This window comes from Onychomys torridus, chromosome 2 (genome assembly GCF_903995425.1).
Source record: "Onychomys torridus chromosome 2, mOncTor1.1, whole genome shotgun sequence".
Taxonomy (NCBI): Eukaryota; Metazoa; Chordata; class Mammalia; order Rodentia; family Cricetidae; genus Onychomys; species Onychomys torridus.
Genome location: NC_050444.1, coordinates 78,621,639 through 78,743,534, shown reverse-complemented (window position 1 = coordinate 78,743,534; position 121,896 = coordinate 78,621,639). Strand labels below are relative to the sequence as shown.

General features: G+C 40.5%; 1 protein-coding gene across 3 annotated transcripts; it reads right to left on the bottom strand.

The window, feature by feature from the left end:
* Positions 1 to 4,238: 4,238 nt before the first annotated feature.
* Musk (muscle associated receptor tyrosine kinase) lies at positions 4,239 to 93,203 on the bottom strand. Of its 3 annotated transcripts, XM_036179975.1 has the most exons (16): positions 93,016 to 93,175; positions 85,535 to 85,661; positions 82,419 to 82,570; positions 78,510 to 78,637; positions 76,426 to 76,567; positions 52,345 to 52,374; positions 46,103 to 46,227; positions 37,414 to 37,573; positions 30,295 to 30,301; positions 23,992 to 24,255; positions 22,449 to 22,624; positions 21,763 to 21,786; positions 12,188 to 12,386; positions 11,560 to 11,751; positions 9,954 to 10,102; positions 4,239 to 5,664 (listed from the first exon to the last, which is right to left on the bottom strand). In XM_036179975.1, exons 1-16 carry the CDS (start codon positions 93,092 to 93,094, stop codon positions 4,982 to 4,984), a joined length of 2,637 nt encoding a protein of 878 aa, XP_036035868.1. In that variant the 5' UTR covers positions 93,095 to 93,175; the 3' UTR covers positions 4,239 to 4,981. The 3 variants fall into 3 exon arrangements, with proteins under 3 accessions (XP_036035868.1, XP_036035869.1, XP_036035871.1); XM_036179976.1 differs by lacking the exon at positions 52,345 to 52,374 and having other exon boundaries at positions 93,016 to 93,203; XM_036179978.1 differs by lacking the exons at positions 4,239 to 5,664; positions 9,954 to 10,102; positions 11,560 to 11,751; ... (1 more) ...; positions 21,763 to 21,786; positions 52,345 to 52,374 and having other exon boundaries at positions 22,414 to 22,624.
* Between the last annotated feature and the right edge of the window lie 28,693 nt (positions 93,204 to 121,896).

The following is a 121,896-nucleotide window of genomic DNA, read 5'->3' as shown; positions in this document are numbered from 1 at the left end:
ACTAAGACTAACAATAGCAAAGTTTTCAGTACAGCAGCTTGGACTAGAGGTAAAGAGCAAGAAGGGACTTGAGTTTTCTGTCCCTGTTGAAGAGAGGGTTTTTTGTTGTTGTTGTTGTTGTTGTTTTCCCTTAGATTTGTTACCTCTGTAAACAATAGTTTAAAAAATACTTATGGTTGTGGGATATCCACCAGAGAGGACTACTAAGACATGGGTTTAAAACAATAGAAAGTTTTTATAAGCCAGCAACCACACTGGGTGTTCAGGATCCTAGTGTAACCCTGAGCCTTTCTCAGGATGAACTTTTAACAACAACAACAAAAATCTGGGTTGACATACTTCAGTTAATAAGAACAGTTATCCAGAAGCTAAAAAGGAAATTTATTACATTTAGAGACTTTCCCAGAACTATGGACTTTGATGGATTAGGTCTTTGTTTTAGTTTGGGCAGGTGGTGCTGTCTATGTGCTGAGTTATACAGCCTGAATGGTATTTCCACCATGACATCAGTTGTGCTAAGGTCTAGGGGCCTACTAAGGTCTGAGGGCCTTTTGCACTTATATATTACTCTATTTCCTTTTGCTATAACCAAGTGCCTGAGGTTGAATCTTTTATTTGGATTACAATTCTGGTGGCTGGAGGGTGCTGGGTTGCTGACTATTACAATATGTCCAGGAAATACAGAGGAAGCTGGAACACACAGTAGGGCACATGCAGAAGAAGTGATCTTGCTTCATAACAACCCACTCTAACGAGGACTACCTCACTCTAAGAAACCAGCACTAATCTCTTCTGAGGGCGATGCCTGCAATGCCTTAGTCACATATGACCAGACCACCCTGCTCAGCAATGCCACCCTGGGCACCAAGCTTCCAGAAAATGACCCTTTGGGATACATCAAAACCATAGCCAAACCATACTATTAGCCAATATCATACAGAAAAATCTCTTAAGTTTATGAAACTATCACTCTGCAGATAAAACTGTAACAGAGAGGAAAATGATGAATTTTCAATTTAGAAATGTTGGTGCAAAATCTTAATAGATCAGAAGTTAAATATAAGATTGACATCTGAAAAGAGTTTATTCTTTCAATATTAGGAAGTAATTTTACATGATTGTACATTATTAACATTTCAACTAGGGAAAATAGTCATTTGAGTATGTTGAAATTCAGCATCATTTTTCAACGAATAAAAACTTATAACAAAGACACAAGAAAATCTGTATATATTTCAGCATGATAGCTGTGGTTCAAATGTGTATGACAAAATTTAATGCTTTAAAAATATATAAAATGCTTTTATGAAGCAATGAGAAAGAGGCACACTCAACAGAAAATATTAGTACCACACAAATCCTAAGTCAACAGTCCTCAAAACACTGAGAAATATTTAAAATAATCAGTATTTAAATAACTGTAAGTGCAAGCTGAAAAATGAAAAATTCTAAGTTACTGTACTGACAATGATCACAATGCAAATGTACTTAGAACTGGTGAGGCTGAAAGAAATGTAGAAATGTTCTCTGTTATTTTTATGAAAGATATATGCATTGACAGACTGATAAAGAAATGTAATTGTCAATATGTTCAAAATCACTAAAAGTACAAGTGCTTTTAATCTATAAATTCCACTTCTAAGAGTGGTATCTAAAGAAATTACTTAAGAAAAATGTTCACAATATTCAGCAACAAAGATTATGAAAGATTATATTTTATTATGAAAAATAGATATAAGCCTAATTCCAACAATGAACTACTTCATAATAAAACTATAATAAATTCATATATGCAATCATTACAAGTGATGCTGTACATGAATATTTTTGGTACAGAATATGTTAGAATATATTAGATGATAAGAACAAAGCTCTTATCTGTACAGTAGTATCAGTCTGTCTGTTTTACTTTAAATTATCTTCTATCTATCTATCTGTCCGTCTGTCTGTCTATCATCTATCTATCTTCTATCTGCCATCTACCTCCCTATCTACTTATTGATAAATAGTGGAAGAATATTCTTGTGATATTAAAATTAATAAGCAACAGTTGTTGTTTCTTCATTACTATAATTGTTCTTTATTATTATTGTAAAGTATATGTTATTAATGTTATTAATGTTATTAATGTATGTTGCTTATTTCTCCTTTTCATAAGAAATGAACATTTACTTTAAGGTAAAATATACATCTATTTTCTCTTCATATAAAGTATAATAAAAGCATAATATGCTTTTTATAAAATAAACCTTACTGTTCAATTCTAAAATGAACACAATAGAAAATTAGACTGCAGATAATTAGAGAAAAGAAATTTTCAACTCTTACTTTTGCTTTTTGAGACTGAGTTTTGCTACTGTGTCATCAAAGCTGGCCTGGAATTTGTGACCTTTGTAACTCAGGCTCCCAAGTGCTAGCATTGAAGCTGTGCTGCCGTGCCCAGCTCAATTTCCCCAGAGTTTAAAATGAAAAAGGCCATTCTCTTTTTTATTTAAAAAGAGAGTATTGAGTAGGTAAACTCCTTGCCATACAAGGATGGACCAGAGTTTGGGTCTCCAGAACCAGAGGCAGGAGCCTCTGTTGTAACCTCCAAGCTTCTATAGCAAGATGGAGGCAGAGACAGGGGAATTCCTGGAGCTCTCAGGCCAGTGGCAAACAGCAAGAGAACTCATCTCAAACAAGGTAGAAGATAACCAGCACTAGAGAGGTTGTCCTCTGATCTCTCTATGACCATGACATTGTGCACCCCCACACGTGTGTGTACATGTTCATGCACCCCCACATACAAAACTGATAAAAGAGTATTAATTTTCTATCATAGCAAGTGCTTAGTGTTATGAGTTATCTTGTACAATGTAGCTATGATAACATTTCTAGAGGCCATAACAATACACAATAAAAGTTTTATTTTTATTATCATTTTAATTATGTGTTTTGTGGGTATCTGTGTGTGAGTATGTGCACATGAATGAGTTCAGGTGCCCTCAGAGGCCAGAGGCATTGGAACCCCTGGGACCTGGAATTACAGGTGGTTGCAAGGTGGATGCTGAGAACTGAACTCCAGTCCTTGGAAGAGCAGTATATACTCTTAACTGCTGAGCCATCTCTTCAGGCCCCATAGCAAAAATTATGGTATAGTGCATGCCATGTGTTTTCCATAAAGAGATATTTAGGGATGTGTAAAAATGGAGGTGATCAGAATACTGTTTATGATGATGAAAATTAAGAGAATGTCACATGTTCAAAAATCTAAGATTGATTAAATTATGAGATACCCATAAATTGATATTATTCAAAAATTACATTACTTTTTAGAATAATAAAGACATGTAACAGATTCATAGTAAACTATGAAGTGATGGAAAGTTTTCTTTTTCTGCTCTAGCCTAATTCCAGAGAACATGTTTTGGCACCATGTGCAAAATGACTTGGTACTTTTGCTGTGTTTGGTGCTGGTCACTTATTTAGACTTGCTGGTGACTTGCTGATATCATCCTGCAACTGGCAGCATGTCTTCCGTTTTAATTGCTGTACTGGACCCCTGTCCCTACACAATATCACATTCTAACCAGCTACCAGTGAAATAACTTGGTGGTTTTCATTCCAAAGTGCAAATTAAAACTCATGCCGAGACAAACATGCCATCGATGTTTAGATGATTTAAATGGATAATACTAAAATAGGCTTTCTAGTCATTGAAAACATTTAGAAGAACAATAGCAAGGCATGTAGTATAGGCTTTGAAACCACACACAGATGACAAATCACCTCCACATGTGCTTGTGTGTGTGTGTGTGTGTGTGTGTGTGTGTGTGTGTGTGTGTGTAGGTCTCCACTGAGAAACCTTATGCATTGGAGGACCCGAGTCCAGGGACTTAAGAAAAATCATAGTAGGTAACAAGATGGTTTGATCCACTATGCAGAAGTTATGAAGCAACACTCTGCTAATCATAGGACCAATCAATCAAAACGCCTTCAAAAGATAATACATCAGAATGCACAAAAACATTCCTTGTGAAATAGCTTAGAACCACAAAGCATATCCAATATCTGATATTATGCCTAATGTTTTACAATATTTAGTGGCCTGTGGCAACATAATTACTATATGGCAAATTCAAGAGCATGTAGAAAAGAAGGAGATCATACTTGACAGAGATGAAAAATGTTATCTGTCTATGTTATTTTAAGAAAAATGTGCCAATATAGTTCTCAAAAAAAAAAGATAGACTGGTAAGTTATGAAGTATTTTTTTCCTAGAAAAACAGGAGGAATGAGGCGAATCACCTCTGTGATGAGTGCACACCAAGGAAAGACTTCCGGCGGAGGTCAGACAGAAAAGGAGCCAGGAAGTGCGGTCAGCAAGGAGCTTGCGGGTTTCCCACCCATCGGTAAAATAGATGCGCAACTATAGAATGCAAATATGTAACTGCACAATCAATGCAAGAAAGAAGTAAGCAATAGAAAGGACCTATCGTGTGTCTTGAGTGATGAAAGAATGGTTCTTGTCTTTAGATTTCTGTCCTTACCGAAATGTACACAGAGACATGCTGCTTTTGCAATGGACAGGTTGTCTTCCATCAACAATGAAGCTAAAAAAATAAAAAATTTAAAAAAAAATGAAGCGGCACGTCCAGCTTTGGATTCAACCAAGCACAGTAGTCTCACTCTGAGGGGTGATGCAGGAACGGAACCAGAGGTAATCTCATTATACCATATGTACTAGGAACTGCCCTGCAAGAGAGAAGAGCTACCTGCGACCATCTTACTTTTCCTAGCTTGTGTCTCCAACCTCCTATTTTAATGAGACTCTTCTGCACTGCGGGTTTTTCACCATCTGTTTCTTGTGGCAAAAAGCAACTGGCTCGTGATGTCTACATTAAATGCTTTCCTATCCGGTCCTATCCTACCTCTGCCACAGGATTCCTCCAGCTCACAGTCTGAAAAGAGCCTACTGGGTGTTGTTTGAACACAGTCAACTCTAGACCCCCACCGTTCCCTCTGCTCTCTCGCACATGCGCTGCAGGATCCGGTGGATACTGCAGAAGCTGGGTCTGTCCGATGGCAGCTTGCTCCAACACAGGCGCATGAGGTTGTACAGTTCCAAGGGGCAGTTCTCAGGACAGGAGAGGATGTTGCCATCTCTCACATAGTAAATCACCTCCTCATGGGCCATCCCATAGTAGGGCTGCAGGCCATAGGAGAAGATCTCCCAGAGGACCACACCATAGGCCCACACATCCGACTCCGTGGTGTAGCGGTTGTAGAAAATGGACTCAGGTGGCATCCAACGGATAGGGATGGCGTCATTTTCATTAGCTTTGTAGTAGTCTGCGGAGTAGATGTTCCTGGAGAGGCCAAAGTCTGCAATTTTCACCACCATGTTCTCCCCCACCAGGCAGTTCCTGGTGGCTAAGTCCCGGTGGACAAATTTACGCTCGGACAGGTAGGCCATACCGGCTGCCACTTGCCTGGCAATGCAGAGCTGTTCCGCACAGGACAGTGGAGGGGGACCGGGGCTGGACATCCGAGCCTTCGTGGACAGGTCACTGTGGCTGAGGCTGCACATGGTGTGAGGGGACATGCTTCGGAGGAACTCATTGAGGTCACCATAGGCCATGTATTCAAAGAGCAGACACATAGGCTTTCCTACCGCACATACACCTGCAATCAAAATAACACCTTTGTTAGGCTGAGTCCTTCCACAAGAAAAGAAGAACCCTCCAAAATCAAAGGACCAGACCAGAAAAGATGGGGTCCCACGTTTTAGGGACAGCAGGAGTCACAGTGTGACCCCCCACTTCTTTTCCTAAACATCTCCTGTTACCTGGTAAATTTTGATTTATTTTTTCTCTTTCTAACGTGTTTCAATTCCTGACCCCTTGATTCTTCAATTTTTCCCTTTGTTATCTTTTCACATAGTACCTACCACCTTACTTCATACACATTCATTGTTTTAGAGGTGTTTCCCAAACAATCCATCTCTTGGAATGGAGAGACTATGTCCTGTTCCTTTAAATCCCTCAGACTGACCAGGTATCTGGAGAGCAGTACAAGGTAACATACGGTAGGTAAGTGGATTCAGGAACGCATGCTTGCTGGGGATGTGAGATGCAATCATTCTGTTTAGTTCTCTGAAGAATGAGGACAAGAAATATCTACTGCATTTAGGAAGAACAGTAAAAAGAATCCAAAATTCTAGGAGGAACTCCTTATGTGGCTGTGGTAAAAGAGTTTGAAACTTGTCTTTTTGTTTGTTTGTTTGTTTTTTCGAGACAGGGTTTCTCTGTGTAGCTTTGCTCCTTTCCTGGAACTCACTTGGTAGCCCAGGCTGGCCTTGAACTCACAGAGATCCGCCTGGCTCTGCCTCCTGAGTGCTAGGATTAAAGGTGTGCGCCACCACCGCCTGGCGAAATTTTTATCATTTGATATGCATTCTATAAAGAAAGTAATGTTCACACACAGAGAATTTTACACACAGTGTCAGGAAGACATTTGAAAACCCTTAACATCTTACTATACAGGAGAAATAAATGTATGAGCTTGTACCATTAAATCTGATGGGCATAATTTCACATCACAGTAAAAACAAATTGTCAGATTTGTTATGTTTTTCATGGAAAAAGTAGAAGTTTCAGTTTGAGAGAAAGAAGAGAAATAAGGAATAGGGCCTTTCTAGTTATTTTTGTAATTCAAAGGATTTTAGGTGACAGTGTATACATCAAAGAGGAAATCAAATGTTGGTCACATTTCACTGTCCCTCCTACACGATTTTCTTTGGGTCTTTGTCAACAATCATTTACATGTATCATCAGGTGGCTTTACTGTGGTTCTGCTAGTTAAATTGGTTTTGAAAGAATTCTTACATTAGGAGGAAGCTCAAGATAACATATGCCTCTCAAGAAAAAAAGGTGTGTGTGTGTGTGTGTGTGTGTGTGTGCGTGCGCACGCATGTGTGTTACATAGTCTCATGGCTGTCCTCAGATCCACTTTGAGCCAACTGTGACTTTGAGCTTTTGACCCTTCTTCTACCTCCAATTATTATGGGCAATATGAATCTTAGCTCTTGGTGGGTAATCAGTCTGGGAGAAACTCTTATTGGTGATGAAGAAGCACACTTCCCAGTAACCACAAGTCAGTGTGTTATACCTGGCTTGAGTCAGAATCAACCCCAGGAATAGGAAATGCTGTAAAATTGCAGACACCTATAAATACTGTCAGACTTTAAGGAACAGTTCAAATTAGTTTGCAACAACAATAAAAAAGTGTCTCAGCTCGGTTCTCATGGTGGATCATTGTCAAAGGCTTTCAAGTTATACAAAATTTAAAAAGCAGAAATGCCATCTTTCTCTCTGAGTACCTCATCTTAGCTCTATTGCTATGTTTTCTGAGACAGATCAGTGTTGAGCAGGAAGTTCAGACCAACGCAGTAGGAGGGATCTGGCTTTCCGCATGTATTCTCAGCTCTTCCACATGGGTCTGGCTCACCACACTTGAATGTTCCATTGCTATCCTCACTCCAGAATTCAGCAAAACCTAAACAAAGTGTGCAGCCTTCTCCTCGGCTCCCTTCCTATTGCACAATTCACATTTGCTCTCTCCAGGGATTATTTGGTTCTGCCCTCGAATGCGCACAGACCCCCGTTCCTCTCATTACCCCCCCCCCCACTCCTCGCTGACCTGTGCCACATCTTCTTTTTCTGCACACAGAAAGACTCCATTCACTGTCTCCATGTTTTCACTGCCTTCCCTGCAACTCCACTCAACAAACCAGACAGAGGCCTTCTGGGAAAAATGTGAATCACATCATGCCATGGCTTGGCACTTTGTGGCTCAGACTTTCCATTTGATTCCCATTTTACTTACAATAAAGTCAGGGTTTTTCTTTAATTTTTGAGATTATACTATAATGATATCATTTCCCCCTCCTTACTTTCAATTTTATTCATTTCAAATCCATGGCCTCTTTTCATTAATTGTTATTACGTGTGTGTGTGTGTGTGTGTGTGTGTGTGTGTGTAAAACATACATATTCCTAAATACAACCTGGTTGTTCTGTATAATGTTACTTGTATGTATATTGTCAGGGCTGACCATCTGGTATTAGAGAAGAGTTGGGGCTCTTTCCTGAGGAAGACTATTTCTCCCAGCCTCAGCCTTCCTTAGTTCTTTGTGTGAAGGTCTTGCAGGATCTTCTAGCCACCCCACCACATTTTCTATGGATCTAGTCTTACACAACTCTCTCAAACCCTCCCCATTACCTTTTTATTCTCTACTGTGTGTGTGTGTGTGTGTGTGTGTGTGTGTGTGTGTGTGTGTGTACATGTTTCTGTTTATGTGTAAGGGCACATGTGTAGGATGTGTGCACATGGATGTATATGGGGTATAGACATCAATGTCAAGTGTCTTCCTTAATTGCTCCCAACCTTATTTTCCTGAGACAGTCTCTCACTGATCCTGGAGCTCGCCTGTTGTTCGAATCTTAGATGGTCTTTTAATAAAAATCCAGAGTCAGATATTGGGGTGAAAGTTGAAAGATCAGAGAAGCAGAACAAGCCACAGCCACCTCACCTCGCCAGCTCCTCAGCCAATCCTGTTTCCTCAGACTGAAAGTCTCTGAGTCCTCATCTGAAAGGGTCTCAGCTGAACTGTCTTAGTTCCTGTTTCTTCAGTCCTTATAAACCTTTTTATACCCAGCCATGTCACTTCCTGGTATTAAAGGCGTGTGTGTGTGTGTGTGTGTGTGTGTGTGTGTGTGTGTGTGTGTGTGTTTCCCAGTACTAGGATGAAAGGTGTGTATCACCACTGCCTGGCTCTGTTTCCAGTGTGGCCTTGAACTCACAGAGATCCAAATGGATCTCTGTCTCCCCCGAATGATAGGATTAAGGGTATGTGCCACCACTGTCTGGCCTCTATGTCTAATCTAATGGCTGGCTCTGTCCTCTGATCCCCAGGAAAGTTTATTAGGGTCCACAATATATCACCACACTTGCCAATCCCTCTAGGTGGGTTGCCTTCAAGTCCCAGGGATCCTCTCCTCTCGACTCCCCCAGTGTTGGAATTTACAGGCATGTGTCACCATACCCAGCCTTTCTGTGGGTGCAGGGGATCCAAACACAGGTCCTCATGTTGGCACAGTGGACCCTGTACAGCGCACCCTCTTCCCAGCCCTGCCCGGTGTTCCTTAAGCACTAGCTAAGCTCGCCGTGGGGCCTGTGCAGGAGCGTCTCATTCTCCAGTCTATCCACAATGCCATTCTCTTACCTCGGCCAAGTCTGTACAGAAATGTCACCTGCACACTGAAGTCTTCAAAGATAGTAGCTCACATACCAAAAAGTCTCCCTTTACTTGGAGTTTTAAAACAAATCAGAAGCATATAAGCCACATTTTCACATATTCACTTCTGCTATCACCCAAAAAGAATGTAAGCTCCAGAAGGCCAGATAATGTTAAAAGGTTTATTTATTTCTAAATAATTATATCAACTATTCAGTGAATACTTGTTAAATTTATGAATCTGTGATGAAATGGGGACACAACAATGAACAAAATATGATTTAATCATGATGCTCTAGTTTAAGGAAAAAATAAAATGGACAAATGAGCTATACATACTTTTAGGCCTTAGTAAATTCTGTGATGGTGAATTAGTGTCAAGGGAATTTATCTCATGTGGAGACACTTGAAAACTTTCTAACCAGAGAAGAGGCAGCAGGGATGAGACCGTCGGAAGTGATGGGGTTAAAGGGCATCTGTGAGGCACAGCGTCCTCAGAGCTGTGGTAGAGGGTACGTTGTCAGGAACGAGGGGAGAGGCTAAACTAAGGAGGAAGAGAGAGACTCGTCCCACTGATCAGTGAGAAAGACAACAGACTAGCTAAGTGAAATACAAAAGAAGGAAAGCTCAGAGGCCTCTTTGCCGAGGAACGGTTTTCCTTAGTCACATTTTCATACCTAAGAGCTTCACGATGTTGGGGTTGTCAAACTCTGCCATGAGGGCTGCCTCCCTCTGAAAGTCTGCTTGCATATCTGCTGAGGCCTCCTCCTTAAGCATCTTCACGGCCACCATAGTGAAAGGTTCGTAAGGCAGTAAGCCAGGAGCCCTGAGAGATAAACCAAAGGCGGGGATGTTTATAGCGTGATTATATTTACTCTCATTTACAGAGCCCACCCCCCATGCTTATGCAGCCTTTTCTGGAACCACAGACCGAAGGAAGATTACAGTAAGTCAGGCTTAAACTTCGTTACGCCAATTAGGAAATTCACTAGTTGTTTTCAACATAGATTATTTAAATGATTTATGTGACATATAAAATTTAACATACATGTTAAATGTATTATTTAACAACTAGAGGACACACACACATACACACACACACACACACAGAGAGAGACAGAGAGAGACAGAGAGAGACAGAGAGAGAGAGAGAGAGAGAGAGAGAGAGAGAGAGAGAGAGACTTAACATGTCCTTTGTAATCCCCTGCTGATCAACCTGAATCTAAATTCCGTGAGGGTGGAATCTACAGTTGATTGTTTTTATGTCCCCCATACAGCCTAGAGTTGCTTCTTGTCAATCTCACAGTAAGTTTGTGGGACTTTTCATTTTAAATGCAACCTCAATATCAAAGCTACTTTAAATGGAAGCAGAGCTACACCTGCTTAAGGACAAGACAGACAACTGGTGACTAAATCCAATTCCACATCCTGCTGCCCAGCTGTGGAGCTGTGTCCACACAGAGTGGGTATTTTATTCCATTTCACACCAAGTCAAGAAATGAGCTAGGACTGCCTGTAATATGCACTCCTTTCCTGAACTCGCTGATTCTTGAATATTTACATTTTCCCTTTCTGTTTTGTTACTCCCTGAATGTCTATTTAACGTCTACAGATTCTGAGTTCTTAAACACTAATTCAAAGGGAACTTTAAATGAAGCAGAGAATGACAACAGAAAGAAGAAAAGGAAGGAAATAGGGATTATTACCAAAGCAATGTAAGAAATTGTGGCTAAAATGTATAGAAAACAATTTTCTAGAAAGCAAATATGGTTGAATTACTAGCAACTTCTTGTAAACTGCTGATTGATTTTAAATTTATATAAATATAATATATATAAATATATATTAAATTTTCTATAAATTACAAATTTAAATGCAGCAATCTACATTCTTTCTAGGTATACTATTTTCTAGTAAAGAATGGGAGGGATATTAAGAGTTACAGTAAAGCATGTGGGGGTAGAGAGATGGCTCAGAACACTGACTGCTTTGAGGACCCACACAGTGGCTCACACCCATCTGTAACTCCAGTTCCAGGGGATTCAATGTCCTTCTCTGGTCTCTGAGGGCACTGCACCCACATGATGCACATACATACATGCAGGCAAAACACCAACCTATGTATATTAAAAAATTTAAAAATCTTCAAACATAGCATTCAATTCAAACAAATGATATAAAGAATTAAATAACTTGATAACAGCTTTAGACAGAGTAGATCAGTCTAATGATCTTGTAATTTTTCAACAGAGATTTCTCCCTTCCCCTCATGGTTAATTTTACCTTGCCTGAAAGACCCTTCCAAACGCTCCCTCTCCGATGTCTCTGACATACTCAATGTTATTCCTGGGGTACTCCAGGCTGAGCAACTTGGGGTTCAGAAGGAGTGGCATCCTCTGGTACATGGGGTTGGGATGGAGTCTGTCCAGTAGGAGCTCAGAAGGTAGTGTGGTGAGGGTCACCGCTGCTGACTCTCTGCAGGTAAGAGAAGCGAAATCAAGAATGGCCTTTGACTTAGGTCCTTCATGACAGTCAGAAATACATAGAGTATATAATACTAAGTTAGCTAAGGACTCTTGGGTTTGAGAACAATCATGTATGTGGCTTGGTCTCCAGTCAAGAGGCACATTTTGTCACCATCCATATCAGCAGCAGCAGTGGGAGAAGGCAGGATACAGGAATAGCCATTTCCACCCAAATGATTAAGTTCCTCCTTTTGTAAAAACTGACTTTGGTACATGTGACCTTTTGAAAGCACAAGGTAGGGCTGTCTAATTTTAAAGCCAGGGCATGGATGTTAGTAAGGCAAGGGTGGTGTGTCAGAAATTCCTCTTCTACCCCCCAATTCCAGAATTGAGTGTGTGGGTTACAAGGCATGACTTTATGTGATGGGCTTCAACTCGAATCTGACCTTTTCTTATTTTTCCATTCTTTCCTTCTTCGGCAGCAGTAAAGAGTAGCAATGGTAAGAAGAGCAAAGAGGGCAAAGCTGGACATTATGGAGATGATGACAGTCATGGAGTATGCAGGAGAGACGGCGAAGGACGAGGTGGAGGAAGGCAGATTTGGAATGTCCACACTTGGCTTGGAGGACGTTATTGGTGGGAATGCTGCAAGGCAACAATTGTTCATTTTGCTTATTTTGGAAACTTTTGGAATCAATTTTTGATGCACTCACTACCACAGCGTTAAGAATATGCTGGTGTATCAGGATCTCCTTGGTTATCTGTCTATAAAGTCCAGTATTAAGAATCCAATAAGGTTCATTTGCAAGGAAGAAGACACTCAGTGGAGAAATAGGCTTTTCTGAAAGAAATACAAATCCCAGGCTTAGGTTCCTTATGTCCTATCTGTGACTGACAGCACTCAGAATATGCACTAAATTATGCACTAAAAATATTTTCACATAATGAGACGAAGGTGAGAACATCTGAGCTGAGCTTGTGTCTGTGTGTGTGTGTGTGTGTGTGTGTGTGTGTGTGTGTGTGTGTGTGTAGTGGATTTACAAATAATAAAAAGTAATGGGAAAAGATGGAAAATGAAACCATTGGGACATAAAGGAGCAGAAGTCAATTCATCTAAAACTTGAACTCTTGTCAAACTCCCATGTAAAAAAGCCAGTGGGATCAAAAAACAAGTCCAATCTGCATTTGTGCTGGAAACCAGCAGATGCTGCACCTGTGTTGCTCTGCATGTAGCTTGCAAGTCCACGGTGGACATAGTTAAACAACCTTATTATGAAGACCTTGAAACCTTCTTCGTAGAGTGAGGAAGGACAAAAACAGAGACAAAAAAACGTGGAAACAGAATATTTTATACATAACCAAAAACAGTCTTGACAGCCAAGAATCAACTTTGTAGCCTAAAAAGAGAAGATCATTTCTTCAAGTTTCTGGGGAACAGGCTGGAGAATTGGCTCAGAAGTTAAGAGCACTGGCTGCTCTTCCAGAGGTACTGAATTTGATTCCCAACAACCACATGTATCCATAATGAGATCTGGTGCCCTCTCCTGGCCTGCAGGCATACATGCAGATAGAACACTATAGATAATAAATAAATAAATAAATTCTTAACAAACAAACATCTGGGGAAGACTGACTGATGTTAGGCCACAAAGACAAACCTCAATAAATTTCAAAAGCATAAATTATAGAGTTCTGTTCTCTCACCCAAAATGCATATAGCAAGAGATTACATAAAATCCAACAGGACTACTAAGAAAAAGAATGATCAGTAACTTTTTTTGGTTTAAAAGTTAGAAGTGGCCATAGTTATAGGTCAGAAAACAAAAGTCTTAATGGCATGTATGAAATTTGGCTAAAATTGTGTTCATTGATAAACTCATGGTTTCATCTTCTCCTGTTACACTCGAGGAAGCGGTGAATGGAATGTAAGACTTTAGACGAGCAACAGTAACTCTTGAGAACAAAGGGAAACGGGGCACAGCGATACCCGTATGCAAGCAGAAGTCACTCAGTGAGACTGCACATCCCACAATGACAGAGATGGGTAAAGTTTCCAGTTTTTTAAATATTTAGAACATGGTTGGACGAGTGGAATTTTAATTGGAAAAAGACAAGAAAGCCACAAATGTAGCAATTAAGAAGGGTTATCTTGACAGACTCAAAGATCAATAAAAACAAAATAGTACATAATTACGCAATCACATTTCAGAATCTTAGAGAAAAATACAGTAGTTACCAAATATGAATAAAAAATATACAGGAGTAGAACCATAAGTAACCAAGAAATTACTTAAAAAACAAACAAACAAAAAACCATTGTTTAATGACAAACATACTCTTTGAGACTTGGAAGAGGTAAAATTCTAGTTATCACAATATGTCCCATCTAGAGAACACAATTATAACCCATTAAGGAAGCTACAGTAAGGATGCAACCCAGAAATATTAGCATGAAAGGAAAAGCCACACGCCAATTATCTGACAGAGATTTAGAAGTGCCTAAGTGAGCATTTGCTGACTAATCCCAATACAGTAAGAGAATACAGGTTTCACAAGCAGGAAGATATTAACATAAAAATATCAAAAACACAAAAGAAAACTATATTTCAGCAGGAGCCAAAAACAACTGGAAAAGGGCATTTTTAAAGCGATGGTTATAAGAAGTGTCTGTGTCTGTCTTCTTAGTTTGAAGTGGGGACAGCTCACTACTGCTAGCTGAACAAAAGAAAACCCTTAATACAAGAGGTGCCCAGGGCCATTTGAAACACAGCATTTGTGAAAGTGTAGGTTATAAGCAGTGTTTATGTATGAGTTCTAGCCTAGGAGTAGGCATAGTGAACACTCCTACCTACCGGTGACTAAGCAAGTGGTTTTGGATTGTAGAGGTCAAGCTTGGTCACTGCTGTGACCCAGGAAGGCATATGGGATGGGAAAACATTCAATACAGCAGTATAAACATCTGCATGGGATTGGTGATAGTGTGCCTTATCAAGGCACAGCAGTGGTGGGCTTAGACTTCTAACACTGGCCCACAGTCACCCCAGCTTTTTCAATCTAAAGGAAGCCTTAAAAGAGTCAGCTAAACTCCTCATTCTAAATAAGGCAAGGAATCATTACTAAAAGATACAGATTAATGTCTATTTATGTGTGGATTTTACAGAGCTGTTCATATTATATATAATATGTGAGATAATATGATATAATTTGTAAAGTTGATATGACATAATCAGGAAATATATGGGTAATTTTTTTTCTCAAAATATATCAGAAAATTAGTTCAGTGGATAAAGCTGCCTTTGCTATACAAGAATGAGGAGGGGAGTTTGGATCTCTAGAACCCACATGAAATGTGGTGGCATGCACTTGCAACCCCAGTCCTGAGGAGGGGGCACAGACAGCTCGGTCCCAGAGCTCACTGACTGGTCCATCTAGCCAATGAATCTTAAATGGTCATAATAAACAAACAAACAAACCTGGAGCTAGGTATTGGGGTGAACTCTGAAAGATCAGAGAAGCAGAACAAACCACAGTCACCTCACCTCACCAATTCCTCAGCTGATCCTGTTTCCTCAGACTGGAAGCTTCTGTGTCCTCATCCGAATGGATCTCAGCTGAACTGCTGCTCAAAAGCCTTAAAGCTTAACCAACCAAAAGCTTCTAGTTTCTGGTCCTCACGCCTTATATACTTTTCTGTTTTCTACCATCACTCCCTGGGATTAAAGGTTCACTTTCTGGGATTAAAGGCATGAGTCACCATGCTTGGCTGTATCCTTGAACAGATGGATTTCTGCCTCTGGAATGCTAGGATTAAAGGTGTGTGCTACCATTGCCTATCCTCTATGTTTAATATTGTGGCTGTTCTGTCTCTGACCCCAGATAAGTTTATTAGGGTGCACAATATTTCGGGGAACACAATAACACCACACCTGGTTCAGTAAGAGTCTGTCTTAAAAAATAAGGTGGATAGTAATGAAGACACCAATGTCTAGTCTCCACATATGTGCACACAGGTTCATCTACCCACAAACACATGTGCACACACACACACACACACCCCATCCACTCTGATTTTAATGGTATGTGTTTTTTAAATCCATGATCATTCTATAAGATTTATTTTTTAATTGCAAGAATTTACATAGTTTGACCAGTAGTATTTCTGTATGGTTTTAAACATTTCTTCCTTTCTGGATAGTTCTATTATGATTCTTTGATTGTTGCTCAGAAGAACAAGTTGCTCTGGTTTTTCTCCCGAGCCATGTCAATCTCTTGTCTGGGACCAAATGACCCAATCAGATTTCCATTGCATTTCCTTTCTATCCTTAATTTTTCTTTAGCAAACTTTATATCTTTATCTTTTCCCTATGGTTGCCAAGTAGTCACTCATCCATACATTGATTACTATTAATGATTCTTAGGAAACAAGAGCATTGTGGCCTTACTTGCCAAGGAGGCACAAACCAATTGCTATGATTATTAGCAACAATGCAAGAGGACATTGTGGGAATAGTAACAAGTACTTGTGAACAGTTAGGGGCAGTGTCAGTTCAGGTCTAGGCAGGTCTTCTGGTGTAAAGTTAAGTTAGATATAAATAACAAAGAGGCAACACCAGTAGAAAGCTACTCTAGGGGCTGGAGAGATGGCTCAGCGGTTAACACTGACCTCTCTTCCAGAGGTCCTGAGTTCAATTCCCAGCAACCACAAGGTAGCTCTCCACCATCCGTAATGAGATCTGATGCCCCCTTCTGGCCTGCAGGGATACGTGCAGCTAGAACAAAGAAAAGAAAGAAAGCAAGCTACTCTAGTCTGAGCATTTGCCTCTTGAAACGCCGGATGTGACTTATGCCTTTCTAAGAGGGGTCCATCCGCCTTGTGGAGTTATGGTGAGAAGATAGTGATGTCTGAAGCTATGTCTACGGCAGCCATGTGTATGATTCTCATCTAACACCAAATATGCCTATGCCTTAAACCCGGACAGCCAACTTCCAGAACTCTGAGCAACAGACTTCCGTGGCTTACAAGCTGCTCCCTTTAGTGTGCTTTGTTATTGCATCCTGATAGGCCAAAACCAGTACTCCTGCTGGGGGGGGGGGGGGATGCCGAGAGTTGAGTGGAGTGATAGTGGGAAATAAGGTTGACAAAGAAGAAATACATGTGCCGGGTCAGAGCCAGGCTGTTGAACTCCTCCCAAAGTGCACCTGACAGTTTCGTTGTTGCAGATGGGAACTTCTACAGTTAATGCAGAGATCATCTTTAGGTCATAAGAAGGTCTCACGTGCCAAGGGGAGTTATTTGGCCTTTGCCCTGCAGCAAGTGGTGAAAAACCACAGGAGGGCTTTAAGTGTGCAGCAATTGGTCAGCTCTGTACATCAGAAAGATGTCTCAGCTGCACCCCTGACTTCCGTGACATCTCCCCATCAGGGCTGATCTCAAGCTCCTAACAGGAAGGTCCTCCTAAGTAAGGAGCTAGAGGGAGACGTCGGATACACACCATTGGGCAGGATTTCTACTATACATACTACCAATAAAGAGAAAATCTGAAAGCCTCTTCCCAGACAGGAAAAAAAAAATCACAAGAAAAATAGCCAAACACATTAAACCATGTGCTTCCCAAGCTAGAAGCTAGAAAATATGCAATTTCATCTACAAGACGATCAGAGAAATGTGATGTCACTCAGGATCTTCCTATCATGCTATTTCACCTCAGTTATTGTGGAAAAAGGAGACTATTGGATGGTATTCACCACCTCAAGAATTCACTCTCAAGACTTCCTTTGAGGAATATATAGAACATCACACTAAAGACCAACTGAGTCTGAAAGAGACTTCAAGATAAGAATAAAGACTAATAATAAAAAATACATAGTTTTTAACCTAGATAGATAATGATACCATGACTGGGAACTTCATCTAATTCTCTAAATAAGACTCAAGAGAGAGTCGTTCTACAAGGCAACACCTGATGCCAGGGAAGCAAAGAACAAGAGGAAAGGATTCGGAGGGTCTCACTAGAGACTCTAACGGTTCCATGGTGGGCAGAAGGTGGAATGTGAAGGAACAGCTAGGATCTGGCTTTCATAGAAAAGTGGAAACATAACTAGCCAAAAGTCAGTAAAAAATGAGTCCGAAGGACTGTCCTGCCACCCCCCCCTCCAGCTCTGGCACTACAAGTGTGTGCCATCCCGGTTCTCTTTTACTTGGGTGGCGGGCGTTGAACTTACATCATCATGCTTGCACAAGCACTCTACATTTGATCCACCTTCCCCCAAGCCCAAGAGAGAGATGGCTAGGCAATTAGCAAGCGTTGACTCAACATTAATGAAAGAACAAGCCTAATCACAGGAAATGGCCGCATTCTAAATCTCATCGGATCGTGTTCTGTCTACTGCATTCAGTTCTGAACGTTCCTCCATCTCTCACTGCCAGCGTAGGGTAGACATGAAGGTGAGGACTTTGGAACTGAGCTCACAAAAGGAAAGGCTGGAAACTGGGGATGTTTAATGGGAAGAGGAAGAAGCTACAAGGAGATAGGACATGTGTCTCCAAGTATTTTCAAAGTCTGTGCCACAGAGGGTGAGCTAGAGGGATGGAAAAAACACCAGTGATTAGAAGCTACAGAGGGCCAAGTCTAGTTCAACATGGCCGAAATGTTCTCCCAATTAATGGAGTGAATTAGAGTCAGGAAAGGGAGTGTCTGCAGAGACAATGCTGAAGGTACTCCCCCCATATGAGAATTTGTGTGAAAGAACCGTTAAAATCACTTCCAATTCAGTTTCTGTGAATTTCTAGCTTTCTCATCCCTCACAAGACAGGCCCAATCAGCATTTCAATAATTAAATGATTAAAATATTAGTGCATTACATAACTCTCCCTCCTCCCTCTCTCTCTCTCTCTCTCACTTCATTGGTGGCCAAAACAGTAGCTGACTAATATGGAAACTGAATTTTAAAAGCAAAGAATACATTTATCTAACTGCTGATAAGAGGATTGTCAAGTTGTCTGGATGATTTAGGAACATTTTGGCCAGCGGGAGGAGTTTCTCAAGAACAGTCACTCTTAACGGAACATGAAAAGTCGTCAGTGTCCCCTTTAGAACAACCAGGCTAACTTTTCATGCGAGGTCTTGGAAAATGAAAAAGAAGGTAGGAGAAGCATCAGCTGTACAATTAAGAAATTAGACTCTGGTGATGGAGCCAGAATCAGACAGACTGGGGCTTGAGTACTGGTTTAACCCCACACTACACTACATAGGTAGGGAGGTGGGAGGTGGGGGCGGTGCAAGTCAGTTGACCTGTTTCTCACATTGACTAGTATGGAGAATGGAGCGTGTTCATGGCACCTACTTTTATAGGACTGTTGAAGAATTTATGAGAGACTGTGTACCACCACACTAATCAGTTTGGCAGGATTGGGGCGCACAGCCATTCACTCTTCAGGTTCAGGAATGGTGAGAGACAAGTTGGAAGGGATGAGAGGATGGAAGAGATGTAGCTCTCCATTACCAGAGTAAGCCAGGATGCATTTATTTTCTCCAGAAGTTTGAAACAGAAGGCAGGCTCACTGCTGAGTGTGCCTGGAAGTGAAATCCCACAGAAGGGACAAACACTATGCTTAGTACACACTAATGTAAATATGGCAAAGTCATGGCGTGTTCACTTCACTTCAACAAAAGATGATATTAAAGTAAAACAAACCCAGAAACTGCTGAAACTCTAGTTTCCGTGTTTGAGCAAGTAAAAAATAATGCAAAGATGAGAAGGATTTTTAGAAAAATTTCAATTGCTCCTCAAAGTGAACTAGTAATGATATTTGGAATTTACTAAGAAGCCATAAAGCAAGGCCAGAAAAATGGCTCAGTGTGTAAGGGCATTTACCACCTAGACTGATGAACTGAGCTTGATTCCCAGGACCCAGTGGTAGAACTGACTTTCACAAGTTGTCCTCTCTGCACACACACACACACACACACACACACACACACACACACACACATGCATGCACGCACACCCACGCAAATTAAATAAATGTAATAAGATCTTTTTAAAAAGAAATCATAAAACAAGGAACATTTGAGGGCTTAATACATTTCCGTAGAACATGAGTTGGTATGTGTAATCAGGACACTTTCCTTGCTAGAATTGACCCTCTATACGACAGCAGAGAAGACTCCTTGCTTTTAACTCAGAGAGCACAGGCATGCCCCACGTATGTGCAGGGAAAAGAATCCTGTTACAAGAGTTGGAGCTAGCTTTCTCCAGTGTATCCAAGATCTCACGAAATTGTTTTCTAAAGACAAGGAAATTAGTATCTGTAGCCGGTTTGTGCTGCTCAGTATGTCAACTTACAGTGGTTTCTTTCTCCTTTGTGTGGGTCCCAGGGATCGAGCTGTCAGCATTGGCAGCAAGTACCTTTACCCTCTGAGCTGTCATGCTGGCCCTCCTGATGACCCTCTTAAAATGATTTCACTTGACATTGCAAGCACTATACTGACAAGGGGCTCCCCTAAAACAACAGCCACAATAAAAAACAACCAATCAAACAAAAACTAATCCTTGTTCCAGCCCACAGTCAGAAGACAGTATTCTACATTATAGAGAAGTTAAGAGAAAGGATTTTGAGGCTTTTTACCTCAAAGAAATGACAAATAGGTAGATGAGGAGACAGGCTTATCTGGATTTGAGTGTAAGGCAGGAAATGAAACCGTCACCCAATCCTCTCTAAATATGTCCAATTTTATGTGTCACGTTAAAAAAATTTAAGAGGAATCTCAAATCCTAGATTGCACTCCACACCAAATACACTAGAATGTATATGTAGGGAACCCAGGCAGCTACACTTTCTAAAGTTTTCCAGTTGATCTCAATGTGTAGAGTGGACGAAGAGTCACTCTGAGACAATATCTGCAATTCCAGAAGAATCAAAGCCAGAAAACTTGAGGCCAGCCTGATCTATTTAAAGAGACCATGTCTAAAAAACATTTTTTTTTTTTAAATCTAGGAGTTAGGATGCAGCTCAGATGCAAAATGCTTGTCTGGCATTGAGTTGGCCATAGATTTGTCCCCCATCATCATAAAACACCCCACTATATTTGAGTGCCTTTTCAGTAGGATAGAACTTTTCTAACTCTTCAGATAAAAACAATGGCACAAATTGGTCTTGAAGGCTTGATTTTTAAAGGACACAAAGTTGGGTGGGTATGAATGGAGGTGGATCTGATAAGAGTTGAGTAGAGGGTGAACATGATCAGAATATGTTGTAGAAAATTCTCAAAGAATTACTAATAAATAAACACAACAAGAAAATGAGATTCCAACGATATACTAAGAATTTTCTCTTTGTTACTAGTAGAGTGATAAACAAAATATTCTGAGAAGTAGGATTATAGATTATTTATTTCCTTTCCATTTTCCCCCTTGGTCCAAATGACAAGAGGTTCTATAATTAATATAGAATTTGTGTATAAAAATTTATGAACTATGTTGGGGATTTAGCTCAGTGGTAGAGTGCTTGCCTAGCAAGCGCAAGGCCCTGGGTTCAATCCTCAGCTCAAAAAAAAAAAAAAAAAAAAATGAACTAAATGAAGATTAAGAAAAAAGAAAGTAAAAAAAAGCCCAGCACATCTATTCTCAAAAAAAAAAAGACTCATTACAAATGAAGATCACAAAACAGCTCAACAAAGAAAAAAAAATAGCATTTGTTTCCATCCCAAACTAATTATATAACACAAAATTGTCACTGCAGAATTAAAAGTCTTAGTTTAAACTTGGCTGATTTTGCAAAGATATGATGCATAAAACAGGCCAGCATCTTGAGGAAGGAGATAGTATTTGTTCCATGCACTGAGTGTCACATTCTCCTCAGCTATAAGCTGAGGGAGGGGATGAGCCCCGCCACTGTGCGTGGATGCTGATGATGCTCAGTACATTCTGTCCTGGATACTGGGAATTGTAATGTAAATATACATGCACGAATCCACTTACGGACACAGAAGATTGCAGAGGCACAAACAGAATTACTTACTTGTTATGTTTTCTTTTTTATAATCTGAGGGGGAAAGGATAAAAATTGGTTTTAAGTAAGTGTTAAGTTATCTTCTAGACCCTTGAGCTACTGCTAAGAAATGCGACTTTCACTGCCAGCATTTAACTGAGTGACAGAAAAGCATTCGAATGTGAAGAGTGCATCTTCGAAATTAAACTAGCTGTTAGGGGAACATTGTCCTTACAAAAGAAATTCACAAAGCACCATGCAGTGGCTCGGGATTTTGTTTTGTGAGGTCAGCATTTTCAAACATGTGGCTTATTTTCTGCATGCTTAAAAATGTGCACTGCTGGCTAAGAAAGAGGATTATTTATTCCTTTACGCCATTCCGCTGACAAACCATGAGATGTTTCTCAGCCATTTTCCCATACAGTCCAGAAACTGTTACACTCATAGAATCCCCTATGAAATAAAGCAAGATCCAAGCAGCAGTTAATAGTGCTCTTTGATTTGTTTGAAAACATATGAAATGCATCTTTATGCTAACCTCTATAATCAGGGCAATATTAGGATTCTGCTATTACGCGTGTGGAGCTGGCAAAGCGAAAATCATTAGAAAGGCCTAGAAAGCCTAAAAATGTTAGGAGCTTTAAGTACACACCTTACTTTACTCAAAACAGTAAATTTTCCTTAACTTCCAAAGTCCAGAGGGAATTCTTTGTTACCTAAATATGGCAGTCTTGTGCAGGCCATGGGGTCCTGGTGCATGCTGGGAAGCTTGCTGCAGTCTGGCACCGGGAGGAGGTGCATCCCTGAGCTGTAGAGTCCTCGGTGGGTCTTTCCTTCCATTGCCAGCCATTCTTTTGCACAGAAAAGCTCCTTTACTGCCAAGCAGTATTCTCTGAAATGTTGAAAGGCGAGCAAGACTTGCTGAATCGTGACTAAGGAGAAATTTGCTATGAGGCTTAAATTTTGTATTCTTGAAGCATCATCACATCATAGTGTCATTGCTTACAAAAGTATTTTTGAAATGACTCTTCTTGACTTAAATAATGCAAGACATGATAGGATACGGTGTACTGTACTGTGAGAGGTAATACTATCTTGTTTAGTTGTTTGTTTGTTTTTAAATTTGGAATGAATTAGATAAGAGTCCGATATATCGTCTTTTGAAGCTCATATTAAAAATAAAGGTACAGAGGCTGGAGAGATAGCTCAGAGGTTAAGAGCACTTGCTACCATTGCAGAAGACCCAGGTTCAGTTCCCAGCAGCCATATGCTGGCTCAGTCATCTGTAACTGTAGTTTCAGGGGAGCCAATAGGCATGGTGCACACATAAAATGAAATCAACAAACCTTTAAAAATTAAAAACAAAGATACAGAGACAAGGTCGATGGTTTAAAGACCATACGAACTAAGGGGCATGGGCCATCACCTCCGGCCTAACAGGCAGGGCTTGGGAAAGGACACACTCTGAACTTCTGCTTGCTCTGCTCCCTGGAATCCAGCAACCATTTACAGGAGCGCTCTGGGTTCCTTGGCAGCCCTTCCCTGAGAAGCAGAGTTCTGCCCTGAGGGTATACCTGCTTCCACCTGAGACGCCAGATAAATGACCCAGTGGGACGCTGTTAAGTTTGGACAGGTTATGTAATGAGTTGTTGAGCTGAAGAAAGGCTGGCTGGACTAATTGGAATTTGGAAGTTCATTTTTGTTTAGGCTTACTAGGACAAATTGCATCAAGACAAACCTGAGTAATTCCAAATTAAGATTGTTAGGGCTGATAACAAGAGGAGAAAGTAATTTAAGAAGGAAAATAATTAAAATATGTAAGGGCTTGGGTGCAGCCCAAGCTTATGTAGCATGCACATGAATGCACACACATGCACATACACATACACACACACACACACACACACACACACACACACACACATGCACACACAGACTATAACAGGTGTCCTATGTCCCTATCAAGGAGGGGATTTTGTTCATGTGTGTGCATATGCACACATGTATCACAGGGCTCTTTTTGTGGTGTGCAAGACACCTTTTGACTGAGCCAGACTCTTGTGTTTTCTGTAAGTTCAGAGTATTTGTATCAGAGTTTGCCATCAATGGTTTAAATGGGAGAGATTTCATCCTTCTAATTACTTCTTTTGGATGAATGGCAAAATTTGCCAGGCCTCCTGCACACAACGATGTCTTCTTTTGCAAACTGTTGGTATACAGACAAAGAATGGGATTTCTTCCTCATTTTCAAAGTTTTACCTGCAAACGGGCATGGGCGTAGGTACCGCTCCAGGGCCGCACTCCTGGAAGAGGTGCTGACACAGCAGAGCCTCGGCAGCGGGCCGGCAGAGTGGGCTCACAGCCTTCAGTTCAGTCCACGCAGTGTGGATCAGCAGCTCTTGGGCCTCCTCAGGGTCCCAGTAGGAAGAGTTGAAAAAAACAAGCGCATCTTTGGCCAGAACTGTATCGCACACCTCCCCTCTGTACTGGGCGCAGTAACCTTTGCTGTCTCTCTGGGATTTACTGAAAGAAGTGATGAACCGCATAACCAGTCATACGCGATTTCTTGGCATCCTGTCTGCCTCCACCACCCCTCACATCAGCATCATGGAAATAGGGAAAAACTGTCCTGCAAACCTGTTGAAACATTGCATCCTAATATTCTCCCCATTTCCAGCAGCAACAGTGTCCTTTCTAGATACCTCAGGCTGTGCAAAGCTTTGGAAATGATCAAGAGCTGAATGGCTTCAGGCATTTGTTTATGTTCTACACGGAATGATTGATCTCACTACCATCGGCTCACATGCTTCTTGCACATAAACTGATATAATCCAAGAAAGACATAATTGTGATGAACTGTTCCCATGGGAAAAGTCAGCAAAGAACAATCTGTGTGTTACCGTAGCTGAGTACCCGAAATGGTTAGTACATTCCCATCTTGGCTATGTCACTTGTTTACAGGGACAATAATGACTCATAGACTCACTGACAATTATTGAATATGTATCATGTGTAGGCACCATCACTGTCTTCCATATTCTTACGGTTTCCGTTAGATCTCAGTCCCTAACAAGATGGAAAACTTCAATCATATTTCTCATTTAAATGTATATTATTAACTTTAGATATTTACTATTAAGAATTAGCTTTTCATTACCATTGGATAAAAGATTTTGAGTAGGAAATTCAACACACTGAAATTAGTGAACTTTTAAATGGTTAGGAAACACTATTTGAATTTAAAAAAAATGATACTCTATAAATCAACACTGTCAGGTCTTTGAAACAAACCCATTAGACAAGATACAATGAATCCAAATAAAATCATGTTTCACAGGATAGTTTCAGTTTGGATTGGTTATTTACTAATTAGCCAGCAGGATCATTAATGTACCATTTAATTCATGGGAGATATTTAAAACAAAAACCCTTGAATAAGAAAATAACTCACTTAGGGAATGCAGTTTGTGGTGGCACTAAGAAAAAAATAGAGTCGTGGTTGTTGTAGCTAAAAAAGAACAGACTACTAACTAATAACCAGAAGTAGCTCATCCTGGTTTGCCATGGGTCTCATATTGTTGCATCTTGGTATAATGAGAGAGTGAATAAGAGAAGAAAAAACAAAATCCTGTACCCTGTAAAAGTTAAATAATTCTCACAATGTCTCTGACCTCAGGATGACTCTTCCAGGTTCTAATGTTGAGTGTTAACTACTGAATGAAGCGAATTTTGTTTTTCTATGAACACTGAAATATAACACACATTGGTGATTTTCCTTTGACTGCACAGACAACATATCTTTTTGGAAAAGAAAAAGACACTACAGAAAACCTATAAACATGGTCTCAGAAATAAAGAATTAGTCATCGAAGAATAAAAGAGCAAAAGAGGGGAGTTGAATAGGCTTGGAGTAAAAGCTTTAGATAGCTAGCACACATACACTTTGGTTCGGTCCCCAGCCCAAGCAAACTAATATTTTATAACATATATATATATATATATATATATATATATATATATATATATAGAGAGAGAGAGAGAGAGAGAGAGAGAGAGAGAGATGGCCCCTCTACCTACCTACCTATGAACTGCCTAGTTACAGTTTTGGCATTTTAACTTTTTTCCCTTTTTGGGGGGAAGATATTTATACAACTCAAATTTTTACACAGCTATCAGATTTTAGGTCTCAGACATGGATGCAAAGTGAATTATTTAGTTCAGAGACTTTCTAAATCTATCATTAAGTAATAATAATAAAATGCTGAATGGTGCTTCTAGCAAAAACTGGGAGTCACGGTGAAGAGAAAGCCCCACCCCCGTGCTTTCTGTGGACTTTTGCACTGCCTATTGGAAGCTGTGTGTCTCTAGCACAGTCTCTGCATGACAGGGAAGTCTTGTGGGCAGCTGGTTCTGCTGCTCTTTTGAACAGTGGGGCAGAGGTCACAGAGCTCTCTTTACAGAATGCTGATTATTCTGGACTGTTCTGGTAGAAATCCAGGACAGGCACCAAAGCTACACAGAGAAACCCTGTTTCAATAGATAGATAGATAGATAGATAGATAGATAGATAGATAGATAGATAGATAGATAGATGATAGATACAAATAAAATAAAAACAAAATAAAAGACCATCTCTTAAACATACAAGTTAATGTTACATATGGCACCCGTTACTCTTTTACCTCCCGACTATCCAAACCTGGTCGTGCACCTTCTGTAGAGACAAGAATGGGTACTTGGTCCCAGACCCCTCCTTCGCCTTCTCTTATGAAGGACAGCCCTGAAGTTGAATGGGACATTCATGTGATTCTTCTTCCCTTTTCTCTCTACTAAAACATGTCTGAATCACATTTTGAAATACTACCTTCCTGTTTCTTTAAAGTGTCAACATCTCTTCCCTTTGAACTTTGTCCAAAGGCGTATACAGAGGCCCAGCTATGTCCTGTTTGGTTTATGACAGCCCTCCTGTAGTGGAGGTACACCTGATAGCTGTCCCTCTCCTCGGATCTTCCCTTACATAGCAACTGTCGCATTTCCCCTACAAAGGTGATGGCCGAGGTTCTGAGCCATTCCGTCTTCAAAGCAGCTGCCTGTTGTCTGAATGTGATTCATTTGCTAAGGCAGAGACCAGCAAATACAACTTAAGACCTGTCAGACTCAATCCTTAAAGAAATACTCAGATTCAAAAATTGATAATATTTCACAACCTTGGAGTGTGGTCAATTATGGCTACTCATAATTACATGTACTTAAATCCAATTTAAATGTTCACATATGTGTACCATGAGGGGTACTCTTTCTTCAAAGTAGCAGATGATGACATTTTTCAGTCTTTTGTTCAAGCAAAATTTCCTTTTTAACTAACACTTAACTGACAGAAGTTTTGTACAGTGTGTACGACATGATACTTGGAAATTTGCATATATCATGGAATGGCTAAGTTTAATTATTAAACATGTATTATCTCAGATGCATATTACAATTTGTGGTAAGAACACTTAAAATCTATTTAGTGAATTTTTTTTTAAGAATGCTACATTGTTATTAACACTAGTCAACACGTCCTACAAAAAGTCTCTTTAACCTGTTCCTATTCATGGCTGGATTCATATTGTTCATATTTTAAAGCTCATACTTTTGTTTTACAGACTTTTTATTTTCTCCTGAGAGCTAAGAATGAGATCTACATTTTAAGTGGTTGTAAAAACTTGAAAGAAGACTATTTAGACGTGTGAAAACTACATGAGTGTCCAATGTTGTCCATAAATGGAGTTTTATTCCAAAAGAAGCCATTGTCCTTGTTTATACACTTTCCATGGCTGTTTTGTGCTGAACCAACAGGCTGAGCAGCTTTGGTGATGTCTGTGTGGCTCACTGAGTGAACATATTAATATCTGACCCTTTATAGAAAATGTTAGCCAACCTCCGCCGTAGCATACCGATCAAATGTCACTTTGCTGAACTGCCAAGCGCAATGTTCTCAGTGAGGAGGACATGACCTCTCGTGCTTCCTGTGAGCAAAAGCTAAGAGCTGTTTTCTATACAAAATGCACTGGAGTATACAGAAGAAACACTTTTTATTAAAAACCAAAGAAATGGAGAAAATTGATTTTGTCTCTCCCAGAAGCTGAGAGAGAGGAAGGACATGATGAGGTTGGGTGGGTAAGGAGATAGGGGAGGAGCTAAGAGGGGTGGGGAAACAGGGAGAGAATATGATAAAAAATTATACCACATGAAATTCTCAAAAACAAATAAAAATAAATATAGATATATTTATAAACTAAAAATGAATAATGCCAGTCCTTTAGACAGGTATTTTATATATCATATATTTGTGTATAATAGGTTATATTCTTCATATACAGAAATATCAGAATTGAACTGTAAATATATTCTTGCATCCTGCAATTTTGCCTCAAGCATATTATAAACCTTTGCCTGTGCCTTAAGGAAAAAAAAACAGAGCTTCTAATCAATTTCCTTTATCAGTAGATACATATAATGTTTATATGTATATTAATGAGTTTCAGCACTTGTAACTAGTGTTCATAAATATTATTATTTCATTAGAATAGATTTCTAAAAGTGGATATTTTTGTCTATAGATACAACCACTTTAAGACTAATAAAATTTCTAAGTTGAAAATTATAAAACCAGCGATTTTTCTCACTACCATCAGCATTTGAGAATGTTTACATTATCCAAGAGAAAAGTGGATGGGGTGGTTCTTTTTATTTTTTGAGATGTGGTCTCACTGTGTTGCCTAGCCAGCCTCAAAACTTCACACCCTTCTTCTCAACCTTCTGAGGCTTGGGATGACCCATGTTAGATGACCACTTAGAAGTTATTCTTTGATTAGCATTTATTTATCTACCAGCACGCTTAAACTTCTTTATTTGAATTCATTTGCATGAAGATGATCTATGTCAATTCTTGAAGCCCTTGGAATTTCTGGTTTCAGTATTAATGGTATCTTACAATTAATTTTTATGTGCAGGCAAATATAAATCCTCCAGGGGCATGGGACAGTAAAATTGGTTTTGTGTCTCTATTTCTAATATATTCCAAGGAATAGAGTACTTGGTTTTAAAAGAGGCATGAAGAACAGTTATGTTAACAGGCATGGGAACAAAAGGTGGCATGTGTGTCTTATTGTCAAATGGCTTGTGTTTCACCTCATACCGTGCTCATATCATATGGCCCTTCAGTAGACACTGGGCTTCACTGCTGAGTTCTTAAGAGTCAGTCTACTGCCTCTAAGCACTGTGAGAACCACTTAAGAACTAACAAGTCACCTCACAACAGAATGGTACAGCTGTATATCAGAGATGAGATTTAGAACGAACCACATGTTATTGTGCATTGAGTTATTTTACTCCAAGGAATTCAAATCAGTGTCTAGATTTTATATTCTCAGTTTCTAGTCTCCTGGGTAGGACACTGCTGTGCAGTGGTTGTGAGTCTGAGTTCTGGAGTCTGTCTGTCCAAATGTTGATGGAGGCCTATCACTTTGTGACCTGTGTCTAGCAACCCTTGCTACATCTGGTAGCTTGTATGGAAAAGTATGAATAATAATACCTCTCCCTAAAATCCCTGTATTGTTAAAATGGGAGCAGGTATCATAACACTAACTGCAATGCCCATTATTGATATTATGGGTTAATCATTTGTACTTATGCTAACCCATAAAAATTTTAAAGCTTTTGAGGTTTGTTTATTCACTTGTGTGTGGTTTTTTTTGTTTTGTTTTTGTTTTTGTTTTTGTTTTTTGTTTTTTGTTTTTTGTTTTTTGTTTTTTTGTTTTTTGCTTTTTCAAGACAGGATTTCATTAAGCCAAGGCTGGTTTTGAATTCTGATCCTTCTGGTTTTGTGTTCCATGTCTGACAAGTAGATACCACCATACCTAGTGAATTGTTTGATTGGTATTTTTTTCTTTCATTTGCTTGTCTTGAGACAAAGTGTCATATAGTACAGATTGGCCTCAAATTCATTATATAGCCCAGGCTGTCTTCAAACACACTATGCAGCCCAGTCTGGTCTTAAGCTTCTAGTCCTCCTGACTCAGCCTTTGGGGTTCTGGGATTAGAGGCATGAACTTCTATGCCAGGTTACCACATAGCATCTTTATGAAAGTCAATTTAATATAAAACACTATAGATAAAAACTTCTATAAGTTGATATTTTTTAATCTTTTGGAAAAATACTAGAAGGAGAGTTTTGGAGTGGGTCTTGAGTTGCATTTCAAACTTGCATCATTTCTACCAATGTGAGTTTCCAGTGCAAAGAGTTTCTTTTCTGAAAATGGAGACAATCATGGTCCCTATGTGACAGGGATATCCCAAGGATGCAAATAACTTGTGTAGAGCATCTGACACACAGTAAATATTCAATTGTCATTAGCTACCTTTAACTTTATTTTTCATCAACTTATAAAATATTAAATGGCTTTAGACATTAAAAGTGCTCAAAAAGTTTATAGTGCTCTGTAGAAAAATCATTGGTGCATCAGAAAAAAAAAAACCCAAGTGACATGAAACAGTGGAATAATAATGGTTTCTTACCTCCACTCTGGTAACAGGAAAGGAAGTGCATGCCCATAGGAAACCACAGACAAAGAAAAAGAACAGAAGCAAGTCAGCACACACTCATCTGACAGTTCAACCACTTAAACCAAAGGTGCTGAGAAGTTCTCTGCTTCTACTGGGAGGTAGGAGACTACAGGTAGAATTGGAGGAGATTAAGATGGTACTGCCCCCAAAAGCTGTAATCTTTTCAGATGGTGGTTACCATGAGCACCACCAGTCACACATGACAGAAAATACCTATTTCATCAAATTTTGCAATTAATTTAATAAATAAGGTAGACAGGCAGATAGGAAAATAGAAGAGATGATAGATAGATAGATAGATAGATAGATAGATAGATAGATAGATAGAGATAGATAGATAGAGATAGATAGATAGATAGATAGATAGATAGATAGATAGGTGATAGATAAATCATAGAGGATAGATAGATATGAATAGACAGATGGTAGATATTAATCGGTGTTACTGGCACTGGGATGTGGTTTTCAATCACTAGCTGAATTATTATTATTAGTCAGAGAAACAGCAGCAGCAGCACAGAGAGGACTGAGTGTCTGCTCAGGAAAGCCATTTGCTCTTTCCTCTAGAAGTCCTCTTCTCTTTTGATTTAAAGGAGCTAGAACAGAGGAAGAAGGGGAGCTAGCTGTACAACACCAGCAGGCCATATTTCATCTGTTCCCCAAGGTCCTCAAAGAATTGTTGCTTATCAGTGGGTGGAACGAAGCAGAGGAATTTCAAAGTGGTTGATAAGACTGGATGCAGAAGCTGCCTAAAAGCTTGGAATGGATATGGTTCCCCAAAGGAAAAGAAGATTTTAGAAAGCATCATTTCTTTGGTCACTGGGGACCAAATGCATGTCAAGTCTAGATTTCAATACACTGGCTGCACATGTCATCTTGAGACTTTGCCACCTTGCTGTTTCCTCTTGAGTTTACAAGCCATTCAAGCTTGTTCTGAAATTCACAATAAACATACAAACACACACACACACACACACACACACACACACACACACACACACACACTTTTAATACAGATCATGGTGCTAGCCAACAAAGACCTCCAAACTCCTGTCCCTTCCTAATGTATTGCTAGCCTGAGAGACAGAGCCTGCATCTTTCTAGTGCTAAGAAGAGCTGTATCCCTTTAGGACACATTCATAACTACATTCAGTAATGGGAACTGGCAGGCCCCTGAGAGACCATGAGAGAAGTGTCAAGAGCCATGTAAAGTCTGTGAGATCCATTTCACCAGGGGAGTCACTGGGCAGTCATTATAGAAATGCCTCAGACTTCATTTCCATTCTGAAAAATAAAATCTATTAACTCTTTTTGCTGAGTTAGGCAGGTTAGGCTGACGGGTTCTCGTTTTTATTTAAGAGATGTTGCTGGGACTGAGGAGATGGCTCAGCAGTTAAAACACTTGCCAAACGAGAGTGGAGGAGGTTTGGAGCCCTAGACATCGACATAAATGCCCAGAGGCTGTGATGGCTGCCTGTAACCCCAGCCTCAGAAGGCAGAGGCAGGGGATCCCCAAGGCAAGCTGCCTAGCAAGACTAGCTGAATTAGTGTACTCAGGGTTTGAGACCCTGCTCCAATGTGTACAGAGGAGGTGCAATGAGAATAGTTCCTAACATCAACTTCAAGTCACCATTTGGGCACCCACACACGTTCACCTACACACATGTAGGACAAAATACATGGAACATGGAAAAAGGAAGAGGGGGGGCATTGCTAATCCTTTCCACAAATTTTGACTTAAGAATTAGGATTTAGATTTTCCTGAATTGTAGAGAAGCAAGCAGTGACTCCTTGATGAATGAAAACTCCCAAAGGCTCTCGCGACAATTCTTCACTATACAGGCAGGCGCATATGGAAGAGGACAACAGGAAATGGCTCTGATGAGGAAGAACAGAGGCAGATTCTACGAGCAGCTGAGCAGGCAGACACTGACCCACGAGGAAGCTGAGGTCACGTGTGTAATGATGTCCCCACTCTAAATTACTATGGGGTCCTTAACGGCATGAGCAAATGCCGAAAAGGACCCAGCCACAGCACCTGAGAGGGGAGAAGCCACTGAGATACACTCCCAGGTTGAGGACAAGTGTGCAAAGAGAAGCAATGACAATTCAAGGTGACTCTAAGAACATCGGGGGTTCAGTCACTGGATACAGGTGTTTCTGTAACGAAAGCACAGACGTGCCTCTTCACACCCCCCTCTTCTTTCCTCTCCCTTTCTCCTTTCTCTTCCTCCTCCCTCCTCTCTCTCTCTCCTTTCTTTTTTTCCCCTATCTGGATGGTTAAGGAGCCAGCAATGGAGTCCATGAAACTTGTACTTTATAATAAATTACTTTATTTCCCAAACTAGATGTCTTTTTTCAATTTCTGAAATTTCCAACATATTTGCAGTATTTTTTAAATTATCTGGAAAAATCAGTAAAATAATGGTCCTCTTTGGAAACACACATCATTTGTAATGCCAGAAAGCTTCCTGGTTGTGCCTTGTACATCTCACTGCAGAACATCTGCTAGCAATTGAGTGTGGCTATGGGCTGGTGTTCATTTATTCCTTCCCTTTTTGATAAGGGCAAACACAAAGAACTTTTCGTCACTCTGAAATCCAGATAACATTACAATGGAATACCAGAGCACTCTGTAGAGAATGATCTCTCTACTCATTTTGTATGAAGCATGAAATGGTAGTAGGAGGAAGAAATAACCACAGGTTTATCCCAGTTTTATGAGACTAAGTAAGCGGCTCAGAACCCTGGAACTCACTGATATAAGAGATGGTCCTGGTTAGCTCTAACTGCCAACTTGACCAGCCTAGAGTCATCTGAGATCTCTAATAGTGGAATTGCCTAGAGCAGATTGGCCTGTGGGAGATTATCTTGTTAATTTATAGGAGGGACCAGCCCACTGTGGGCAGCACCATCCCTAGGCAGATGTTTCTGGGCTGTATAATAAGAAAGCCAACTGAGTATAAGCTGGCTGGAGACCCAGCTAGCAAGCATTATCCTTCACTGTCCTTCTTGGCTGAGAAGTGAGTTCCTAGTCAGAGCTGTGTGGAATAGCAAGCAGGTATGTCTGCAAGCTCCTGCCTTGACTTCCCTCAGTAACAGAGGAAACAACTTCCTTTTCTCTCCTAAATTGTTTTGGCCAGGCTATTTGTCACATGACCAGAAATGAAGCTAGAACAAGGACTTACTAATGCCACTGAAAGTAGGAAATGCAGCTGTGTGTAACTCTGTGATTATTCTGATGGTCCCTGGCTGATCCAGGACCATGCACATTCCAAGGATCATGGCTGTCTTGTTCTCTACCCCAGGGCTGAGGGTTCTAGAAGACATCTTGCTAAATAAATATCATGTGAGATTAAATCATAACTTGAGCCTTTTGGGGTTGTGAGGAAAGGGAACTAAGTTTCCTGGTTCATGGGGAGAGGCTCAGGAACTTTTATGGCTCCTTTTGATGACTACTATCAGGTGTAAATGTCCCAGAAATAAACGTATTCTCAGACAACGGGTGAGGGTCTAGGCAACACATACATGGTTGCTGGGAAAGTGAAGACTGGTCTTTCTTTTGTCCTTCAAACCCTAGAAATAGCATGAGACAAAACCCTAAACATAATGGCTTACCAGTCTTTCCACATCCCATTTTCCTGCTGCTGAGTAAGTAACAGACAAGGCTTCCAAGCACAACAACGGTTGTGACAGGGATCTGATGCAGGGCATGGGGGGAGGCAAGGCTGAAATAGAAGGTGGCAGGAGCAGAGGTGAGGGGCACTGATGGGAGAGCAAGAGGAGACACTCTGTCTGACTGAAGCCCCACTTCTAGCAATGCCACCAGAGGCCATCAAAGTCAGGACCATCTGGAAAGCCGGTGTCATTCCGCTCCTGGAAATCTGAGGAGAGTATGGACGTCCTGACTAGAAATATGTCCCCTCTCCAGCCCCTGAATTAATGCTGTGCTAAAGATCTCTTTCATCACAGTGACCTCCCCTCCCTGGAATACTGACCAAAGCAGAACTCTAGAGTTAGAAGGTGGTTTCTTTGGGATTCCAGAAAGGTCTTTATGAGGCATCCAGCCATTAAGAAGAGTTAAGGAGAAAATGCCATAAAGCCCTGTAAATGAGAGGTCAACCACACTATAGATACTCATTAGGGCTGCCTGGGGGAGAGTGGAGGAAGGTGAGAGAATCAGTAACACCTACCAGAGGACAGATGAGGAGCTGGGAACAAGGGCAGGTGACAGCACAGGATATGTAGTGATTTCCCCCAACAGATGGGCATGGCTCTCACTGACCATGGCCACCATAGTCCTTCTAAGTCTTTTTTCTTTTCTGTTTTTTCTCTATACTCACATTTCTTTGCTTGAACCCCAACATTGGGCAACATTATGGCAATGCAGAGAGACAGATTCAGGCATTTCTCATGAAGTTCAGAGGAAGGTGTGGGGCCAGGAAGGGCCTGACTTAGCAGGGTTATAGACGAAACCCTTTCTGCTGCTGTGTGCTCTACCTTGATGGTCCTTTTCCAACTCTTATAAAGCACACTTTCCGGGATAGTTTCAAGTCTCATTCTTAGGAACCCATTCTTCCCAACTCTAAAGTGACTTTCACACAACCTTATTGTCAGACCTGTGGACTAGTGACATCATCCCTGGTACCAGTCTTGATGGCCATTGGTCCTACCAAGGTGACTGATGTTCATCAGTCATCTGCATTCAGCTCTGCTGCTACAGCAGTTTGAAAACCCATCTCTGCTGCTGCCTGCCAAGCTAGGCATCACTCCCTCTATCCCATCCCTGTCCCACTGTGGTTTTCTCTGGTCTTTCCTAGCTGGTTATCCCTATCCCTTGCCCCTGGACATTGCCTTCTATATTGACTATCTCATAATTTACAGAGCTCTGTACCACAGGAAGATTCCACTGGGAGGGCAAGGTGGTTGTTTCAGTGGGTAAAAGTGCTTGCTTCACTGACAGTCTGAGTTCCAGCTCCAGAATGCACATGAAGATGGAAATATAGAACTGAAGTGACCTCTATGTACACCATGGCATGTGCACACCCACACACCCCATCACAATTGTTTAATTTTTTGAAAGAAGTTATCAGTACATGTTAGGATTATGCATCTCTCTGTTGGTATATTCCATTGTTAAAGGAATTGGATCTGGTTCTTGCTGGTTTGGACAGGGACAGAGAGATGGTTCTACTCTGTAAGACACATGCCAGTTGTGCTCAGTGGCCTTTATAGTTTCTGCAAGATCATGCCATGGGATGAATGTGCTTTGTTGTGGGGTAGCAATAGCTGTTTTCCTAGATTCTTTCCTTGTTGCTCATAGTGCTGTCTCTACAACCATCTTCTAGTCTCAGTGCCTATCATTGCCAGTGTATTCTAGGCTCATGGAGTAGTCTCCAGCTGGGCACGCTCGCCAGCCTCATGTCACTTCCTATGTGCTGATTTGCTGAAGGGTATATCTGGCCATAGCACTCAATTCCTCCTCTACAATGAAGAAATGACTTCCCATTTATGGAGGAATGAATTAACCCAATGCAGGCTCTTCATAAGCTGGCTGCATTTCACATTTCAAACCTGTCTTGCTACTTTCTACCTCCTCCTGGTCTCCACCACAATGACTAGTTACCTTCTGAACACACTTCGACCTCTCCATCTCCTAGCCATGTCCATCCAAATGGTCTCTCTCCTTTTGAGCTTTCCTGTTGTGCAGTCAGTATTTGTGGGACAGAACAGAGTCTGCGCCAGCATGCACATGGCTGACAAGCTTCCCTTCTCGATGGTGGTCCTTGGAAAGCAAGGTCCCTTGTTAATCAGTTTTAGTTTCTATTCTGCTCCACAGAATGGGCCACAACCATCTTATTTAATCAATGCATATAAAGCCCATTATAAACAGCAGAGTGCAGTATAAGTGGTAATCATTTTATTACTCTCTTTAGCATATTGAATTGAATTTGCTTTTTGGCATCTTCTCATTGCCTGGATAAAATGGTATCCTTGAACTGATGCAGTGACCAAAGACCCTGTAGACAGACATATCCTCTAAGGTGATGGTAGGGCAGCCTATTTCTCGCCTTTGTGGACATGTCCCCAAGGTCCGGCCTTGTCTACTGCTACTTACACTCTTTGGCCTCTACTCATTTTAAATTAAAAATCATAGGCACTATTGGAAAGTTCTCCATCAGGGAGATCAAAGGAATAGTTTGTAATAAGAAACAGCAGGCCCCAGGAGCTAGCCCTGAGTCCTCCAGTGCTGGCCTCACATGTCAGGCCAACCACCTCTCAACTGGTCCTTGAACAGTAGGGCTGCCATGAGCCTAACATGCCTGGCATTTCCTGATACAAGGATTATTTCCACCTTGAGGAATTCCACAAATGTGCCTAGAAGCCTTTTAGATATTTAACTTTTAAAAATAACGCTTCATAATACAATGTAGATAGCCTAGAAACCCATGTGTCAGCTGTTCCCCACGAAAATACCTGCAAGTCCTGCTGTCACGTAGATAAACACAGGAAGTGGAAACACACACACACACACACACACATACACACACACACTGTAAAAATGCCTTCAAGAAACAGCCATGTGGAAATTGGTTCAGCCATGTTAAATATCTCTCTCCTTTCTGAGAGCCTTGGGAAGTTTGCTTAATCCAGATGAGGGTGGGGGAGGAGGTGTGAAAAGGAGGAAGGGAGGAAAGGAAGGAAGGAACTCAGGGAGAAGGGGGCAAGGAATGATGGGGCAGAAGAAAGGAGGGAGACAGAAGCAGGGGGAAGGAGGGAGGACTTGTGGATAGGGACAGAGAGGAGATGGGCAGAGGGAAGGAAAACAGAAAGAAAAGGAAAGAAAGAGAGAAAAAATAAGGTCTTATAAATTGGTATCCATCATTTGAACAAGAATTTTGAGATTTAATTTTTGATACAACAAAGTTACAGTCTATGTCTCCATCACTCAAGAGTGTCAAAATGTTCGCCTCAAAGGGACTGGGGTGGTAAAAGAGGCTGTCTCTAGTCCAGATGTTGTGGAGTGCCAGCTGGCCCTCTCCTGGAGCAGTGCAAACAAGCAGCACTTACCTACTATGCTGACAGTGGCTGCAGCCTTGGCGGTACTGAATTTCTCTCCATGTTTATTGGTGGCGATGCACGTGTAGAGTCCCGGCTTGGTGATAAACAGCTGGAGTCTTGAGTCAATCACCCGGTCTTTCACACTCTCTTGAATGGACCCTGAGGAAACCTGATAGGTATGGGAGAAATAAAAGGCAAAACTAGATTACCCTTTCCTCATACACCACGTTGGTAGTCTGGAAGGATAAAGCATTTCAGTTATGATCAACGGGCATGAGGAAAGAACTGCAGAGACACAAGTTCCCTGTCCCTAGGCCTTTTGAGGTTTCAGGTGCTCAAGCCAGGCCCAGTGTCTCTTCTACTTCCTGCTGCCTGCCAATCAAGATGTAGAACTCTTGGCTCCTTCTCCAGCACCAAGTCTGTGTGCACTCCTCCATGCTCCCTACCATGATGATAATGGACTGAACCTCTGAACTGTAAGCCAGCCCCAATTAAATATTTTCCTTTATAAGAGTCACTGTAGTCATGGTGTCTCATCACAGCAATAGAAACCTTAGGACACTGGAGGAAGAAAGAAACATGGTCCATCTTTCCCCCCAGTAAAAGCCCCAAACCACAGAACATATGAGAAAAGCTATTCTGAATTAACTAGAACCTACCCCAGCTGCCAGCCATAAGAGTAGACTAGGCCAGTGTTTGTCAATCCTGGCTCAAATTGGCAAAACCATCCAGTTAACTCCACAGATTGTGACTACTAACAGTTATTGTTTTAATTCACTCAGCTTTGAGCTGGTTTGTGAGATAGTGACAGATAACTAATCTGAGCTCCAATGATACTCTTTGAAGGTGCTCCAGGATTTATCCTGTTCTTATAGACAGGAGCAGACAAGATTAAGAAGTTTTAGACTTCATAACATCAGATCTATAACATCATAACATTCTCTATAAATGGACAGCAGATTGATAGATGTGTAGTAAGAAAAGTTGTTTGTGGGTCCAAGACACTCATACAAACTATGCTGGATCCTTAAACCAGAAGTCAAATATCCTTGAAGAGCCAGATTATCAATATATTAGCATGTAATCGGCAGGATTGATTATATAAATGCTTATTCACTAGTCATCATTCCAACTACATAGTTAAAACTGCCCACATTTTTCTTTTTTAAATTATATTTCATTTATTTATTTTGCATAAGTGTGTGGGTACAGTCATGCCATGGCATAGATAAGAGAGTGAGTTGGCTCTCTCTTTCCATGGTTTAGCTCTCAAGGATGGAACTCAGGTCATCGAACTCAAAGACTGAACTGGCACGCACCTTTACCTACTAAAACTGTCATTCCACTGACCCAAGACTGTCCACATGTTATATTCAGCTGAGAGTTAGAACTGTACCCCTGTTGGTCTTACACCAAAGCCCATGGTTTGTAAACATTATGTTCTCTAGTCCTTGAAGAGAAAGCAAATGAGTCATCATCAAGTAAGCACAATAGCTTGAATCTTGAATGTTTTCAAAGCCTCATGCATGAAAGTGCTGGTTGGAAATCTTGGTAAGGTTGGGGAGCTACAAAAGCTTTAGGAAGTAGAACCTAGAAGAAGCTGCATCATCAAGCATGTGGCCTTGAAGGAGATGTTGAACCCCTGCCCCCTTTTTCCTTTCTGTTTCATAGCAGAAGAGAGCAGCCTCGTCCACACACTCTGATAGCCAGACATCCATATGTTGAATTACATCCAAGAGAGGAGGCCAGAGGACTATAGCCTCAGACCTCTGAAGCCATGAGCTGAGATGAGTCTGTCTTCCTTGCTGTGTTGTGTTTCTTGGGCATTTGTCACAGCAACAGAGAGCCAACTCTACAACCTTAACAATCAACCAACAAATGCCATTGTAAAGATCGTGGCTTATTTTGGCTTATTTTGAAATGGCAATCCTTTCTTCCGTTTTCTTAAGCTATATGACATATTTTCAATAAATTATTCTTTCATCACTACTATTTAGGCGAAGGGAAAACAATACCATTTTGAAGGAAATTCAAGTGATTGAGGAAAATTAAAGAATTAGCCAGTGTTATTTTGGAGGACTGGATGTTGGGACCAGGGTGACATGAGAATAAGTTCCTCAGTGTGAATATGGTGAAGAACAGGAAATTGAAGAGAATTCTCTATTTCACATGCAGGTTCTCTCAGACTGGTGTGTGTGGGGGGCACCGGGAAGGTCTAAGATGTGATCAGCTTTCTTTATTTTTTAAATCTCTCTCTCTCTTCTTCTTCTTCTTCTTCTTCTTCTTCTTCTTCTTCTTCTTCTTCTTCTTCTTCTTCTTCCTCCTCCTCCTCCTCCTCCTCCTCCTCCTCCTCCTCCTCCTCCTCCTCTCCTCCTCCTCCTCCTCCTCCTTCTCCCTCCCTCCCCCTCCCCTTCTCTCTGTGATGTGTGTATGTGTACATGGACAAGGGTGGGGTGCCACAGTGCATGTGTGGAGGTCAGAGGACAACCTTAGATGTCTAGCCTTGCTTTCTACATTATTTGAAACAGTGTCTCATGCCTACTGTACACAGCAGCTTTGGAGACTCCCCATCTCTGCCTCCCACATCCCTGTAGCGGCTCTGGGATTACAGATGCAAGCTTTTACTTCCAACTTTTACGTGGTTTCTGGGGATCCAAATTGTCTCACACCATGTGTTTTTCAGCTACATTCTTCCCCAGTCTCTGACAAGAGTTCTTTTTAACTACCTGATGGCTAGCTGTCTCCAGCACTGGACATTGACCATAGCAATTAGGCAATGAAATGTTGTCCAAGTATCTTCTCTGTCTTGCCATCCTCTACCCTCATTACTAGTCTCAATCACTGGGGAAACTTTCCAGGTTAGATCAAGCATTATGGTATTCTCCCCATGTAAGTAGCCTGATCTCTATAAGAAATTGAAAAAGCAGAGCGAAATATCTTTAAGAGGTATGCATCCATACCAGCAGAAGAGCTCAACCAGCAAAGAGCTTGGCTTAGTAGCATAAGATCTTGAGTTTGATCTCCAGAATTCACACATACACACACACACAAAACAAACAAACAAACAAACAACAACAACAACAAAAAAAACCCTGATGTGTGCTTGCAATTCCACAACTGGAGAAGCCTAGACAATTGACCCTCTGAGCCTCTCTTCCCTGCCCCCTTCCACACACATGAAGTATGCATTCAGGAATTTCTGCTGAATTCTTTGTTATCATATTTCTCAGAAGAACAGCATCTTATAGATTATAAGTTTCTGTGTTAGGTCTAAGCAGCTGGACATCTTTAAACACAAACTCTCCCTGATTTTACTCCAAAAAAGCAATGCAAGACAGGCTGAAGTCTGAACTTCTATGGTCAGTCAGCTTGGTGTGTTTTTCATTTTCTGTCTTGTTTATGAGGATCATCCCTTTCCAGTTTATAGAAGTGAAGCGGGGGCAGGGGATGAGGGGTGGTGTTCCTTTCCTTCTTTGCCAAGCTGGTTCCCTCCTTGGAGAAGAAAAGCTGTGCAATTCAATACAGCAACTTAGAAATGAACAGCCCCCCTCCCCAATGCTGCCTAGGCTGCCAACTGTTTCCTGTTCACACCTAAGCATGTCATTCCTCAACACTTCCCCAAGGTCATGAGGTCAGTGAAAACATGCCTCCCAGAAAGAAGAAGAGCTCTTCAAGCCGCCTGACCTCTCCAGGGGGCTCCATCCAAGTGCTGAAATAGTTCAGTGGAGAGAGCAGACCATCCAAAGCTCAAGGATGATGTGGCTTCTAAATGCTTTCCCTCCTGCTTCCAGAGGCCTCACTTGGCTCCCTCAGTGACTCACGCACAGCAGGCCTTGTTAGTCATAGTTTGAGTCTGTTTTTCTTTCTTCATCGCTCACCCCAACTAACAGTTTAGTATTTTTGATGATCTAAAAATAAAAGCAACTCTCTGCCCTCTATTTGGATCATTTTGCTGGGTTTTAAAAGATCAAAGGGATGAATTCAGATTATTGCCATGACCTTTTATGCTCAACAACTACCAGTACAGTGCCCCTGCAAGTTTGTCTGTGGCCTGTATGGATCTGACTAACTTTGTATTGAAAATATTTTTTAAAGTATGTTTATATTGAACATGTATGAGATTTTTTAACCTGTCATTATTCCCTAAATAAAATTGTGTAATAGTTATTTCTGTAGCATTTGTACCAAAAGATGATTTAAAGTATAGGGAAAGGTATGCACAAATAGTACTCCATGGAGGGGCTAGAACCGTGATCCCACGTTAAGCAAGGGCTGGCTAGACTTAACTCAGATGATTATATCTGGCATCTATAGTGAGGTTGTTTTTGCCAAGTTACTCAGACTCACTTAACTAAAGAAGCCAGAATCAATTCTCTTCTCTGGCTAGAACATTCTGTCTTTCTGATAGTGATGACTTTTGTAAGGAGGTAGATGGATCTGTTCATTTGCTTGACTGTGGTAATTATTGCATACAAAATATCATTCTTATACCTTCAGTGTATTACAGAAAAATATAATAGAGAAATATTTGGGAACTGCAGAGATTGCTCAGTGGTTGAAGCATGGAGTGCTCATGCAGAAGACCCGAGTTCGGATCTCAGCACCCACAGCACAATGGGCAGTATACAATTGCCTGTAACTCCAGCTCCAGAGAATCTGATGCTCTTTTCTGAACTCCATGGGCACCTACACTCACACATCCACAAACCCACAAGCACACACATATACATGTACACAGAATGAAAACTAAAATAAATTTTTTAAGAGAAACACTTTTAAAAGCGGCAGTTAAAAGAGAAAGTTCTATCAGATATAACACCTGAGATAATGAATATCTGTACAACATTTGTATGCATCATGAATCTATTAACAATGCCATCTTGAGATAATCTACCTACAGTCATAGATAGTTGGGTAATAACATAACTTCACCTGAACACTCCAAAGTTCACATACTCGAAACCAAAATCATGTCCCTTTAAAAAATCTGGGTGAAATACGGTTACCTATAAGAATATTTAAAAACACAATCTTCAAAATATATGTACTAGCTATGTTTTTTACAAAATTCTTTTAACAAAACTATGTCAACTTTTATAAATTTTTAGGAATCATGTACTGGACAAAGCAAGAAAGATAGTTTTCCTAAATTTTTAGTTAAATGTTTATATAACAGTTCTTATCAGAATAACTTTCAATAAATATGGTTCTAGAATATACAAAGAATATAGTAAGCTCCCAGGCATGGTGGCACATGCCATTAATCCTAGCACTTGGGCAACAAAAGCAGGCAGATCTCGGTGAGCTCTAGGACAGCCTGGTCTACATAGTGAATTCCAGGACAGCTGGGGCTACACAGAGGAAACCCCATCTCAAAAAATAAAGTAAAAAAGAAATCAGTTTTAAAAAAAATTAGTAAACTATTCTCTATCCCCATCAAATTACTGTATTCAATATTGTAAAAGAAAATAAACAAATCTGTCATGCCCAAGTTTATCTGACTACAAGTTTCCATGAAAAAAAATAACATTTCCATGAGAAGAAAAGAAGATGTATCTTCATCAAGTTGAGAAACATTGCTTGGCTTTCTTCTACTCTCTGGCTGTCCAATGTTTCAGTTTGCATGGGAGATGGGGACAGTCTCATCTTCTGTAATGTTGTAGGCTTATTGCCATGTTGGGAGGTTAACGTGACTAGCCATTATGCGTCACATGAGCACTTCGTGTGTAACATCCTTAGTTAATATTCTGATGTTTCCTTACTCTCCTGAGGGGTTCTAAATCTAGTCAGGCTGACTCCAACTATTATCCATCACAGAGAAGAATCTGTTGACTGGGAGTCTGAGTAGAAAGAATGTAGAGGAGAGAGAAGCTATCCTTAAAGGTGTAGCAGGGTAAGTGTCTCAGAGTCTTAGAGATTTGCATTGTACCCTCTGCACTTCAGGCCCTGCACCAAAGAAAAATGCGCAAGCTTGCCAGGCGATTCCATAAGGCTGGCTTAACGTTGACCTTGGAACATGATCTTGATAGCTTGCTGAAAGAACAGGCTGCTCCCAGTTTAGAAAATAGATACAATAATCCAGAACAGAAAATAGAGCAAGATGAAACAGCACAATGAAACAAAGAGTGAGGCCATAGGGAGTGAAGGGATAGTACCACACAAGGGTGCTATCACTATGAAAATGCCATGCTCTCCAGTAATTGATACAGTTGATAAAGAGGAAATATATTGATTCAATTGCATCTACACCAAAGCAATGAAAATATGTTTCTTTACCTCATAATCACAATCTCAAAACTGTACTACTTAGATTTGTCTTTTTTGTCAAATTGACACAAGCTAGAGTCATCGGGGAGGAGTGAACCTCAACTGAAGAGTTACTTCTATTATATTGGCATATAGGCAAGTCTGTGGAGGACATTGTTTTGATTAATAGTTGATATGGAAGGGACCAGCCTACTGTGGGTATTAACATCCCTAAGCAGGTAGTCCAGGAGTGTATAAAAAAACAGACTGAGCAAGCCATGGAGAGTAAGCAAGTAAGCAACATTCCTTCATGACTTCTGCTTCAGTTCCTGCCTCCAGGTTTCTGCTTGAGTTCCTGCCTTCCTGTCATGACTTTCTTCCTCAAGTTGCTTTTGGTCACAGCATTTTTATCACAGCAACAGAAAGCAAACTAAGATAAAACAAGAAGTATATTCACAGCAAACACAGAGACAACAGGCAATGTTTAAAATATATGACAATAATAGTCCTGATTAATTTCCCTTTATAGATACCATAAACTAGCTATTATGTATGAACCTTCATAATGAAAGGAAATTTAAATTCTAGAAAAAAGTTTAACAGGTAAAAAATTTAGGGTATTATACTTCCCCTGAGACACTTCCCAACTTCAGAAAGTTCACATTTTCTTTTGGTTGTCTTTAAGGTGCGAGAAAAGAAATTAAAATGTAGCAATCATAAAATATAGAGAATAATTAGATACAATAAAGAAAGGTCTCAAAGTGCTAGGTATCAGGACCGTGTCAGTGTGAGCTGTAAGTGAAATAGTCCATCTGAAGTATTACATTCATGCAATAATCACCAAGTGTATCCAAGGAGCTTTGAAACTAAAGTGGTCCAAGATTAGAGGTAGTCCTTAGATCCTGACAGAATGGAGCAAGAATTATTTCTAGAGGAAAGTGCCACCCTCTAGCCCTCAAATTCGACATCTTCTTTCTAATACAATGAATAGTGGTTAATCAAAGATAACTAGATGCACAAGGGAGCGGGGCACAATGGAGAAAACTTGTCGTCAATAGACAATAGAAGCAGCCTTGCAACTGAGCCCCATGTCAGACAAAGGGAAGCAGAAGTTGCTTCAGGAACCTCTGCGGGCCTTTCTGACTCACAGTGGTCACTGTAACCCTTATTTATACATTCACTCATCTGTACTCACACTAACCTCTTCGATGCTCCTCCAACAGACCATGTCTACATCCTCATTTCAGAGACTTCGTCTAGTAATCTTCCAGCATGTATCCACATAGCCTCCCCTGTCATCATACCCAGACCTCTGCCCAGTTGTCTTTGTCTCCATTAGACTCAACCACTCTACCCAAACTGGAATCTTTCTTCTAAGGTCCGACTTTGTGTCTTATTCCCGGCTTTATGTTTATTATTTTTTGTCATCATTGACACAATCCACACACAGTATACATTCTCTCTCTGATTTTATTCTCTGTCCTTTCCCACCAGAATGGAAGCTCTTTGACAACAGGGATGGTCTCCCATTTTGCTTGCTGTTGTTTCCATGGGGCCTAGACTAGTACTTGATATTCAGATGCTCAACATGGGTTTGTAAAATGAATGAGTATGTACGTAAATGATCATGTATGTAAAGTGCTTAGAAGGGGGCCTGGCTCAAATTAATCATGTAATCACATTAGCTATTATTATAACTATTGAAAATACAGAAAAACATATTGAACTGGTATAGATGGGTTATAATTCTGGATTACTTTCCATTAAAGTAATCTCCACCAGTGAACTGGTCTTTTCCTGGTACATTTTATGAAAATTATTTCAGTCATGGGAAGGACTTGCAAGCATTTCTCTCTTATACAAAAAAAGAAGAAAAGAAAAGAAAAAAAGAAAAGGAAGAATTCCGCTTTTTACACAATACAGGGAAAAACACAAACTCCCAGGGTTTAATGCCAGAGGTTTCTAGAACCGAAAATAGCTTCAAATACTAGTACAAGTTTATAGATATAGATAGAATTGTAACATTATGTCATAGTTAATTTTCTATTGCTGTGATAAAAATACTATGACACAGGTAGTTTATGAAAGATAGCATTTAACTTGGGACTTATAGTTTCAGAGAGGTAGAGTCCATGATTGTGGAGCAAAAGTGTGATAGGAATAGCTGAACTTACATCTTGATTAAGTTGGAAGCAGAGAGAGAGAGAGAGAGTGACAGAGCAAATAGCCTTTTGAAATCCCCAAACCAGCCCCCAGTGACACACTTTCTCAAAAAGCCATATCTCCTAATCCTTCTCAAACAGTTCCTCCAGGAAGGGATCAAATAGTCAAGCAGGTGAGGCTGTGGGAGCTATTCTCACTGAAATCACCATACACTGTAAATACATGCTATGTCTGGAAATTCATCACCAGTGAGTCTTCCCCCAAATAATCCCAAGCACAAGGCACTCACAGCATTTCCGTTTTCAATCCATCTGATGGTGGGGACAGGAATGCCTATTGCTGTGCAGCGTAGGGTTACAAAGGAACCAAAGGTGACATTGTGGGACTCAGGAGCACGCAGGATTCTTGCAAAAACTGTTAGGAAGACAAAGGGCATGAGAGATTGTTCCTCGTGAAATGGCTAAGCAAGTCAGGACTTTCAAAACTGCAGTCACATGATATGCCCCTGAGTGTGATCAACCCTTCAGTGTTGCTGCGCTTGGCCTGCAGGCTCTTTGGTCTATGATCTTGCTTTTCTCACCACCCTAGGCCACCCTGAGCTTATTTCCAACATAGAAGTGTATATTTGTTATTTCTCAGTCTAGAACATTCATGCTCATGTCTTCATGTGATGGGTTCCTTATATGTATAACTCGGGTCTCATTTTAAAGGATATTTCCTTAGACCATAGTCATCCAACACATAGTACATCTTTGCAATTCTATTGTATGATCTTTACACACTCACTGCTATCTGATCTTCCCTTAGTTGGTTCTTATTTATCTGTTCTTCAGTTCCCACATTAGACTGTCTTAGCCTGTTTTGTTCACTACTGGATTAAGTGCCCAGAAGCATTCAGAATCAAAATGAACACAGGACACTATTTTAGTGAATTAAAGAAATGATTGATGTTTTTTACCCTCAACTCTATCATAGCATAGTTGGGAGACTAAATCCAAATATATCACACATTTCACAGAGTCGGATGATATACTGGAGAAAAGGAAAGAGATATTTTAGATAAATGTGAGGAGGAGAATTAGTCATTTGCATTCCTTAAGGTTACAATCTTCACCAATTTTTAAAAAAAATAAGTTCTTCAGATTTAGCAGTTTTATTTTGAATTAAAGAGATAGATGGAAACTCAGAATGAATTGCAGAGCACAGTTTACAAGATTGACTAGATTTCTGCTCTTCTTTATAAACCAAATCCCCATTAATTTTATTTATTTATTTATTTATTTAATTTATCAGAGTAAGAACAGGGATGGTAATAAGCTTGGACTCAGGTCTTCTAATGTCAAATCCAATGTTCTTTTAAACTATTATGAAATCTTTTTGTTTTCGTATTATATTGTCAACATATTTTATGCTCTCTTCTGTTGTTTTCTAGGGCATGAGCCCAGAGCATGACAGGAATTCTAAACCCCAATTAGCACAGCACTTTGAAACTTCGTTCTTCTAGTTTACCAAAATCCATGGAGTTTGTGTGGACAAGGCAGGAAATACACAGAACAGTCATAGCAAGGCTAGAGCTTGGCACGAGTATTCCTGACTTTTGATAAACTCTTTATAAGGTTACATAATTCAAAGGTATAAAAATATGACCTTTCTTGACAACTGGGTCTTCAGTGCAAAATTGAATTAACTTGGCTTCCTATCTTTTGATATTGAAGACTCTAAGGCATGAATTATTTATAAAATAATTTGGGCTGATTGCAAAATCTCTGATGGTCTATTTTAAATATGTAAATGTTGTATGCAAAAGCCAGGAGGAGAATGGAAGAATGTCATCTTCAAAAAAAAACAGTGGTTAAGAAAAAAGTTTCAAAAATGTGTTGAATGTTTAGCAGGCAGTTGAACCTGCCTCTTAAAACCAAAACTGAGGGCTAGAGATATAGTTCAATTAGTAGAGTGATTGCCTAGGCTATACAAAGCCCTGGGTTCAGTCCTCAGCACTATAAAAACCAAATGCTGTAATAGCACATGTCTGTAATCCTGGTACTGGGGAGGTGAAGGCAGGAGGATATGGAGGCAGGAGGAAAGCAATGTGTTACAGACTGAGGGAGGTTTAAGGACAATATCCCCCAAGTGCTCTTTTTGGATTCTTGTTTGCCCCACTTAATCTGAGAGGCATCCTAGCAGCGGGTATCTACATACTCTTCTTGTTCTCTGGTAATAGTAATGGAGACCTAGGCCAGGCCACACATCTGATCCTGCTTGTCACATGTGGCTGGGACAGTGCATGCAGGGATTGACTGGCACTGCAGTTTTTAAATTGAGTCACTGTAATCAGTACCACATGGGGCCTCTGAGCACTGACAACAGTGAGATGCTTGAGACTGGGAGTTGGATCAATTTGCTCTCATTCATATTAGAAAGTGCTGTAATGACTTGACTGCACCCTTGGATTTGAAATGACGGCCTTTTGGATGGAGATTAGGACAATAAAAAAAAAATGGAGAAACAGGAAATCTAGATTCTTTCTTCTGTTTTGATTTATAGAAGCAAATGTTTTAATTGGGGAACTTCGAATTCTTCTTGGAAATTTAATAACCAGGGTGGGAGTCTTGTGTTCTGATTCACAGCTTTTCTTTTTCTTTTGGCTGCTAAAGCATTATGCCAATTGTCATTTAGGCTCATTGCAAAAATCTTGATGATCCATATTGCACAACACAGCTAGGCATAAAGTGAGACAGTGAATAGACCAGCCAGCTATTCTTGCACAGTTCATCATGATTTTGAATTTAATTGATTCCCTATATGGCTTCATCCCAACTTCCTATGGGCTCCATTTGGGTACATGTGATGGGTACTATTGGCCACATAGGTAGCTCCATGAATGTAAAACTGCTAATAAAGTTGTTTTCTTTCTCCAGAGTGGGCTTTGTCATTCAGTGCAGTGAGCTGATTGAAACGTGACTGGAGGTTACAGTGAAGCAGCTCCATCCCACACTCCTGGGCTCTCTCCATGAGGTAAGACTCAGCCCTCCCTTTGCAGTATTGACAGACAACTTCAACCCTTCCCTTCCCTTTTCCTCTACTCCCAAAGGAGGGTCATGTCTTTTGGTTTGCACTGAGATGTCTTGTTACCATACTGTCCTTCATGCCCCCTCACTCTGTGTTTCATCATAATACTTAGCACCACTGACACCTGTGGGTCCCTTTATTTGTGTTTTGATTGCCCCTCTCCATGTGATGGAGACATAGCAATGTCTGGCTTTGTTTTGTTCATTATTGCAGGCTGACTCACATATATGTTGGTCTGTGTCTATCTCCAGATGTGCACTGGGACAGGGTATGTAATCAATAAATATGTATTAAATGAGTGAGTGAGTAGATGAGTGAGTGAATGAGTAGGTGAGTGAGTGAGTGAGTTGACTTTTCTGGTGAGATCAGGCAAATGAAGTTATCTATAATATGTGCATCTCAGCCCAGCTGGACCACCATTCTCTTGGGTATCCAACCTAAATGAAGGGAGAGAGCTTGGTATGTGGTTGAAGTTTTACCAGATCAGGACTTCTTTACCCAAACATTAAGATGTGAAATCTGAAAGGTTGGGAGGTAAGAATGAAAACCAGAAGTTAGGTGAGTCTCCTTGTTAGTTGGGCCAGAAAGCTCTGTTTTTGAATTCAGCTTTTTCAGCAATGAAGCTCATATGTTTTTACCTTTCTATATTGGTTTCCAGTTCTAAATATGAAAGGTGAAGATGGGCTGATAGAAATTCCAACCATTTAACAGCCGTTGACAACAATCCTAGCAGCTGCAATCAACAATAAAAGTCAGACTAACTTTATCCCCTGCGATAATGAACTTGGATATAGTTTGATAGCAAATCCCATTGCCTTAGTGGGTAGCCATAAGCTGAAATGCATTCTAGGTCATCAGTCCAAAGCACAATGTGGTCTATTTCTTAGCCAATAAAACGCATGTCAAATGTCTTCATTTTGTAATTTATTTTTTGTGTCAGAAAATATGTTTTGTTATATAAACAAATAAACTGCTGAACAGAAGTTTGAAATCATTTAATGTTTTGGGGGAAACTTTGTAAGTATTCTGACATTATACCACTCCTCTTGCTATTGATAATCTTATTTATCACTGTCCAACTCACTATTCTCTCTTTCTTATTCACGTCCCTGTGGGCAAGTATGTTATTATTCACCAACTCCATGTAAAACAGGCATAGACAATATTTAACCCCTGATTTTCTCTTAGGGAACTATTCACATGCTTTGGGCTTATTATCTCTTGGGCAAATTTGCAGACTTATCTGAAGGTTGGAAACCCAACATCAAAACTGTGCTTAAGAGGCTAGTGATTTCCACATTGTTTATAACAAACACAGCTATAGTCCTTCTGGCCTCACCCTGAACACCTGCCACCTCCGTTTTTCAAATTACTTTCAGATCCATAGTCAGCCCTATGGTTGTCCTTTTTAAAGGGTGGTATGTATTCTAGAGATAAGATCATTATACGGTCTGAAATTGTTCTTGTAAAACCATGGAAAACCCAGGGAACAGGAGACCTAGACCAAGTCCAGAAATAACAGATGCCCTAGTGGCTAGAGTGTAGCCCTTTCTTGAGTAGAGAGCAGCTCAAAAGGATTTCTCAAGTTTGGACTGTTTTTATTTCTGAGTGTTATTTCAAAAGATACAGTGAGAGCTCATGAATTTTATTTTCTCTTACTCTTTCCCTTCTGTATTATTTCCTACCCTCCCTTGAAGATGCTTTTTGTTTGTTTGTTTTGTTTTGCTTTAAGGTTTCAATCAACCCATGGCTAGCAGGAGTAAAGGGAAGAGGGAGACCACTGAAAACTGACCCAGAGTACCAGGTGGAATGCTTTTACTTGATTTGTGTTGTAAACAACCTAGTTTCTAGAAAAAGGAAAACATTTCAAATATGGATTAAGCACCTCTTATGGTTTAAATCTAAATGTCCTCCACGTGTTCACACGATCAAACCTTTTATCTGCCACTGCTAATACTGCTTTGGAAGGTTTGGGATTCTTCTTCTTTTGAAGATGTATTTTATTATTTTAATTATGTGTACATGTATGGGTATGTGTATAAGATGTGCACCTATGGGTGCAGGGGCCTGAGGAGTCCAGAAAAGAATGTCAGATCCCCTGGTGCTGGAGCTAGAGGCAGTTGTGAACCTCCAATATGAATGAAAGTTGGGTCCTCTGTAAAAGCAATACATGCTCTTAACCACTGAGCTGTCTCTCGGGCCCAGGGTCTGGATTCTTAAGGACATGTAGGTTAGCTAGCAGAACTAGGTCACTGGGGGCAGACCTTGAAGACTGGATGCATTTTGTGGTGCTCGTTCAAGCTCTCTGCTTCCTGATCCACCGTGATGTGAAGGGCTGTCATCTCACACTCTTGCAGCTACAGATGGAGTACAGCAGCCGTGATGTCTTCCCTGCAGAGATGGTTAGCATTCTCTGGAACTCTAGGCAAATGAACCCTCTCCTGCTTAAGGCTGCTTTGGTGAGTTATCTTGTCATGGCAATGAAATGAATAGCTAATACAGTGTCCCTCATTTGGAATTTTAAAACCCAAAACTTTTGGAGTGCCAACCTGACTCTCAACAAGTTTCTGTTTTTGAAGCATGCTAGATCGAATTTAGATCTTCAGATTTAGGATGCCCAGCTGCTCAAGTCTGAGCAAACAGTCCAGAATCTAAAAAACTCTGAAACCTGAAACACTTCTGATATCAAGCATTTGAGGCAAAGGATACTTAATCGATTACATTTGTGTCTGTAAAATGAGGAGACGTTGTTTTAAATAACAGCAGCCTAAGATAGATCCCTAGAACCAAACTGTGTGACCTGAGGCTGTGTGGGTTGTATGAGAGTCTGGGTGAGAAGGATACCAAGCATGGGCTCCCTGGGAGACAGGCACTTTTCATGATGGGAGCTGCTGTACACAAGCAGTTTCCCAGACAAGTTTCATTTCCAGATGCTTTTTCTTCCTGAATATAGTTCATGAACTGTACATTTCCATGTTGATGAAAACAAAACCACTTTATTTTTATTGACTTAGAGAATGCATTAAACTCCTTATCAAATTGAAATGTTGGTAACCAAACACCTATGTCAGCACCTTGAAGTTTTAACAGGTCTCCAAAATTTTAACACATCCACCCCCACCCCCCACCCCCAAATAAACTTCTGCTCTGACCTGTATGGGTTCATTCTCTTGCCCATTCTTTTCACTTGATTTCATGTTACAATTTCAGAATTTGGAGTGCATGATTTCAGCACGTCTCTGGAGTTATTGTTCTCCTAAGAGATGGGATTGGTCAATAACCCCAGTCTATGGGGAAGCAGCCCTTCTTCATGTGCACTGTTTAAGGCTATGGCTTCTTGTTCCCACAGGGCAGCTGTCAATTCTTGACAAAATCATAGCACTTTAGGTCAGGAAAATAAGCAACTGAAATATACTGTGCATGTAAAAAGAGGCAGCAAGGCAGAAATAAGGGGGGAAATACCTTTAGTGTCCTGCTCAGGTTCACTGTCTTCTGTTAATAAACGGAACGGGACAAAACGGACACACACAACACAAACAAAACAATGCATCATGAGAAAGGAGAGCTTAGACGTCAACTGTGCACCATTCATTAGAATCAATTTGTTTCTTATTTCAATAAGAAACAAATGCCATGAAGGGAAAGTGCTGACCTTTTTTTGCAAGCAAACCTATCCCATGGCATAAGATTCCAAATTACTACTTGTAGTCAGGCAGTATTAAACAGAAAATAAACTACAGCATACCCGAAGACGTAGCTCATGCATTTTTGTTTTAATGTGGACAAGGACAATTCCTCCTTTCTTTCAAGTCAACAGAGTCCCTACTATTCCAGTGAATTCTGTTCCTCTGCTAGCTTGGCTTCTCGTCTTACCAGGCCCTGCTGTGAAGTCAGTGGTGTGGACTGTGGGATCTCAGCTATCATTTCTATGGCAATAGACTCGTGTTGTGGTAAACAGGGGATTAGGGGGTTTCTGCAGAACCAAAGCTTACCACCAACAAAGATCTGCAGCTCCCATTTAACCCCCAGAGGTAGCTCAGAGAACAGAGAGAACAAAGCATTCTGGGAACAAATTAGCCAAGATTGCTCTGGGAGAAAGTAAAACAGAAGAAGAAGAAAAAAGAAGAAGAAGAAAAAAAACCCAAAACTCTGAATTGGTTAGAAATAATTGAGAATTTGTGTGCTTTTAGAAACTCTAGCCAAGGGTAAATAGAAAATAAATTAGTTGTTCTAAAATGTTTACTATGACCAAAACACATGCAAACACCCACACAGAACCCTAATTTCCCTTCCCAAAGGCTCATTTGTTCAAATCTATTTAGACCTTTTTAAGAATTAACTAAAGATAAGCCAGTTGTAATATGTGTGTATATGGAAAAGTAGTAATGCTCTGACGGGAATAGCCTGGTTCTTCATGGATGGTGGATATTTCCATACACGGCATACACCATTCACTGAGCTCTTCCCTGTATTTTTTTTCTTTTGCAAGAAAACTTATGACTGGACATCACTGATGTGCCTGGGCCTATTTTACATATAAAAAACAAAACAAAAAGACTCAGAGATCTACCTCCAAGAGAGAACCAGGAATGCGACACCTGCCTTCAGGTTCAGACATGGCATCCTCTGCTTTAACTTGGTGTCATAAAAGCATCTCCATTCCATACTACACACCCAATCCCCTTAAAGTGAAATGTGTGTAAAATCTCCTATTAGATTTGAGTCTGTCTGAACTCTCCTGCCTTCACCAAGGAAGTCAGTGGCATTTAGTTTTATTTTCTTGCTTTAAGAATCCAGACTAGAGGCTACTTACAATTTATAAATTGATGTTAATTACATTAGAGGATGAACCTTGAATCTAGATGGAGAATTGGAGTTTCTACGGCATTCCTAACAGTGCTAGGTAAAGCACAGAAGAAGCGTTTGTTTCTTCTGTTCTGGACACTTGGAAACTGTAGAGTCTCTGTTTTGCTTTTGTTGCATTTTTATTATTTGTTTTGTTTTGGGACAAGGTCTCACTGTGTATCCTAGGCTGTGCCTGAACCCTGTCTTCCCATCCTGAATGCTAGCACTTTAGGTATGTCACATCACACCTAGGGAGAGCCTCTGAGTGCATGACAGACATTACCAGAAGAGCTAAACAGAGGTTCATCTTTGGGACACATTATGTCTGACAAATTGTGAGAGGATGCCCCTGCCACACACACTGCAGCTAAACAAAACCAGACAGAGAGATGTAACTGTCTGAGACTTGCTGTTTTCCAAAGAGCAAGCTTACGGGATTAGCCTGGGAGTTTTGCTTTCATAGTCTACTATAAAAACTCCTTTCTATGCATAGATGCGAATCTCCACAAATGGCTTACATGCTTTGGCATTAACACACACATATAAATACATGCATACATAACTGAGGTTATCTCAGAGATGATTATAGAAGACTAATCTATGAGAACCTATTGAAGCTTGTATGCACTCTCTGAGTCAGCTTAGTGGCCATTACAAGGTCAAATTGCAGTCCTAATTTCTCCATATGACCCAGATGTCTGTAGTGTTTCCTTGTGACTTCTGAGCTTGTTTTCTGCCAATTTTGAAAATCCCGCCTCAAGGTCTTCATTCTGATTTAACTGTTAAATTCTCATCTAATTGCTTTATATGTTATGCTCTGTTTTATCTTCCAAATAGATTTTTAATCTTCTGGGGAAGGCATAATGTTAGAACCAGGACAACAACAAACTCATGTTCCTTGAAGTACAGAACTATTTAAAGTAAATAAAATACTACCGTTTTTTAAAAGTTCTTCATCATTTGTTTAAGGGGTGACTTGCCTTGTGCTTCCTTAGACTAGTTCAGGAGGGCAGTTAGGATGGACAACCAGTGCCTGCCTTGACTGACATGGTCTATTCACTTGACTTCAACAACTAAGTTCAGTATCAGTTGACTATTTTCTTCAGTATGTTCATTCATAGAGAACTCAAGATCATTTCAACAACCTATTTTGACCAACTCTTTTTAAAAAAAAGAGGAGAGGAATATACTATAAATGCTTATAATTACTACCCATTTCCCACTTCTACCTACTGGGCAAAAATTGAAAAAATTTCCAGTGAATTTTTCATGTTTTTAGATGTAATAGCCATAGCTCCTCAATCTGATTGTTAATTTTTTGAGCTTCCTTAGTTCCTCTTATCTTTAGTTACTTGGAATTCACTAATATACATGATGAGTCTAGTAACTCTAAGGAAAAAACAATTCTACACGCTTTATGTCTGTGGATATAAATCTGCATGTTTTCCTTTGTAGTTATATGACATGGTCAGCCAACCGATGCCACTGAAGATCGCAAATATCCTCCTCTCAATTTCATTCTTTTTCTTATTAAGGTCTATCTCCCCAAATTCATCGATGCATGTGCATTTGTAAGATTCTTCATCAGTTCATGGAATGAGGAGAAAATTGGAAGGGTTATCAAACGTTATGCAAGAAGAAGAAAAGTGAAGATCCCCTGAGAAACGACGAGAGGGACAAATGGTAAAATCACACAAGGCCGTGTGGACCCTGTAGAGTGAATGCAGAACCAGAGGAAAGCAGACTGAAATGTGCGCATAGCCGGAAGTCTTCTGGCCACAAGAGCGAGAGGAGGCAAGAAGATAACAGGAATTCGACCAGTAAAGTTGAGGTCTCAGAGAGCTGAACACACACATTCTCTCTTTCTGGTTGGATGGCACTGAGACCTCCTGTTTCTGGGAAGAAATTATCACCAAAAAAAAAAAAAAAAAAAAAAAAAGTACGAAAAGAAGGCAGAGAGCACTTGAAGGAGAAGCCAGTTGTGGCCTGGCCAGCTCTGTTAGAAAGTGTTAGGTATTTTAGAGAAGTTTGAGCAATAGCAAAGTCCTGAAATTGTGAAGGGAAAGAGTCTGACATGCGTGTGAGATGCTACTTTGAATGTGAGCATTTCAGTTTCCAATTCTCCTAGTCCTTTTCTTAGCTCAGTGACTGCAAGGGATGCAGCACACAGCAACGGAACAGAAGTCAAAGAGGGCTCTTGGTCTAGGCTGCCTGCTTACAAGTCCATGCTGTGCAATAGACTCATAGTGGGTGTTTCTACTACAAAAGATGCTAGCGTGTGTGTGTGTGTGTGTGTGTGTGTGTGTGTGTGTGTGTGTGTACTTTCGTTACCTGTTCATAAGCCTACTAAAGTACCCTATTTTCTAGATGGGTAAAACACATGCCTTTAACTAGCACTTCCTTTTACTCTTTTCAAACAATAATACACACCCCCACTTCTTACTCAGGCTATGAAATAGAATTTCTGTGAGAATGGAATTGCATCTCAGCTCTTTCAATAGGGTCAACTGTATATAATGATACATAAACATTGCATGGAGATTATATTCAAGGCAGTGCTGGGTTCACAATGCAAAATCATCTCATTAGAACAAATACATAGTAGTAGTAGAGAGGATGTCAACACTAAACCAGTATCTCAGCCAACAAGAAAATAGGCAGAACACAGTAGATGGGCATGAACTGTTGAGTCTTGAGTCTCTCAATAGCAATTGAGGTCTGATTTAGATGATAGATAGATAGATAGATAGATAGATAGATAGATAGATAGATAGATAGAAAGTAGTGTCCACCTAAGGTTGGGAGTAGCTCATTGCTTGAAAACAAAGGTAAGGATGGGATGCCCCTCCTTTTGAAAGGAAGGGGGAACACCCACAGTATTGCAGAATTTGGGTGCCTGTGGGACTTACGGGTTGGACTCCAGAACATTCCAGACTGGGGCCCTAAATTCTACTTATAACATCTTTATTAGGAAGAAGTTACTGGGAAACTTTCTGAGGGCAACCTTCAAAATTATTGGAAAAAAGATATCTTAAAGGAAGACTAATTAGGAGTGATGATCCATAATTTCATAGGACATTGGAAATAAAAATGCTAAGAAATCCAATTTAGGTAATAAGTCACTCTGGAAGAAGATAAAGCATTATGAAGATAGTACAAACCTCAGTGAATAAGCCATAGCATTAAAAACAATGGGTAGTGATGAGAGGAAAGGCCAAGTTCATGCACAGATTCGTAATACTGAAGAAAGCAATGCAAATGCTAGAAATCAAAGCAGAAGAAACATTTTCAAAAGAAGAAATAGAACAGCTAAAATTCATGTACCTATGACACATGTAATAAATTTGGACTTGGACAAGCCGATTGAAGAATCACCGAGAAAGAAATTGACACTTAAGAAATCGTGAAGCCCTCAGCCCTTACAGATGGGGAGGGGAAACCATGAAAGACCTGGGAAGCTGGTGGAAGAGCTTTGGGGGTCTCCTGACATCACAAGAGCGTGAAAGTCTTAGAAGAGGGCACGGGCAGAGAGGCAGCGTGTGAAGAGGTGATGTTGTAACTGTCTCAACTTGTAACAACATCTGGATCTCTAGAAGCAGTAAACATCTGGATCGCTAGAAATACTAAAGTTGTGGTCGTTAAAATCAGAAACTCATCATCACTTGTGAGGCTTTTAGAACAGCATTATAGGCAGCACAAGCTGCATGGTGGAGTCAAATGGTTTTGCCTAGGTCTCAGAGCCCTTTCTTTTCAGAAATACTTGAAAACGTCTTAGTCATTCCAACCAGAAGTAGAATTATAAGTCACTTAGGAAATGAGTGTGCAGGAAGATTAATAAAAATAAGCTGACATTTGTGTTTTTAACTGTGTCCTCCCTAAGAAAAAGAAAGTTGTCTGGTTTCCCTCCTTCAAGAGCACGCTGAATTTAATGACTCATTTCTAACAGATAGAAGGTGGCACAAGCGACCGCATGGCTTCTCCGTCAGGACTGTTAAAAAGAAAAAAGAAAATCCATCCTGTTCTTCAGTGGATCTCAGAAAAACACTAAGTAAAGCTGTAAGTTGTGGTAAGGACACTCAAGCTGCCCTGTACATAGACCTACAAGAAAAGGAACTGAGGATTGTCACCAGCCAGAATCAACTAGAACTAATCTGTGGGCGTGTCAAGTTGGACCTGGCTCCTCCAACTTATCAAGCTTTCAAAACAGTGAACTAGTCAACATTTCAACTGTAAATATGACCCAGAGTATCCCAGCAAAATCACCCCATGATTCCTGACACATGGCAACGATGGTGTCTGTTGTCTTTAGCCATGGAATATTTTCTTTTTGGTTTTTTGAGACAGAGTTTCTCTGTATAGTTTTGGTGCCTGTCCTGGATCTTGCTCTATAGACCAGGCTGGCCTTGAACTCACAGAGATCTGCCTGGCTCTGCCTCCTGAGTGCTGGGATTAAAGGCATGAGCCACTACTGCCTGGCTAGCCGTCGAGTTTTCATGTGAATTATTACACATTAATAGATAACTGGCACAGGCCCTATGACAAGCTTGGATAAAAGCATTGATTGTCAAAGATCAAAAGAAAAATGCAAAGCTCCAGTCTTACCAACAACAAACAAGAATGACCAAGAATTTTCCATCATTTATTTTGAGAAGTCATGAGATAACATTGAGAGAAAATATCTGCCAACTGATGTTTCAAAGCTCATGTAAAGCATGAGGGTAAAACAAGAATGATTCCATGTAAAAGAAGATGTAGAGAAATGGCTCAGAGGTTAAGAGCGCTAGCTTCCCTTGCAGAGGACAGGGGTTCAATTCCCAGCACCCACATGAAAGCTCACAACAGTAACTCCATTTCCAGGAGATCTGATGCCCTCTCTAGCCTCTTCAGGTACCAGGCAAGCATGTGGTACATAGACAGACATGCAGGCAAAACACCTATATACATAAAATACATTTTAAAAAATCTTAAATAAAAGAAGACATAGTCTAGTACCCATATATTACCATGGAAGGAACTAATGAAGAATGTATTTAAGAAATGAGAAATTGAATACATAAAGAAAAAAGAAACAGGAGAAAGAAATAGTGGGTATAGAACCTGGTGTCTCATCTTAGCAGGAATGTTAACTGCGATATCCTGTGACTTCCAACTGTTAGAACAAAAGCACCATCTCTGTGTTAAAAATGTCAGAATCATCATCAAAGAAGAAATGATGACTCTAATGTCAGAATCAGCAAGCTGTGCGGGATGGAAAAAAGAGGGGAAAATACATTCAGCAGGGAGAAGGGTTGGGGTAAAAAGGAAGCAGGTAAAAGAAACAGCAAAATCAACACATGGTAAAGGTAAGTAGAATCCTGAGGCTGAGACAAAAAGATTGCAAGTTCAAGGCTAGCCTGAGCTACTTAGAAAGGCCCTGTAAATTAATTAATTGGTTAATTACTTAACTCTAGCAAATATTAGAAATAAGTTTTCAAATAAAGTATAGATGACTAAACTTATCTACTAAAAACAACCAATTTTCTTGGACTGGATTTTTTTTTACAAATCAAGCTGTCTTCTGCTTACATCATAACAAGTTTAGAAATGAAGTAAAGATGACAAAGCAATGAGAAAACCTCAAATTAAAATGTATCAACAAAATTAATATCAAATATAACAGAATTTATGATAAAAAAAATCGTAGAGAAAAAGAGCAACATTACCCAAAGGTTAAAACCACAACTTATCAAGGGGATTTAGAACAATAATGTACATGCATTCAATAAAATAATTTCAAAATATGTAAGGCGAAAACTGGTAAATTTAAGAGAGGTCATTATCAAATGAAGCTGCTAACAGGAGCATGTTGAGAGTTAATCATTCAATGTGAGGGCTAATGGACCTATTTTAGAGGACAAGGCCAAGCTTTAAAAAGGAAAGTCACAATTTTTAAAAAATGTAAATTAAGGAGAAAAAGAAAACTATGTCTTCTACTCTGGCCCAAGTGTAATTTACTTTTGTGCCACAGTATAAATTTATAGACCATAAAACTAAAATAGAACAATTATGAATGCTACAAAGCAGCTTCTCAAAATAGTAGGTTGTAAGTTCCCCTGGTTTCTATGTGCACCTTCCAAACAGAGCTCCTGACCATTCTGTTACACAGAGACTTCACGTGGTCATTGTATTAAAGACAGAGATTACAGAAAATTCCTAAAGTGTTTGTCAAGGAGAAATAAAAATTATCCCACTCATATAAAACACTGGGGCTTTATTTGCCTTTTAAAAAGATCCTCTCTTCCGAAGATCGTCTGTCTGCTCTGTATTGTTCCTTTAGATGTTAGTAGCTTTCCTTGCTGTTAGTGCCTTAGAGAATCCTGACTCTGGTACCACAGCTTTACCTAATTCCAGGGATTTTGCTAAGGACAATCTCAGAAACTGGAAAACCGTACTCATGACTAAAATAATCTCCTTGTGTTTATATATGATACCCTGGAACCACCCCAGTGTTGGATCTGAAAATTTTAATTTTAATGTTACTGCTTGCTGGTTTTTTGATCTTGTTCTTGCTTGACTTCTGCAACTTTCAGTTTTTTCATCCAGAAGAAAAAAAATGGAGTGATTAAGTTCCAACTCAGAATTGTGGAGATTAAAAAATCATGAAAAGATGGGAGATACTTCTGGGCAAATGGGGGAAGCTTGAGGGAGGGAATGGGGTACTCATATAACCAAGAAACATTGAGCACATGTATAAATTTTCCAAAAATATTTTCAAAGATATAAAATATGGATAGGAACTTAATGGGAGGAAGGGGGACTGTGTGGAAGTGAGAGGGGATGAGAGATTGCTGGACTGAGTGAGGTGACCAAAATATATTATAAACACAACAAATTTTTAAGAGAACAAATTATTAATTTAATAATAAATTATTAGTAAAATAATAAATTTTTAAAATTAAAAAGGCAGGATTTTATGAACCAGTCAATAATAATAATAATAATAATAATAATAATAATAATAATAATAATAAAAATAAAATATAGACCACTGATTGAGGATACAGCTACAAAGCACCAGAGGCAAAGTTTGAAGTGAGATTTCTATCTGTCTGTCTGTCTATCTGTCTGTCTGCCTATCTATCTATCTATCTATCTATCTATCTATCTATTATCATCTATCTATCTGTCACCAATCATCTGTACATCTGTCTATCTATCTATCTATCTATCTATATCTATCTATCTATCATTTATTTATCATCTATCAATTGTCTATCATCTATCTGACTATCTATCTATCTATCTATCTATCTATCTATCTATCATCTATCTATCTTTCTAGGATACCCTTCTGACACATGAAGGCTGTTCTGTCCCTTCAACAGACTTCACAAGAGGTTTTATTTAATGTTTAACGTAGCCCTGCCTTAGCTCACTGTTTCTTGGATATTGATCATATTATGTATGACTTTTTTTTGTAGCTTTTAAAAGCATGTTCTCAACTTCATTGCTAAACTAAACTATCTAAGAGAGGAACTAGTCTGTGGAAAGGCAAATTCATTCTAGAGATAGTGATGCTAAATCATGGATGTGAATCTCTGTAGGGTATTTGAATCTTTTCTAAGAATCATTGAATAGGAGATGCCTCTTAGTAGACAATGCTATCAACAGCCCAAGGGGACATTTTATAGTTTTCATTTATTTATTTTTCATTAATTGAACAAAGGAAGGTTGAAGAAGAATTGTGCTGTGGCTCCACAGAACTCTGTTTCTCTACAGATCACACTTTTGTTTTCAATTATTAACAGAAAATCTGGAAATAATAACAAACAAAAAAAACCTTGGATTCTATTTTTGACCCTTCGAAGCAAAGAAAGAGGACCCCGGTATTACTCTGTCTCTTTTGAAGCAGGGCAGAGCAGGCATGAGGCAGTCTCCACTGGAGCTCCATCCCTGGAGGAAGTGGACCGAAAACCCCATCCTCACCATGACTCTGCACTGTGCCCTCAAAGGAAGAGCTACCACCTCGTAAAACCAAGACTCTGTTGTAGCTGGCATCAAAGACATGTCCATGGCCCTTTAGGATCATAGCATTTTTCTAGCTCATAAATAGGATTGGTGACTAACAAGCATGAGAAAGAAATAGTTACCAAGTTGATCAGAGCAGGGCCTAGTGAACTCACTTGTTGGATGCTTAGGTTTATCTGTAGATAGTACAATGATAAAAAAGAATTTTCCTTTTATTAAGTTGGTCCTGAAAATACCTCACTTTAACCATTGGCTAATAAAGACTTGGGCTTCAGTTCCAAAGTACTTTTTCAAAGAAAAATCACCGTCAACTTTGGTGAGAAGAGATGCTGAACTAGTTAATTACAGGAGGAGAAATCCTTTGAAGGCTACCATTCTAAAACTCCTGTAGCCGAAATAATTTTCCACTCACAAAAGCTTTGCAAATTTAGAAAGTTCTACGTGTCATCCACCCAGCTTCTCCTAATCTTATACAGCCATGGCAGGCATAAATAAAAATTTAGGTCATCCATCAAGTTTTCTTCTTGACTGAAGCTCAGAAAATCAATTATTTTCTTTAGTTTTCAACTAGAACTTTTAGCTAAATAAAATAAGATCCTACCAGCCTTAACCACCTTAGTCTGAAATAGCACCATAGTATTCTAGTTTACTAAATGGCTTGGGCTGGTAATATCTGTGACTTTTTAGGTGGGATTCTGAGTGTCTAATAAGGCCATCTGCCTCCAACCTGTAGATTTTCACACTCACACCATCATTTAAAAAATACATTCAATACATAATGGAATCAAAAAGGACCTCAGTGAGAGCCTGATTCTTGTGGCACCCCTAATAGATGCCCCAAACTTTCCCATCTTACTACTCTCTGAGTATGGGTCAGAGTCAGGCTCTCTGTGTGCAAGAGAGATCTACATTCCCTGCCCCTATTCATCTTCTTTTCCTCTCTCACTGAGCTGTGAGCCACATGACAAATGGCTCTTCATCGTCAAAGGGTCCCACCTTTCTGAAGCTCTGAAGTCCCCATGACTTTTCACTCCTTTTGGAAATGTTCAAGACATGAACGCATTTGGTATAGGTTGGACCTTGAATATCTCCCAGTGGCCTATGTGCTATGAGGTTCTCTGTTAGGAAGTGGTGAAACTTTTAGGAGGTGGAACTTGATGGGAAGAATTTAGGCCACTGGAACCACCCTTGAAGAAGATATGGAACCCAGTCTTTGCTTTCAGGCTACTCTTAAACGAACACAAGTCTCCTTCCTTACACACTCCCTACATGATGTATTGTGCTGCCCTAGACTCAAGGCCACCACAAGGCTAAGTGGCCATTGACAAAAATCCTCTGGATGGCTAGTCAAAACAAGTCTTTCCTCCTTTTAAGTTGGTTGTCTTGGGCATTTTGTCACAGTAACAGAAAGCTGACTGATAAACATCTTAATTTTTTCATATCTTTCTAAGCTATTTCATTACATTAAACATAGTAAGCACTAAACAATGTAATAATTTTAAATTATGACATTTATGTCTTATTACTTGTGGGTAAGCTATCTGCTTAGACTTTTAAGATGCACGAGGATTAGTGACATTCCAAGTAGACATCTTCAAGTCACTGTTACTCAAAATGTAGCTCATGGATCACCTTCAGATGGCCAAGCAAGCCAGAAGAGGTGTGCTGGCTTTCCTGGAGCTGGAGTTATAGGTGGTTATTAGCCACCTCATGTGGGTCCTGGGACCAGACTCCAGTATTCTCTAAGAACAGCAGTGAGTACTCTCAGGCACTGAATCCTCTTTACAGCTAGCTCTTCCATACAGGCATTGAGATGGGTACAATCCAGCCATGAAATAAAAAAAAAATTAGTATTTCTGATCCATTCAGCTTACTGGACACAACTAAGTTGCAAACCCTATTCTGAGATACATCCCAGAACAGGAGGCAGGGGTGCTGGAAACAGTGCAAGACGATGAGGCATATGAGACATTACTGGACAGAGCTTAGACATGCTATTTTGTCCATTTCCCTCAGTTGCTAAGGTTTTAAATCAGTTTTTTACTTGAGGTTTACTTAGGAACACTGTGATAGAAAAACCAATATCCCTAACAAGACTTTGGGGGCAAATATCTGTTTTTATAAAGAATGAAAACCGATGCAAGCCTGGAAAACACCAGTTGTTCTTGGATTGGTGTTATATATATTTTTCTTTTTTTCCAGAGAAGTTGTCCCCACATAGCTTCTTTCTGGTGTGCTACTAAAACATGTTCCTCTTTCATACACCTCCTTCCATAAGCTTTCCAACACCACTCATCACAGTGGGGCCAAAGCAAAGCTATAATCTCTAACAAGCAGCAGGCATGCAGGTGCAAGGCAATGCTGATTGAAGGTGGATTTATGTTCTTTGGAACCCAGATGAGCAGTTGGGAATGTTGACATTCTGTTTATGAAATATGAGAAACGTAGCCAGAAGCTTGCTCTGGATAGAAGTCATCAAGCTTTATAACAATGCTTGCAGCAGACAAGGATTCTGAGCACAGCTCGTATTTATGAGAAACTTCCACGGACACTGCTCTTCGTGCTCTCAGTATCCTCGTCCCTTCCTCTCTTTCTTTACATATGAAGAATAGATTTTCAAAGGTCAAATAAGTTATTCAATCTTCTGTAACTAGTAAGAAGAACCAGGATTAACACCCAGGTCCAGCCAATTAGTATGCAACCCCTCCAGAGACCTGATCCATGCTACTTCTGTGTACAAAAAGGAGTCACAAATGGATGGTGGAAGGTGGTCTAGAAAACCAGGACCACCACATCCTATTGCTAACCTTGGTGTCAAATTTCATTATCTGCAAATTAACTTATTTGAGTATTTCTTATGCCCCCCATTCCAGATGTAAAGTAATGATTACAATTCTGATCAACTCAAACTTAATAAAAAATGACCTCTGTTTTAAATAAAAATTTCTATTTTGCCATTGATGAATTGCATTGTTTCTGCCTCAAAGATGAAACTGATACATGAAATAAAGGACTGTTACCATCTTCATGAATGTTAACATCATTGTTTGGGGTTGCAAAAAATGTTTAATTAACCCTATTTAAGTGGCAAGTGGAGGACCCAGGTTTTGAACTCAGGAAGTTTATCCTAAGCTCTGGAGCCCATCCAGTTTCCATGACAATCTGGAGCATATGCTGTTAGCCAGAACAGTATGATCCCTCCAAGAATCATACGTTACACAGACTCTCATTCATGGAGGCAGATATACTAATTCAAATCTCAAAACTATACATTTGATAGCTGAGGAAAATAACTAAAGGTAAAATTACTTGAACTCCTGCTTATCATAGAATTTAAAAAGCTTTCCATGGTCTCTTAGCATCCAAATACATGAATTTTTAATTTGAATTTAAGCCCCCTCAAAAACAGAGTAACTTTTTTCTATCACTTAGCATCTGGAACATTGATCGGTCATGTTTGTTGAGTATATTATTTTATTAAAGTTTCCTATTGTGTATATGTGTATTTCTGTGTATTAAAATGAGACCTATCATTTTAATACACAGAAAGTGAAAATCAAAACTTCCTCCAACTAGAGACCACCAATTTCTGTTCAAACTTACTTTTCATTTCAAATAATTAATAAATAATAAACATTGCACAAACCATTTACTTGTTTTCAAGCCTATTTTCTTTAGAGTAGATTAAAAGGGCCTACCCATCCCTCTGACTTCCATGGTTATTTGTTCAGTACTATAAATATTAATGTACCTTCTACTCCTTGGAGTCTTTAGTGACAAGCCTACAAAGGCAGGACCATTGTCACATTCTTCCCCTAGGGTCTTACAGAACTCTAGGAAACCACACAGAATATCCAAATCAGCAGGCCATACTCTTCTTGGAACATGCACCTATCAAATCATGCAGATTTAGTTTTGCCAAAGATACCCCCTAGGGATATCAGAGGTGTATATGCCTTTTTCTTTTGTTTGATTGTAAATGCAGGATCTACTCATGACAGCAAAGCAAACCTTGTTAGTGGCATCAAACAAGTAGACCTGATGCCGAGAACAGGACCACTGCACATCTATTAAAACTGCAGTCACTGAGACACAGCACACATGGGGTTAAATACCTCTCTCTGTGGCATTTGTCATATTAAGAGCTGTAGCATAAACAAAGGAAAAAGCAAGTCAAATGTGGTATAAACATTACACAATTGCTTCCACTCTTATAAATGCAACAGGGGAATCTGATCTCCAACAGAGGAGGCAGGCAGAAGTCTAAGATTATGAAAACAGTGCTATTATTATATGTATGTTTATTAATATAAACTTCAGAAGTATGATAGATGATCAAGAGATTGTTGGGTTGGTAGCTAAGTGGATCAATGACATAGATAGATGATGGATGGATGATGGATAGATGGGTGGGTGGAAGATAGGTTAATAGGTAGATAGAAAGATAGGTAGGTGGTGGTAGGTGGGTGGGTAGATGGATATATAGGTGGGTCAATAAGTTGTAGATAGATAGATAGATAGATAGATAGATAGATAGATAGATAGATAGATAAATGGGTAGGTGGATAGGTGGGTTGATAGATAGATAGGTAGACAGACAGGCAGATAGACAGACAGACGTCTAGTTGTTTATTTAGTTTAAGAGAATCTACTTGGTTGTTTGAAAAAAAATCTTGAGAACACAAGTTTCTAAATAGACTTGGCAAGCTGCAAAGGTATGCAAGTAAAGCCTTCCAGACTGCAGGAAAAGTGTTGATAGCCCTTGGTGCCCAGGCTAGGAACAGAGACTCATGTCCTGGAGCCACTTAAAATTTCCACACTGCTAGCTCTCCCTCCCTGCTGCCAACATTCCTGTTCATGTGGAGATAAGATGCTGCTTTCCAAAGCCTCGTGGAAACAGAAGCTAAATGTTAGAGAAGCATACAGCAGCCCTCTACATAGAAGGACTCTGTACACGTTCTTGTCTGCTCCCAGCCCCCTCTGGCTCTCATGCACCCCTTTGTGTAGAGATCAAGCCACTTCACACAATGAGAGCTCCAGGAGTTCTCAGGCAGCTCCAGCTTCCTTTCTGTCCACCCTTTGTTTCTCCATAGCTTAAGATGCCAGAAGCAAACCAGCTCCTAAGAGTAATGCCGTCACCAGGGATCTTGGCACATTCCAACATCAATCTGTTTTAATTTGGGTCTTGAGAACTCTCCACTCATTTCATTTTTCTTCATCTAACAGGACTCATGTGGGTGTGATATCTACATGATACAGTAAGATCTAAGTCCAGTGCCAGATAAGGAAATCCTTGTCATCCATGGTTAAGTCAAGAATACAAGGAAATGAAAACAAAACAAAACAAAAAATTTTTTAAAACTTGCATTGTAGTGGGGTCCTTCCCAATGATGAAAAGGCTTATAGCAAAGACCCATATGACCACAAAAAAAAAAAAAGAAAAGAAAAGAAAAAAAATACACCACCACACTAAAAATGTTAAAGTTCTGTAGGATTAATTACTATTAATTAAATATATTTTGAAGAGGTTTCTGCCACTGGTTAAGAACAGGAGCAAAGGGGCTGGAGTGATGGTTTATAGGTGAAGAGCACTTACTGCTCTTTCAGAAGATCAGGGTTGAGTTCCCAGCACCCAGGACAGGTAGCTCTCAATCGTTTGTAACTCCAGCTCTGGGGGATCTGACACCCTCTTCTCAACTCCATTGTTACCTGAAAGCATGTGGTGTACACACATATACTTAGGCACCACACATACATACTCATAAAATAAGAAAATGAATCTGTTTAAAAGGAGAATGAGAGATGAAATTCAATCTTTCCCTGCAGAGTTGTCCCCAGTGACCATCTGACTTTAAAAGCCAGCCTTCCCATTCCCATCAGCACTTTCCAGTGTCATCTCCCTGGGCCACTGAGTATCTGCCCCTGGCTTTAGAGGTGCTCAGGGGGAAATGTTCAGATACACAAGAAAACACTTTGGCTCACTTTTTGGATGTGAACCATAGCTAAGTAAAATGTAGAGCCTATTAGGTAGGTAGGACTTGCCCTTGAGAAAAATATTCCTACTCTACAGCACTGGAAAGTCACTGTCTCTGATTTCAACCTAACAAAAATAATGTATGAGTAACAATTTTTTGAGGAGCATAACTTTGCACGGCACCATTCTACTGGGGAAAATGGGATTCTTGCTTCTATGGGACTGGGCTAAGATAAGCAATGGCAAGGAGAAGGATAATTTCTAGTCTAGAGAAGGCAGCTTTGTAAGCTAGTATGCTTAGCTTATTTCTGATAGCTGGATATTAATTCTCATATTTGGAGATAGCTAAGGAAGGGCCATAGCTGAAAGCAGAAAACCACAGTCTAAGTATGTCTTCCTTTAGCCTCTGTAAGATCAATTTCAATAAGCATTGACATGCACAAAAAAGCAATAAAGATAGCCATCCCTGACTGTAAGAAACTGATGATTCTACAATGTGACCAAGATATATGGCCAAATACTGAAAATGAGCATTCTGGGGTTTATATAAGAGGTCAAAAGGATTTCCCTGGTTGTATCCTGCCATGAAACTTATCCTAAATCCATTGTCCCGGAAGTCCCAGAGACAAAGTCAATCTTCCATAGGAGGACAGGCACAGTCATGAAACTAACAGCCCTTTTCTAGAGTCCAGATGACTATGGAATTCGGGAAACAGCAGAAATTCCCTGACAAGGTCTAACCAGTGTACCTCCTCAGGTCTCACCTAGAAGAGTGTGTAGCATGAATCTTAAAGAGTCTTATTAATAAGATCAAACCCGAGGCCAGTTATTGGGGTGAATGCTGGAAGAACAGAGAAGCAGAACAAGTCACAGCTATGTCACCTTGCTAGTTCCTCAGGTGATCCTGTTTCCTCAGGCTGGAAGCTTCTGAGTCCTCCTCCTCCACATGAATATCAGCTGAACTGTGTTGCTCCAAAGCCTGAACGCTTAACCAACCAAATGCTTAACTAACTACATGCTTTACTCACTTAGTTCCTGGTCCTCACGCCTTATATACCTTTCTCATTCTGCCCCCACTCCCTGGGATTAAAGGTTGGGTTTCTGGGATTAAAGGCGTGGGTCATCATGTTTAGCTGTTTCTAAAGTGGCCTTGAACTCAGAGATCCAGCTAGCTCTGCCTCCCAAATGCTGGGATTAAAGGCATGCACCACCACCGCCCAACTTCTGCTATGGCTTGCTCTGACCCATTTTCTAGCCACCATTTTTGGCTTTGTTCTAGTGGCTGTCTGCTCTCTGACCCCAGATAAGTTTATTTCAGGGTACACACAATATTTCAGGCAACACAATACCTTTCCTACAGGAATTTACATTTGTTTTGTATTTTCCTCTTTGCTGTAAGTCAGTAGCCAATGAAGCTGGAAAGCACTCATAAAGATCAGAGCCCAAACTCAGTGTTCATGCTCGAGCCTCCACACCGCTGGAGAATTTGAACAAAAATTTCAGGTTTCTGTTTGTCAGTACAAAAAGGAGCCAGGTGCACAGAGAATCTAGGCATGTACCTGTTCTATGACCCCTTCACCTACTTTATCTAGAACGTTCTGTCTACTTCCTCTGTAAATGTTAGACAGATGACTTCTTGGATTGATTTCCTTCCCCAAGAGAAGGGCATGCTTTGTATTCTGCTCACCCAGGTCCTCACCCCAATATTCTTCAACCTGTAGGCTAGATTGATGGCTTTTGACTAAACTTTTCCCATCCTTGAATTTGTTCTAGAACAGCATGGAACAACAAGTCTGCAAAAACAACACATCACACTGATGAATGGAAAGGCTCATGATACCTTATCAGAGCAGTACAATATTTGGAAAGTATACTTTTTCAAAGCATGAACATGTGTATTAACTGTTCCTAATTATCAAAGTCTCTTTACAAAGGTTAAAAAAGCACAGTACTATTTGAATTGTATAATCCAAGTATCTGCTCACATAATTCTACACAGGAAGGGGCAGGCTACTAGCTCTGACATACATTTACTATAGCGTATCTTATAACATGAGATGGTCTTTAACTTGTTGTTTTTTTTTTTTTAACTTATGAACAATTACATGGGTAATTAATTGGTATTTTTCAAGTATGTGGTAATCCTAATGCAAGGACTTATTAAAGAAGAAAAATAATATAGCCTGAAAATAATTATGTATTGTTCACTATGTGCTTTTATTAACCAATGCTCATGGCAACTTAAGATGTAGATGGTGGTTTTGTTTGTATTTTAAAGATGGGGAAAATGAGACTCGGAATATGTGTGATGGATATTCTTAAACATAAAAATCTATTTCACTCCTTTTTAATGGCTGGATAGAATTTTATCATAGTCTCCTTTTTTATTGATAGACATTATAATTATTTTTAATTTTTGCTATTATATGCAACTTTGTAGCAACTAATCTCAAACATACTTATATAATTTTTGTGTGTATGGTTTTTCAAGACAGGGTTTATCTATGTAGTTTTAGTACCTGCCCTGGATCTAGCTCTGTAGACCAGGCTGGCCTTGAACTCACAGAGATCCACCTGGCTATGTCTTCAGAGTGCTGGGATTAAAGGCGTGTGCCACCGCCACCCAGCTACTTATATAAATTTTTATTTAGACAGTTCAGAATTTAAATTATTATGAAATACCTGTGTAAATCTTTAAGGTTGATGTTTTTCCTAAAAGACCACCACTAAACTATCCCAAATTATCAGCTAATTTGAAAGTGATTGCTCAGTGTGCTATTCTTTGCATGCAATTGTCTTTTCTTCAACATTTCAATAACATCTAGTTGTTTTATTATGATATGTCTGGATAAAGCTGACTCTGTTGACTGATCAGGACCTGATGTTCATGGCCTACTTGAGGATTAAAGTCTTTCATTATATCTGGTACATTCTCAATCATGTTCTTGGGGATTGTTTTTTTTTTTTTTTAATTTTATGCTATAATATTTTTTTCATTATTTCTAAACTCATTCCATCTTTTCCATCTTTTTAAATCTAGTTGCACTGGTGTCTAAATTCTAAAGTGGTTTCTTAAACGAGTTAATGATCTCTTTGTCTCTATCATTACTCTTCCATCAGATTTCAATTTCATCCATTATATTTTTCATTATTAAAAGTATTTTCTCAAAATTGCCTTTCTGTTTTTCTTTTCTTTTTTCCTCCCTCCCTCCTTCCTTCCCTCCCTCCCTCCTTTCTCTCTCTCTCTCTCTCTCTCTCTCTCTCTCTCTCTCTCTCTCTCTCTTGTTGTTGTTGTTTTTCAAGACAGGGTTTCTCTGTGTAGCTCTGGCTGTCCTGGAACTCACTCAGTAGACCAGGTTGGCCTTGAACTCAGAGATTCACCTGCCTTAGTTTCTAAGAGTGCTGGGATTAAAGGGGTGTGCCACCACTTCCCAGCTCAAAATTGTCTTTCATCTTTCTAAAATACTGTTTAATTTATTCTTTGACAATTTCCCTCATGCATATAATACAACTTGCTCATATCTATCCCCACTCCTAACTTCACATCCTCTTCGTATTAATTTATTTTCTTATCTCACAATGGGTCCAATCAGTGATGCCCTTATTTGCATGGGTGTGAGGTCCTCCACTGAGGCACGACCACTCCCCAAAAGAAAAGTGTCCTCCCTCTCCCACAGCTGGGGACTATGACTGCCAATAGCTACTCTGTGGGGACGGGACTTTGGACGCCCCTCTTCTCTAGGTTGGAATTTTAATCTGGAAACACACATTTTTTTTTAACTCCTCCTCCTTTTGTGTCTTTAACTGCTTTGAGCATATTTATTTATGTTCCCTACTATGTAATTCTGCTGAGTGAATTCCTTTTCATTGTGCTGATTCACACTTGGTTGAGTCCCTTCCCACACAGCTACAATTCATGCTATGAACTCATCCTTACTGTGTTTTCACCCATCCAAATATTGTGTCCCCTGGGTAAGGCACTCCCATTTTCAATATTTTTTCTTGTTAAACTTTCCACTTACAACTTACTCTTTATGTTCATTTCTCCCTCCAGGGATCCCAAACTGCATTGCTGTATCGATTTGTTTAGTATTTGTTTCTAAGAAGACTTTTTTTACTCTCTCATAATTAAAATTCAGGTAAAGATATACAAATGTGTGTGTGTGTGTGTGTGTGTGTGTGTGTGTGTGTGTGTGTGTGTGTGTGTATGTCTGTCTGTCTTTCTGTCTGTACATACCCATGAACTGTCCTGGCCCCTCTATGCTTCTCATCCCTAAGCAAGGGTCTCAGTGTTTGTTTCTACTTCTTATGGTGTCAAAAACCTTGTCTCCTCATCTCTATGGATCTTAAAACTGAGAGATGGAGACAAGCACCTCACCTACTGCTGAAGAGCAATGGGGAACCTGCTTGGGAGCTTACTAACAAAGTTGCTCAATTTCTAGTGATTTCTGGTGTCCAAATATTGACAATTTATCACTTTGAGTTGTGTCACTAATCCTGTATTTCTAAACCATTGTAGTAGGAAGGTTTTCATGTTATCATATCTGTCCAATTGCTAGAGCTATAAGATTTAAGCCCACGCCTCAACCCCCCTAGATTCAGTGTTTGTATATTAAGTTACATGAATTTCATGCATAAAGATTCTGGATTCAGAGCTTCACTCTCTTGGGGGGATATTTTCTTTTGCTCTATTTTCCTTTCTGCCAAGATTCCAATACTCATGTCTTGCCTTTAAATATAATGTAAACATACTTTTCCTAAACATATATCTGTAGAGTAGATGAAAATTCGTGTCGTTGGGGAGGGGTGTGATTCAGCCATGCTTCAGTTGTGCAGAGGAGGCCCCTCCTTCCATATTCATGATCCTGTTCTCTGTTAAAACCTTAAAGTTGTTCCACAATCCCACGTTTCCTTCTGAGTCATCCTTCCCATCCCACAGCTATTTTAAAATCTTTCCACTCTCCTTGCCCCTGCCCCCACTCCATGCCCTCCTTAAAGAGGATAACCTACTATCTACTCCCTAAAGGAAACAGAGACCATGAGAACAGCCTTCTGAAATCCAAAATGCCTGATTTATAAACTGATTCGTATTGGAAAATGTCCCCATTTCCCTTCCTACTCCAAGGAAGAAAGTTTTCTTGCCCCTAAGGAGAGCAGCTGTGTAATGTATCACGGAAGCCTAGACACTTCAGAAAGCAAAAGCGGGATTCTATTAATAATTATTCCAGGACAACAGGTGTGAAGCAGAACTGTCCTGGGAAAAACAGGACATGCAGTCATATAAAGTTTGTAGTTCCACCTGAACCCTGGATGAAACCCCTGTGCGTGCCAAAGTACCACGTTCCTTTGACAGTGTCCCCCTCCTCTGTCAGTACGGTCAAATTTCCCTTTGTATGATATTTTAACATGGTCTGTCTTTCTAGCTGCTCCCTAGTCTGACTCCTTGCTTCTTTGTGCCAAGCTCATTGAAAAACTTGTCCCCCCACCTCCACTTTTTCTCTCTGCATTTACAGGATTCTGGATTCTTCTTCTCTCGCTTCCATCCTCATGCTACTCTAGACAATATCATGGAGAACTGTCTTGTCTTTAACCCTCACTGTTCATTGATTTCCTAAAATGGCACAGTATAGGACCTTCCTATTTTGACAAATAATCTTAGTGACAAGTATACGAGGTCCTCAATGTAAAGCATTTAGATCAACAGGACGTTTTAACATTCTAGCCATCCCATCCCTTCTGAAAGGTATACTCATTGCACCAGCTTGAGTTTCAGTGAGAATTCTTCATGTCACAGGTGGTATCTTCTGACATAAGACAGAAGGGTAATATGGAGGTGTGAGTGAGAATGGCCCCCATAAGCTCGTATGTTTCAATATATGGTCCCCAGGGGACAGAACTGTTTGGGAAGGATTCAGAGGTAGGGCCTTGTTGGAGGAGGCGTGCCACTGAGGGGTGGGTTTTGAGATTTCAATCCCAGTGTGCCTTTTCTGCCTTCTGCTTGTGAATCAAGATGTGAGCTCTCAGCTGTTCCTACTGCCATGCCTTTGCTTTATCGTCGTGTACTCCAACTCTCTGAAACTGTAAGCCAAACTAAATGCTTTCTTTCATGAGTTGCTTTGGTCATGGTGTTTTGTCACAGCAACAGTAAAGTAACTAATAGAGGTAGTTATCTGTCTGCCTCTACTGTCTGTCACTTTAGAGACCTGGAAGCCTGAAGATGGTAATTTAGAAAGAGCTGTACATGCCGTGTGACAAGGTATTTCCTTAATTTTTTTTTTTTTTATGGCAGCTAAGATGTACTGAGCGCACTGTATCCAGTGTGTTGACATGCCTGGTGTATTTTTTTGTTTGTTTGTTTTTGCTAGAGGCTACAAGTGGGATGCCCATCTGTAGCTAGCATAAAACAGCCTCAAACAGTAGGGTGGAGTTCTGCTCCAAAAGAGCAATCCCATAACTAACATGAAGTTACTAAGTGGGTGGATACATACATTTATCAGTTCTAACTGAACATGGCCCAGCCTTGCCTTTGGTCCTCACCTCTTTAGGACCAGTAGGCATTTTCAGGTATTTTGAGGCATCTCCCAATTATCTTGCTATCACTTTCCCATGCATTTTGAGTTGTAGGTTGAACCAACTTTTCCTTGAGTAGGTTCTGTCTGAACTATAACTTGTGCATATGCCCAGCTCTTTGCAGAAAAAGGAAATAAACTTCAACTTTTAAGAACTTTCTGAGCCAAAATAGATTTGCTGTGGTCTTTTTATGTCCTAATGGCAATAAAAATTATGACATTATGATATCATTTATGCTATGCTGATTACATGCTAGTAAAAGTATGCCACATTTGGGGGGCATTTTGATCAGAAGTAGAGGAAGTCCAATAGACACAGGAGCTGAAATGATTGTCTTACCAACTGTTAGAGAAGCTTCAAATGTTAGCACGTGTCTCAGCCACAACAAAGGTTTATATAACCTCCAGCATATGTTAACAGTCAAAGCAACAAGAGTGATCATTTCGGTGTTAGGGAGGCGGAAGTGGTGTCCCATCTTACTGCTTCAAAATTCAATGTCAGGGAAAGAGCAGACTGTGTAAATGGGCTCCAGAGAATAAGTATTGGTGATAAATCTCTCTAAGTCAGTTTGCAGCAAATTGTTTTAATGTCTGGGAAGACAGGACGGTTGAATTTGATAGGCTGATAAGGGGTGCTTTTTGTGGAATTTTATGTGAATGGACTTTATTCATTCTGCACCATTCTATGGAGCATTCAAAGCAATCCAGTGTATCTGAGGTAGGTTTCTGAATGCAGTTGTATGTCTACTTAGATTTCACTGGAAAAAAAAATGTCAATTGTGTTCTAATCCTTAAACAAAATTGATAGTTTAGAAGGTATTAAATTATACCAACTATATTGAGAACTATGTCAAGATATATACCTATAATATGTCTTCTTATCTAAGATATATTATACATTATATGTATTATTTGCCCTTTCCTAATGGAAATTTTATGAGCAGTTGGTGTAATGACTCCATAAAAATGTTGCCCCTACTAGAGACAGCGATGAAAAAGGAGGTAATTAAAACTGTGAGAGAAAGGACATGAGACTCAGGAAATAAAAATAACTTCAATAAAAGTCTGACTCAGAAGAGAAATTGCAGGAAAAGATAGATTTTGGCCAAAGCAGAATGGGGTGGCTGAAAAATCTGGGATCCATCAAAATCTTCATCAATTTAATCACTATTTCTGCTTGTATATCCAATCCAACATTTCATCAGTCAGAAAAGAAAAATAAAAGCAGAAAAATCTGTAGCCATTGTCTGTGAAGTACATTCAAGGCCATACTGCTGGTATAATCAATAGCTTATTAATTCCTTAAACTTGATTTTACAGGGGAGAAAAAAGTCAGAGCTCTTGAATCCATGGCTCAGAACAGGAAAAATTAGAAAGGATTCACACCTGAGGTGCTCACACAGTACAGGTCTGCTGGCAGTCCCCCCTGCCCCCACCCCTATTTGTGAATAATAGGTTCACTTTCTCATATAATACACCCTGATTACAGTTTCCTTCCCTCTGCTCTTCCCGATTCCTCCCCACCTCCCCTCCCATCTGGATCCTAGTTCCTATTTTTAAACCAAATGTGATAAAATTTTAGGTAAAGAACCAGATGAATAGGGAATAGAACACTAAAATTTGTTTGGATTCTGGTTTCTCAGTAAGGATCTTTCCCACCAATTTATTGAATTAACTAATAAAAAACACTTTACAAACAATTACTATGTTCAAAGCATTAATTGCTACATGGTTCACAGAATTAAGACCATGTTTTATATGTTTGATTCATTATCTTATTTTTCTCATCTTTTGTGAAGCCCTAATTTGAAAAAGATTTTTCCATTTTTCTATTGTTTAGAAATCAATCCAAATGTATTAAAATATAAAATTACTGTCTCCAAATTTATAAGGGAATTGTCCAAGCCAAAAAGTCACACTAAAATGGTGCCATGTTGTTTTATCATTATCATGAATTTTGTTTGCTGCAATGATCAAACTTATCAGCAACTGGGGCAATAAATAGAAACTGATCTTTTATGCTAAGGATATGTCTTTTGACTTCTTTGTTGTCATAGTTTGCCCTCAGAGCTGATGAACCACAGCTTACTACATTACATCTTTCTCAGTCTAGAGCACAGTCTTCCCAGGACGCACGCTGCCTCTTACCCTCAACTTCCAACTTCACAAGTTTGGAATAAGCTGTGCCCAGGCTGTTCTTTGCCACACATCGGTACTGTCCTGCATCTTCCTTTTGCACATTATGGATCCTTAAACTCCCCGATTCCAGAACTGCAATGCGGGAATTTTCCTACCAAAGACAGGGACATGTTTGAAAACAGCCTTAGTCAAAGACACACTTGCCTTATTCCATTGATTTATCACTGTCCTTAACACCCAAAATATCAGCCTCCATACTACCTATGCATGTTAGCATATACTACTGAGACCATGCAAGGTAATTTAAATTCACCATCTCAGTGATCTCATGAGATTGTATCTATCCTCCCCCCCCCCAACTCATTAAAACACAACACTAATCATGACTTCCAAAAGTCATGTTTATGTCTGAATAAAAGCATTGTGCTTTGGGGCTGGAGGTGTAGCTCATTGGTGGAAAATGTGCTTAGTATACACACAGCCATGATTTCACCCCCAGAATAAAACATGAAGCAAGACAAAAATTTAAAACATTGCTTTCAGTTACCATGCTTTACGATATACCCTTAAGGTAGCCTTAGGAAAATGCATATCCTTTTAGGATTTTAAAATTACTCCTTGGAATTCAGATGTGAGATTTATCTTCTCCTTTTGAATTCACTATAACTTGAGTGGACAGAGTCAGTCATGTTCCTTTTTTATTATAGAAAATGCATCCAAACTTATAACAAAAGGAAAGCCATGGTGTGTAAATATTGCCATTAAAGTTGGCAAAGCTCATCAGATTTATAGTTTGTTTCAGCTATTTGATATATGCTGACAACTATGTATTATTTCTCGTGGAGTGTGCATGGCCTGGTAAGATGGAAACAGAGTCTGTAATCTCATTTTTAGGTGAGACAAAGCCATGAAGATGACCATGACGTAGAATAACAATTTATTAGTAAGCATGGGGACAATACACAGAAGTGTTACAAGCTAAGCCAATGAATAGTACATCATTGTGTGTGTGTGTGTGTGTGTGTGTGTGTGTGTGTGTGTGTGTGTGTGGTATAGCTACATGCCTGTGCAGATGTGTGCATCTACGTGCATGTATGTGGCCAGAGGTAGATTTCAGATGTCCTGATCTATTGTTCTCTACTTCATTCTTTTGAGCCAAGATCTTCACTGAGTGTGGAGCTAGACTGGCAGACAGCAAGCCCCACCATCTGCCTGTCTCCTCCTCCCAAGCACTGGGCTTACAGGCACACATTTATGTGGATGCATGTGACTCAGGTTCTCATGTACAGCAAGCACTCTGACCCATGAAACCATCTCTCCAGCCTAAATGACATAGCTTTTAATTTAACTTCTCCTCATTGCTGAGATGTGTTTGCCTCTGTTCATCATTCCCAGTCTCCTTGCTCTAATTTATCACCTTTGTTTTCTCATTTTCTTCCTTCCAATCCTCATCTCTCTCCTCCCAGAAACTGCCAGTTCTAAAACTTGAGTGTTGGTTCAGCTTTGATATCCCTAAAGTTTCAAACATTCAATGTTAAAAAATAATAGTAATAAGTTGTTCAGCTGAGCAAGAAAAATGAGCTTTGCTTGGCTTGGGCTCAACCCCCATTTCATCTCCAATACTGCTGATTTCTATCTCTTCTGTCTCCAAGACATTCCCTACTGGAATGCCCTAGAGCGAGGGTGCATAATTAGTAATCAAAGAATTTAAGTTTGGCTAATGCATATGGAGAAAAACATATACTAGAAGTTTGTTAGCATGTAAGTAGATGTTTAGAAATAATTATATTTAAAATATAACTTGTATTGGTTGGAAAGAGAGTTCAGCCATTAAGAGTGCATGCTGTTCTTGCAGAGGACTGGAGTTGAGTTCCCAGCACCCACATTGGATGGCTCATACTGTCTTCAATTCTAATTCCAAAGGATCTGATACTCTCTTCTGGCCTTGATGGGTACTCATATCCATTTATGCACACACACACACACACACACACACACACACACACACACACACACACCACACAGGAATAAAAGTCAAACATATATCTTTAAAAAGGATGTCTTATACACAGATTTTTATAATAATCACTTACCCTGAGAGCACTGTCCCCCTTGATCCAGGAGACAGATGGCTTGGGGTTGCCCATTGTTGTGCACGGTAGGACTGCTTTCAATCCCTCTATAATTTTTACATTAATGGGAGGACGGGTTATTTTAGGTTCTGTGGGGAAAATGAAAGTCGAACATTAAAAGACAATGTGTCTATATTGAAATAGGGGTTCTAGCTTTCTAATTAATTCTTGATATTCATTTCAAGAATCATCTTGAATTAGAAAGTTTGCCAAAGGCTAAGATAGTTCATTAGTAGGTACCAAATGGAAATCTATCTTAAAGGATAGCTAGATCCATTTTGTTAAAATCTCTATTTTCTTTTGCAAAACTCATATTTATAAAGCATACTTGATATCTAAAATTTCTTAGTATTCCTTATTTTAAATGACATTTAATAAAAATTCAATCAGCATTAACTGTCCCCATAATAATTCAACATTGTATACTTTATACCATAGATGTGAAACACTTGAAAATTATCCTAAGTTAATTATATCATTTTGAATTATGGCCTACTTTCCATTTAGTTTCCATCTTTTCATTGACTTTTTTTCTGAATTAAAGTCTCATTATATAGCTCTGGATGACCCTGAACTCACTGTATTGAAGAGATTGGCCTCAAATTTGAGGGGATCCTCCTGCCTCTGCTCCCAAGTGCTGAAACTGCGTCTGTTTCCAGGTCTAGTTCTCACCTTACTTTGACTACTAAATGTGATGCTTCCTCTAGAAATCATTTTAGTAGCTACAAAAAGCTTCTGACACATTTTGGAGAATCAAAATTCTCCTTCTGCCAGAACTCAGGCCAATGTGTCTGAAGAAACAGGTGATATTGGTTCATTTTTATTCTCCACTAGGAAGCTTTGAAAAGAAGTTATTAAATCTAACATGTAACAGAGAGTTTCAAATGCCTCAAAGCACTCATAAAGTAATTAAGCTGCCTTGTGTCCCTAATGATTTCATACTGTAGATACAGAATAGAGAGGTGCCTTTATGGAACAGATTTCTGAAGGGTGTGTTTGTGCGCGCGTGCGCGCATTAGACCACCTTGATAAAGATAAGCAAGGGATAAAAACTTCTCTTTTTCCTCACATGTGAGTATATGGGAGGGCTGTAGAACCTTTTGTGTCCATTGTAAGTCATCTTTGTAGAAAGATTAAATGGTTGGATTTTAATCAAGGCATTTATTTCCCCTTACAGTTAATATGGTTCTACATTATAGCAATAGTACAAGACAGGCTTAAAATACTATATAGGAAAATGTGAATCTTGGCCATTTGGCTGTATTCTAGAATTTATAATTCTATTTTATACTTAATGGTAGGAAACACTTCAATTTTAGGCATTTGCTGGACATCTCAACTGTGTGTTTTATTGTTATATAGCCATTGGCAAAACCCTGGCTTAAGAGTTGATATTCTTACTACTATCAAAGAGAAGATCCCAATATTCCTTTCATTGGCCTCCATGAACAAGATTCCCACAGTGAACCTGAGTCACAGATAATGTTTGATGTGGGAGATTTAAGGAACTATCTGCTGTATTGAGGAATTAACTCCTGGCTTCTAAAGAAACAGCTGTCTCAGTCACCTGTAAGATGGAAGGTAAGGAGAATCTTTGGGAAATTGACTAAAAAGTAACCTGGAGTAGGTCAGAGTGGTCACGTGGAGGTGTGGAGCCTCCTGTCAACTGTAGTTGACATTGTAGAACACATCACATTTTGCTTATTGAAGCAAGGTACTGGTGGTCCCCTGCTGTGCCAGCCTGAGCCCGAAACTGAGCCTGAGGAGGTTTCAAGAGTGATGTCCTAGGGTAAGGGTGTGACTGGAATGATTGTGGACATTAGGAATCTTCCAAAACTTGACAACTGGACTGGCCACACTAATGAATAGCCACAGAAACGGGTAAAACTTCCTAAGGCGAAGATGGGGGCTGGGAAGGAAGAGAGATGAGAGGGTTTGGTGTAGAATCAAGCAAAAAAAATGTGTTTGAGGGAAAACACCACCACCCAGAGAAAAGCAGAAGGGTGAACTCCTGAAATGGGCTCCAGACCCCCCAAAGGACGTCATCTTCAGAACTCAGCCTTCAGTGCTCAGTCACTGAGGCAGCGCTGGCCTCTTTTCTTGATTCCTTTGTTGAGGCACACTTCAAAAAGCCTTCTGTGGACACATGCCACCTCCTTCCTCACGGTGAGTATGAAACATGTCCTGCCCCATCACGACACCTCCCCACCAGCTTCCACTTGAAGTCATCTGAGACTCTATTCAACTTACACTTAAGTGGTGCAAGACTAACACACATTTGAGGGGAAAAACAAAGAAGAAATGGACCGAGATGAGATCACAATTTATCTTGGATGAAGCAAAAGTAAGTAAGAAAATGTCTTTTTAAAAAATACACTGGCAATTCCCTTAGAGAAACATGGGAACATTGTGTCATCTAAGAAATAGAGTTTACAATGAAAAGAACCATTAGAGACAAATTAATTCTTAAGAATTGATTTCTTCCAAATAGACAACAGCAAAGGGTAAGATATAATGAAAAAAAAAAATGAAGACCTAACACCAAAAAGTTTCCAGTACACCCAGACTCTATCTGATGGCAACAGGTATGCTTATGTAATTTTTTCTCATTAGTAATGAGGAAATAAAGTTTGCATTATGACAGAATTGAGAGTGTTGCCAACAGCAGGTAGCTAGCTACAGTACAAAGTGTCAGGAGGCCAGAGTGCTGACACTCTTCCTACCTAAGAAAGAAATCATCGGGTTTATCCCTACTCCATGAAGGCAAGTCGTTGGTGCCAAAAAGTTCTCCACATCCAGGGAAGCTGGACAAAAGTGTCCACGATGAGAAAGGGACATCTTGGCACTGAAGACTTTGAATCTGCCAGTGTGTGGTGAGGCCCAATATGGATCCTTGATTTGGCAGACTGGTAGAGAGTTCAGATAAATAACCCTGGATTTTTGCAGGGTGATGACTTGTAAGATGAAGCAGCTGATGATTCTGTCTCCGGGCTATTAAAACCCCCAGGATGAGAAAGAGCACAGGATGGTGGCAGACAAAGACAACAGAGAGATAAGGAGGACAGAATTGGGGCGTCTGATGAGTACAGAGTGTCTAGGAGCGAGTGCTCGATGGAATTAGAGAAGAGAATGATCAGAACCTCATAAGCCTTCATGAGAGAAACGAGTCTGCCCAGGAGTATGAGAATAATAGCTCAAAAGTGGCAACAAGGAGTGGGAGATTTGCTCCCAGTTACAGCTAAACCTGTACAACGAGACAGAGAAACTGGAACATCCTCCATTGAAGTGGGAAGCCACCAAGAAGAAAATAAGTAAATGAAGAAGTAAAAACACCTACAAAAGGCTGAGAGATTTAAAAAGGGTGTTGGCTGTAATGGGACTACGCTCTTTAAGTCACAGTAAGAGCTGGACAGGTGGCATGGCACTTAAGAGCACTTTCTACTTTTCCAGAGGACCAGTGTTGGGTTCCCAGCACCCACATCGGGTGGCTCACAACCACCTGTACCTCCAGCTCTGAGGGATCTGACTCTCTCTTTTGGTCTCTGTGGATAGCTGAACACACACAGCACACATATGCACATAAATAAATAAAAGTTTTAAAAATGAATTTTTTTTAAATGCACAATGATTTCAGAAGGAAGTTCCCAAATATAATCAAGAGCTGTGTGAAGGTCGAAAACAAAAGCGGGAGAGGAGAGTGAGCAAAAGGACTGCCTGAAGGTGGTGGCTGGGGCAGGAACAAGGGCTGGCCTTGTTCTTGAGCATTGTGTCACTGCTGAACTTCAGGTATACAGCGCGCTCTGTTTAAGGACGGCTACAAGTCGTGTGGAGACAACTTTAAGGTTATAGATGCTGCTCTTTCCTACTCACTCATCTTCACTTGTAGAGCTCCGCAACTCTCCACGGCTCCCCCCACTCCATTGTTGGCTATGCAGCAATAGATACCATCATCACTGTCTTCCACGCTCAGGATGGTGAGGAGCTGACCATTCTCCCGGATGCTATAGCGGGTGTCAAACAGCCTGCAGGTCACAGAGCAAAGTGGAGGATCAGTGTACCATCTGTGATTTTTACACACACACATACACACACACACACACACAGATACATATACACACAGAGAGACACACACATAAATACATACATGTACACACAGACACACACATAAACATACACACACACATACACACACTTGTCTTTGACTAATGGATCAAATGGACGACCAGTCAGTGAGGAAGCAGAAAAAGGGTTAGAGGAAATGTGTGTTTTGCAGAACTGTATAGTCTTGCTTAGCAGAGTAAAATAAAGCTACTTTATGTTCTGATCTTTCTGGGTTCCATAATCAAAGCACTACTAAGTTATACAAAACAATTCTGTGAGGTGATGGCTGTTGCTAAGAACAAGTATAACATTTACACAAGAAAGTGTATGCTTGTGTGTGCTTGTGTGTGCTTGCATGCTGTTCTGAGCTTACAAAGTATGCAAGGTTGTCTGACCAGCAAGTCCCCAGGATCAGCCAGTCTCTGCCCCACCCCCAGAGGTGGGATTACAAGCACCCACTACCACATTGAACCTTCCTTTTGAGTGTGCATATTCTGGGGGTTGAATTCAGGTCCTTTCATCCCAGGAAAGTATACCATAATTAAGACGTATGAGTCTTTTCCCATAAGGGAAAAATTGGAAAGGAAGCATGCATGTAATTGCAATGAACAGAAAGAACTAAGTATTTATATATATCAATAACAATTAATTGAATATCCATTTATTCATTTAATAACTGCTTTTCTTTCTTTTTGTAATTTTTACTTTTATTACATGTTATATTTCATGTATATGAGTGTTTCTCCCTCATTATTTCTATGTATTACATGCATGCCTGGTGCCTATGGAGGCCAGAAGAGGGCATCAGAGCCTCTGGGACTAGATTACAGACAGTTGTGAGGAACTGCATATGGGTGCTGGGAATCAAACCTGGGTCTTCTGGAAGAGCAGCCAGTGCTCTTAACTGCTGAGCCATCTCTCTATACCTTTTCATTCTAATGAAATATAATAATCATGAATGTTGTAGCATGTTTTAATAAATTGAATATGAGCAATGAGTTTATAACTAAATAAAATTTAACAGAATCTGACTTTCATTTATTGAAGACGTTAATGACTGAATAAATACTTCAAACAGAACTGATTACCTTCATGTTTGTAAGTTGTAGTCATTTTTTGTGCTTAGACAAATGTTAATCATACAACAAAAGGTTTCATTATGACATTTCCACACATGTATATAGTAAACTTTGATTACCCTTATTATTTTTTATCCCTCCCCTTCTTCCTCTCCAAAACCTTATTACTTCCCCTTTTTATAAACAGATAACTTATAGATGTCTAACAATTGACAGGCACTTCTCTGCCTCTGGCTTGAGATGCAAAGGAAATAGAAGCGCTTCAAGCTATCAAAACATACTGTGTGTACTTGTGTGTACATGCATACATAGTCTATTTAATTATACACAATTTTCCAGTGAGAAGGGACTTGGGCAATAGAAAAATGTTGGAGGGGATCATCCACCTAAATCCAAGTGGCTTCTGTTGTTGGATTTTTTAAATTGTTTGTTTTATAGTAGGGACTTTCAATATCAAATGTGTACAGTACACTGAATGACTGTCTCCAAAGACCCATCCATATCTTCATTGGCAGAGCCTGTGATTCATTGAAAGAGGTATTTGAGCTTATTAAGAATCTTAAAACTGAACATTCTATATTATCCATGTGGGTCAAATGCAGTGGCAAAAAAGACCCCTTTAAGGTGGAAAAGAGAGGCAGGAGAGCCAGAGTCATGTGTGACATGAGAAATCAGTGGTGTGACTGCTAGTTTTACTAACAGAGGAAAGGAGCAGAGGACTCAGGTGGCCTCTGGACTCTTAAAAGTGAGATCGGATTGTGTCATGGAGCATCCAGGAAGAGCTGAAGCTTTGACTTTAGCTCAGGGAGATTGCCTCACACTCTGGAACTGTAAACCAATACGGGTATGTTGTTTTAAGTTGCTACATTTGTGACCACTCGTAACAGTCACAGTAGAAAATAAATATAAGTGTTGGTACCTGGAATCATGGTGCTGCTGGGACAAATATCTGAAAATGGAGGTGTGGCTTTGCAATTGGGCAGTTGAGCTGAACTGGCAGAGTTTTGAGCAGTATAATAAGAGAAGACTGTCAGCTGAAACATGTATGTTCATGATAGCTACTGGAGTCTTAGAAAGAGCTAAGAGACATAGTAGGGAAATGCTAAATCATTTTAGAGAAAGCCTAAATTATCATTAGCTGACAGTTGACTTGAAGGGACTGTGGATAAACATATGAATGGTAAGGCCTCTACTTGTGGAGGCTGAGATAGAACAAGGGATGTTATATGACCCACCCCACTCCAACAAACAAAAAAGAAGAAGAAGAAAAGGCGAGCCTCAATGATGAGGCAGAGAGTTCAGGCAAATGGTGCCTCACACTTATTTCTAATTCACATCTTATGGAGAATGGACTCACACTTAGCCAGGGAAATTTCCAGACACAATGTTAAAGCTATGACCTGGTGGTCTTTGGAAGTTTGTAGTAAAATTTAAGAGAAGTACCACTGGGTCTGAAGAGCTGGTTCAGCATTTAAGATCCCTGGCTCTTACAGACGACCTGGGTTTGGGTTTGGTTCCCAGAATCCACAACCCTCTGTAACTCCAATTCTAGGGAACTCAGAACCCTCTTCTGGGTACCGGAATGTATGAAATGTACATACACACATTCAGACAAAATATTCATACACATAAAATAAAACTTAATAAGTCTTCCAAAGGCTGTTCAGAAAAAGAAGAAAAAGAATCGTGCCAAGTAAAAGTAGATATTTAGTATTTTTTAGTGCCACCAACAGTATGGGTATTTCTGTGGGTGAGAAACTCCAAAGCAGGGCAGGCATCCTTCGCAAGATGAGGCAGAGTACTTACTTAATGAGGATTTTATTTCTGGTCCAAGAAATCTCGGGCTGAGGGTAGGACTCCACGGCACACATGAAAGTTGCTACTTCTTCCACCAAGGCATCTACGGTTTCGAGAGGTGTGGTGATGACGGGAGCTAAACAGAGCAGAAACAAGGGAGAACTTTCCAGAATGTCATTTATTACTCATCCTTTAGCAGCCAGAAGCTATGGCATACCTGATGAATATTACTGTTCAAAAGCCCACTAGGCATGGGATGACCTGTCTGTAAAGTCAGTGTTCCAGAGGAGACAGGAGATTCTTAGCTCGCTAGACTAGCTGACAGCAAGAGACCCTGTTGTCAGTAAATATAATGGAGAGCAACCAAGAGGGATATCTCACATCAGCCTCTGACTTCCACACATATGTGTGTTCAGATGTGAAAATGTGCACCAAGCCACACAAAAATACACAAGCGAGTTTTAAAAAGAAATGAAAATGTAAATTAAAATTATACTCTCTGGGGTGGCTGTAAAGATAAAGAAAAATAACAAATGTTGATGAGGATGATGATAGATTAGAACCACGTGCATTGTGGGTAGGAATTAAAATGGTGGTCATTGAGGAAAAGAGTATGGAGGTTCCACAGAAAGAAATCAAGAGAATTATGATCAACAATTCCACTTCGAGAGAAATGAAAATGAAGACTTAGATACTCAAATATTTTCACACCTCTATTTACAGCATCACTACTCATAATATCCCAAAGATGGGAGGAACCTAAGTGCCCACTATGAGATAGCTAAACAAAATTAACATATATATGTATACACAATGAGATATGATTTGGAATGAAAATAAGAGAAGTGTTATATTCTATGACACAGAGGAAACATGGAAACAAAAACAAAGCATATGAAAATAATCACAGAGGATCATGTTATAAGGTTTTATTCATAAAGCATGTGCAATTCACAAGCCTATAGAGCAAAAAATCCATTAATTATTGTCTAGGAATGGGTGGGAAGGAAAGTATTGTATCCTATGTAGCTGGATTACAGGTGGTTGGGAGCCTCCTAATGTCGGTCTTGGAGACAGAACCCAGGTCCTCTGGAAGAGCAGAAGTGCTCTTTAACTGCTGAGCCATCTCTCCAGCCCCACAAAAATAATGTTAAGTCATTATTGATATCCTAGAATCTATCACAAATGAGCGATCACACACACAGAAAGGTATGTTAGATGACTTGGGCCATGAAACAGATGAATTCCACTCGGCTGCCCTAATGGAGTAAAGCGGGCTAAGGGAGCAGGCTTGTTCTTCTTGCTATGGTCTGCTGGAGTTGGTTTACACTGGCAAGAATGAATTGCTCTTTTTTATTTTTCCAGAAATTTTGCTAGTAACTTAAATAGCTATTATTGATAAACTAAAGTGCATAAATTTGTAATTAAGTTATATTAATGCTTAATACAAATAATGTTTAAAAATCAATCACATCTTAGCTGCAGAGATGGCTTGAGTTTAGTCCCTTAGGATCTATGAGAAACAGCTGGGTACAGGAGCACATGTCTGTAATCCCAGCCTTAGAGAGGCAGAAACAAGAGGGTGCCTGAGGCTTACTGGCCAGCCAGTCCAGCTGAATTAGTGAGCTGAAGATTTGACATGCCTCAAAAATAAGGTGAAGAGCAGCTGAGAAAGACACCTGGACACCCCCCTCCACACACATCCATCAGTTGCCTTTTAACTACAGTATCTCCATGCTCTGGTGTTACTTCAGTGGTGGAAATGGCCCACAATGGTACTGTGCCTGCTGATTCTTAACTGTCTCCAGGATTTGTGGTTTAGCATCTTTTTACTGAAGAAGCAGGACACATCAGTAGAATTGTTTTTTTCCCAGAAAATTGGATGTTAAATATATTTCAGAACACTGTCTGATAAACAAGACAGGATGAGATCATTGCAAAATAGTGCTTTAAAGGGTAGCAATAATAAAAAGTGCTCAGGCTTTCATGAAAGTTAAACATGTCAGGCAGAGGACCAAAACAGAAAAAAAAAATATGGCGTGTCAACAGTCTTGGAAGCAGAAGTAGCTTTTCTGTTTTGTTTGTCTATTTCGTCTTTTCAAAATAAATCTTAACAACCATGTGGGGTTTTTTTTATTTTAAAAATAAACTTGATCCGTCAGTTTCTTTCACTGATGTGTTCAGCTGCAACACTGCCTGATAAAGTGCCCTCCAGCTCACTTTGATGCAGAAATGTGGAGGTGGTGGTGATACACACTCTGCTGAGAACAGTTAAGATCAAAGAACCAAGATACAATCAGCGAAATCTTGAAAATCTTAGGCACAGAGAAACACACAAGGTGTCACTTAAAGCAGTATCGTGTTAACTTCTTCCCACAACACTCAGTGATGTGATAGTCTTGGTCTGACACTGGTTTCAGTAATATCAATACCTAAAATTGTTCAAGAACCTTCTATGTTCTCCATCTCATATGTCATCTTTATTATCTTATTTATTTTAAAAAAAAAAGAGTTAAGTACAATTAGGCATTTGCAAACTAGACAAGGACTAAGGATAGTTAAATCATTTTTTGTAACCATTCCCAAAGTAGGAAGTGGTAGAGATGAATTTCAGGGTTAAGGTTGGCTTAAAGGCCCTGTGTCTGAGCTGGAGAGATGACTCAGTGGGTAAAGTCCTTGATAGGGAACCATGAGGACCTGAGTTCAGATCACCAGAGTAAACATACAGCTGAGGCTGTAGCAGGCATATCTGTAATCCCAGAGCATGCATGGAGAGTGGGAGATGGAGATTGGAATCCCTGGAAACTGGCGGGCTAGCTAACCTGCCTTACACAGTGGCAAACAAGAGATCTCCACATAACATGCCTCGGTTTGCATATATCTGCACTTACACATGAAAATGTGTGTGTATACATACACACACACACACACACACACACACACACACACACACTGAGAGAGAGAGAGACAGAGAGACAGAGAGACAGAGAGACAAAGAGAGAGCCTATCTCTGAACTCTAGGGTGGATGTGTCTTATAGTCATGGTTATGCACAGAAAATGGGAGGTTTAAATCAGTATTAATTTCTAGGAGCAGAATATAAGTTTTCCAGATCCATGTTGCCCATCTTCCAAAGCTATCCAAATTCCCCTTGAATTCCCTTTGAAGTGTTCACTGACACCACCATGTAGCTGTACCGAAGGGTGTGATCAGCTCAGCAGGTCTCTTCCTGTTTGCTCTCCTCCTCACCCAGCTTTCATCCCAGCCAGAGCCTGTGTAAACCGGACCTCTGTCTTTTCTCCTGATCCAAGAACCACACGAACAACAAACACAAGAGGACAAATGCAGCCCTTTCAGGATCCACAGAATACTTGACTTGAATTCTAGCTGTTTAGGAGGAGGTCATGATACTACCTCCCTTTGTCTTTTGTGGGCTTAGAACATGATGCTGACACACCGACTTCTGGCTGAACCTAATGAAATTGTCCAGATGCAAAGAAGCCAGGTGCATTAAAAAAAGAAAGAAAGAAAGAAAGAAAGAAAGAAAGAAAGAAAGAAAGAAAGAAAGAAAGAAAGAAAGAAAGAAAGAAAATTGGTTGCTGGGAGGTCAAACCTTTAATCCCAGCACTCAGGTGGCAGAGACAGGCAGATCTCTGAACTAGCCTGGTCTACAGAGTGAGTTCCTGTACAGCCAGGGCTACACAGTGAAACCCTGACTCAAAAAAAACAAACAAAGTAAAACAAAACAAAAGAAAGAAAGAAAAGAAAAGAAAAAACTTGGTGCTGAGACCTTAAAAATTTATGTTTTTCTAATTATTATCAATATAACATTGTTTCTTTATTTTTTCAGTCTAAGCAAACACTTTGGTATTGGAAATTTTTCAGATCCCCTAGAGAGAATAATAGGTATTGATTGTTATCTGACGTATCCTAATAGTTGGCTCATTTAATTGCAGTGAAATGAAAATTTTTGTTATGATGTCTTTGTAACTTGTACCATTAACCTACAGTGACATTCAGCCATTTTCAAAACTGGGTCATTAATTCCTCAAAACCGAATACATTCTTGATTATTCCATCAGGATAGACTTTCACGGGAGTTCTGTGTGGCCTTCCAGAATGTCACAGGTTGCATCCCTCGGAGCTGTTTCTTTGGGTTAAGCCACCATCCTGTAAGGATCCAAGTAAAGCATGCTACCTATTACCCTCACAGCAATCATGGGGAACTCTTAGTGTGACTGTGGATGATGGCATTGTTTCATCCACAAGGAAACTGAGGCAGAGACTACTTGCTTTCCTTAAAGATGCTGGGGACCAGAAGGGGGAAATTACTTGTAATACCGGCTTCCCATTCTTTGTTGTCTGACCTCTAGCATCTGGTATTTTTCACATCACCCCAGATTCTGTGCCCTCAAGCTCTTCAGCTTCATGGTCCCTGAAAAACACCGATCCTGCATTAATCTGACCGCCTGCCCTCACTACCTCTGTGTTCATGTAGCACTTGCTGGACACAGGGAAACAATTTCCTGGGTTGGACTCACTCTGAAACTGCTATCTGCAACCCTTCCTTGATGCTCTACTGGGCCCGTGTACTTCTGTCGTCTTTCTGAAAGGACCAGTCCGAGGATGTCCCCTTCACTGCTCCTCAGTGGCCTCAAGTCCTACTTCACCTTTAGAGACATTATGAAATTCCCACTCTTTCCACCCCCTGTACGAGCAATGATGTAAAGCAGCTGTTTTTCCTACACATACAATGAATGTCAGTATGAAACACTCACCCAGGACTTGCTGTCCTGGATGGTGTTCACAACAGCTGTGTCAGCTCTGACTGAGTCATAAGTGGAATCTGTGAACCCTATCCCTGCATACATGTGATTTAGAAGACAGGGCTTCTCCACTTTATCTAAAGAGAAATTAGACATTAAATACCATAGGTTTGGTAGTAATAAATCATTTTGAAGGTGGAATTTTGTGAGGAAATCCTTGTGCATATTAAATAACTCCAATTCTGCTAATGTGAATCTTCTGCTCTTATGGAATTTTTTACGCCCCACCATATGCTTAGTACACCCTGATAAATCAGCAAGTGCTCTGAAAACTTATGGCTGAGGAAATTCAACAAAATGTTGGCTGCCTTCACACATAATGATTTCTGAAAGTCTCCTGCTTGAGGTGAGGAAATTAAACTCGTTAAAAACAAATCTCACTAGTTGAAGTGATCTAGAAAGACAAAGATGTTCTTTTGGTGTCAGAATGCTAGGCATTTCAAATAATTGAAAGCTAAAATAATAAACCATTAATCTACAAGGCCGGATAATCTTACAACAAAAACAGTGTATGGAGGGAGACAAGATTCCTCTGAATATTCTCCCTAGCCTTAAACAGCCCTGTTTTAAGAATATCTGCTCTGAACCTGCCCTTTCTACTGAATAGGTCTGTATTCAGTGATACATCACTGTGTCCCTTGATTTCAGTCTAAAAAAGTACATTCCCACCCCCCCCCCCCCCCCCCCCCCCCCCGCTAACAGACTCTGTGCCCTACTATCCTCTGCCAGCTACTGAGAACTGCCCTGAGCAAGTTCAGCCAGGACATCTTCATCATCTTCACTGATAAATAAGAGAACAATATATTCAAATAGCCCTTTCCTAACAAAATATGCCACATACTACAACATTAAAATCTTAAGGATTTCATGTTTCCTGATGTTATTTGCTTTCAGAAGTCATCTTGTACATTGAACAGATGTCTAATCACCTAGGAGTGGTGTTTGGGGACAAGGCCAACGTGAGTGAAACCAATATTAATTTCAGTTTTTACAATAAACAGAGTAGGCTAAGAAAACTATTGTTTTAACTTTAAAATTTGCAGCAAACATATTATAAAAAAAAGCCGAATTGGATGGATATCCTGGTGGTTTTCTTTAAAAGCTGAGATACTTGGTATTGCTACCCCTGTGCCCTGATTCTGAAGTTAACAAAACAGAGATAATAATAATGCATTTGAGTGAAGGCGTAGGATGGCTAGGGACTAAAAGGAAGTCAGTTCTCTCCAGATTCTAGGTTAGCATACAAATAGAGAGGTCTTTGGTGGGGTGTTGTTATTTTTTTGTGCAACCCAGTTTGATTCAGAACTTCAAAGCAGCTGCCCTCTTCACAAGCTGGGGTTTAACTGCATCCTCCTCGCTTGTGGGTACAGATTAAAATGAATAAGACCTATTAGGAGCCATAGGTCCAAACAGCCAGGTGTTGTTCTCCCGGACATCCGTGGTCTGATCAGGAAGTATTAGAATGCCCCGAAGCCAGTGGTAAGTAATTCTGTCTATTACTAGCAATTTTTAAAGGTCTAGATTCTTTTCTTATCTAAAAGTGCCTTAAAGTAGCGTTGTGATGTAAATGATTTAGTACATTAGAAGATACCAACCACTTTGCCCGAGTAAAACAGAAAAAGAGAAGCAAGAAGTAAATAAGTAAAAAAAAACAAATTCATGTAATCAGATTATTTGGAAAGAACACTGTTACCTACACGGGTTCCTTGACCTTTTGCGTCCCAAACTGTAGGAGCTACAGAACCTAAAGCTGTGTTTCCCACACACCCACAAACACCACCTTCACTATTTCTTCAAGGTAAACTTTTTCAGTGCTTTGGCACCTCTGTTGAAATGGGAAATAATTCATCTGACTAAAACGCAGCACCCTTCATAACCCTGTTGTAAGACACTTAACAACACTATTAATAGCATTCAGTCTGCCTCTTCGTGTCTTGCTTTGAAAAGATTTCAGGGAAGACCCAGAAGCTTTGCAAATCACGTATTTTCCACTCTTCCTGATTCAAACTGTCATAATACTCTGGCCAGAAACCACGGCACTGTGGATGTTCCTGCTGCCGTGACAGGTGTTTGTCACTTTCTTAAGTTGCTTTCCCCTTAGGTGGTGTTATTTCCGGTACATTCCAAAGCACTGAAAAAAACCAGAGCCATTTCTTGTCAAGCCCAAATCACAAGGCCCGTAACAAAATTACGGCCATGTCTCCAGGCTATTAGTCTACAGGAGCCTTCTGTGCATCTTTCTCTATGTCTGATTTCTAGCTACTAAAAATGTTCATTAAGAGTTTGGTAAAAAGCTAAACTTGAAAATAAAAATGGCTTTTACTTAGGAGCAAAACACTCTGGATATCTGGAAGTGGGGTGGATTATACTCTTGGCAAACCAGCATGTAATGGTTTCTGTCACCCACGTAGACCACCCCAACATTTGACACACAGAAACAGAACAGACCTCCATAACTCAAAGTCTACCTGGCAACATCTCCCTAAATGAGAGGGCTCTGCACACATTGTGTTGTTTTTTATCGAAGAGCTTAGAAGACAACCATCAGTGGAGAACGCTTCTCTTCCTCCATACATTCTGCCCCTAACTCACCCAAACACATCATAGTATGAATCAGTCACCATGAAGCTCACACGCATTTTAAGGCAAGATAGTGCAGACCAACCTTTTGGTAGTTTCTCAGTCCCGCTGAAGGCAACCAGGGTGAGAATCTGTAACAGTGGAATGTTGACAAGCTCTCTCATGGTTAATCCAGGCTCAGAGCGAAAGTTGCTTCTGGACAATTGAGGAAAATTCACCGTGGTTTACATTTTAAAGCATGGTTTGTTACAACAGGGTTGTCCGCTGACGACTGTTTGTGTCTGCAGCACCACAGGCTCTAAGTATAATCAGGAATCCTCAGACCTGACTGTGATGATGGACATGGCCAGCTGGAGAGCATCCACTTAGGCTGGTAACGCAAGTGGAGGGCTGGAGGAACAAGGGAAAGAAAATCCCTTCAGAATCCCTTTTAAGACAGTGGCAGAAGGACAATACCAGATGCCATTCACGGCCACTACAGTTTTCCCTGAGCTGTAGCGCTCCTAATGTGATTTTGGTCCACCACCTCTCCTGCACTCAAATGAGGAATCCGGATCAAACTAATTTTGACTCCTCTCCATCTCTCGCCTGACCCACAGCCCACAGCCAACCCAGCCCAGCTGCTCCAGGTTTCACCTGCTCCACGCTCCTTGAATTCTTCCCTTCTTGTCCCTTGGAGGAGTAGGGAGACCCTAACCTGTTTCTTATGTCCTTAGAGTTTTGTACCTTCTCCCTTGTATATCTATCATGAGATAGACCCTCCTGTTCCAAGCCTGCAGTGACTTCTTGTCACATTAAAACGCCTGCAAGTCTTCCCGCTGTGATGAAGAAGTGGGGCTTGTTGGTATCTGGTTGTCTCTATACTCTCATCTTTTATGATCCATGCTTCTTATTATTCTGTATCCTATTTGAAGATCTGCTAATATTGCCCTGGTCCCAAGCAGCCCTAACTGACTAGAAGGCAGACATCTTCTGCACCCTGTGGGAGACTGCGTGAAAGCACGCCTACCACCTACTCCAAAAGCATGAATGTGCTGGATGTTCTTCTGGTAAGACATAATCTTAAGATGGTCCTGAGGTCCACACTTCATGAAAGCAGGCTGTGTTCATGACTTTTCTCATTGTCATGACCAAATAGCTGATGGCAACACCAGAAATCTGAGGGAGAAAAGGCTTCTTTCAGCTTCCCCCTTTTCTGCAGGAGGATGAATTCTAATCCACCCCACCCAAGCCTGAGGCACCTGGTCACATGGCATCCACTCTCAGGTTGCCCTTCAACTTGCTTCTTTCTTTCTCCCTCTGAATTTAGTCCAGGGCCACAGCCCATGAAATGATACCACCCACATTCAGAGTGGCTCTTCCTCCTTGATTACCCTTTCTGGACACACCTTTGTAGACATGCCCAGAGGTGTGTCTCCTAGGTGAATACAAGTCATGTCCAGATGACAAAGAAAATGAACTGACACATCTGCAAAACCATGGTAATGAGGACAAAGCTCCAATGCTCTGATTCCTACTTTGTGAAACAATCTAAAATGTGTTTTATACACATCCTATGTGGAAAAAAAAACATAGTAAATGATATAGACACACAGTGAAAAATTAACCTCACACTCGCCCTGTCTACTCTGTTCCCATCCCAAATGATAGCAAATATTTATAATGAGTGTTGGCAAGGATATGGAGAACAAAGAACCCTTACACTTTGTTGGTAGGAATTGAAACCAGAGCCATACTGGAAAATACAATGGGAATTACCTGACAACCAGCAAATAGAATTAGCATATGGCCAAGCAACCTACCTTCTCAGATATAACCAAAGACAATGAAATAATTGTCATGTCCAAGAGATATTTGCCTATGTCCATTACAGTATTATTCATAATAATCAAAATAATAAGTGACCTGTGTAGCTGGAGTTTTCCTGTGTCCACCTGGCTCCTGTAGCTGCTCAGACCCAAGTAAACACACAGAGACTTATATTACTTATAAACTGTATGGCCATGGCAGGCTTCTTGCTATCTAGTTCTTATATCTTAAACTAACACATTTCTATAAATCTATACCTTGCCACATGGCTTGTGGCTTACAGGTATCTTTATATCTTGCTTCTCAGTTGTGGGAGGCAGTAGAACTACTTGGGGAGGTAATAGAACCTTCAAGAGGTGGAGCTCTGCAGGAGGAAGTACATCCCTGGGGGGTGGCTTTGAGTATTGATGATCTCACCCCACTTACTGGTTCTCTCCTTCCCCTTTCTCCCTCTCTCCTCTTCCTCTCCTTTCCTCTCACTTTTCCTCCCTCCCATTCTCTCTCCTCTTTCTTCACCTTCTCTCTACCCTCCCCCACCCCTGCTTCAGGTGTTTGAGTGGAAATGTGGCCAGCCAACATCCTGGCCCTGCGGCCATTCCTGCCTGCCACCAAGCATTCCCTACTGTGATGGAGTTTCTCCTTCTGGGTTCATAAGCCAAAATGACCCCTTTTCTTCTGTAAGGTGTCATGGCATTTCATCACAGCAACAACAGAAAAGTAACTAATAGAGGATTCTAGCAGGAAAGAAATGGCCCACTCAAGTAGAACACAGGGCAGTACATAGAAGTACAAGTTATAAAGAAGGTACAAAAACCTTGTGGAGAACTGGGAAGCCACAATTAGTTGCTATTAACCAACTCTAGAAAAAACAGTGCAACCTGCATGCACTGTTTCCCAATGAGAGGAATGACTTTTGGTTGAGAGATGCAGCTCCAGGGATGGCTCTGATTTCTAGAAAATTCTTTCCATTGTCTAAACCCAGTGGGAAACCAGAGGCCAAGAAAACCCAATGGTAGGGTTCATAGAAGTCAGTTTCTTGGGTCACAGAGCAAGTGACTATGGCTGAAGAATATGGCTCCAGAAGGCAAGTGGCAGGTGGTTACTCCAGTAGGACTCTTTAGGAAGCTTTAGATTCCCTTGCAATATGGATGGCATAGGAAGCAGGAGAGGCAGATATGCTCAAATTCTCATTTGTTGTCACTGTCACTTTTTAAATTGTTCCATCACTAGCCTCAGTACTTGCTCCCAGAGACTGACCACATTGCTCCTGTGACACCAGTCCTTTCCTCTTTAAGTTCATCTTCAGTACCATTGTGTTAGAAAGGTTGTTTGCACAATATTCTCCAAGAACTGTTGCTCATATTCCTGAATCCAGAACGTCTTCCTGATTCAAAATAGTCTGTGTAGATACATATCATATTATACTGGGTGTTTTAATGGCTTAGCAAGCTTAGCTTGGTTAGTCTTGAAGACATGAGTCTGAAAACCCAAGGGAAGTAGAGTTGGAAGAGCCTGAGGTTCTCATTTCTGATTTGACAGTACTGAAAGAAGAAACCCTATGTTCTGCCTGCTGGGGATGCTGCCTTCATGATCTAAATACTGTAGGCCTGTGATGTCCTTATTCTTGCAGGCTTCATCTTCCTCGATGTCATCTCCAGTCAAGGGCTGTTCAGATGCTCACTGATACCCCAAGGAACTTTTTAAGTATATTAAAAATAATGACAGGCCTAGATGCCATTCTATGACCAGGTAGTAATCATGAGAAAAACAAATCATTGCATAGAAGTCATTGTCTTTGACAGTGAGCTCTTTCTGAGATCCTGTACTTGAATCTGTATTTATATTTACATATGCTATCTGCTCTCCACAAACGCCAAGAAAAGCAACTAACTGCTCCTCTCACCCCTCATGGCTGGGTATGGATAAGTTACCTGAGCTCAGATGGACAGACACCTTCCAGGGACTTGGAATCTGGATCATGTAAGAAGGGACAGTTGGGATTCATTCTAGAGGCAATGATATCAAGTACCCAATGATATCGAGTGGCATTCCTGCCAACAGCAGTACACAGTCATGGCAGCGCCTTCTGCAGTATCCAGTGTCCAGGGATGGCAGAGTCTGTGCTCCATGCTCAGCAGCCAAGCTGTGTTACCCTGGCCCAGCTACCCCTTTTAGGAGATCTTGGCCATTGTACTAGACACCAGCTGCCCTTCATTGCTGGGGGGGCAGGGCTTTCTTGGGTTTCCTAGCAGTCCATAAGCTAACAATTAGCCTTTCAATAAGTTATTTCTTCCCTAAGTTAATCAGAGCTACTCTCTACCCATTCCAACAACACATGCAACCAAGTCTATTTTGCATTCGCAAAAGTTAAGGCGTTAAAGATTATGAATTGTGCCAAGTTCTTATAATCACTAAACAATGGAGGTAAATTTTCAATTTAATTTTTTGAGAATTTAATATATTGATACTCTATTTTTATATCATTTTTATCCCTTCCTTCCCCTGCCTGCAACTCCTCCTCCACCTCCTCCACCTCCTCTCACATTCATGACTCTTCTTTAATTATTAATTATGCACATTATATACTATATTAAATATAATAATATATCCATATACTATCAAAATATTTACTTAATACAGTATTATCATATATTAGTATAAAATATATATCCTACTGAGTTCTTTCAGTGCTAATTGTATGTACACATGTTTAGGGCTGACCACTTGGAATTGGGACTGGATAACCTATCAGGGCCTCATCCCTGGAAAAAACTGATTCTCCCAATTAAAGGTAAATTTCTAATGCAGATTTGGCTTTTGAGGATGATCTTTTCCCTCCATCTGTATTGCACATACAGACTTCATGTTTTAATTGACATTCACTAGCTTAGCAGGCATAGACATTAAACTGGTCAAAAGTATTTTTATCTGCTTGAACATGTTCACTTGTACTCAGTTACTATCATGTACTGTTACTATCTTAGAAATACTAAATGCAGCTACCCAGTGATGTTGGAAGGAGAATCGGACTAGAAAGCATTGTCCAGAGATCACACTGGACAAGACAGGCCTTCTGTGACTGACTTACAGATCTCTTTATAAATTGACATAAGCAACTTGGCACCCTCTAGTCAGATGTAGATGGTATTGCCAAGTGCACACATGGCCAAGGATGAGGTCAGTCAGGCTTCTGGTCCTAATGGCCTCCTTCTAGAACCTCCTTCTAGAAGCTAAGGGAGTAGCTTCCTTGGCAGATAGAGCTCTGTTCCCAAGTGTCACAGGAATAAGGAACTTCTCACAAGGTAGCTGAGCAAACTCTCCCTTCTACTTGAGAGGACAGAGAACCTGTATCTGTGAACCCTGGAAATATGAAATTTGAACCCATGAATCTGTCCATAATGTATGGTTGCCCATTGACTTCGCCACCCACAGGGTAGTGGAAGGGGAACTCTGTTACTGCCTTTAACCTATTTAGCCTGCCGTCATCAGTGCTGATGTGGGTTTTTAACAGGGAAAACTCTCAGTGCTTAAAGGCCTTAGCTACGTTCCATTCTCTATGAACCTTTCCAGGAACTGAAAACTTGCTGGGATGCTCTGTTCTTTTCTACAAAGCACAGAACTCACACTTTAAAAACTGCAAAAGGCAATTGAAAATATAAATACCAGAATTAATAGCACCTAGAAATACTAATTCAAAAACTCTCAAAATATGTATATATGATATGAAATAATATATTTTAAAAGTCATTATCATCACATACAGACCATTTCATAAATCATAAGCAGTTCTCAGATTCTTTTGAGAAATACATATTTCTCTTCTAATATGATGTTATATACAATACAGGTACTTAAATAATATCTTATTTATGAATATATTATTTAACTATGCAACTTAACCAAAATATAACTATATTATATGCTTTAAAATTTTTTTTGTTGGTTTTTGAGACATGGTCTCACTATACAGCTATGGCTATTCTAGAACTCACTACATAGACCCAGGCTTATAACTCACAGATAACTGTCTGCCTCTACCTCTCAAGTGCTGGGATTAAATGAATGGGCCACCACACCCAGCTCTTCTTAAGTTTTTAAATATCACTTTATTATTATTATTTGAGAATTCCATATATCAGTATCACACATCATTTCTACCCCAAACTTGGCCTACTCCAGCTCATCCACTGCCCTTATCAATCACTCCCTCTCACATTCAGAACCTCTTTAATTATTATTCTCTCTCTCTCTCTCTCTCTCTCTCTCTCTCTCTCTCTCTCTCTCTCTCACACACACACACACACACACACACACACACACACACACACACACACACACATCCTGTTGAGTCTATTTAGTGTTGCTCATATGTATGTGTGTTTAGAGATGATCATTTGATGGTGACATTTTGAGGTACCCAGTTATCTTTGTCTATTAGAGCCTAAAAGGTTGGGCAAGTACGTAAGCTATGAACAGCTTTGAAGGTTTGTTTGTTTTCTTCACAAACCGAAGAATAAGTTTCCCTTCCCCTCAGAGCTCAGTTTCATCCCAACCTATTACTTGTAGACTTAGTTCTTATAATTTTTCTTGGAGCTGGATGTTTAGACACTCAGAAAGTTACCTGAAGTTGGGTTTCCTTTGTACGTGAATGCCTTGACCAGTTCTTAGTATAGTCTGTGAAGAAGAAAAGCGGCATTTGATGGCTTTGTCACAACTATGGTTCCCTGAGTCAGCAGAGTGCATCCACTGGGTAAACACACTCAAAATCCAGGAGTGTGTTTTCTGAACTAAAGAAACGTATTGTCAGTCAAAAACTGAACAAGCAAACCAAATAAGTCATAACAGAGAGGCTAACCTTGATATCTTTGAGAAAGTAGAGCACCATGAGATAGCTTTTCTCTACCAAGTGTACCCAACTATCAGCAAAGAGCACAAGAGGACTGAATAAGTCAGGAGGTGAATTTTGAATTAGTGGGAAGCCATAGACCATTCTTTGAAGTGGCTAGCCACCCTGAAAAAAAATACATCTGAATCTTATTAATTACACCAAAGTGAAATTCCAGACCAAAAGTACTAGAAGAGACTGTGTGTGTGCATGAAGGGTAGGGCTAGGGGTAGGGCTAGGGGTTGGGGTATGTGTGTGTCTTACTTAAGGTTTCTTTTGCTGTAAAGAGACACCATGACCACAGCAACTCTTACAAATGAAAACATTTAATTGGAGTGACTCGCTTACAGTCTCAGAGGTTCAGTCTATTATTATCATGGCGGACACTGTGGTGACTGGGAGTGTGGCAGCATGCAGATAGACATGGTGCTGGAGAGGTAGCTGAGAGTCCTATATCCTACAGGCAACAGGAAGTAAAGCAATCGTCACAAAGGGAAACTTGAACACAGGAGACCTCAAAACCTGCCCACACAGTGGCACACTTCCTCCAACAAGACCACACCGCCAATAGTGCCACTCCCTTGGGGATCATTTCTGTCAAACCACCACAGGGGGCATGAGAATGAGAATGTGACCTTATTTGGAGAGTCTTCTATATGAGACAAAATTTAAAAGTTATATAAGAATGACTATATTTATTTGACAATACAAATTTTTTGTTTAAGGCGGGGTCTCATTCATCCCGGGCTGCTCTCAAACTCACTATGTCATCAAGGCGACCATAAAAGTGCTGACCCTATTGAATCTCCTTCCTGAGTGCTGAGATCACAGGCAGGTGCCACCATCATGCCCGGTTTATGTGGTGCCGAGGATTGAACCCAGGGCTTTGTGCATGCTAAGCAAATAATCTACCAATTCTATTGCATCTCCAGCTCCTATATCAAGTTTTAATACCTTGTCTAGCAAAATGTGTTTGCCCAAAGTTAAATAAAAATGAGATAACTCAGCAAGGCAGTGGTGGCACACGCCTTTAATCTCAGCACTCAGGAGGCAGAGGCAGGTGGATCTCTGTGAGTTTAAGGCCAGCCTGGTCTGCAGAAAGAGATCCAGGACAGGCTCCAAAGCTACACAGACAAATTCTGTCTCAAAACAGAGAGAGAGAGAGAGAGAGAGAGAGAGAGCTGGCTGAGCTAATGAAATACTCAGTGTGTATTGTGTATATTGCCTGAGTCCTCGCAGTGTGTAACAGTATCCACTATCTTGGTTGTTGCTTGAGGTTTTCAACTGGCTTCTTGGAACATGCATTTTCCTCCTTTTCTTGGTGCCCTTGTTGGCTTTGTTTTCTTTATAAACCCCTCCCCCCAGGATTTAACCATTGCTTTTCCTTGGCACTGTTTACCACTTGAGACACACTCAAAAACTGTGTTTTGTTTTTTAACCATCTTGGCAGTAGACAACATCTATAGCTGCACACCTCCCACACTTCTGTCTCCAACTCTGTCCTTAAAGGTGTTTGCACATCTGTCTCCCTGCACACCAGTGAAAACCAGCCAGCTGTTGATTTGCAATCTTAAATTAATCTTCGTGAGATTTTTAAACGAAACCACAGTGAGGTCAGAAGGGGCAGGAAACTTAATTTTCCCCTTCTCGCCCCACTCATTGAAACAAAATATCATATATAGGTCCTGTCTTCATCACAGCTTTCAGCTCTGATCATCACACTAAAATGCTTCTGAAACCAACATGACCTGATGCTGGACCTAGTTCCAAGATCTCATTTGCTAAGCTGTAGGAGGAGAGCTGGGACCCTGTGTCTCCTGCTCTTGGTCAGGTCAACAAGCACAAGTCCTGTATACTAATAAAAAGCATGTATCATGATAATGTGCGTTATGCATACAAGTTGTGGGTGAATTCAAAAATTTTCAAGTTGCAGTGTGTGAGGTCATGGTTCAGTTGATAAAGTGCTCACTGGAAAATCATGAGAACCTAAAATTGATCCCCCTGAACACATGGGGAACTATGTGTGGTTCCTCAAGTTTGTGATCTAACACTGGGAAGGAGGAATCAGGCAGATCCCTGGACTTTGCTGGTGTGTGATTTGAATAAGGATGGCCCCCATAGACTGGTATATAAGACTGTTTGGATCCCAGTAGGTGGATTAGGGGATTAGGAAGGTTTAGGAGGTGTGGCCTTGTCAGAGGAGGTGTGTCAATGGGGTTGAGCTTCCAGGTTTCAAAGGCCCACCCATACTTGCTCTCTCTCTCCTCTTCTCTCTCTGTGTCTCTCTGTCTCTGTCTCTGTGTCTCTCTGTCTCTGTGTCTCTCTCTCTCTCTCTCTCTCTCTCTCTCTCTGCCTCCTGTCTGTGGGTCAGGATGTACGCTTCAGCACCATGTCTGCCTTCTTGCCCCTGCTCCCCCGACCATGACGATTGTGGACTAACCCTCTGAAACCATTATTGATCCCCAGTTAAATGCTTTCTTCTGTGAGTTGTCTTGGTCATGGTGTCTCTTCACAACAATAGAGCGGTGATTAGGACAGCTTTCTAGACAGCCTCATTGGTGTGCTCCAGCCCAATGAGAGACCTGTCTCAAAGGGGGCAGATGGTGTTTTGGGGGATGACACCTCAGGTTGTCCCTTGTTTTCTGAATGTAGTCATATACATGTGCCCATGCACCCCATAAACATGCACATGCATGTACATACATGCACAAAAATATAAATAAATATGAATGTTCAAGTTGTCATGGCTTAGGTTGGTCTCTAAAACATGCTTTTTCAATGTTAAAGTGCTCCTCAAGAGACAGTATTAGATAGCTCCCATACATCTCTCTGTATCTCCATGCAAGATTATGTCAATGTGTGCTCCCCCTTTGCCCTAATTCCTGTATGAAAGTGGGAAGCTAGTATGGATAGTCTAGGGAAGTAGTTTCTCAGACCTAGGTCCAGATTTCTGCAGTGCAAAGAATATGTCTTAATTTAGTTAACCCAATATTAAAGATACCTAATGGAGCAGAAGGATTTGGTCCTAGGTCCCTGTAATATCAGCATGTCCAATAACAAGTTTATCATCCTCCCTGAAGCCTGGAAATTGCTTAGTTTCTTATTTATGTGGGTCATTATTTTCTCCTCAGCTTCCAAAGTCTTCATCCTCAGAGTGATCCCCGACGCCCATGTCTTCACACTGTTTTTAGCCTAAGTCCTATCACTTTCCATGCTGAAGGCTGAATTCATGCCTTCCTCACCACTCTGCCCCAGCTTAAAGGCCATAGCATCAATCTAGGGGTCTCCCTACCAACCATGTCTCTATACCAGCATTGTGTTTGGACATGAAGTTTCCCCGGCCAAGGTTCATGGAGGGATGCAGTTATATTAAGTGGCTCAGAATTGTGTCTTACAGTTTGGGTGCACGATTATTGGAGAGACTCTCAATGGGGGCAGGGGGAAGAAGACTAGGAAGTCAGTGTTGAATAGTTGGAATCTTTTGGTAGAAAACAAAGGAGATTGTTATTTATCTAGCTTATCAAAAAAAAAAAAAAAATACCAGGCTGGAATTCTGGGCATATCCCATGTGTAGGAAAAGAGTGGTTTGGACTTTCCCTAGCTTTTGTCATTTGGAGTCAGAAGGGCAGTACTAAGCAAGGAATGACCTTGCCTAGCTCTTTTTATAATACAGCCGCTATCAGGTCCCTGAGTATCCTATAAACCTCTGCTCCACAGCCTCATTTCTTTTGCCTCCCTGAATCTTACATCTTAGCTAGAAAGTCCTCAGATACTATGGAATGACAGAGAGGGGAGGCTAGAAACCGCCATCTGAGTCCCTACCAGCACAGCAAAGCTCTCCCCACTGCTGACTATTGTCTCCCTCCTCCTGCTCCTCCCTCGCTGGAGTGCTCCACACTGGAGACACTCGTTCTTTCAGTGATTAGGCATCCGGCAGGAAAGGAGTGACTGTAGTCCTAGATACCTAGAAGATGAAGCAGGAGGATTCCCTTAGCTTATGAATTCAAGATCAGTGTGGGCAGTATGGTGAGGCCTCAATCTCAAAACAAAAGTAGCTATGTTTTGAAATCCTTGAGGAAAACAATGATAAAAGCCTGGGCTATATCATCTTCAAAGGGAACAGCCCAGCAATCAGCTTTGCTTCTCCTTTCTTTATTTCCCAGCCATCAGCACTGTTTACATGTTCTGACCGTGGCTTACAGCTGTACAATTCAATTCAGTTCAGCAAATCACAGCTAGGCCCTAAGCCAGCACTGGAATCCAAAAGCAACATGGACAACTGCATCCATCAGCCTGTGTGGCCTTGTGAGAGATGTTCTTGGCAAGGCAGGGAGCATTGAAGAAGGATGAGAATGCTCCTCAGCACTCCCGCCCTCAGAGCAGCAGAATGTGGTTGGTAACCTCTAAAGTGGCCCCAGTACAATCTCCCTTCCTTGAGTGTAAGCTGGACATAATGACTCTCTTCTAAAAATCAGAATACCAAAGACATTCCTGGCATGTCATTTCTGAGATTAGCTTATAAAAAATTCCTGCCTCCATGTAGGTGTCACAAACACAAGACTGGTGGATGTTTGGATTGGTTATTGGATAGACGTGGTGGTGCAGGCCCATAATCTTAGCACCTGGGAGGTGGAGGTAAAAACGTCAGGTCACAGAGAAAAACATGGGCTGGAGAGTTCAGTTTGGGATTGTCAAAAGGTTAAGGTTAAACCGTCAAGCAGCAGAGGTCCTCAGGGTGCAGCAAAAGTGAGGCATGGCCCTTGGCAAGGTCTGCCTTCAGAGGCTGTGATGAGGAACTCATGTTAAGAGAGTAAAGGGGGCTGGAGATCGTCGGGAAAAGCGCTTGCTTGCAAACACAAGGTCCTGAGTTTGATCCCACATAAAAGAAGGTAGGCCTGGCAGTGCCTGCTTGTCATCTCAGTTCAGGGAAACAGACAGGCTTATACCTGGGGCTCACGGACCAAATAGCCTTGCCTGATCAGTGAGTGCCAGGCCAAAGAGAGATCCTGTCTCAAAACGCCCAAGGTGACTGGCTGCTGAGGAATGGTATCAGAAGTTGGCCTCAGGCCTCCTCACACACATGCACACACATGTACCCACAGAAACACATTTTGTGTGTGTGTGTGTGTGTGTGTGTGTGTGCAGAGAAAGCCAAGAGTAAGGAACAATTGCCAAGGAAGTTGAAGGAAGCCCGGGTACTCTTATTCTTGTGAGCAGAAGTAGGGAAAAGTCCCTAAAGAGGGAAGAGGAGGCCAGCTTGGGCAAACACTGCTTTGAGGGTGACGGTTAAGGAAATGGAAGTGGTGCCTGGTCTGCAAAGCTAGTAACCTCCACAGGCCAGTTCATACCCCAGATCTGAGAGTTACCTGGAAACCAAAGCATGGATTAGAAACATTTCCCACAAGCCCTTCAGAGAACCCTGAATCCGTTATGCTCAGTCTCATTTCATTTGACTGGCAGAAGCTCCATTTGGGAGGGGGGAAGAGCCATACAACATTATAACTATACAAATTGTTTTCTCAAAGTACCAGCGCCTTCATTGCCAGCTAAATGAAAGATCAAAAACCAAATACACCTTCTCTTTTTTCTTACATAACAATTTGTTTGCACACACAAATTATCAAAATGCTTCTGCCCCTGACTATTACCATACCTTACAGAATCATCCATCAACACTGTGCAATACACTGACAATATGCTGCGTCAGTATGACCCAGAGGTGTGCAGCATCAGCCTCAAGAACACCTGGAAAGGACTTTTCTAGTCTGGAGCACCACACCATTTCAGAGAAAGAGGATCCTTTGCTTTAGCCTCTTCACAACTCAACAGCACAAAAAGTTCTAGAAGAACTGTACCACACGAGTGAATCAGCATGGCACGGTCAAATTATTCATAGTCTATTTTTTGCAACAATCTCTTTGAGCTGATGCAAAGATAAATAAATGTGTTCTATGCGTAACTCCGACACTCTCTGGAGCTTAAATTTAATTAAAATATAAAACCACAGATAAGACGTACTTTTGTAGTGTCCTTGTAATCAGTCGGATTAGGGTCAGCACACCAGCCTTGCTCCTGGCCTTTGTCCAAAGCCTGAGTGTGTGGCCAAAGGTCCGGACTGGAGGTTGTATAAGGTTAGCCCAGGCAGGGGCCAGATTGAACTGATGACCAGAGAAAGTCATGGAAATTTTGAGTGATCTGTGGCACTTGGTGTATAATTATACTACATATTCAGAAAGACGATTTCTGTGTTTATAAGTGAGGTAACTGTTTTTGGCATCAGCCAGGTGAAATCATGATTGGCTGGATCTCTCTGGATTAAGAAATACTTGGAAACTGCAATGAGCTAATGTGACTTTTAGTCAACTTTTATTCTCTCCTATTTTTCTTTTGAAAAATACTTTTTGGACTTAAAAATAATAAGAAGAAAACAATGATTTGTTTGAACAACCTCCTTTTAACAGTGGGGCTATACTTAGGAAATAATATTATTATAACATTTATTTCTTATTTTCTTTCATATGATACATAGAAAATATATGTCCAATAATATTGAGAGTACCCTACATATGGCCTCTTGTACTTTTCTACTCTCATTGATGGTTACAGATTTTATTTTAATAAACAGATATGACATCATCCATGCACACATTCATTTTATTTTGCAACTTAACTGTGAAAAATAAACTCTTAATAACTCATTTATTATTTCTCAAGTCATCTTCTAATTAAAGCCTGCAGGTAAATACAGAATTTAAATCACTTTGTCAAAGTCTGTATTTATAAGACCCTGTGTCAACATTTCCAAATTTCCTTTCAAGTATTTTCACCAATATTCTATTGTATGCATTCTAGTCTCATGTATTCTATCACACCATCATTGATGATCTTATCAATGATAAATTAATTGGTGAAAATAAAAACTGTGCTATTTTGTCCTTAATATGAAACTCAACCTTTTGTGAAATGTTCCTAATGCCTGGTGTGTGTTTGACATCAATACATGTTGAATGAATTAACCAGAGACTAAGACTGTGGTGGTTTGAAAGAAAGTGGTACCCAAAAGGAGTGTCACTGTTAGGTATGGTCCTGTTGGAGTAGGTGTGGTCTTGTTGGAGGAAGGATGCTACTGTGGAGGTGGGCTTTGAGGTCTCATGTATGCTTAAGATATTGCTAAGTAAGACAGTCCATTTCCTGTTGCCTGCAAGAAAGATATAGAACTCTCAGCTGCTTCTCCAGCACCATATCTATCTGCCTGCCACCATGATAATGGACTAAACATCTAAACTATAAGCCAGCCCCAAATAAATGTTTTTCCTTTATAAGAGTTGCTGTGGTCATGGTGTCTCTTCACAGCAATAAAAACCTTAAGACAAAGATGCTGTAGGATGGCCTTTCTGTATGCTGTGAATATGTGTTGCTGCCATTGGTTAATAAAGAAGCTGCCTTGGCCTATGACAAGATAGGTTAGAGCCAGGTGGGAAATCCAAACAAAGATACAGGGAGAAGGGAGGCGGAGTCAGGGCAGGTGCCATCGAGCTGCCCAAGGAACAACATGCCAGCAGACCAGTAACACCACGGCCGTGTGGCAGTACATAGATTATAGAAATGGGTTCATTTAAGATGTAATAGCTAGCTAACAATAAGCCTGAGACATAGACAAAACAGTTTGTAATTAATATAAGCTTCTGAGACCAAGGTGCTTCAGGACACAGGAAAACTTCCAGCTACACAAAGACTATATATATTACATTGCAGCCACCATTTCCCCTCCCTTCTCTCCTCCCAGCTCTCCCCCCTCGCCCCCCACCTTCCCCTCTATCTCACCCCAAATCCACTCCTCCTCCTTTTCTGTTTGGGAAAGGGCAGGTCTCCAAAGAATATCAATAAAACATGGCATATCAAATTGCAGTAAGACTAAGCCCCTTCCCGTGTATTAAGGCTGGGCAAGGCAACCTACCACCTGTGTTCTCAGCCATTATCCATGCATTCACTTTGCTGGGTGTGTGCAAATGTGCCAGGCACTGTGCTAGGCTCAGTCCAGTGGGGCTCAAAACAAACAACACCTGCTCTCTTGGAGGGTTCAATAGGAAGAGCAAGGAATAAATATGGAAGCAAAAGTTGAGGTAATTGCTATAAAGAGAAATCGCAGGGTGCTCTGAAGAGGCCCTTCCTGAGATAAGACAATCAGCAAAGGTCTCTCTGTGAAAGTGATAATTAAGACAAGATTAGGTGGATTAGTAAAAGTTGGTGAAGAACCGTGGAAGAACCACCAGGCTTTGAGAAGAGCGTGGTAGAGTGTTTCATAATCCCTCGACAAGATCTCAGCTAGAGATAGATACCTGCATCTTAGCCCCGGGCCATTAACAATCCATTTCTGTGTCCCTATTTTCTGACTTGATATTTACTACATCTGTTTTTAGATACTGACTGGCTTTCCATACAGTTTGGTAATAAAGGAAAATGTGCTGATTTGGACAAACCTTTGGTGTTTCTGTCTGTTATGAGAGTCCTTTCTCCTTGCAAGTTAATAAATCCATGTTGTACCATTCTTGAGTACATTGTCTTCTATTATTGGGTTTGTCAACTGCAATGGTCTGGATTCTGTATTGTTCCTTCCCACCTCGAGCCAGCCTTCCCTTCAACAGTTCAAATGCTGCTATCTTGACCATCCTCACTCTTTTCTGTGAAGTTCTAGAAATAGGTCATATTTGGTTTAAAAGAATGATTTTTTTTTTTTTTTTTTACTAATAATGGATTCAATGAGCACACACTCCATGATTATTCTGCTGGGGTTTACTGAAAAGAGAGTCCATCTGGAAGACAGTCAGAATGAAATCATGTTTGGAATATTTAGGGAAGAAAACAGAGACCATCTTGCCCTAGCAGTCATGTGCAGGGTGACTAACACTGGTATTCTTTCATGAGACTGTTTTATTAGAAAACTGTAGTAAACCATGCTGGTGTTTCCCCATGACCAGCATGGAAATGAAACTTACTCATAATATTTACTTCTTCTTCAGAGTGCCTTAACAGACCTGAAACATCTGAACTAACAAAAGTCCTCCAGCTTATAATACGACCCAGCTGCTCTGAGAATTGCGTGCATGCTTGTGTGTGTGTGTGCCATGGGAGGGGATTTCCTTGTATTTATTCATTTATGTGCCCTTTGCAGAAGGGGTAAGCCCGTCCAACTGGAATTCGATGTGTCTTTACTGAGCATTTGTTATGTGTAGAACATTGGATCGTGTCTAAAGTGCCTTCCAGTGCGCAGCTGAGAGCTATGAACGATGGGATTGTACATTGTGTAGGGACAGCGATATGACTGATTGTTATTCTCACAGTCAACAATTCATTTTTCTTCTAGTACAGAGCGCCACATTATTAACAAGTGGGTATTATCTAGAAACTCTCATGAAAAGACACATCTATATAGCTGTTTTCTATTATTGATTGTTTACAAGCAGCTGATTAACTTTTAATATAACAGAGATGAGAATCATCAGTTGCTCTGTGGAATTCAGTTTTTTATTCTTTATTTTTGTTTCCCAAATTGGGAGAACAAAGCAAGACATAAATATTTCAAATTTGAAAAAATGTAGAGGGTGTAAGAAAACCTTCCTCCCTGTCTTCCTTATCTCTTCCAAACAGGAGCATTTACTCAAGTGACTGAGCTTGACTCTGAGGTTATAGGGATGGGGAAGTCTCTGAGCAAGGAACTTGCAGCCTGGCCAGGAGATGTGTAATGACAGCCACGATTAAGAATGAGCGCTGGGCTTGGGGATTTAGCTCAGTAGTAGAGTGCTTGCTTGGCAAGAACAAGATCCTGATTTCAACCCAGAGCACCTGAAATTAACCAGGACTTTGGTGAGCTGGGGACACAGCTCAACTGACAGAGTGCTTGTCTAGAATACATAAAGATCACCTTCTATCTTCAGATCTACATAAACAGGGCGTGGCGGTGTACTGTGTAATCCTAGCAACAGGAGGTGGAGACAGAAGGATCAGAGGTTCAAAGTCATCCTTAGCTACATAATAAGTTTGAGGCCATCCTAGGATAGAGGCCCTTCCAGAGAGGTAGTTGGGGGAGGGCATGGAAAGAAGGGAAGAGGGGGGAGGAGACAGTAAGTGTTAGAGAGGTGTGTTGAGAACACATGGGAGCCAGGCAACATTGGGGACAATCTGAGAAGATGCTCGAGAAGATGGTTCTTGAGCCGAGCAGACGTTAACTAGGTAGCTAGTCAGGAAGAGGACTGGGCTCCCAGAGAGTGGATGCCACAGGGAGAAGGGATATAAGGGATATTCTCATCTGAGTTTTCTTTTGTTCTGGACCTTTCTGTGGATGCCAAGTGAAAGTAATGTGTCAAGGATGCAATGGAAGAAATGAAATAGAACAGATGGAATCACTTTGGCTACTGGAAGGAGGTGGGCACTTGACCCAGAAAAAGGTGAAATAACTACATTCATATAGGACAGCAGGAATCATCTAAATCCAGGAATCCCTATCATTCCAGGGCTGAAGAGGCCTGCGGAGGAAAGGTTGATCAGTACTGATTTCTAAACCAGTTGCCTTAGAGAGCAAGTCATTTCAAACATCAATGAGGCATTCTGAATGCTGAGAACTTGAGCTGGGCATGGGGCCAGCAGACCTCAGGGAAGCCCATCTCTTTAAGGCTTCCACCATCCACTACTCACCAGATCTCAACGCTACAGGTTTCAGAAGTAGTTCTCTAAGGAGGCCCAAGTCATAGGCAGCACTACTATGTCTCAGGTCAGTACCTGTTGGCAAGGATGTCACAGGGCTAGGACACTAACTTCAGAGTGCTAAGTGTGATGATGGGAATGAGATCCAGGGTTACACGGTGCTTCTCAGAGTATGCAAGCTATGAGAGACAGTCCCAAGACACTCCAGAAAAGAGACTCACATGACATGACTGTGCCCACTCCCACATCCCTTTGCATACAACATGGGTTACTCTCAGACTTCATTATATTGGCTTGGGAGTGGGACACTTGTCTAGTATTCATAAGCCCCTGGGTTTAATCTCCAGTAAACCGCCCCCCCCCCCAAAAAAAAAGGAAAAATAGAATCAAGTTTTTGTTTAAGTAAGTAAACAAAAAACTAAAGTTTCTGATACAGAAGCAGAGTCTGGGGGAGGGACCCTGGTGATGAGAAGTCACAGAGTCCAGGGGCTCCTGGGCGCAAGTTTTTCCGCTCATACTTCTAGTTTAAGTCTTTGGGCTTTGGTTAATTTCTTCAGCTTCACACTCTTCCAGCAAATTCCTTGCAGCCTGCATTAGACAGAGCTGATGTTACTTGGTGACAATGGGAACAACAGATGACAAAATGGGTTGTTTGTGTTTGTTTTTGTTTGCGCTCTACCCAATGCTGCACTGCCCCATGGGTAGAATTCTCACAGACAGAAATCTTGGAAAGTTCTTGTCATAGCTCCTGAAGGCTCAGCTCTGGGTTCGCTCCCAAGTGAAGCCCTAGTGACTGGCTTTTAGCTACCATGTATTATGCCTCTCCCTGGTCACAGATGATCTCCCAACAGTCTCCTTGGCATCAAGCACTCTTTGCATTCATAACCGATACTGCATTTTCCTGATTGAAAGTCCTAGCTCCCACCACTGAGTTTTATCTCATCATGGCTTACATGCTGGGCCTTGCACACCACCTCACAGCTGAACCAGCTTTAACATGTGACCTATTTGAGCAGTGCAAGCAGGGTTTTGATTCTACGGTCGAATATAAGTCAATTGCAGTCTGCGCACGTGGGTGTCATGTGGCCTTAGCCAGACCCTGTCAGGGCTCAAAGAGGGCCATGCTTGATTTACATGTTCTTGATAGCACTTAGCATTTTATTTGGATTTAGAGGTAGCTCTAAACACATCAATCAAACAAGCTGTTTTAAAATCTTGCATCTCAGCTGTCCCTGGTGCCAGATTGTCTAACAAATAGAGGCATAGACAGATGTAATTTGTGGCTGGTGGAGACAATACTGTGCTGTGCGGCAGGCCAGCTGGTGGCATGATCCAGGCGAGTCCACAGCCTGACTCATAGTCAGTAAGTAGACTTGCAACTCATACCCAGAGCAGCACTGAACTCCCCCACACATCAAGTAATGAAGGCTTGCTACAGTACATTGATTTAAACATTGTTTACAAACTTAATAGTTGAACTTGGCATTAAATTATAACATGCCTTACCATATCATACTGTTCTTACTAGATTAAAAATTTATATCTATGGTAACTTGAAAAACAGAACTTACATAAAATAATAAGCAGGATATGCAGTATCTTACGTCTGTATCCCACACACATAAACAGACATTCCATTCCCAGACACTTCAATAGGATAATAGCATTTCTCTCATGATAGCAGGTTTAGAGAATAACAAAGATTTATATGCAAATAAAGCTCATATATAAACATCAGGAATGAGATACACCTGTTTTCTTTCTAGCAGAATTTGAGGGTAAATATTTGTTACAGGACTTGCAACTGGCTACTAACTATAGTGCACACAAGCTTATTTAAAGTAATCATAAAAAAAAAAAAAAAAAGAAAATCAGACAGAGTAGAAAGGCATGAAAACTATAGCTCTACAGGCACCCTCTCAATTTCTCAGCACTCAGAAAACAGCAAATACTCAATGTCAATGTAGAAATTGAGTTTATTGGGGGATTGAAGCTGTGATAAGCTACAAGGAGCCTGGTACTGACCAACTACTAGTGATTAAAAGGATGCCTCAGTTCCAGTGTTCTATAGTTCCTCCTCCACAAGGAAGTTAAATTGAAAGCACTGATAAAAACCAGTCCCCAGTCTTCCTGGCAGGCACTGCAGGGTGCCTGTGTGCTCAGTGACCTCTCCACGAGATTGTCAGGGTCTGGTGCAAACTGAAGCCTTGGTCATGCCTAGGTGTGTCAATGTTTTATTAGGAACATCTGGGTCCCTAGGAAACCTACTGTGCCTGGGTTAGCAGGAAATTTAGGTAGGAATGGGTTGATAAGCTTCATCCTTTACAAAATCAAAACGGCTGATAGAAGAAGAAAAGCGTTGAAAGGCTGCAGTCCTTCGCCTGTTCCTGGTTGTTAGCAGCTGGGACACTCACGAGAACCGCCAGGGGGCCTGTAGAGCTAAGTCGGCCATGCCCCATGGGACTCTGACGCACAGCTGTGCATGTGCCTAAATTCCATCAGTCAACGTCTCTGAACTATGCCCCATGACCTGTGGGTACCACTCTCTGTCCCCCTGAGTTTGTAATACAGCAGGTGTCAGAACCTTCTTAGGAAGCCTGAAGTGAGAAGCAGTCTTCATTGGGGTCAGGGTCTAGTTGCTCACTGAGATTTCAATATTGGAGCAAGTGGATGAATGTTGTACAGGGTGGTAGAAAGTGGGCCTGGGTGGCTGAGAAGCTGGTTTTGTTGGAAAGGAGGTGATGTGTGGAGATATGCCTTGCTTGCTCTGCTGACCTCATTTATCCCAGAGAGACACACTGATCTGGATGACAGGATAAATGGGACATAATATGCCCTGATTCACTTTTAAAAACTAAACTTAGAAAACGAAGTATTCTAAAGATAATTATTGTCATCAATGGCATGGGCAGGCCCTCATTCATGGGTGGAAATTTTATAAACCACTTAGAAATGTTTGTTTGCAACAGGGTCTCACTCTGTAGCCCTGACTGACCTGAACTCCTCATGTAGAGTCCAGGCTGGCCTAGAAATTACAGAGATCTGCCTGACTCTGACTCTTGAAGGCTCAGATTAAAGGTATGCACCACCATGCCTGGCTTACTTGGAGATGTTAAGAGCTTCATAAAAACTCTATGGTTATACTAACAAATCCTACATGAAGGACTCTATAAAATACTGAGATATGCAGGACATTTGCACCTTTATTTTTACTGTTATGAATTAAACCTGAACTGCCCCCTTAGGTTCACGTTTGTGATGCTCAGTGCCCAATTTACAGCACTATTTTGAACCCACACCCCATAAGCCATAATATATGCTGACACAGGTCTGTGGTTCCCTGAAGAAAGCCTTCAGAAAAGGTTGGGAACATGAAGAAAGCCTCCTAATCTGGTGAAAGTACTGAAATTTTCAACCACTCTCAAAGCATCTATTAACATAGATAGTAATAGATAAACTAACTGATATGCCAAGGAAAGCATTGTGTATAATTTGAGATGATGAAAGAAAATCAGAGCCTGAAGAGACGGCTTGGTGGATAAAGTGCTGGCTACACACATGTGAGGGTGAGCATTTGATCCCCAGAGCCTGCGTGAAAGCCAGATAGGCTTGACAGCCACCAGTAGTCCCAGCACTGGGAAGACAAGACATCTACAGGGTTTCTGGGGCAAGCTGGCCAGCTATACTCACTGGAACTGGTAAGTTTCAGGTTTGGTGAAAGACCTTGCCTCACTAAATAAGGTGGAAAGTGACTGAGGAAGACGCTTGATGTTAATTTCAGACCTCCATACACACGTGTGCATATAAGTGAAGGCCCACCTGCTCACATACATCTACATACCACACACATCCACATGCAAAAGTAAATTAGTCAACTTTAAAAAGCAAAAGACAGGGCTGGAGAGATGGCTCAGTGGTAAGAGCACTGTTTTTCCTTGCTCCAAACAAATACCTGACCCGAAGCAATTTAAAGAAAATGGGTTTCATGTTAGTTGAGGGAATCATCCGAGGAGAGACAAAATTAATTTTAATTAATTTTAAAAAAATCACAAAATGATTCAAAGGTCTTAAAACATTTTGAAAAGAAAAACCGATACGTTACTTCTAAAGTAAAATAATAGCCCTCATGGATAACATTTGAATGAATGGTATTGAGATTCTTTGATTGATTTTAATGACAAGAGTAACTTTATATAAGAGTGCTTAAAAATAATTGGAGAAGTTATTAATTATTCTGTCTGTAAAGGAGTTAATGAGCCTATAATAAAAGATAAATTATTTAAATTAAATTTATATTGTGTGCCAATTTTGAGATAAATGGTTCTTTTTTTAAAAGTTTTAATTTTTATTTAGAGTGTGTGTGTGTGTGTGTGTGTGTGTGTGTGTGTGTGTGTGTGTCCAGTGTAACACAATGCAAAGGAAAAGAGCAGGTACAAATTACAAAGTCCTTACAGTGATTGATTTGAAATCAGTGCTTCAAAATTTACTTTAATGCAGAAGTTCTAAGAATGTGTCCCGGGAGGACTATTAAACATGTGCCTTACAACTGAGAAATTAGCAGAAGGGGGTTCTGAAAGTGCTGCTTACGAAAATAAGATATTGGAAATAACCTAAGTTTCCTGTAACATGTTGTTTTTTAGCTAAATTATGATATACTTATACAGTCCTAATAAATCATGTTGCTGAGAAATATGTAATTACATAATGATCTGTTTATAATAGATTGTTGCTTCAAAACCCAGTTAATAAACTCCTGCAGATTGCATTCTCATCAAATACATTTATAAGAAATTTGGCAATATTAAAATGCTAATATCTATTTCTTATGAAATTATACTTTATTTTCTCAATTTTTCACAACCCACATTTGCAATGGAAATAGCAACGGTTAATCATTTTAGAATCTTACATCTGAATTTTATGTAGCCAACTATGATTTCTTCAGGTTAGCGGTGCCATCTGCTGATCAACTTGTACATGTAAATTCAGAGACAAAGGAGGCCAATATTTATCCAAACCAAACTAGAACATTTAAGAAGAAAAGTGGGGTAGACGAAGGAATCTTATAGAAGATTTGCTTAGTTTAACCTTTGTGTGGGGCACCACTAAAACTCCTCAGAACATTGAAGCATGACCTCCAACTTTTTCCTTTTGTTGGAACTTCTTGGATAACCTTCAGCTCACACTCACCCCTGTTTATAGAAGTTGTCAAGGAGACAATGTGAGCTACAGCTAGTACAGGTAAGAGAACAGGTTGTAATGAGCAGTAGGTCCAAACCTAGGGTCAAGTGAAGGAGCCTAATAAATGATATGGGGTGGAGACCGATTGGCTCAGAAGTGAGGTCACAGGTGGGGAGAATTCTTCTGCACATGTAAGTAGAAAACGTACTGATGGATCTTTTTTTGGTATGGCTGAGTATCTGACAAGACATATGCTATTATCTTAGGAGAAATAGTAAGATTATTTATTATAGATAGCCTATATGTTTTGTCTACAAAGATATAATAAATGATTTATCAAATACCAATTCTAGGTACACCATATTTACAATAATTCCAAAACCTATCCATCTTGCAAAGAAAGACTAATTCAGCTGATGTATTAGTACCAATGCACAATGAATTTGCCAACAGTAAGAGCTCTGTGGTGGTTTGATTGAGCACGACCCCTACAGGCTCATATGTTTGAATGTTTGGTTCCCAGCTGGTAGACTGTTTGGGAAGAATTTGGAAGTATGGCCTTGTTGGAGGAGGTGTGTACTAGGGGTAGGTTTTGAAGTTTCAAAAGCTCACACCAGGCCCAGTCTCACTCTCTTTCTGCCTCATGCCTGTAGATCAGGACGTAAGCTCTTAGCCACTGCTCCAATACTATGCCTGCCTACCTGTCGCCATGCTCCCCCGCATGATGGTCATGGACTCACCTGTGAAACTGTAGACAAGCTCCCAATTAAATGCCTCCTTTTATATATAGCCATCCATGGTCATGGTGTCTCTTCACAGCAGGAGAACAGTGGCTAAGATAAGCTTTATCTTACCAATGCTGACATCCATTCTACAGCCTTACAAAGACCACAGTTATTGTACTTGCCCATGTAACACATTTTTCTTTTTATGGAAAATTTAAGCATGTGTATGTATTTTCAGTTTCATGTCCCCTTGATATTTCCAAAGATTAGTGGTCAGTGATTCTGGTACCTCACCAACACAATCCCTTTTCTATGCAGTTGCCCAATGGTGTCTCCAACCATCAAATTCTCAGCTGGATGTCCATTTCCTTTACAGAGAAGATAAGTGTGAACCTGAATTGGGGGTATACCTTGGACTGAAGTGGTAGCTCAGTTGGTATAGTGCTTGCCTAATATGCATGGAGACTTGGGTTCAATCCCCGTGACAAACTAAGAATGATTGTGACAGACTTGCAATCGCCACATTCAGGAGGAGGCCAGACAGTCAGAAGTTCAAGATCCTGGGCTGCATAATAAGATCCTTTCTCAAAGACAGACAGACGGATAGATAGAGGCAGAGAGCAGACTTGCTCACACACACTCACTCTATTAATACAACATAAAGGTCTGGTCCATGTCTATGGCGTATAAGCAGAATTTACTGAGAAGTATCATGTTATAGACTAATCTTTTTGTACACTATGAAGACGTGTCTTTGCCAAGGTGCCTTCTCACTGGTTTAATAAAGAGTTGACTGGCCAATAGCTAGGCAGGAAGAGGTTAGGTGAGAGAGCCAAATTAAGAGGATGATGGAAAGAAGAAGGGCAGAGATGGGGTGATGATGGGGGTGGTGGTCACCAGCCAGATGCAAAGAAAGCAGCAGAAGAACATGCTGTGCTGAAAAAGGTTCCTCCATATGGTATATAGCATAGATAAGAAATATGGGATAAGCTGTCTTCTGTGTTTTTTATCTTAGCCACTCTGACAGGTGTAAGATGGTATCTCAGAGTCGTTTTGATTTACATTTCCCCGATAATTAGGGATGTTGAGCAATTCCTTAAATGTCTTTCAGCCATTTGAGCTTCCTCTGTTGAGAATTCTCTGTTTAGTTCTGTAGCCCATTTCTTAATTGGACTGTTGAGCATTTTGATGTCTAATTTCTTGAGTTCTTTATATATTCTGGATATCAGCCCTCTGTCAGATGTGGGGTTGGTGAAGACCTTTTCTGATTCTGTAGGCTGTCGCTTTGTCTTGTTGACCGTGTCCTTTGCTCTACAAAAGCTTCTCAGTTTCAACAGGTCCCATTGATTGATTGTTTCTCTTAGTGTCTGTGCTACTGGTGTTGTATTTAGAAAGTGCTCTCCAGTGCCAATGCATTCAAGACTACTTCCTACTTTCTCTTCTACCAGGTTCAGAGTAACTGGACTTATGTTGAGGTCTTTGATCCACTTGGACTTAAGTTTTGTGCACAATGACATATATGGATCTATTTGCAGCCTTCTACACATTGACATCCAGTTATGCCAGCACCATTTGTTGAAGATGCTTTCTTTTTTCCATTGTACATTTTTGGCTTCTTGGTCAAAAATTATATGTCCATAAGTGTGCAGGTTAGGGAACTCTCCTTCACTGCTGGTGGGAATGAAGGCTTGTACAGCCACTTTGGAAATCGATATGGTGCTTCCTTAGAAAATTGGGTATCCATTCCCCCAAAGACCCAGCTGTAGCACTCATGGTCATATACCCAAGGAATGCTCAATCATGCCACAAGGGCATTTGCTCAGCTATGTTCATATCAGCATTGTTTGTAATAGCCAGAACCTGGAAACAACCTAGATGCCCTTCAATTGAAGAATGGATAAAGAAAATATGGTACATATACACAATGGAGTACTACTACTCAGCAGAGAAAAACAATGACATCATGAGGTTTGCAGGCAAATGGATGGATCTAGAAAAAAAATCATCCTGAGTGAGGTAACCCAGACTCAGAATGAAAAGCATGGCATGTATTCACTCATAGTAGGATACTAGATATAAAACAAAGATGACTAGACTGCTACACAACTCCAGGGAGGCTACCTAGAAAATGGGACCCTAGGAAAGACACAGGGATCGCCCAATGACAGAGAAATGGATGAGATCTACATGAACAACCTGGATGACAGTGGGAGTAATGAAGGGCAAGGTTCAAGGGAAAGAAAGCTTAGGGGAGCAGGAGATCCCAGCTGGATCAAGAACAGAAAGGGAGAACAAGGAATAACAGACCATGATAAATGATGACATGAGAACAGGAATAGGCAGAGTGCTGGAGAAGTCCCCAGAAATCCACAATGATATATCCTCTGTAGACTGCTGACAATGGTCAAGAGAAAGCCTGATCTGACCTAGTCTGGTGATCAGATGGCCAAACACCCTAATGGTCATGCTGGAGCTGATGGAAGTGGATGCAGAGATCCTTGGCCAGGCCCCAGGTGGAGCTCCAGGAGTCCAATTGTCAAGAAAGAGGAGGGATTGTAACAGTGTGAATTGTTGAGACCAAGACTGGAAAAAGCTCAGGGACAAATAGCCAAACTAATGGAAACACATGAATTATGAACCAAAGGCTGTTGAGCCCCCAGTCGGAGCAGACCCTCTGGATAAGTGAGACAATTGAATAACTTGAACTGTTTGGGAGGCACCCAGGCAGTGGGACCCGGACCTGTCCTTAGTGCATGAGCTGGCTTTTTGGAACCTTGGGCTTACACAGGGACCCTTTGCTCAGCCTGGAAGGAGGGGACTGGAGCTGCCTATACTAAATCCACCAGGTTTAAATGAATCCCCAGGGGAGTCTTGGCCCTGGAGGAGAAGGGAATGGAGGGGAGGGGCTGGGGGGATGGTGGGGGTGGGGGTAGGAGGGGGGAGGACAGGGGAACCCATGGCTGATGTGTAAAATTAAAACACAAATATAATAAATTTTTAAAAAAGAAATTTGGGATAATTTAAGTTGTAAGAGCTAGTTAGTAACAAGCCTAAGCTATCAGTAAAGCATTTATAATTAATTATAAGGCTCTGTGTGGTTATTTGAGAGCCAGCTGGTTGCCAGGACACAGAAAATCCCACCTACAGTATCTTGTTTAGCTCTGTAGAATTGTATATTTTAAAAATATACAATCATAGAGCTAGAGAGATGACTCAGGGATTAAGAGCAATGGCTGCTCTTCCATAGTACCCAAGTTTGATTCCTAACACCTACATGGTAGCTCACGACTATCTGTAACTCCAGTTCCAGGGAATCCATTGCCCTCTTCTAGACTCCTTGGACATCAGGCCCTCATGTAGTGCTAAGTCTTTCATACATACATAATATAAGTAAGTACATAACTTAACATAAATAAATAAAACTACATGATGCTATAAACCAGAGAGTTTGAGCCTTGATATTCCTAATCCAGGGCCTGACAGTTAAACTGGACCAGGAAGGATGGAAGCAGCAGGATGTGCTCACCCCTGTGTAGAACTTCCTCATGCATGTGGCTCTGCTGCAGGGTACTCTGTTTATTATAAAGCAACTGGGCAGCACATGTAGATTGGGAATCATATGAAAATGCATGACAGGAAGAATCTGGTTGCTGTTTCTTGTCCAAGAGAGATACAAGATTCTGCTTGAGTAGACATAATTGTTCTACTTCTTAAGAACAAGTTGGACTGTGGAAACTGACCATAGCTAAAACAGAAAACTAATTATGGAGTACAAGAAGATCTTACTCAGTGTGCTCTTATGCCCGTGAATCTTGATGTAACTGTAAACATGTCAAACTCCATTTCTACCAAGTGTTAATCATAAGGAAACTTATGTCTGAAATGGTACTGCCTTCATGGTCATTTCTGTCTACATCTTCAACTCTGTCCAAAGAATATTTGCGACCCAAACAGTTAGACCTATTCTTATGGAAGTCAGCACACATGCACAATGACATTTAAGAGGGCCAGCAGTCTACATTTTTAATAAACATACTGATGGAGGAAAATCTGTTTCAGTGATAGTTGGAAACATTAAAAATGTATTTTGTACAAATAGATTTGGGGGAATTTGGAGAGCCCAAAGCAGCTGTAGTAGTGAAAATTTAGGCCTCCCAATATACGCTCTAGAGATAGACTTCAGGACAAGAACAAATGAACTACATAAATCTCCTGCCTCAGCACAGCTTGCAGGCATGATCGTCATATTTTCCACACAATTAGAAAAGTGAAGACCAAGCACTCCTGAACTCCCTCACCGTAATGAGGACAGTGCTGAGGAAGAATGCTAAGTCTGGAATATGGAAAGTCCTCAAGCATTTGTATACTTAGTCCCTAACTGGTGGCATTGTTTGGGGGACTTGTGGAACTTTTAGGCCATAGGCCCCAGTTGGTCAACTGCAAGAGCAGGCCCTGAGAGTCCTTTCCTCAATTCTAACCCAAGCTTCTTGCTTCTTAGACTACCAAGATGTGAACAGACCGAGCAACCAGCTCCCACTATCACCCACTCTCCTGTGCGTTCTTCCTTGCTGTGATGGACCAAAACTATCAGGCCTAAAGAGTGCAAGCTGCTTCTGGAAGCTGCTATAACCCAGTGGTAGGAACATGAACAATACAGAAAGCAAAACAGTCTGAAAAAATGTGGGTGGAAGTGAACGGGAATGAGACAGCAGGCTCTGGGGTGGACTGAAATTACTCCCAGCAAAAGAAAACTGACCTGGGGTATAAAATCCTGAAAAGAAGTGTTGATGTTCAGAGTGGACTTAGCAATATGCACCAGATGAGGAGTCAGTGTGAGAGAGTTAGGGTTCAGCGAGATGGTAAATGATGGAGAGGTGCCGTGTTTGGAAATTCCCCAAGGATGAGAAAAAGAAGCAAAACCTTGGGGTTTAGGAACCAAGAGAAGAGGAAACCAACAGATCAGAGGACACACATCCCTCTCCATCCTCTAAAGAAAAGCAAAAGCCACCCAGGAGGCGGCTGTCCCATAGGCTTCATGGGTTGTAAAGTGACTGAAGAAGACACTAAAGGGAGAGTTGCTGTATTTGTATTGGTGTGCTCATAACTTCTTGGGTTACTTGACCGTTGTATATCACTTTCCCCTTTTTTGTATTTACAGCTTGTTTTCAATTAATAAGAAACTGAGGATACGGTGAAGAATGAGTATTTCAGAGCTAATCCTCACTAAAGCTTTTCCCTGTCACCGTAAGCTAATTCCACCTTATGAACACTAGCACATAGTTTTAAATCCAAAGTCCAATGAGCTTTGAATGCACTACAGAAAAGGTGTGAGCAGTCTACAGTCAAGAAACAGGACTCCTATGCTATCAGCAGTCTCCTATGACTCTCATGATTGCTACTCTGCCCAAGCCCACGCCCCTGGAAGCCAGTCTTCCGTTCTCTGCAGTGGTACCATGACACATGTGCAGTGTGACAGAGACGTAAGCAATGTCCCCGGAGACCATGGTGTTCTGACTCTTCCCCTTAGTGAAATGTGCTCCTGATAGTCACACACGGAATTAGGGGCAATCAGAGTTCACTGTATCATGCAAGTAATTTTATAACATGAGAAAGTCAAATTAATTCAAATAAACATCTAATGAGAGTTACATTATGCAAATGAAGT

Bases quoted from the DNA above. Each gene is read 5' to 3' on its own strand.
- Musk (XM_036179975.1), bottom strand. From the start codon at position 93,094: ATGAGAGAGCTTGTCAACATTCCACTGTTACAGATTCTCACCCTGGTT. The intron at 82,571-85,534 runs GTAAGTACTCTG...TGTGACCTGCAG, and splicing joins AGAAATAAAATCCTCATTAA to GCTGTTTGACACCCGCTATA. The intron at 37,574-46,102 runs GTGAGTGCCTTG...CATACCTATCAG, and splicing joins GGATTGAAAACGGAAATGCT to GTTTCCTCAGGGTCCATTCA.